The 123,030-nt window shown below is 31.8% G+C and overlaps 4 protein-coding genes and 1 pseudogene across 5 annotated transcripts; 4 read left to right on the forward strand and 1 right to left on the reverse strand.

The window, feature by feature from the left end:
• Positions 1-861: 861 nt before the first annotated feature.
• On the forward strand, positions 862-67,114 carry LOC134686269 (potassium voltage-gated channel subfamily KQT member 1-like). Of its 2 annotated transcripts, XM_063545939.1 has the most exons (14): positions 862-1,711; positions 32,755-32,845; positions 39,595-39,721; positions 40,342-40,420; positions 42,161-42,257; positions 45,869-45,997; positions 46,495-46,605; positions 51,537-51,632; positions 58,295-58,517; positions 60,331-60,448; positions 63,169-63,244; positions 63,813-63,907; positions 65,319-65,418; positions 66,457-67,114. In XM_063545939.1, exons 1-14 carry the CDS (start codon positions 1,395-1,397, stop codon positions 66,556-66,558), a joined length of 1,761 nt encoding a protein of 586 aa, XP_063402009.1. In that variant the 5' UTR covers positions 862-1,394; the 3' UTR covers positions 66,559-67,114. The 2 variants fall into 2 exon arrangements, with proteins under 2 accessions (XP_063402009.1, XP_063402010.1); XM_063545940.1 differs by lacking the exons at positions 63,169-63,244; positions 63,813-63,907; positions 65,319-65,418; positions 66,457-67,114 and adding an exon at positions 61,406-61,466.
• An 8,992-nt stretch (positions 67,115-76,106) lies between these two features.
• On the forward strand, positions 76,107-81,628 carry LOC134687407 (cytochrome P450 2C8-like). The gene is made up of 4 exons (XM_063547669.1): positions 76,107-76,650; positions 78,410-78,928; positions 79,659-80,099; positions 81,409-81,628. The coding sequence occupies exons 1-4, from the start codon at positions 76,323-76,325 to the stop codon at positions 81,585-81,587; spliced, it is 1,467 nt and encodes a 488-aa protein (XP_063403739.1). The 5' UTR covers positions 76,107-76,322; the 3' UTR covers positions 81,588-81,628.
• Positions 81,629-84,497: 2,869 nt separating this feature from the next.
• LOC134687924 (cytochrome P450 2D27-like) lies at positions 84,498-90,252 on the forward strand (annotated as a pseudogene).
• Positions 90,253-93,006: 2,754 nt separating this feature from the next.
• On the forward strand, positions 93,007-96,699 carry LOC134687408 (cytochrome P450 2H2-like). The gene is made up of 4 exons (XM_063547670.1): positions 93,007-93,509; positions 94,226-94,744; positions 95,308-95,748; positions 96,421-96,699. Exons 1-4 carry the CDS (start codon positions 93,182-93,184, stop codon positions 96,609-96,611), a joined length of 1,479 nt encoding a protein of 492 aa, XP_063403740.1. The 5' UTR covers positions 93,007-93,181; the 3' UTR covers positions 96,612-96,699.
• Positions 96,700-108,568: 11,869 nt separating this feature from the next.
• Positions 108,569-111,513, reverse strand: LOC134687409 (serine/arginine-rich splicing factor 2-like). The gene is made up of 2 exons (XM_063547671.1): positions 110,916-111,513; positions 108,569-109,143 (listed from the first exon to the last, which is right to left on the reverse strand). Exons 1-2 carry the CDS (start codon positions 111,347-111,349, stop codon positions 108,984-108,986), a joined length of 594 nt encoding a protein of 197 aa, XP_063403741.1. The 5' UTR covers positions 111,350-111,513; the 3' UTR covers positions 108,569-108,983.
• Between the last annotated feature and the right edge of the window lie 11,517 nt (positions 111,514-123,030).

Below are 123,030 nucleotides of genomic sequence, written 5' to 3' on the forward strand. Positions count from 1 at the left end.
ATATCAGAGTACTCGAAGTTACTGAAAGCTATTTCTAAACTAAAGCTTAAAAAGACAACGACAAACAAACAACAGTGCACAAAACAACACAAATAATCAAAATCTGAGTAAAACGAGCTCAACTTTATGAATTTACATGAAACCATAACTATTGATCTTATAAACCATGTCAGTACCGAAGCGCTGAAGAAAACTTTAAACATTTAACCTAGTTAATGTCAATGTAAACATGACATATGAGACCAAAGAAAAAATCTCTATAATAGCTGTATACTTGGGTTCTAATAAACAATAACTGATACGATAACATTTAATCAACGTATCTGATATTATCGGCTAACTCCCTTGTTAACCAAATCTAGATATCGATCTATGATCAATTATCTTAAATTTAAACAATTAAATTCCAACTATACTCATAATTCGTTTGAAGACATATTTGACCATTTATTCAGCTAAAAATGTTGATTGAAAACCGACCCGAGGATAACGATGTATGATTTACGCTACCTGATATAATGGAAATAATTCTGATCGAACATTTAATTGTCACATGGGAATTAGGAATTTAATTAAAATGACGCGGTTTTGTGAAATTTTCTTCATTTTTACAGGAGATAAATTGGAAATCGCGGCATTAGTATCATATTTCCCATGTGATAGATACCTGCTCATCTAGATTATACAATTTACAAATGATTTTACAACGGTTTATCTAATGGCATCGGAATAAAATTGCAGGCAGCTGGAGAAATTGATTTTCCTAAGTAAACATTGTTGGATAAAACTAAATGGTATAAATATATATGTATATAATACCTTAATAGAGCAGCAATCGCACATTGTCGTTAATTTGTTTAAAGTGTAGTTCTCTGTTACATTTTTTGCTGTATGTTATTATGTTTATCATTTTGTATTTCGTGTTTGTGTCAACATAGAATTGGAATCCAGAAAGTATATTGAAGCAATAAAACAATGATGTAATGTTACAAATTCACAGACTGTCAATCATGAAGTTCAAACCTTTTTCCTATTCTTCCGAGTGAATACCTTTTTTTCCGTTTTGAAAAATACTCCTGATTAAAAATTTTGTGATCCTGATTAATTAGCGATGTATAGCTGATGGCAATTTTATAGATGAGATTTGATGACTTGTACAAACACTCTGCCATTAATATCCAGTGCTTTCAAAGATACAGTCAACAATAATCTAGAGTCTGGGAGTAGAAAATGGTGTGACACAGCATAGGATCAGTGTCAACACAATCAAAATGTCAACACAATGAAAATAAAGGATTTAATTAATTGCTAAAATCAACAAGTATGGTTTATCTGGTCAAGTTCCGAGAGGAATTATAAATTCATGCGTGGATTTAATTGTCAATATTTTAACAATGGATAATATCGATGATGAATCGAAGAGGTACTTTGCATCAAAAACAGAAATGAAAGGAAACTATCGCACAAACACAAGAACTTCTCTTCTAGGAAAAGGAATAGCAAACACGTTAAGAGTTCAAGAATATGAAGAGTCCGAATTTAACGAAAATAGTTATGGAAGTAGCGGAGAAACTAAACCATGCCTGGAAAAAGAGAACAAGATAAATTTCCCATTGTATAGAAGGCATCCAAAAACTTCAGTTCAAGCTCAAGTGTATAATTTTCTAGAAAGACCGACGGGTTGGAAATGTTTCATATATCACTTTACAGTGTAAGTACTGATATTTTTCTTCTAAATGTGTTACAAATGATATATTATATGTATTTGGATCCTCCCAAATGTCTTATTTGTCCTTATTTTGCAATTTACTTAAAGCCCAGTAAACAACACTTCTGTGTTGACATGAATTATCATTGATATGGTCATGATCATAAATTAACTGTTTACAAAACTTTACATTTTTGAAATACTAAGGCTTTTCTACCTCAGGAATATATTAATTTAGCTGTATTTAGCAAAACATTTAGGAATTTGGTTCTCAATGCTTTTCAACTTCGTTTTAATTTGGCCTTTTAACTTTTTTTTATTCGAGCGTCACTGGTGATTTTTTTGTAGACGAGACGCGCAACTGGCGTAAATACAAAATTTCAATCCAGGTATATATATATATGATGAGTTTACTTATACCACCTTCTATTGTGTTTTGATTCATTGTCCATATAACCCTATAAAGTATGTTATTTTTCGGTTTGATAAGATCTTCAACGCCTATATAAGTTGGTTTTTTTTCAAACATTTAGCCCTGAACATTAATGAAGAAAAATCCATTGCCAAAATGTGCTTCTTTTGTATTTGTAACCTTCGATAATTCTTATCTCATTTCAATCATTACCGAAGCAATGTTGGTATGCGATATAGTCGTTATGTAGTCTTAGTATTTCAATTCCCTTTCTCATATAATTTTTGTTTACCTATATATTGTATATAACTTTGTTAGAGCTTCATTTTATATTCTGAACCAGGTAGTCAAAACTCCCGAATACTGGACACCTTTATTCACAATATCAGGCGAACATGGCTTGAAATCAGAAGAATTTGATATAGCTTGAAAATCTTAAATGAAGTATTCTGGTCACATAATAATCATTTGTTATACATTCGTTTGATGTGTTTGAGCTTTGATTTTGCCGTTTGATAAGGAAATTTAAACTTTAAATTTGTCTTCGGACTTTATTTTAGTTATTTTACCTTAAAATACAAGGACATACTTATTAACATAAATCGCTTGCCATCAGTGTTCTACATTACCTTCTATAATTGATATCTAATAAAGCATCTAAATACGCATTGTATGGTTAATGCAAGATTAGCAAAGGAGAACTCGTAATTATGAAGATAAAACAAATTATACATACAGTGAAATAAGTTTTAAGAGGCTTCTTAATGGAAAGCAAAATAACAGTGGTCTTTTATGTCCACCTCAATGTTTATGATGTTTTGTTGTTTTCCTCTTATAGTTGGTGTATTTCTTTCTGTTTTGTTTTGTTACCCGGATTTCTTTTGTATCAATTGATTTATGACTTTCGAACAGCTACTGTTGCCTTTACTCAAAATACAGGATGTAAATGCATGTCAGGTTCAATCAGTATAAAATGTACTACAGTTGGACACACAATGAGTGGTCTTTTATAACAAATGTGCATGCAACAGGAGGTCGCTTTAAAAAGGTTTGATTGAATTTATATGAAACATAATAATAATCATGTGAATTAATATGAAAACAGTATTTAATGATTTTTTTATTTCCTCATATTACATTTCTAAGCCTTCTCGTTCTTTTGTTCATCCTTTTGAATGCAACTGCTTTGTGTTATTTTCAATGCCTGAACATATACATCTCTGGTATAATAGACTTTGTATGTTATCAAAAACAATCCACCAGGAAGAATCGTTTTAAATGTCACTGCTTACAGATTCAAATACGCCAGGAAAATATAAAGCGTTTGCTCATCGGAACATGAAAGCTTAAATCATACAGTTTTCGCATATGGAATATGGAATAAAAAAAATGTTCTTGTGCATGCTGTTAATGTATAAGCATTAAAACAATTATCATATCTGAAACGATAACTTGTTTCCAATATTAAAAAAAAAAGTATGGAAACCTGATTTTTTTCTAGACCAACACACGGCGTCAGATTTCCACCTGTTAACACTCAAACTTACAGTCAACTAGTGGAACACATGTCACTCTGATTAAACACATTATTATTACGATAAGTAGCTAATAACATTTCTAAATATGTAATATTACCCAGCCTGTGATCGAATCTACGACCTCCTTTATGTTACCTGGAAGCCAAATAAGAAGTTGTTTGAAAACAGATTCTTGATCAATGGATGTAACATCAAATTACTAGGAGTAAGGATTATATTATTTATAATTACTGACCAGCTAATTGCATCTTCCGATAATTACCAGCAATATAAAAGTGTTGGTATTTTTTTACAATCAATGCATTAATGTACATTTATGAAACCCATTAAATCTGTCAATCTTCAATTAGAGAATAATACCGTTAGACGGCATTGAATTGTTAAGGCTTTTTATGTTCACATCTATTTTTTTATTTCTTGATGATTTTTCACGACATTCAGGAAGGTATACCTTCACTATGAATAATCAATGCTGAAAATGTACCTTTTAACATTTGCCCCTATTATAACTGAAAACCAATTTGATTTTGTTCATTACATTGAAATTGAAAGTTCAATACCTGCGAAAAATTATATACCAGATCTATTATAATGAGTCTGTATTTACGGCAATGAAATATCTCTAGTCTCTGGGGAAAACTTGGTACAACCTCGATTGTAATGTGTCACAAGTACGGATAAATATGTGTTATAAAAGCATGGAATCGTTTTGGAAATGTAGTTTTGTTATATTCTATTCCTTTTTTATTGTATTTGAAATTTTGAATCAATATCTAATATACACGGTCGATGCCGCAAATGGTGGGCGTTTTGTCTCCGGGGATATATCTAGACTTGTAATAAGCACAGATGTGTTGACATAAATAATCACTGATTCGTACATTATTTGAAAATTTTCATTATTTCAAAGGTTTTATTAATCATAATGTTTGTCTTATCACACCGATATACAATTTTTGCCATATTTAGTAAAGAAGTGACAATGTTTAGATTCATTGTATTTCATCTATCATTTCAACTGTTTTGATTCCAGTGCCACTGATGAATCTCAAGTTAGTTAGACGCTTGGTTTTTATACCAATTTATAAGCATGGTATCTTTGAGGAACTTCAATGTACCTTTTGTACGCTATTTGAACATTATATAAATTGCTGTCGACTAAACAACTAAATTGGATAGTGTAATATTTGCTAATACATATGCACATATTGCTCATAAATAACTTGCAAAGGCAGTGTATGGAGTTGGTTTTTTTTGTCCAATTTCGTTTACCAGATTTCCCCCCGAAAAAGGAATACAACACGAATTGACTTTGAAAATTGTACTGCTCGAAGAAGGTATCTATCCTTAGTGTTGTTATACTGCTCTCTAAATAACATATCATTTTATTGATACTAAAATTAACACGATCACACAAGTTTTGAAGAAAGTGTGTCAGTCAGTATATTAACACAATGGATATAATGATGATACGTTCTTTATTTATTTTGGCGAATAATTTTTCTAAATAAAATGGTTATTGCCTTTTGATTTGGTGGTTTCAAAGTATGAATTTGGCCTCCTAAATGTCTGGATTTGAGCAATACAGACAAACACGTTGTGCACACTTTCAGTGGTTCATAAATGTATCATGTTTTTATTCCTTTATTGATTTTACAGCATACTGGTTCATATCATATTCTCGACCTTGGCTGCAATTATAATTGTACCATTTGTATCTTATTTATTCTTCTTTGCCTATAAAAATTAACATGGGTCAACTATAAAACTGTCTGAATTCGTTTTGTCCGTGTTCATATAAGATTGTTGTGCCTAAACCTATTTTGATCAGATTGTTAATAACAGAATTGTATACGTAGAATAAGATAATAATGAGGAAGGCTTTAGATTTCTACCAGTTACTTCTTTAATGACTCAGTCGGAATAGCAGTTTATTATTTTGTTTAGAACCAAAGCATTGTTATCCCTTCATAAATACTTATAAAACGTCCATTCTTTGAAAATTGCTTTGAGGTTTACGAGATATTCTAGACCATTATAACAATGTTTTCTATTGCTAATTAATGTTTTGATTAACATTCATTTATAAAATGTAAAGATAACAGAAGGTTATCATGCTGTTGGCTATGCATTTAAATTGATCAAGCGGTATTTGTAGACGGTACTGCCTTCCGTTTAGTTGAAGAATATAATAAGTGTTAAGGCAGTACTGTAAATAATATAATATTAAACCAATATTGAAATAAACAGTGAGGGTATCACCAGCTAGTAGTCAGCACTTTTTGTGCTGACATGATTATCATTGATATGGTTATATTTATGAATTAACTGTTTACAAAATTTTGATTTTTTTAAATACAAAGGCTTTTCTACCTCAGGCATAGATTGCATTAGCTGTATTTGGCAAAATTTTGAGGTATGTTGGTTCTCAATGCTCTTTAACCTCGTAGTTTATTTGGTCTTTTTAACTCTTTAGATTCAAGCGTCACTGATGAGTCTTTAGTAGACGAAACGCGCGTCTGGCGTACATTATATATACAAAATTTAGTCCTGGTATCTATGATGAGTTTATTTGGTATCAATGTAGTGAAATAGCACTGACAAATAAGTACTGAAAAAATCAAAACTGATACAGTAATGTAAAGAACTATTTTGAAACAGTACTGTAAAATAACAGATCAAATTCATATGAAATTTTAAAGAATTTGTATGATTTAGTTATGCAGTAAAGATTTAGTTTGAGGTAGAAGTAAACAAGCCAAGGCTCCGTGTTGAAGGCCGTACTTTAACCTATAATGGTTTAATTTTTAAATTGTTGTTTGGATGGAGAGTTGTCTCATTGGCACTCACACAACATCTTCCTATATCTAAGTATATTATAAGTTAATTTCTTGCAGTTTTTCGGGATAACGTGTCACTACCATCATATTTCTTCAACACTCCCAATTTTTGTAGAATAAAAAAATCTTATTTATTTTTGAAAGTTGTACAGTAATAATGAAGTCGCCTAAATTTCTAAAGTTTCTTTTTTGTAATCATAGTCGTTTCTTATATGTGATATAAAAAAGTAAAATCACAAAAACAAACTGAATTTCAAGAAAATCAATGCGCGGAATATTTTAATAGATCTTTAAGGATGAATTTCGCAAAAACAAAACATTAACGTGCGTCATAATAAGCCTGTTACAACTGCATATGATTTGAAATGTCAGAAAAGTATTAATCCGAATTAATGTTTCTAAATACTTTGTTTCTAAATGGTTCATTTTAATCAGAGTTCAGAAGTTGTTAGGCAGTTAGCCTGCAGTCGATTCGTATTTATTATAACAAATATAAATGCCCTGAAAATGTAAATAACAGATGGCAAAGTGTTTAAAAAGGTCCGTTTCTGTGTGTGTTGCGTTTCGGTGTTGTGTCGTTGTTCTCCTCTTATATTTAATGCGTTTCCCTCGTTTTTAGTTTGTTACCCCGATTTTGTTTTTTGTCCATGGGTTTATGAGTTTTGAACAGCGGTATACTACTGTTGCCTTTATGTAAATTTGTGTGTAACAATTGTTAAATTGTGAAAACGGTGCCATTCGACGGTATTTGTTTTCGTCATTTTCATTTTTTCAAACGGCATTATTAGTTTTATGAATAATGATATCGTCCGCCAAGACTTTATCGTTATAAGTGCATGAAATCGTACGCAAAATGAAACATGACACTACTTTTGATATCGGTTCAAATCAAGTTTTCTGGTTTTGTTCCAAACTACTTACTAGTGATGCCAAATCTTAAACATGTCGACAGCAGCGGTACCTACATACTTAGTTATTCTCGTGACTAGCAGTATTTGTATCATGGGAGTTTTATTCATATCTTTGGTTTTCAGTTTCAATACTTTTACAATGATGAATTGCTTAGTTTATATCGACCACAGAATTAAACAATGGTAAAGCTTACATATCCACTGTCTTGTTTCATATCAATGATAATGCGGCATGGATTTAAATGAAGGAGTCCGACAACCCTTTTGTTGAGAGTACCTTTAACCCCTCTTTTAAAAGATGTGACTAAGATGATTAAATTTTCAAATACACGATTTTGTAACAGTCATATTTCCCTACAGTTTTTATACGTTGGTAAACGTTTTCAACACATGCCTCTTTGAAGTTCAAATATCAGTTGATCCTTATTGATTCCACAGGGTTTCAGAAATAGAGTTCAGGTGTTTGCTTCTTAATATTTATCATTGTTTGAATACAAATCTTAATTTTCTACATATTGTTTAGCATTTTTATTATATGATTCCAAATTAACAATACAATTTATAATTTATGATAAGTTGAAGCTTCGTTTTGAATAATTTGTGCAAATAATACAGCACTTCCAAACAAACAGTATCGTTCATCAAACAGTTAACATAATGTGATTATGTGAATCTATAGGTTTGATGACAACACAAATGCCATATAATGGGACAATCGAAGGTCATTGGTATATTTACATAAGAAAAAGTCAATTATACAATTGCAGTGTGGAAGATTAGTAAGGTCTGTCTCATAGTTGTAGATCGGATAAGTAACTGTATAAGCACACTGCTATTGCAAGGAATTACATTGAAAATGCTTTAAACCAAATCGATTGTGTTTATATATCATATGTAATTCGATGTATCTCAGAATATATGGGTTCATTTTCCCCGTCAGCGTTTTATATTGTCTAAGAAGCTCGAATACTAATTATATTATACTGAACTGTTGTGTACTGATTTCAAGGTTTATTATGATTATGATATAACTTTTTGTTCACAAGGTACTAACAATTGATATGAAAATACCGAACTCAAAGGCAAGCTTAAAAAGGGGGGTTTTCATAAGCATAACTAACATAACAAACGCTATCGGTCAATATTTCTCATTTTTTTAACTTGGTACATGCATTTTTGGAAGAAAATGCTACTAATTATGGACTCAATACCATTTATCAAATTGATCATCTTATTTCACTCCAGTTTATTATGTTGATATATAGGTGTAAAAAGATAGTTTACAGAGCAGCAGGCCTAGGGCTTTTCAACCAATATTTTGTATTTGTTTATCGTGGTAGTGGTATGCTGTCTTGGTGTAATACAATATGACATATGTTATGTTGAAATATCTATAACCCTCCTTAGATTACATTCAATTTAACAGTGAATTGATAAGCGATATTTTTGTTTCCTTAGGAAAACTATGCATGTATTGAGGAATGTTTTTACAAGCGATTCACTTCGTTTTCGCATTAATGTTGGTAAATAGTTTGTGTAATGTGCTGCATCTTTTGTAACGTTCGGAGGACGTGTTTTTCAACAGACTGTCGGCATTCCAATGGGAACAAACTGTGCCCCTCTACTTGCCGACTTCTTTCTTTATTATAATGAGGTTGACTTCATGCAGGAACTTCTTAGGAAGAAAGATAAGAAGTTAGCAATATCCTTTAACTCTTCTTTCCGCTATGTAGATGATGTTCTTTCACTAAACAATTCAAAATTTGGTGACTATGTGGAACGCATCTATCTCATCGAACTGGAGATAAAGGATAATACAGATAGAGTTAAGTCGGTCTTTTACCTGACTAACATCTAGAAATTGACAATGAGGGTAGGTTGAAAACAAAACTTTACGACAAAAGAGTTGTTTTCAGCTTTCCAATTGTAAACTTTCCATTTCTAAGTAGCAGCACCTGCATACGGAGTATATATCTCCCAATTGATACGATATTCCCGTTCTTGCAGTTCATATCATGATTTTCTTGATAGAGGGTTGCTGCTGACAAGAAAGCTATTAAACCAAGAGTTCCAAATGGTGAAGTTGAAATCATCCCTTCGTAAATTTTACGGACGCCATCACGAGTTGGTTGACCGTTATGGAATAACTGTTTCACAAATGATATCGGATATGTTCCTTACGTCGTAACTACAATCCCCTTCCCTTTCATGAATGTGACCTACCGAATTAGACTATTTACCGGATTTGTAATTACATGAGCAACACGATGGGTGCTACATGTGGAGCAGGATCTGCTTACCCTTCCGGAGTACCTGAGATCACCGCTATTTTTTGGAGGGGTTTGTGTTGTTTATTCTTTAGTTTTCTATGTTGTGTCATGTGTAATATTGTTTTTCTGTTTGTCTTTTTCATTTTTAGCCATGGCGTTGTTGGTTTGTTTTGGATTTATGAGTTTGACTGTCCCTTTTGTATCTTTCATCCCTCTTTTGAAAATGTTTTCTTAACATTTTATTAAAAAGACAATAACTTGGATATTCAAATAAACTACATGAAGTTAATCTAGATATGATATTAGATTTTGCAGTACATTCTGCACGATAAGTCTAAGATTCAACGCTGGAAGTTTTTAAATTGCATTTATGTACTATATATATATGTTTCGTTTATGCGATATAGACCAGATAAAGAGTTGCAATTTAATGACAAATATAATTAATGTGATAAAACTGACAAAAATAACATCGACCACGCTAGATAATGTTATAGGATAGTTGAATATACCAAATTAGAAAATGTTTCACACTTAATTTTATTTTTGGATTTTTGAGTTAAATTTCTGTATCACCAGGGGTGAAGCTTTCATATTATAAGAATTTTATTTCGTAGATCTTATTATATTCCACGACAATTATGTTTATTTTGACAAACTGGTTATATTAATTGCTTTAATACTGACGTGAACAAAAACAAAAAATAAAAATAAAGACAAAGACCAACTGCAAATACGTTATAATAGTAAACATATAATTTTTTATTCGGTTTTCTTGATGGAAATATAGTCTATGTTTAAATGGACTGTCAATCTGGTTTTATGAAGTAAGGTTCGTTCCGTATAAAATCTAGGTTACAAGATAGTCAACCCAACTAGTAATGTTATATATATATGCATCGACTTGACAAATACAAACACTTGCATTTAAAGCAGAGTTTACACATTTTTGTCAATTTCAATTAAATTACCACCCAGATATGCAAATGTGGAGGCTTAGTATTAACTAGGAATTGATGCAAAATATCTTATTTCAATGCCAGGACAACATTGCGTCGATGATATGTCAGTTTTTATAAGGAAAAAAACCGAATCATTAACGATATCATCTATCCTTTTCTTTACATTGGCTGAATCTTAGTGGTTTATCAATCGCTCGTTTTTAGTGTTTCAATGACTAACCTTTGATACTAAATTTCAATATTTTATTTTAAGTTTATTCCAATTCAAGTAAAAAATAAATATAAGCTTTAACATTCAATAAAGACAATATTTTTACTTATGTGTTCTTATGCAATATTCAAAATATTATAAAAAGTCACATCTCTTGGTATACATCTTCATTTATGACAAGCATCGTCATGATTCTGTGTAACCAACATATCAGATATTTTCATTTGTTAGTCAAATGTGTTCATTTTGAAATATTTTAAAGATATAAAGCTCTATAAATCTTATTAAATAATCGTTGATTTTCCTCAAGTGAATACGATATTTTTATAATTTATAAGGAAATGATAAAAATAAACTGTACATGGAAATTCCATTTGGAAACAGAATAATACTTTGAAATTCATGTCATTTTGTATGACACAAATGACAGATAAGTTGTATAGATAGACTCGTCAACTCTTACAACTAAGGATATTTTTTTTCATATAAATATTTCTGAATTAAAGACTTTAATAGCTGATAATAATATGCACATTTGTAAAGCACAAATACAGAATGATAATATTATATATTGAACTTTGGATTAAACAAGACAACTGAAACTATTGTTTCAAGCTTGTAAATCAAAGATTACAAAAAAAAAATCGTTAAGATAATTTGTATGTTTCCGAATATGAAATGACTATTTGAGCAGTTAATGTCGAAAATTGGTGATACAGTGTATAATCTTGGATCTTAATATAAGTTTATTTGTCGTCGAACATTAAAATGAGAAACGTTATAATATTGTTCGTTTCTCTTTGTGTTGCATTTTAACGTTGAGTCGTTTGTGTTTTCTCTTATTTTTGAGATATTGAGATAAGACGTGGCACGGTACTTGTCTATCCCAAATTCATGTATTTGGTTTTCGTGTTACATTTGTTATTCTCGTGGTGTTTTGTCTGATGATTGGTCTGTTTCTGTGTGTGTTGCGTTTCGATGTTGTGTCTTTGTTCTCCTCTTATATTTAATGCGTTTCGCTCGGTTTTGGTTTGTTACCCCGATTTTGTTTTTTGTCCATGGATTTATGAGTTTTGAACAGCGGTATACTACTGTTGCCTTTATTTAACCTGACAATTATGACAAGCCCTTTCGTTAGTATAAAGAGTGTGACACTTGACTTTGGACGCAAAGTCATCTTTATTATACACTGATCATGTGGCAGGTTGTCTCAAATAGGACAAATTCAGTAGAAGTTTTTAAATCTATTAACCCTGTTCAGTTGTCTTTATCTAGTAATAAAACTGTGTTATCAAAATTCACCTTTAGCTTTAGTCGATCAATGTTGATAACAATAGTTATTATGACAAGAGCATGTCAATCCCAATTAGTAAAGATTACAGATAAAAACCGTTACACGCGATGTGTTTATATGTGGTCACAAAGAATTCATGGTCATTCGAATTGTAAAAAAGGAATATTTAATCAGTCGTTATAAGTTACATAAAGCGATAATAGGAAGTTATGTCATGTTTGGCTTGGAGTCAATATTCCAATCTATATTATGATCATGAAGTTATTACAGATTTATATGATATTACAAATTGCAAAGTGCATGATCGTAAATCAAACCACTTGTTGAGACACAGATAATTGTGCTTTGTTTTATATGGGAGTCATTTACTATCTCATAAGTATATAAAAAAAGAATCTGTTTTTACAATGCAGAGGGGGATTGATGAGAAAACAATGAGAGGGTTTGTTTGATTTCTTTCCTTAGATTTTTCTGTACCATTTGTTTCTGATGCTTGAACAGAAATAAAATAAAAGGCAAAATAAAATACGAATTTGCAGACATTTAGGATTAAATTCCTAGAGGTTTAGCAATGTTAGGAACACGGTTATTATATAATTGGCGTTCTGACATACTTTTTTTGTATGGTGTATGATAGGACCATTTTCTTGATCGTCCTTTTTCTATGCATTTTTGATAGTTAAGTACGATAACGCTAAAAGTAAAAATCATTTAACTGCACCAGATCCGCATTTATACAACTCATATCTCTGCAGTTATGCTTAAGACTGAATATCAAATTTTATAAAAAGATAATGTGCATGCCAAAACCAAAGTAGAAGTTTCGGGTGGTTACCCGTAGGGTAAATATATGTTTGTTTCAACGCAAAAAGTTTTAGAATTCTGTTTTGTTTTCTTCTTGTAATGTTTGTTCGTGTTAAATCTAACTTAGAAAATATTCAATACCATTGTTATATACATGGTATACTGACTTTAAAAACACTTATTTTTGAAGTAGCTTCTACAAGTTTATGTAAGTCTAGATTGAATAGTCCATTTACCAATGACCGGGTTGATTCTGTTATTACACACTTTTTAAATAAATTACTTCCCTTTGTCAATCCTAGACATGTTCTATGCAGGACAAAATTGCCTTTTGCCAATGCAAAGCATGATAAGTTGAAAGTGATGTTTCGGCGGGTTATCTAATTTATCATGAAAAATAACTTCTGGTGACAAAAGTATTTAGCTAAACAAATAAAATAATGTAATTAAAAGATTTAAAAACCCTAAAGGTTACTCACATTAATCACAGTTAAATTTGTTTTTTTTTCTCCTAGCTTTCCATTATCATTTCCGTCATAATGAAAACAACAAAAAATATATGGTGAATTACGGAAATAGGCAAATACACTATTCATGCTATGCAGAAAATGCAAATGAGAAGGTATCTTATTAAATTCCATTCCTTACATCATGTTTCATGGTAAATGCGAGAACCACATGGTTGGTGATAATCAAAAGTAATAACGACCTCTAACGACCTCCAATACGGCAAATGGTAATCAGTTAAAGTCATACTTAATGCAATACAAGATTAAGACTCACTGCTTTAAAATTAATTGAACAGCTTCAATTAAAAAAACGAATTTCAAATTACTCATAAAGTTATATAATTTTCAATCTTTATCAAACTTATAAACCTAATAAGCAATCTATGCAATACAAGGAAACAGACAGTGCAATGATGTGTATCTGTCAAGTTTAATTTTAATATCAAAATTGATAAGGAGTATAATTGCTAAAAAAATATTTCATAATATTTCCAATGAATGAACACGTTTAAAAAGAGATCGTTTGTAATATTGTTGTTATTCAACTCAAAGTGAAAATCGCATTCCAAATAAAAACCGACTTTACCATGGCAAAACCGAAAACAAACTACGATAAGACAAGCACAGAACCCCCAAATAGAACCAGCTTATGAATCGTATAACCTAATCAGTGTATAGTAGACAAATGCTAGTATGTGATATTGTAAATATTTATCAAGTAGCTTTATTTTTAGGAAGGATACAGAGAAAAATAAAATAACAACTTATGCTCCTCAAGCATGTTATAAATTGTTTATCTTAGTCCAAAAACTGTTTATGACTGCTAGTTAGAAAGATACACAATGATCTTCAATTGGAAATTGTTCATCATAAACAGTTTATTAACTATAAACGGAAACTTGACAATTTGTTAAGCTTGTGTTAAATCGAATGTGTATATTTACACGTGGGTATTTGTTATACAGCAGTAATGAAATTGTTAATAGTTCATAATTGGTTTCAAATTTGAAACAAACATAACAAAAAAAGCACTACCAAAGACATTTTGAAAAAGGTAAATATTAGTATATCGATAGCTTCAAATTTGAGATAAAATTTTACATTTTAACCACTCAACATATTTTAAAGACATTTTCAAATATAAACTATAAACTATTGGAATCAAAACATAAAATGAATCAAAATAAATTAATGAAAGTGAAAAAAAACATCATATTTTTCAGATTGTAAGTCTGAAATATACTGATTATCAATGTATAGATGTAGGAATCCAATTGGTATTTGCTGCTGCTTTTTAAAACATATAGAAGCTGAATCCTAACACTTTATAACTGTTTGTTAAAAGCATAATAACACAAAAAAAATGTACTCCGAGAAAAAACAAAACGGTAAGTTGGCATCCAATGACATAATCAAAAGATCAAACACACCAAACGAATGGATAACATCTGTCATATTCCTGACTTGGTAGACATATTATATTACATGTCATACGAGAAAACCAGATTTAGTAACATAAATCACTAAGGATTTCAAAAACTATCAGTAAAATTTTAACATAAATAACAAACAAAGAAGAACCTCCTTGCACTTTAGTTTAAATTTTAGAGTTAATTAGCTTCTAAGCAATTTCATGATCATCAATAACATGTCAATCATCTTGGTTGGTTATAATACGGTCTGGTGGATTAAACGAAACTATATAAAAACGAATGTCGTTGAAAGTAATGAATGATTAAAAGAAGCAATGTTCTAAAATTACTGTCAAACACCATATGTCAACATTAATTACTAGAGGGAAAAGTTCCCGTAACAATTTGTTCTTTTCTTTTTAATGTAAGCCTTAGGTCTGTAATATATATTTTTTAAACAAGTTTGAAATATTAGAAGTTGTCTTTCATCTGTGAGATAATTTCACTGAGACTGATTCTGCAATGTGAATAATTCATGCTTATATAAAAAAAAACAATATTGATAATTTTTTTTATCAAATTTAGAAGTTCGACATCACTATCATAGTTTCGACCAATAGTTATTTATAGTCTGTGTTAAAATTGGTATATAATGGCATTACTTCTTTCTATTAAGTGACAAACAAATAATCGCAGATCATCATATATGTATCAGATATAATTTATATGTAACCAATCTAAGATTCATTAAATATAACGGAAAAACCTTAAAAGATCTAATTAATAAATCGAAATATGTAACAGAAAAAAGTAATAAAAGGAGATATGATATGATATGATATCCAATACGACAATATACAAGAAACCAAATGACACAGAAATTATCAGCTGCATGTCCCCTCGGCCTTCAACAATGAACAATGTATGTACCACGTATATGTATATACATATTACAAGAATGCAATATTTACGACATAAACACTATAGCTTTTTACTCGTAGAATAATATAAACGACGAAATGTATTGTGAAATTAATAAACGAACTATTGATACAAATATATCAAAAGTCGCCCTATTTTTTTCAATCCAATGAACTGTAATAGTAACTCATTAGAATAAAGTAGCAATTGTATTTAAACTTATTGTTTTAGAGCACATTTTAATTTCATTTTATCATGTATGAAGAGGAGCAATAAACGAATCGGCATTAATTTTGTAAGCGTTATGTTTACAATCCAAGTACTTGATTACTGTAGAACGAGAAGTTTGGTGTAAACGATTTAACCTTACCCTATCAATTGCAGTTCATCTGATAAGAACATCTTTAACATGATTAATGTGCAACGTTAGCTTCAATTAAAGAAAAAACATATTATGTAATAACGATTAAGTTAAAATTCACCTATATCATGTATATAGATAACGTTGTAGGCATCACATATCAGGGTAATCTGCCAACTTTGGAAGTTATTTATTCCCTATAAAGGTACAACTAAATGTTATACATATTCATGGTATTGTCGATATATCGTTGACAGTCTGGATTGATTTAAAATGTAACCTACTGTTTGGATACATGTGCTTTTTAAATTTTTTACCATTACAATAAGAAAAAAATAGTTGTAGGATGATATATTTAGGATTATCTAGTGTTTTTCGAAAAAACAAACAAAAACAGTAATATACGTAATAGTTTAGCCCCATAATTGCATACGGACTAGATTTAGTTATGGTTACCAATGGTATTTAACTCGCTCTCCGTATTCTTTAACCAAAATGAGCGAGATATTAACTGAACTATTTTGCTCACAACAAACACTAACTAATTATGTACTTCAAAGTCAAAAATATATCCATGCATCACGTGCTCTTTAACGTTTTTGATGAGTTTGATTTAGCATTACTTTGTAGGAGACAAAGGAACCAGAAGTCTTCCTAGCCTAAAAGGGAGAATATAGAAACTTAAAAATAAAAAGTAAAAAAAAACACATTAATTTGCAATGCAGATAAAGATTCCATCTTTCTGTAAAAATGTTAATCGACTGATATGTATTGAACGTACATCAAACAGAAACCAATCAGTTATATCTCTAATTACATGATTTAGGAATTACAGAACTAATTTAAATAAATGTAAGCATCCACGCGATGGCTATAATGCAGGTATTTTTGGTACATTTTCTTCTGTGATTGTATTTTCAGTTGATCAATCCTATCTTTTTATAATAAAGTATTCTGCGTGAACAATTTAATGTTACGAGTAAATGTTAAAATGTATACTTCTCCCAAATGACAAAATGAGGCTGTTTTCCGATTGTAATTTAGGGATTTCCAATCTATTAAATCTATCTCTATTTTGAATTGCTCTGAGACACAAATACGCACTCGGACCAATTAGCATTCCATGAAACACTCAATACTATCAATTATAACTAATTTCACAGAATACTGGATAAATTGGCAATTTCTTTCCCATTTGGTTTGTTTAAATTCTATCTATTGTGACCCAGTATTTTGACAAAACCCACTAATTGAGATAGATTGATAATTATCTTCATATTGTTGCGTGAAAGATTGACAATTCACCACCGTTCAATTTGCAATATATCTGATTTAGAATAAAAGGTTAAAACATATTTATATGTTTCCTTGAAATAAGATCTTCGAATTTTGTCATTGCTAAGGAACCTTCCGTTTACAGTTTGGTGATTTCATGATTTAACTTTATACCACATTTCCTTTTTGATATCAGTTTTGTCTTCAATAAACATATGTTCTATAACACTTGTCCCAGGTTAGGGTTGGCGCCACTATTCCAATTTAACCCTGTCACTCTATATGTGCCACAGTGTCAATCCCTGTAATTCAGCGCTTGTCGTTTGTTAATGTGTAAAATATTTGTTTTTCGTTCATTATTTTTGAATATATTAGGTCTTTAGTTGTCTCGTTTGAATTGTTTTAAATTTGTCACTTCGAGGCCTTTTATAGCTGACGATACGATATGGACTTTGTTCATTGATCAAAGATGAACGGTGACATAAAGTTGTTAATTTTCTGTGTCATTCAGTCTTTCGTAAAGAGTTGTCTTATTGACAATCATACAACATATATCTATTTGTATACGTACATTTCAGTGGTTTTGCTACATCAACACATAGGGGGTTGTGATGTCAAAACAATCTTTTCCGAATTCTTGGTCTAGTTTCATTATTTACTGTCTATTTTTTCTACTTCAGGAAATTTTTTCACGACGTAAAACGTTAGTAAAGTACTTTCTTCCAAATACTTATTCAGTAATTGATAATCATTTGATTAATCATTGTCAAAAGGTGGAGTATGTTCTGGTGACCTTTCCGGAACACTTGTTATAACCCCCAGAGTTTGCTGGGATTAATTTTGCTCACCGTTTGGTTTTCTATGTTGTTTTATGAACTATTCTTAGTCTGTTTTTTTGTTTTCTTTTTAACCATGACATCAGTTTATTCCAGTTTAAAAGTCCTTTTGATATCCTTCGCCTCTTTTAAACTTTAACCAAAATAAAACATATACAATCAGAACATTGTTTATCAAAAAGTTAACATATCATAAAATGATTAAACTTAGTCAATTGACAAACAGCTAAAATACAATGCATTTGCTGGATGATATCGTGTTTATATTATGGTACCTTTTTCTATATTTTTTGTTTTAATATCTATTTATGCAATGAACTATAGCTAGTTAAATAATGCTTTATTTTTCTATTTTATAAATGTATTCAAGAGAAGAATTCATAAATACATTGCAATAGTGTTTGAATCTTTTGTTACTTTTAACACATTCAATCATCAAAAAATAATACCATACAAACTGACACGCTATGGCACATGTGCTCATAGGATGACAAGACACCCTTTCCGAGTGGATAAATTCTAAATACGAGCAAAAAACGTTTTTATTTTCTCCCAAATTCTAAGTGTCTGGTGATGAAGCAGCAAATGTAATTGTTTTAGTCTTTGGTTTGACTCAACTTTGTCCCGATTGAACAATTGACATCTCTTGCTTAAATCTATTCTTTTAACCAGTTAGTGTTTTTAATAATCGAAATGAGATTGACAATTAAATTTTGAAGTGCAGTCATAGATGAAAACAACAAACAATTTTAGTAGTCTATTACAGCTGGTGTCCCTTCTATTTAATATTTAACAACAGTATACCAATATAATATAAAAATATTCGAGATAGAACACAAAAATATCAAGGAGGTGATGCAATGCATATGAGAAACAAACGACTTCATGTATTTCACCAAGAACACAGAACACTTAAGACAAGCAAAATACACCAGGGTGAATGTATGCGCTTTTGACATTATTCGCTGGAGTCACCATCCCTATCAATACGAATTTTATATGTCAAAGTGACGAAAGTGGTACGATAAATAGAACATATGGGGTCATTAATGACACGATTTGATGGGAAACCAAGACATTTGAAAAAACATTTTAATAAAAAGAAAAACGCATTCTTATGTATAACTGTTGAATTGTTAGAAACAAAATCGATCTAAGGAAATCAGTTGAAATCTGCTATAAAATCACATGATAAGACGACCCGAAAAGATTTATGTAACTACTATATAATTAGTCTGACTTGAGACATTTCCTAATAGAAAGTATTTAATCAACAGGCTGACAATTAGTGTCGGTATCTAAAACGCTTATGTCTTTGTGGTCATTTGAAAAATGACAGGTGATAGATTTTGTGTAGCCAATTATATTTATATTATATATACAAGTGCAATAACATGTCATATCTTTCTTTATTTTCCCACCACATGCGTTCCTCTATAAACCAGAGAGCTGTAAAGGTATTGGTAAAACGTTACTTTCATCTTTGTTTTATATATGCATCATTGCAACAAATCGTGTGCTAGCTTGGAAATTAAAATGTTGTGAATAGGACTACGGTGAATTCAGATTTTAAAAAAGAATACAAAACTTACAATCATTGAATCTTTTGTGGTTTGCTCAGTTACTTCAGCACATGCGTCGTGTTTTATATGAATTCTTTGTTAATGCTTTTGTTTCTAACAACCCGAGTTTTGAAAGTTGTAACAATTTTTTCAATATCATAGACCAACACCCATTTTCTTAACCAGGCATATCAATTAAATTGGTTTTCATACAGATGCCCTGTAACGGCTTTATATTTTTTGCGCTAATGTTATAAAGCAAAAAATAGTAAAATTATTTTGTTAAACAATTTTCTACAAAAACATATCAACCATACAGGAGATTTATTTATTTATTTTATTTTATTCAAATCTGCAATTATATCAGACAAATATTTTGAGAAAAGATTGACGACCAGGAAAATACATGAATTTTTATTCACACTGTTTTTGGTGATAATGTATCCCGAATAACAACCAAACCTATAAGTAGCATTTCAACGGTCTTTTCTTCGATCGTTATGAATTGTATTTAATTTCTAAAATAATTTTTTTTTCAGCCTGTCTTTAAATTCCGTAGTTTCCATTAGCAGTGTCAAGCATGCTGCGCTCATTATATTTAGCTCAAAATAAAAACATATTTATTTGACAGCTATTTGTTGCATTATCTTTTATAATTCTTTAAGATGCCTTTATCATCAGTGCAATAAAATGTCATACCTTACTTTATTTTCCATAAACATGTGTAAAAGCATATACCTTGGAGCTGTAAAGATATTGGTATAATGTTTATGTCATTATATATCTTTCTTAGTAGAAATTTTTGTTCTACTTAAAACCAGACGAAATAATTAAAAAAAATCTTAAAGTGATTTCTATGAAATCTGATTTTTTTTAAAACTGTACATATAAAAACAGCCTTATATCAATTTGTTATATATAGTTACCTGATTCTAAAAATGATTCTATCAGCATGTTAACATAATTTGATATGATTGATTGAAAGATGTCCAGCAGCAAATATACAATACAAATTCGGGACTATAACTTTGTGATATGTCGGTACATTCTTTTGGTGGTTTTTTTTTGTTTCAACCTACATTAATAAAAAGTACTAATAAACTAGTATCATTGTAAATTTATTCAAGAGAAAATGTCCTACATAAAATGGATTTTGTTTGCATTTTGTTGCTTTAAACACACACCTTTGTTAAACGACTTCACTCTAACTCATTTTACTCGCGTAGTCATGTGTTTTTGCATGTAACATTCCCAACGATATATAACCCTTTGCTAACACAGAATTCTGAAAAGTTGACTTAAACAGTAAATTTCAATACTATTTATATAATGAATATATTCTAATGTCCAAGCCTTTAGTTTAACCCAACGTAGGATCAGACCGTTAATATATAATCATTAATGTTATTTAAATAAAATCAAAACCTTTAGGTCTAAAACTAGTTACTGTTTAGACCTGAAAACTGTTAAGATATTGATACTATTACTATCATATAGGTTTTATATTTTCTTCCTGTAAAAAACAATCGTGCTTAAGTTAAGCAGATGAAATAGTTTGAAAACAAAACATTGTTTTATTTGATTCCTGTGAATAAGAGAATAACAAAATGTCCAAAATCGGTTTTCAAAATATCGATTATTTCAAGTTGTAACCAACCATATGATATTTCTAGATGACTTTTAAAATATTCATGTCATTGAAAAAGCTTTTAATTATCTCTTTTTGGTGTAGAAATGCATTTTTTTTGCATTTAAGTTGAAATTTCCTTTTTTACTCATCGGTGACCTACATAGTTTTATTATTTTTTTAAATAAACTGTACTCCAACTAAAGAATTGTAAAAATGTGGCGATTACTGTAAAAAAAATATTATTTAGATATAACCTGTATTTCTGCAATTAGTTCAACAGACAAAATAATACCACAAAAAATGCATGTTTCTTTTCAAGGCAATTTGTCAGGTTGAATATACAGTTACTCCATTTTTTATTTTATATTTCTATTAATTATATGATAAAAATCATTATAGAGAAAAATAGCAAAATCCTATATTTAAAAAAAAATATGAATTTTCCCCTCGAGCCCCCTTAATTAAGTATTTGAACTTACAAAACATTATCAGAAGAACAGTTTAAAAATTGATTTACAAAGAGGAAAATAATTGAATTCTTTTTCAAATCATATTATATTTGGTTCCAATGTTTCCAAAATTACGACAAGAGCTGTCTGATGCTTCATTAGAAGCATTTTAACCGATCTTAATAATTTGAATTTAAGTTTTGAAATCGATTATTTCAAGCTTGTTAATGAAATGACAGTGAATCCATTAGTATTAAGAAACATGCCGCGTTCATTATATTATAGTTCAACAATAAAGATTGTTTTTTACAGTTTTTTGTTGCATTATATTTTAAAAAGCCTTATTAGTTTTATGAAAATGAAAGGAGACGAAAGATTGTTTTCAGTTTTCTTTATAGAACAGAAACCATAGAGATTTTGCAAAATATAAAAGTCTGTTTTCGGATTCTATAACGTTAATAGGTGTTGTGTCAAATGTAATAACATACAATTTAACAATAGTCGTATTCAGAAACCCCTTAAATTCAACAGTAAATGATCGTCTTCTTTATATAGTTTTTGTTCTGAAAAAGACTTATTAGGAAGAACTGGTTCAAACATTAGTTATAATAAAAGTGAGAATATGAGTGGGTAATATTTCAAAGAGACAACAACCCGATCAAAGATCCGAAAACATACGAAGACCACCACAGGGTATTCAAAACAGCGTGAAAGTCTCGCGACCAGAATCTGATAGGTGCAACTGGCACCTAAAGAAAAATGTGCACTAGTTCATTCAAAATGGACATCATACAAAACTCCAAAATAAATGAATGAACTAAAATAAAACCATAGAGATTTTGTATTCTTGTGAAACCAATGTACATTTGAAACCAAAATCAATTAGATAACAATATTGTGTCGACAAAATAATAAAAAACATTTTGCTCTACTAATAAGACAAAAACATGAATATAAAATTGAGAATGGAAATGGGGAACGTGTCAAAGAGACAACAACCCGACCAAATAAAAAATATGTTTATTTATGTATGTACACATGAGTGTATGTATGTATTTTACTGTACATTTCGCATTAGTCAAACTCCGTACAATCATTATGCAGGAGCCGATAGTTCATGTGTTGTCGGTTTATCCCTGTTGGATAGTTGTCTCGTTGTCAACAATACCACAGCTTCTATTTTTATACAGGCAATACATGATCCGTTTTAAACTTTTCAAATACAAACAATCATATCAAAAGAATTGGAACACAAGTCAGTGTCGTGTATTGGTTGACAATATCATAAGGATATCGAATTTATGAAAATAAGTCAAAATAAGTCAATTATCCATCAAAGTTTAAATGAAGTAGATATAACATATTATGAGATATCATACGGCTTTCAATGACGAGAAAAAAATCTGTATAGTTGTCTATAAATACACCCGTCATAAAATTTTGATATAATTCAATTCAGAAAGCTAACGACATAACAAAAAATATTACCCCAAAAAATTAAAGATTTAAAAAAAGAAAGAAAAAAGAAAAGAGATCGATACGAGGCACAAAAACAACCGAATTGAACACATTCCTTTATTATACATGAAACCCTTTTTCTTGATTATATCTATTCCATCTGAACAAATTAATGGAAAATATAGAATGATTCATTTTCTAAGTTCACTGATATCAATTACAACCTTAAGCTTATTAGTTACAGTGTGTCATATCTGAAAAATAAGTTCATATCACTTTTGGCATAAATACTAGGGATTTCTTTTACACCCCTTTAAGACACAAATAAATGTTTTTTTTCATTCCAACCACGACATACTAATTTACTGACTGCTTAAAGAAATATGGATGAGCTTTATTCATGATCTTTTTATAATGATCATAGAAAATAGATGGTTAGCACGATCCTCCAATTCTGCATGTTGTACCATGTGACAGAAATTATAGCGTGGAAGCCCGTATGCCAATTCCTCCTCCCCCATGAGTTGACATGTATAGTTATTCAGAATTTTTCAATAACAGAAGTAAACTATTTCATAAATTTTAATATTTATTTTTTTCAAATGCAGCGACATCAGATAGTTCACATGTGATACCCAAGGCAAATTCAAATCATAATACAATATCAAATGAAATAAACGTTTTAAACAAATTTGGTCACTCTAGAATAATATCAGAAATGCTCAAACATAAATATTTGAAAGCCATCGATCTAAGTACCTAAAACGATATGAGCTATATAAACAAGAGATAATATTGGATTTGTAATACACATATAAATTGTTTTAATGTTTTTACAACAATTAGAACCTAGCATTACTCTAGACGATAACGATGTTTTGTAATTAGAGATTGGTGAATTGTTTCAGTTTTCTGTTGCCGAGAAAAAAGAGATTTACTGTCAATTTGCTTTAATTAAATTCTGGTTCAATCCGACCGGACCCAATTGATTTATTTTATCGTTTGTTTTAATTAAAAGTTGATAGTATCGTCCATAGACTATCTTGATTGTTCGATCTTTTCCAATTTTCTCCACCAGAGTTCATATTAACTGATAAACGAGTATTATTTATATTCTAGTAATTGTTTTATTGAAACAACTCCAAGATGTTTATCTTTCTCTAGTAAAGTGTAGATATTGACAATTCTAAATCCCACTTGACACGTAAGACAATGTGACCGAGACAAATGTAGATGGTTGATTGGATTGAATGTTGATATAGTGAAGTATAAAGATGAACAAGGTCATTTTGTATTTAAAACAATGGTTATATGATTCGTACTTTGTTTGAAGTATGTCAATTCGAAACCAATTCTCAAGATTTCTCACGAAGTCATTAGTTTATTTTGTTTAACTCGGAATGCTCTTGAACAGTGGTTTGTTTCTTTTTGAAGTTACTAAGCAAAACAGGTGAGAAAAAACATTCACTCGTTCGGAGTGACGAATGTTGTACGGGTACGATATAAATGCTATTATCCATGTTTAAGCTCACCGAGAACACATCTTTGCCCATCCTTAATGCATTATAAATGTAATTTGCGGCGTTGTGCTGTACATATCGTAGGTATGCTCAGTTTGCCAATATTGAAATGATTTAAAGACTGATTTAATCTTACCGTTCATATATGAAGAACTAAGGTTCTGACTTACAGTAAAAGTTTACCAGAATTGAATGTTGCTCTTCTGTTTATGCTTGAATTTTTGTCATCTAGCTGTTTAAAAATACAAATCGAGTTTAATACATATGTCACCATCTTCATTTTTAATTTAGTTGTGATGCTCATACTCAATATAAGTCTCCAATCACAAATATTTAGCTCTATTTTAAAAAGATAATCTGTTACTCATTTTTTTTTTATTCTAATATACCTGCTTTTACTACTAAAAAAAATAATATAACTACGCAAACGCAAAGGTATAGCATTTACATTCATTATTATCACTATCATGTCTTTTTACCATTTATAATGTTTTGTTCCGACAAAGACTAAATCTAAGTACAGAAATTAGTTTGAGACAAAAAATCCATTCTAGGGTTTTTTTCTTTGAAATATTTTGCTCCCACTAATGACTTCCTGGTCATAGTCAAGACATACAATAACATTTTCAATTAGTAAAGGCTCTGAATACTTGTTATTAGAGTTAGTAAGCATGGTATGAAACGCCCTTAAAACTGGTCTTATTTACTGTATTGTTTGATGCTATTAAATGTCATTACTTGGTATAAAAGCCATACCACGATGTTTGTAAACTGTGGAGATAATAAATATAACAAGCATAATTCCACAAAGCATATTAAAAGGGTTGATAATTACTATCTCTTTGAATATGCATCCTGGTGTGGCAATACATCAATACTTGCTTGCAAAGGAATTTTTTACTGCTATCGGAGGCCTAAACACTACTGTAACAAATGTTTTCATGAGTTCTTTTAGTGATTAAAACGTTTTAACTGTCGTCACAAATATACGTCCCGTAGATGTCTGCACGTTTGAATCCATAATTTCGTAGCATCTTGGACTACCAGCGTTCATCGATGCTGGTCAATGGTTTTTTTTCTGGAGTGTATTTTTAGTTACAGTGAGATATATATTCACGAATGTCTCGCTCCATTTTTAGTTTATGCAATTCCAATGATTTTTGGGTTTGACCTTGATTTTTATTTTCCTAACGTGATTTATAATATTTGAACATCGTATATCCGTTGTTTCCACTGATTTCTGGACCAAAGATTGTCTTTTTTGTGTGTTTAGTAATGGTGTGTCTAATCTTTTTATACTTTTCATAATGCATAATTGTGTTTGTTTAATGTTAAATTTATCCATTATGTTCACTGATTGGAGTTGCCTTTGCCGTGACGAGACCTTTCGTGTAAGTTTGGAGGGCTATACAGTACAAGAAAGTTATTAACACACTTAAAAATATTTGTATTATTTGCAATCATATTAATCTCCAAATTCAAATTGATTGCAATCTCCATTTTATCCTTCAAAGCCCTAACTCTTTTGATTTTTGTTGCCTTTGGTTTTGTAGACGCTCCTTTCTAGAGTTAGTGAAAAAATTGTGATACAAACCCACAAACGTTTCCATCTAAAACAAAATGTGTTCTCATAAAGTGATTCTTTATTTTACAAAATATCATTCACGCAATATCAATGGCACATACTCCTTGTTTCTGTAGTAAGACCAAATCTACTGCTACTTTCATCCTTGTCAGTATATAACTCAAGAACCTAATATATAAGTCCATCTACATCTGAACAATGCATATAAGAATATTACTATACATGTCAGTGCAAAATGTCTAATTCAACTAATTTGAAAAGGTTTTCGAAAATACCGCATTTCAAATCCATATTACCGGTGACCTTAACATTGTAAATAACACTTCCCTACGAAATGTGTTAACGAAAGGTCCGGAAGATCGTGAGCCTAAATCCATCAATAAGAACTTTTGTTTTAATTTTAATAGATTTTAATGAATATCGCATGTATACCTAGCATACGAATCTCAAGCGTACCTGTTCAAGTGAAATTTGAACATGTTATCTGTGACGTGCCAGCTGGTTAATTAAAGAGTTCGAAATGATCAAATTCCTATTTTGTTTCCTATCATTTGATAAGAACTTAATATTTTGAGATGATATAATTGGACTGTCGTAGAAAAAGCATCCGGGAATATCTTGATACTTGTTATATTGCGGCATATATATGTCAGTGCACAAAGCGTTCAATCAAATAAACATAAAAAAGTTGAATGAATCTTTTCCAGAATTTTAGAACAGAAACATCAATCCTCCCGATGTATCTATCAATAACATTTGTGACATCAAAGAGGCAACAATAAAGCTTGAAAAGCAACCAATTCTCTGTCATGTTAAATTCTCATCAATCAAAATTTTAAAAAAAAGTCATTCTCCTTTGGAAAGGTTGACTGTTCATACAAAACGAAATACATTTTACGTTTTATGTGCTGCTAACTGTTGTGTTTGTTTGTGTTTCAAATCTTTTGCATTGTGTTATCATACATGGAAATCATGGAAAACCAACTTGTTTTTCTCAATTTTAAAATGCCTGCATCAATATCAATAGTTGTGCCTTCAAGTGTGGTAAAAAGGTTTTTTCTCCATTATATTTGGTATTCCAAATTAAATGCAAAGGTACCAGGATTATAATTTAATACGCCAGATGCGCGTTTCGTCTAGATAGGATTCAACAGTGACGCTCAGATCAAATTGGTTATAAACCCATACAAAAACAAGGTTGAAGAGCATTAAGGACACGATTTCAAAGTTTTGTCAGCATGAAATTTATCAAAATTACTATATAATTGATATTCATGTCGACACCGAAGTGCTGACTACTAGGCTGGTAGTAATACTTGACGTGGTTAATCATTGGATGAAAAAGGAACTAATAAATGAAACAACTGATTCTTCTAAAAAATAATTTAATTAACATTATTTCGAAAGAAACAATTATAACATTTAAGTAATGACTATATTTTAACTCGGTACCAAAATAAGCATTCATCCTATCTACCATGAAACACAATAACCCAGTAACATTAGGTTAATAAACAAATATATATGGTATTTCATATTGAAATAATCCACAGCTCAATTATATGTAAAGCTTATGCAGCCGGTTCAAAAGAATCATGCCTGAATAATGTTTCTATCTTATAAAGTAGGCTTTGCTCGAATTATCAACATATTTTAAGTAGAGTTTTAGAATAAAATTATATGGATAAAATGATATGAAGACATCACATGTATAATCTTAAGATTAAATGTTATTTCGTTTATACATAAAAATGCATCTTCAACATTCAATAATATTTCTTAAAGTATGTCAACAAAGTTGTAAACTCCGTCGAAGAGAAGAAACATCATATTTGTGATTATAGGCGTTTTCAGTTAAAAATAACTGTTTTTCGAGAATTCTTACAGTTATTTTAAGCACATTCGTAGAGGGTCAACACAATTATTGTAATACCCTGTTACTGACAACAATTAACTAAAATAATCAAACATCTTCAACACTACATATCTTCCTCCTTCGTAACGTTATATTACTTTAAAGTCGTGCCTACGTTCTACTCCGAACACTGATTCACCACAACTTTGCGACTTTTCTGTCGTAAAGTTTTTTTCATCTATTGTATTTTATTTTGGCCTGTTTTTTTATCAAACGCCACTAGTAGATCTTCTGTAATCGATAATAATGTCTGGTATACCACAATATAAGCGTTATACCATTAGTGAGCTTTGTTTCTTTACTAAAAAATAGTCTGCGCCTCCTTGTTTGGGTACAATTTGATCATTGATGTCAAAGAAATACTAAGCCAACATTTCGTAAAAGGGATTTACATTATCACTTCAAATAGTTACAGAACCCAACACAAGTTGGATGACAAATGACGGAATATAAGTGCGATACATGGACGTGAAGGCTTTCTATGATTATAAAATAAAAAGATTTTAAAAGATTTTGTTTGTTTGTCATTAGACAACTCTCCACAAGAGACCACATTTCACAGAAAATGAAAGTGAGCTCATTTTCATACTTTCTGACAATTAAAAACTGATTCCACCTTTTCAATGATGCTAACCGGGCAACTGCTATGATTTAACTGTTTGAATGTCCCTTTGGTATCTTTCGTCCCTCTTTTATGATTTAATTTACATAAAAGCTTGTATTCTATTCATAAAACAATTTCACAAACAAAAATAGAAATAGTTTATGATATTTTAGTTTATGTATAACGTATTTGTACTCGCATTTTAAATTTTGAGCTTAACTTTTGAGCACTATGTTATGATCCTAACACTTAGACAACTGTTTGAAACATGCACATATTCTGCGATAAGAATTTTGAGTGTTATGAAAAATTCGAGATAAAGGTAAATCCAGAAAAGCGCTTCGGACGCAAGAAATTGTTAAACGTGTTGTTTCCAATTTTTAAGACAGATAATTTCTATTTACTCGTTTTACGATCATAATTTGAAATCTGGAAACATTAGAGCTAAATTGAAACATTTAAATCAAAACAATATCGACACATTTCAAGTATTACCTCTTTTAAACGATTGGAATATAGCTGTATCTATACAAGATGATCTTTGGAAAATTATACTATTGTATGTTTGACCATACTGTAATGTGGTTTAAACGATAATTCTTCGCATGTTTGTCTTATGACAGTTAACAACAAAAAACTTCTTTGTTTTAGAAGCCACTTTTCTGTCTATGAGGTTTGATTTATATAGTCTCATATTTCATCAGACAGTATCAATATGGTAAGGGAAACGTAATCATATAATAAACAGTGTTCAATCATTCCTTGTCTCTCAGGTCTGAAATTTTGCAATGCAATAATTTGATCATTGTTATTAAAGGCTTAAGAGTCATACATCACATAATAATATAGTTTCCACTATTGATATAATGAATGGGAATTCTAACTTCAGACTCCGCTTGTGTCTAATTATCCAATCATTGCTCATTTTTCTGGCAATCAACTCGTTTCAAGCCTAAATAAGTCGTGTTTACATTGATATTAGAACATTTTAGCATCGTATAAAGCCTAGACGATGAACTAGATCAAAATCAAAATGGAAGATTGAAAGTAAAAATATAATAACATTGCAGAGATAATAATCAAAAGATGTTATTGGACATGATAACTTTAGAATTTCACAAAAAAAATAAAAAAATATACCCATATGTATTAGCTTTATTTATCACTTAAATTGAAACTGTCTTTCACGAATTAATATGTAAATCTTAATTATAAAATGACTCGATGTACGAGGAGAGTGTGACTATATTAATTACCCTATTGTAAATTAGCATCTTTGAAATACCTGTCTTTAGCGCAGAGTACCCTGCCAAAGCACTAGACAGCAAGAACAGTTTTTGATAGCGTTTATGGTCGTAAATCTTAGTTTTCTGTGATCGGGTTTTTTGTTTTGTTTTTTGTATTGTTACGGTTTTTCGCATCGTTTTTTTTTTCTTTTTGTAGTTCTGGTCTTGGTTTTGTTTAGTTTTTTTTCCTTTTGAATGTTATTTTCTCCATCGGTAACTTTTTACTCCTATTTTTCATCAGATTTCCACAATTCATTATTCACACGAGATGTGTCTCTTATGGAAGAGAATAGGTTGGTTCTCACAATTTTTTTAAGCATTTGACTTCAATCAAATTTTTTAATCTTTAGGAATCTAATTAAATTTTTGTCTCTGCTCATCATTCGATTGTTTATATGGCACCACGCGAGTATTAACAGTTGAATGAAAATAAGGGGCAAATGCAAATACCAATTTAAATAATTGTGAAGCGTCAGTCTCCTTAGAGATCCTTCGTTGATCATAGTTTGTCTATATGTTTGTAGTATTTCGAGATTGTTCTGTTAAATTGTTCCTTTTAAAATTGTTACACGATGGTGGCTGCTGTACCCATATTTTGACTATTTTATTTAATGACTGTTCTGATCACGCATCATTGTAAATATATATAACGAAAATTGATAAGACTGTCATCAAAGTGAGAGGTTTAGCGCTATAGGACCAGATTTAATCCACCATTTTCTACATTTGAAAATGCCTGTACCAAGTCAGGAATATGACAGTTATTGTCCATTCGTTTTTTATGTCTTTTGTTATTTTATTTTGCCATGCGATTAAGGGCTTTTCGATTAGATTTTCCTCTAAGTTTAGTAATTTTGTGATTTTAATTTATACAATTGACACTTAACAATACTTTTAATAACTTTTGAGTTTGACGAGCTCAGTTGAGTGATCAATCGAAGCATTTCAAGATAAACCCTTCAAAACTTATAAAAATTGTCGAATTAATAATGTTTAATATATTTGAAATGTAATGATGAAATTTCTTGTAAATAAGAATCTAATCTTATGTTGACTTGAAAATTTGATGTCTCTATTGTTACACATGCTAAATTACATTTCGAATAAAACTATGAATCTAAATGTTGCAAGAAACGTATGTTGTCATCCTTCAGATTTATATCAAAGAAAAGTTATTGCCTTTCTCTTCATTGCTTATAACACCGGCCAGAAATAAAATTGTTATGTGAATAAACACCACAAAATACTTCGATAAAAATGAATCTTATTATAAAGTTGTCTTCTTTTCTTTTTGATTGATGGTTCATTTTCCTTCATAACAGTTATTGATTTATACGTTTATTAAATTTACGTTTATTAAATTTTAAATTATGATTATAAATACACAATTTCTTTTTTTCCGTTTACCATTTTTAAAATCTTTATTTAACTTGAAAAACCTATGAATCCTATAACGAACCTCTCATAATATTAATATTTCACTTCTTCACGAAAACTGATTTATAAGTACATTTGAAAATTTGGAGGGATATGTAATCGAGTGTCAGAGAATCATAGGTTAAAGACGCAATTGTTATATTATTTGTCGTTTTGCGTTTCATATGCCACTTTAGTGATTCAGATGAAAAAGATAAAGGTGCAAGCTTTAAAAAAATATTTTGTCCTGTTTGCCACATCAGTATGTGTAGTTGCAAGTCATGAACCTTGTACTTGTAAACATTTCAGAGCAATCAGTGGATGAAATATTTTAGACTCCTGTCCAATTTTTGAAAACTGTATGTTGCACTCTTGGTGTATTTTTATGTTTTGGCAGTAAAGTGTTGTCTTTTTTTATATGTTTCAATTGATTTTGAATGTATTTAATTTAGACGGATATATAATGCATTTATTTGATAATGCAAAATTGCTTTGCAACGTTTTGGACCTTTTGGATTCTAGCTCTTCATCTTTTATATAAGCTTTGCATTTCAAATATTTTGGCCACGAGCATCACTGAAGAGACATGTTTTGTCGAAATGCGCATCTGGTGCAACAAAATTGGTACCGTTGATTTTATTATTACCACTGGGTCGATTCCTCTGCTGGTGGACTATTATTCCCCGAGGGTATCACCAGCCCAGTAGCCAGTACTTCGGTACTGGCAGGAAAATACGGATTTATTGTGGTACTACTTAATATAAACCTCTTTAAAATTATAGGGATGGTTCGGGAATTAATAACAATAGAATGAAAAAAAACAAGAACTTAATCACAACTTATTTAAAGAAGTGAAACGCGAAGCTTCAATAACATAGAAAGCTGAAGTGTGAGAACCTATGAATACGCTATATACAAATTTAAAACTATTTGAAAGTCTACAGGTGTTTAATCCAGTTTTTATATATAATAAATAGTTGTTTAAGTTTCAAAGATGTAGGTCAATATTGTGTGATGTTTACAATTTCATTCAGAATTTGATTCAATTTTTTTTTTCTATTTCAGATTCATGATGGTGCTAATTTGCCTTATCTTTAGTGTCTTATCAACAATTGGAGATTACGATGATTTTGCCATGGAAACGTTATTTTGGATGGTAATTCACAGGTTTATTTCATTGTTATATTTATTCTTAGACTAAGAATTTTCCTAATGAAAAATTGATTGAATTTTACATGGAAAAAGATTATCCTTACTTAACGTACATGGACATTTTTGTAAATTACATGTTAAGAATCTTGTTATAGTAAACTAATTCATTTCCCAATAAGGTATTCATGTGCTTTTAAACAAGCATTGTAGGACGAATTCACACACCAATCATCTTATTGCACATGTGTAAACAAAATAGCAAATTTGGTTATCACTTTATGCATTTAGTTTAGGTCCAGATCTATACCTGCCATTTATTTAGATTTCTTAATTGCAAATATTTTTTTTGACTTTTAGCCTTTATTCTTTTATGTCCTTATATTTAATTTACCTTGAAAGGAAAATAGACAAAAAACAAATCATCTAGTTTCAAAGAAAAAAGTAAAAACACAAAAATACCGAACTCCGAGGAAAATTCAAAAAGGAAAATCAAAAATCAAAAGGCAAAATCAAAAGTCCAAACACATCAAACGAATGGGTAACAACTGTCATATTCCTGACTTGGTACAGGCATTTTCTAATGTAGAAAATGGTGGATTGAACCTGGTTTTATAGCTAGCTAAACCTCTCACTTATATGACAGTCGCATCAAATTCCATTAAATTGTCAACGATGCATGAACAAAACAAACATACTCAAAGAGTAAAAATGTCAAAAATAGGGGTACAACAGTCAATATTGTGTTATCATCTTAATATCTCTACATAAACAACAAATGTAACAAAGAAGCACAAAAAGGCATACATTAATTTAACATTCTCATTTTGCTTTTCTTATACGGCTGAATTTATCTATGTAAAGTCTACCCATAGTGATAGAAGGTTTCATTACTGAAAATACAACACTAAGATTTCTTTTTTTTGAACATTGAGGACCAAAATGTATGTGTTATAGAAATCACCATCCCTTTTCTTATAAAAGGTACAGGTTTTGCTCGGGGAAATCCCAAACCAAACTAAAAATTAAAAAAAATACAGAATCCGTTTACGATAAGCATATTTTTGTGGTAACTGATTCATGTAGTCGAAATCAGCTCTGCTATAAATTGAGTGTATAAACTACAGGCATTGTTTTGCTTCAGAGTAGGTGTGTGTGCAATAATTTCAGGCAATACTCATTTTTCCTCTCATCTTATCCAAAAATGTACCTCTTAATTTTCGGGAAAACAAAAAAAGTAAAAATTTAATTTCAGAATTTACATGAATGTTATATTCAGCGTCATATTTTATTATTTTCTTTTCCGTTTTTTTTTTTGCTAGACACTTTACAATTTCAAATCACGTTATAATTTATCTGAAACATAATAACGAAAAAGCATAAAATTTAAAAACATTTTGAAACCCAGTCTGCGTTTAATAGTTTGGTAACTTGATAAACAAAACCAATTTGTGTTCAGACTATGTTTCCCAGGTCTAGCATAACATGCATGCACTTTATGTATTTTTAATCTGTAGTATTGTCACTTGATTTGTCGACGCTAATGTACCCAAAGGTATAAATCACTATAAAGAATGTATCCAGATCACAAACACTCATGTATTCGTTTCAACAACTGTTTCCAGATATGTTAAATGTCAACATTAAAACACATTAATTGCCGTCAGACATTGATCCTTTTTCTGAAATATGATGCTGTTGCTAAGCTTTTTAAAATAAGTGAATCGAAATACACAGTCAAAGCCAACAATTTGTACTTCTATTAATGGAAAACTGACAACGACATTTTTCGATAAATTATATGTAACATCAAAAATAAATGACATTGATTTTGACCTATAATGATTTTATCTTAATCACAAGACGTTGATAAAGACACTCTAAGAAACACACCTAGATACCTTTATTTGTGTTTTGTGAAAACAAAAACTTTACCCTTTCGTGCACCTGAGATCTCCCAAACTTTTTGGTGGGATTTGTTTTGCTTAGTCTTTCGTTTTCTATGTTGGGTTTTGTTCTCTATTGTTTGTCTTTTTTAGCCATGTTGTTGTCAGTTTATTTTCGATTTAACAGTTTTAATGTCCATCTGGTAACTGTTGTCTCTTTTTTTTTAAACATTGTCATCACACCTTACATGTGTGTGTAACTTCTGTTTTATGTTTTATAATTTTTATATGTTATTTTAGGGTCTGCTAAAACATAAATATGATTTGAAATAATTCAACCAAAACAGATAAACCAGGCTTCCTTCCACAACTACTCCTAGTCTCGGAGGATTTTATCTAATCATTCAGAGCATCTCTGTTTCATACCGTCTTGACCATGCCCAATACCATTTATTGTTTAGGTTTTTTATGGCATAATACGGTCATAGGTAGAGAGAGAATTAACAATTTGCTGTACTGACATATTTTCTTGAAAAATTGTTTCAGATTGTACTGTTTCTTTTTTTTCTCTCTGTTTGGTTTCTTACGAAGTGTTGTATGTAAGTTTGCTAATTAAGTTGTGTTTACTTACACTGACAAAAAACATCGATTTGCTATACATTAGAAGCAATGTTTGAGACGAGTTTAATCTTATAATGATAGATGTTACAGTTTCAATATTATACGCTATGTTTGATATCGTGGATTCTTTTTTTCTCCAGATATATGATCTATTCAATCAATTACCCCAATTATGTTAGCTATCATATCTTGTCGTTTGTCATGACAGATTCGCGTTTTAAAAACCATTTGCCTTTAATGAATTTAAACCATATCGTCTGACTAAAATTCATTGCAATACTGTGGATGAACATTAACTTTCTTAAAGAACTGATAAGGCTATTATGAATAAAAACCGTTATTTCAAATGATTTTTATGTCTGGCAAAAAGCTTTATTACTCTAGCTCATTTTATAAGTCGAATAAGTCGTCTAATTACATTCAACGACGATAATATTCAAATCAACGTACGCTTAAATGAAGCCAGTTTTCATTATGAACACGCCACATTTAAAAAAAAGGACTTGCATATGTCATAATTCATTTTAAAATATATAAATTTATTGATTTCGTCTGAAGAAGATATCAGATACTGTTTGTTGAATTGGCGTAATATTTTAGAATAACATGACAATCAAATCGGCATTGCATAGCTATAGGGGAAAAACGAGAAAAAGTATCTCAGTCATGTATTTTCTGATCCCTTTTCATTTAAACCCTGAATTTTTAAAGATTCTCACAAATATTAATTTCAAACAGTTTTACAGGAAAATATTCTCTTAACATTTTTGGGCCTTTTTGAGAACGAAAACAATACAAAATGCACTGTTCTGATTTTCCGTTAGATCTCCTGTGATAAAATTTGTTATTTTTGCTGTAGTTTTTATTTGTATTAATCTTTTTTATATATTTGTTTGGTTTTTTTTGGGTGGTTTTTTTATCACTTTACTATTTCATTACGGTTAAATTAAATTATAAATTGCAAAACAGAAATTGTTACTCGCTCAATGTTCGATATCAGTTAACTAATTATCTTTCGTGACATGATGCAATATCATTACGTTCTCTAATGCTTTGACTGTTAAAATCAGTCGTTATGTATAGTAACACTTCGGATCACTTTGTTATCCTGTGATAAAAATAAAAGAGTAATGAGATAAAGCATGCAAGGATTGTATAAAATCGTCGTAGACTTATCATTTATCGAAAAAGCGGTCACTGTCAGCAGTGTTCGTGTTGTGTGGTTTTATTAATAGAAATATCAGTCAACGCCAACTTGATTAAGGAGTTTTTTCTGTGTCTTTAGATTTGTTTAACAAAACAATGATCATTCCATTGTACTTCCTCTTACATGTATTTGGTTGGGTTCTTTCAAGTCAGTGTTCTCTCGGTTGGTCTCTCTTCTTTTTTCGACTTATTAGTTTTACTCTTTCTTTGGTATCTGTCGTCCATAGTAAACAAATGGCACATCGTATATATCTCCAAAATGCATGAAGGTATACTAGATTTATTATTCATCTATTTTATTGCTGGTGACAGTTATTGAATGTTGTTTAATGCAAGTTTTTGTACTTTCTTGCAATTACAGTGAAGCTGTTTCTTTCCATGGTTTGTATAGATCTAAGGGTTGCTAAAATATTTGAAATATATCGCACATGAGTATGTTTGAATAATATACTTTTTAAATGTACAGATAAATACATATACTTTACGTCGATAAACCTCAATGACAAAAACAAATACTGTAATCATGTAAAATTGGTAAAGTTAATGTTATTTTTTATACTTGTCCTTTTTCAATTATATTTATTTATGGTAGTATTATGTGAATAAAACTTTGTGGATCATTAGGTATCAGTGAAAAAAGCAATAATTCTATTGACTAAAGACAAACAAATATATTTAATCTAAAAATGTCGGTCACATGAATCAGTAGATACATAGCAATACAAAACAGTTATGTCTACAATGACGAAAAACATCAAACGCGTTAAAAAAAAAAGGTATTTTAATTATAATTGTAATATTCACAGTGATGTTTGTTGTAGGAAAGGTTAATTAAAAAAATTGTCTTTTGATAAAGCAACATGACAACCTGATTAAAAAAAAAGCCATTACACAACTCGAGGTCAGTAATGTCAAACATGTTTTTTTTAAATTTCATAAAATGGTGTTTCAATTTACAACAATGTTTCGATCTAAAGCAATGACTTATTTCCCCGAGAGTATCACCAGCGCAGTAGTCAGCACTTCTGCTAAGATGAATTATCATGGATATGGTTATATTTATAGAGGAGGTGGTCCAGTAAGACCCCTTTTTGGCCCCACAATATAGCAGTTTTACAATACTGTTAAAATGTAAACTTTTAGTTATTCATTGGACAGTAGAATGCTTCTGCTACATACATTTGGGCAGATTTTGACAATACAATGCACATATATCGGGTACTGGCGCTATTAAGTCATGCTAAATTACTGAAATCTTCACAATTCTAGCATTTGAGTTAAATTTTAGACGGTTTTCGTGTAAAACGAAAGTGGCCGCAGTCGTGTTCATCCTCAATATTGAAATGTAAGTTGTACTTTATGATAATACATAACATATATAAAGGTTGAAGATGAACACGGATGCGACAACTTTTTTTTGACAAAAAACATCTGAAAAATTACTTTTTTCGGCATATTTGGTAGATTTTTCATATTTCAGCTTGAATCGGTGCTGTATTTTGCAAAAGCGTGAGGAATGTTGGTCCTCAATGCTCTTCAACTTCGCACTTTATTTGGCCTTTTTAACTTTTTTGGATTCGAGCGTCACTGATGAATCTAGTGTAGACGAAACGCGCGTCTGGTGTATATACAAAATTTAGTCCTGGTATCTATGATGACTTTATTTACTACCACTGGGTCGTTGCTGGTGGAGATTTATTTTCCCGAGGGTACCACCAGCCCAGTAGTCAGCACTTGTGCTGACATGAATTATTATTAAAAGGTTATATTTATAAATTTTGAATTTTTGAAATACTAAGGTTTTACTACCTCAGGCATAGATAACCTTAGCTGTATTTGGCAAAACTTTTAGGAATTAGGAGATAACTGTATTGTATTCTAATCTCCGACGGCATCAATTGGGGATTTGATGGTCACAAATTAAGTTTGCTGGCGACGCGTTAGCGGAGACAGTAAACGGGTATTTGCGACAATCAAATTCCAAATTGATGCCATCGGAGCTTAAAATACAATATTGTTATCTCCATTCTAATGAAACTGACATAAAACAACGTTAAAACATGTATTCAAAATCTGTCATATGCAGTCTGCGCTTGCGCGTACGTCCCATAACATCAATTGTCAATTGATGCCATGTACGAAAGTGACGTTATCAAATTAAAATGAACGTTACAAACGTTGTTGCATTAGAATTGTGGTTTTCAATGCTCTTCAACTTCGTACTTTATTTGGCCTTTTTAACTTTTTTGGATTCGAGCGTCACTGACGAGTCTTTTGTAGATGAAACGCGCGTCTGGCGTATACACAAAATTAATCCCTGGTATCTATGATGAGTTCATTTGCAATAGATTAATATTAATCTTTCAGTAACTGCTAATATGTTGTGAAACTATCGAGTTTAGGTTGAAAATTGTCTCCGATTAACAAATGTGCTACATCTCCTTCATTTTATATGCAGATTGTGCAAAGAAAACAATAAGTCGCAATATTACAATAGCTCTAATAAACTGTTTGACGAAAACTAATTCAATGAGTCTATTGTATCGCATTTGCTCCTATGTCATCATAGTGTAACTTTAATCAGATGTCGTTTCAATATTTGTAAATTTCTCTTATTGTGGATGATTCTTGAGGTTACACAAGGTATTTCTCTATCGTAATCATGGTTATACACCATATTTTCTCTTTGAAAAATTCAAATCTAGTAGCATATGTCAAGACAGGGAAAGTATCAAAGCAGCAACTTCAGCATTTTGAATCGACCATTTAGCCTTCTATGTGTCTTTTTTCTTCAATAAAAGAAGGAAAATAAAATAAAAAGCAATTTTTTTTTCTCTCTAGAAAAATATTTTTAAATTTGCTTTCAATGTGATATCATTTTCATATTGTTAATCACCTAAGTATGTTCACCTTACATTGCCAGATTTCGCCAAAACAAATGAATTTACCTTGCATTGCTTACAGAAAAATACCTGATGATGAAAAGAACAAATACACATAGATTACTTTTTAACAAAATTAAACGGAAGAATTTATTTTACAGGAAATAGTTTTAGTATGTTTCTTTGGCTTAGAATATGTGATACGGTTATGGTCAGCAGGTTGTAGAAGTAAATATATGGGACTAAAAGGCAGATTTAAATTTGCTAGAAAACCAATTTCTATAATAGGTAAGTGGAAATTTCAATTTATATTTTGAATGCTTCTTTTAGTGACTTAAATGGGATGTACAAGCGTTGACGTGTTATCAACCATCTGATAAAAGCATAAGCTTAGTCGGTGAAATAAAATAATCGAAACTTGTATACGGCAATGTAGGACAGTTTTCTTCTATTGTGAAAAAAAAGAAACTCGAAGAAATAAAATGATTGCCTATGATGCAACTATACCCAATAATAGCCTTTCTCTTTGGTTTTTTGTTAATGCTACGTTTGGGTGATTAAGTTAGTTTCGAGGTTATTTTAATAGCCATATTTGCGCCAAAATCAAGAAGACTGATAAACAGAAAACGGTCAAATAGTATGAAAATTCCTGTTAAATACACTGCGAACGAGTGTTTTAGTAAATATAATTCAGTCACTAATTGATAAATAAAACTGCATTGTTGGATAATCAAAACGGACGGGTATATATTCTTATTCTTTGTTGATATCATATTTATCATCCTTGATCATATATACTCGATTAAAACATGCATCTGAAATATTAGTATGCAACTTATAAAAACACAAAAATGAACTTCTAACCGTGTTGTCATTTGTATTTGAAATAACTTAATTTTTCCTTTCAGATTTAATTGTAGTTATAGCCTCTATAGTAGTATTTACATTTGGATCTGAAGGACAAGTTTTTGCAACATCAGCAATAAGGTAACTGATCATATTTTGTCGCAAATGTAACAGTGGTGAGTTGATACATGGTAGTGAAGTTGTTAATATATATCAAAGGTAACAGGATTATAATTTAGAACGCGTTTCGTCTACATAAGACTCATCAGTGACGCTCATATCTAAATATTTATAAAGCCAAACAATTTCAAAGTTGAAGATGTTAAAATGTACAACTTCAAATAAATAATCAAATAAAAGATACCAGAAGTAAAACAGAGCTCCTAAAACAAGTAAATCTATATTAAGATGTACAAATCAAGATGACAGAACCCTTAAGGGAATTATATGGTCCCTTAACGGAACTGGGTCTTATGCGTTGACAGGGTATACGCCACTACTTTGCAAACATCACTATAATAATTAAATTCAGTTCCATCAATGCATATAAATCTAAGGAGTTTTTTTTAAATGCTAACGCGCAGGCGAGATGTTTGATATATTTGAGCAAAGAATTACATTTAAGATAGTCTAAGATGCCCTGAGGTTCTGATTCGCCTCCATTTGGGCCTGACTGTGAATTTCAGATGAAAGACCGTGATTAAATCACTGTTCGTTGGTTTTTTTCATATGTTTGCATTGAGATTATTTCATATATTGATTAACTAGCATATTACTTTTTTCATCCCTCTATATACAAAGTTTTATGTTGAGAAGAGTTCGTTGCTGATTTTTTTTTTTATTATAACCAAGAAATGAAATTACTTTCTACCAAAACATTATCTGTTATTCAATTCAATTCAAAATATTTTATTGTTCAAATATCAAATGTACATTTAAACAAAGGGATCGGACAAAAGGCAGTGCCTATACAAATCCTTTCCCATACAAGATGGATTGAATAACATGCATGATAGTATATAATTTTCTGATAAGTTAATAGATCATACGTTGTTGCAGTGAGTCAGGGAGGCAGTTCCTCCACTTCTTGAAGTATTTTTTGTGTATACATGTATATAAATAACTATGTTAACAAAGTTAAAGCAAGACCTACTGATGGTGATATTTCGAATTTTGTACCAAAATAATAACTGTTGGTTAGGAATCAAATAGATCATAAAGTGATTTTTACTCAAATTCACAAGCTCACTGCAACAAAGTTGTTCTATTTATATGAATAAAAAAAATTGATTGGCCCTTTTTTGCAATACATAAATAATTTAGTCTACCATCTTATTACATGACTAATAATTTCTTGATTTTTGAAAATATAATTACTAATACAAAAAATATAATAAAATATATATAAATTTATTTGCAAAAAGATGCTAAACACAATTGGTTGTTTTTTGTGTTAAAAGTTAGGTTTGTCTTTAATTAAGACTAAAGAGTGGTACACTGTGGTTATAGGCTGGTTTCTAAACAGTATAATATCACATGAATTATTATAAAAATCTTCCAGTTTCATGAATATATTGTTGTACATATGTAAATATCTCTGTGTTTTCATCAATATTTAAGTCTGAGCAACCCTGTAGTAGGACATCAAGATTGACATTTTTAAAGTTACTTATTTTTCGAAAGAGCTCATATCTCTGATAAATGTAAAATGGACAAACATAAACTTTATCTGTTATTGGAACAACACACATGATAGTGCACATTCACAAGTCGCAATCATGTACTTTATGTGGATAAAGACGATAGAATATTTATGGCATATCTATAACACTGAAATATATTTGAATTAAATTCTGAATAATGTTGATATTTCCATTTCAGGGGAGTACGATTTTTACAAATACTGCGCATGCTCCATGTAGACAGACAAGGAGGAACATGGAGACTTCTAGGATCTGTCATTTATTTACACAGACAGGTATCTGAAATCAAAATACAATAGGGGTCTAAATCCACTAATTGGTGTATATTTAGAACGAACAATCTTGAAATTTAGACAATAACTCAATTTGTAACTTGTAACCCAACTGTGTGTACAAGTACTACATTGACAGGTTTGAATGTTCAGACCAATATACAAATAAGGAAAAATCTATTGACATAGTCTTATCAAACATACAGTTAAACTTATTCCAAGTTAATCTTATAGTCGGTCAAGAACAGTTCATATTCGATTATATATTTATATAAACTTGTTTATCCTGTATACTTGGTAGAGTCAAATTCAAGCTTTTAATTAAATACATTATATAGAGTACATAATTTCAACAAAAGATTAAACAAATAACAGAAAAACAGTTACTTTCACCGACAGGTCGAATGGTCGAGTATAAATATGTGCAACAGCAAAGGGTAATTATCCCATCAATTCAGTCAGACTTGCACATATTTTACATCATACGAATTGAAAAGTTAGTAGATATAGTTACTTAATTATCAAATACTGCTAGCCGTTGAAAATGTGGCTCATTGTGTGGTATCAGTATCAAAAGGAGCATATTGTTTTCATTACCTTTTTAAATTGTTTAAAACGAAACGAAAGTTTTGTACTTTATTGAATACTATGTTATGACGAATATATTTTCCACCTTTATGATTTATTACGCATGCAGATATATATTTAGATAATGGTTCAATATAGTACGTATACTGGATTGGTACTACATAAATGAACAGTATTGGTTTTGCTCATTGCTAAAGGCCGTACGTTGACCAACAGTTGTTAATTTCTGTGTCATTTGTTCTCTTGTGGAGAGTTGTCTCATTGGCTATCATACCACATCTTTTTTTATATTTATAGTCAATTTGATAAAACCCTTTAATAACAAGCATTCATTGATGTAATGCACCAAACGTATACATCGAAGTATAATGTATATCAAATAAATAAAGGCAACAGTAGTATACCGCTGTTTAAAACTCATAAATCCATGGACAAAAAACAAAATCGGGGTAACAAACTAAAACCGAGTTCAAAATTTTAATACGCCAGAAGTGCATTTTGCCCACACAAGATCTACCTGTGACGCCCAGATACAAAAGTTTGAAAGCCGGAACAAGTGCAAAATTGAACAGCATCGAGGACCAAAAGATCAAAAAAGTTGTTACAAAAACGGCAAGGGTTTTCTGTTAGTTACCAGAACATCAATAGTTTCCTTCGAGGTTTTTCCTCTAATATCTATATATATTAAATGACCTAATCTTATAGTTTACTATTTCGTACTGGTTCTCAAATTTATATCACATGCTTTACAAAATGTAAAAGACGTTAGAATATTGTTTTCATTTCCTTCAAAATATTATATTTCATCATGATTAGCTGAGCTTATTGCATTTATGAATGTTATAGCAATTATTGCTTTTATTAGTTTTTGACACAGTTTGGGTATATTTATATATGACATGGAAAAGTAGTGATACTGCTACCAAAGCTGACAAGGGTAAACATCTGTAACCAATATGAATTGATGAAAAAGTCAATTATCAGCTCAATGGAAACAAAAACAGAATATACATGTATATATATATATATCCTTATAATCATGTTATACAGGTGATGAAGATTTCGAAAATGTCTTTCTTTGTAGAGGTATTCGGAACACTTTTTTCTGAAATTTAAACACGTGCAGTAAGTTAAACGTTAAGCAAAGGCATACGTATACGGTTCGACGTATCCGATTGTGCTTGATCTTCATGTAATAAAATGTTTTCTATAATTTTGCATTCAATCATGTGACCTTGTGCAGTTTCCATCGACTCAATCAGTTAAGCGCATTACTAGGATGGTTATTTTATAGAAATCTGTTCATGATCATTTTGAAATTTTGAAATGTCATCGGATGTAAACATTTTATTTTATTTTATTCTTAATTATGTTTTTATAATGTCAGTAAAGTTAAAGCCTAACATGCAAATGTTAAACTTTATTTTTCGTGTTTTAATGTGATTATTAGTTATCTTTCGATAAGTCAGGTTGACTATTTACAATCTTTTTCATTGTCCTACTTTTGCAACAACCGTGATGTTATGTAGAATATTAAAGGTCATTCATGTTCAAATAAATCAGTAGTTGTGGCTAAAGTGTCATAACTAAACAATTCATTCGTTGCTTATCTCATACAAATTTTATAAAACGTGTAAAACGGTTGTTTATCTTATAAAAAAAAGTATATTATTTCATTCTGACGTTCATCACATTAAAGACTTGTTAAGTACCGATTATCAGGTTATCTACATGTTGATATCGTAAAATAATACATTTTACATAATAATTAAATAATAGACATAATATAAAGCTTTTTTTGAGTGAGCGTAGCGAACGAGATCAAAAAGCCTTCATATAATGTCAAGCAGCTGATATTTTACAATATCAATATGCAGATAATCTGATAATCGATTTATCGGGCTATATTTGCGTGTTTCAGAATGGTTTTCTATGTTTCACCAGCACACAAAAGATGACTTGATAAGTTCGGGTCAAAGTTATTAACGTCGGTTCAAACATTATGACGTCGCTGATATGTCCGGGTCAAAGTTATTGAGGCCGGGTCAACGTATTTGACGTCACAAAGACATGATACGGAATAATATTAAGAGCTGAACAGAGTGATATAGACAGTGGGACGACCGATAAGTTAATTTTAAAAAAAGCGCCTCGGACGCTTCAACTTTACGTTGTGGTATTTAGTAATGTTGACAAAATAATCTTAAAACATCTCATTCATATCTTCTAGCAAAAGGAAACTTCAACAGATCTTAAATATAATCTATGTAGAACAAGACATTCTTTTTAATATTTCAATGTCAAATATACCTATAATGAATTTTGGAATACGCCATCCTTTTTACAGAGTGGTCTGTGAACTAGTCTCAAATAAGTAAATACAATTTTCGCATTTCTCTATTTTTTAAAAACCCCATTCTTTACTAGCAATGTTTCAATTCAAGTTCTTAATCTCTTATAAAGATATAAAGAGATGTGATATAAGTGCCAATAAGACAACTCTCTATCCAATTCACAATTTGTAAAAGAAAATCATATAGGTTACAGTACGGTCTTCAATATGGAGCCTTGGCACACACCGAACAGCAAGCTATAAAGGGCCCAAAAAATGACTGATGTAAAACCATACAGACAGGAAAACCAAGTCTAATTTATATAAAAAAAACAAGAAACGAGAACATTAATGAACCACTTAAACAAACGACAACCACTGAACATCAGTTTTCTGACTTCTGACAGGTGCAACATTATGTAGCTCTATCCCTATTTTTTTCTTTATCAGGAAAACACCAAAAAAAGGTTAAAGAGAACGATGTATAAATTCTTGAATAGTTTGTTAGCTTTTTTCTAATAAATATAAGGGACATTCAAATATGCTTTCATTTGTGTGTCAGGCGGTCAGTACGTAATAAATTTAAAAAAGTCTTTTCGATATGAGACATTATAACAATCTTGGAATAAAAATAAATGAGATTTAATCTTTAATGTCTGTTTTACACCTAAATTTATTTATTTTTATTTTTCAGGAGCTTATCACGACATTGTATATAGGATTTTTAGGCCTTATATTTTCCTCATATTTTGTTTATCTTGCTGAACGAGACGAAAGTAGAGAGGATTTTGCCAGTTATGCAGATGCCTTATGGTGGGGAGTTGTAAGTATTTCAGACCATTGAAATAAATGAAATTAATTCAGAAAATGAATAGAAAGTTACAAAGAAAAATACTCAAACAAGCGATTATATGTTGCTTTCTTTATTCCTCGATATGGCCCTTAAGGTAGTTAAAGTATAGATTGAATACATAGATATAAAACTAGAAAAACTCACAGAATTAAACGCCCCATGTTATTTTGCCTGGGTTTGGAATGATCTCTTTGTTCAATATTTATTTAACATTTTAAATTTGCCTAAGGCTATCAAAGAATGATGGTTGCAGGCGTTTCAAAAACAAAACTGCTTAGTTAAACTTCAAATGTATGTTGAGATCTTATTCGAGTGTTTTTTAAACAATGGGTCACTATTTGAAAATTGCTTAAAACGAAATAAATACTGCAGAAACGTGCCCTACCACTTTGCTCAAATGTCATCATGCATTAAAAAAATCAGAAATCATTGCTTCATTTGGCTGCATTTTCATGGTTTTTTTTTAGATAACAGTGATGACAATAGGTTATGGAGATAAAGTTCCACAGACATGGATGGGTAAAATTGTTGCCTCTTGTTTTGCTGTTTTCGCCATATCATTTTTTGCCTTGCCTGCGGTAAGTAAATTACTTGTTTATTGTAAATGATTTTTTTTCAATATTTTTAAAATAAACTGGATTCTATTTTTGTTCTGAAAGGTTGTAAATCATAGAAAAACGAAATGTATCGTTTTTTATTATTGAACTTGTATTTAGTGTTCACTTGTAAATCCATTTTAGTCCTAAAAGTCATTATTATCTACACTTTTTATGAAAAATCTGAATAATGAATACTTCGGTTATGTTTAGTTTTTCTGTCAATATTTAAACTTATCCAGTGCGGTAAATTCAGTAATGTCCAGACAATACGCTAGCAGCCAATTCAGTACTGTTAAGAGGCTTTGGAGATAAAGTTTTTATGGTGTTGAAGTGCACATGTTAATTGCAAGTACTGAAGTAACTAAAGATGAAGTGGACAGATCTTATTTTTCTTCAAGAAAATTGTCGAAATAGATCTATGTTCATCTCAAAGGATAAATCTACGAATGAATAAAACGATTGTTCAAATCGAAATGACCGTTTTAGAACAAATTTTGTTTACAAGTGTTTGTTCTTCATTGCTGTTTTCTCTATTATTAGGTTGGCTCTTCTTTAGTATATATCTACTTAGAACCGAACTTTCCTTTATATAATTTTTTTATGAACATCGTTAGTATTATAAGAGATAAGTGTAAATGAAATATAGATTAGGGTATACATCAATGAAATTGCAACCTTACGACAAAATTAATTGTAGTGCTTTACTTTGATTATGAATTGTTGATGGTTCTTGTGAAAGCATAATCGGTGTTATAATGTATACGCAGCTGAGTTTAAACCTTAGTTTTAGTACATATGATCACTGTCATTTCCAATTTCAAAGGTTCGTATGTCTATACATAGACGTGTGAGAATTTAAAATTGTTTTCATTTGGGTTTTTTTATAATTTCAAACGAGTGCATTTAGTCTTAAATCATTTTTTTGTTTGTTTAATAACACTATTTACAGTAATAGCGTAACTGTGTCATTTATTTTGAATTGATTGATTCATATTGAAAATGAAAAATACTGCAGAGAACAAACATGATCCACACTTTTTGACAGTGATTGTCATGTCTTGAACTTAGTCATTGTTTTAAGTAATCAAAGGGCTTTCCGTCAAATATGTAAGTGACAGGTTCCCATAAAATAAAGGTAATGGAAATTATTAATTCCCTCTTCACTTTGAACATTTTGACATATATCATAATGCTGGCATTCATATAAAATTTTGTCTCTGTATCATTTAGAAAAAAAATTGTGTATCTCAAAGTTAGTCACGTCAACACATAAAACAAATTATAATAACCAAATGAAGCGGTTTTATGAGACATTTATTTATTTAGATATTAGAATTAAGTAATAATGAACCAGTTTTAGGAACATTTTTGACATTCGTCTATCACCACTTTGGCATATCATTTTGCCTCATTTAGAATATAGAAATAGACAGTTACTTATTTAGATATTAATATTAAGTAATAATAAAGTAAAGTATGTCGAGTTTGCTGTGTTCTCTTGGCTTTTTATCAGATATATCAGACGATATCTAAAATATACAACGTTTTTATACGAATTATAATTACAAAGAAATAAATGTTTTCAAATTTCTGTTATTTGTATTTTTGTACATATGCCTAAATTTGACAGCTTTCTTGGTATAACCAATGACGTTGTAGTGTTCTTTGCTTTATTTTTTTTGCATGGTGTCATTGTTTAATTCGTGACCGTAGATCACAACAAACTCTTTACATCTTACTTTGAAAAGCGAAGATAATCAAAGATTTAATCAAACCAAAGACTTTTAAAACAGTTATATCTGTCGCATATGACTACGGATGTGTTCAATTTGTCGGAACCACAATCTCGTCCTCTGATTGACGATTGTGCCATTACAGAAAATAACTTTTAAACAGGTTAAATCTGTCTTGAGCAATACGACGGATGTCAAATTTGTGTTCGTGCTTTCTCGTCTTTGTTTTTGGATCAGGCCGCCATGGTATGTTGTTGCCTGGTTATATTTATTTATGATTTTCAAGTAACCTCTTATGAACTGTCGCCTTTTTTTTAACTTCCCTTCGTAGTAGGTTTTATCTAGGATCGGAAAGAGAGGACAAACTCAGATTTTGAAATGTTAAGAAGGATTGGAATGCTATTTGAAACTTAAACTACCAAACAATCGATTGATCTATTACACACAACACATTTCACTTGATCTTTAGTTCTTTAATATATAGAATTTTCAAGTTCTCAAACACAATCAGGACAAGAATTTTTTCTTTTTGTCATATTTTGAAGTCATTAGTCGTTCCTTATACGGCATTATATAAATATCACTTTTCAGAGCGTTGTATGTCAAATGAAATAAATGGTCTTAACAATAATTGTATACTTTATGACGCAAAGATATCGAATGAAATGATCCAGAAGAAATCATAATGACAACTATGATGCAGTGTTAATAATTGCGTTTTCGTGTCTTCATCGTACGCTTAATTCAATTTAAAACATATTTCTGACTTGATAATATACTGCACTTTAGAAAGAAAGATAGCGTAGGGAATACAATAGAATTATTTTATTCAAAATCACATTAGACAATACTAAAGTTACAACTACTATTCTTTTTCTACAGTGATGTTATCGTGAACGCACTGATATGTATTAAACCGATAATTATAAGAAGTTTGTCAGTCAATTCCGGTTTAGACCGTGCGTTAATGGGAAACTTCCTCAGCAAATCTGATATAACTCGCAAATTCATTTAGTTTGACGTTTTGCAAACTACTAAATTAGAATATAACTTGCCAAATGCATTATGTCTATTTATAAATTATATATGACCCCGCCAAAAGCATAATGTCTGTGTATGTATTATTGCAGCAGAGGTTAACTTTGATTATAATTTACCCTCGATCCAAATTTTAAGTAATAGCTTAAATATTACTAGACATAAATGACAACAAATAATAAAATGACAAAAACTTGAAAACAGTTAATTGTAGAATAACATGTCAATGTAGATCAACATTATTTAGAGAACCGTTAACATTTTATGAGTTATATTTTCCAACGGAATATTTTGAAACATATCTTTATAAAACACTCATAAGAAGTGACACACATTCATAGTTCAGTACTAGTTAAAAGTTTATTCACTCAAACAAGTTTGTGTTCCTATTCAGATTTGATATTCATATTATTGTTATGCATGATAATTATTATGTCATTACATAAGCTTAGGTTTATTACTTTTTATATTATGTTTTAAGTCATTCTGATTTCCATAACGTGTCAAAATAGATTTTTATTTAAATATAGCAATTAAATGACAATTATACGGGCGGAGACCTCGTTACAACATTAAAATTAAAAAAGAGTCAAAATAAGGAATCGAAAGATTTTTCAAGTCAGTATTCCTAAAAACGTGCAGTTGGTTTGATAAATCATTAAACAGAAACATGAATTTACCATAAATTTTATAATCTGACTGCCAAAACTAGGAAGTAAAAGGTAAAATGAGAACGTTGCATAATTTTCTAAAAGGATAAAGAGAATATTCAAAGACCAATTGGACAGAGACAATCAAAGGTCTTTCCATCCGAAAAGATATATTTTGATAGGAAATATTTGAAGATTTTAGTGCATAATGCTTGTTTATTGCACGCTAATTTTGAAAATATATGATACACCTTTGATTGAAATGAGGGCGGTAATTTGTTACTTCCGGACTGAAAAAATATCCCTTCCGGTATTTTTTACCTGTAACTGATCAAAAAGTCTATGGTTCTATATACTTTTACATTAAATCAGTAAAAACAAATTTACTCAAGGTTTACACAAGGTCACGTCCAGTAAATATTTTCAAAGTCATATGACTTGCACAATGGGTGCCACATGTGGAGCAGGTTCTGTCTACTCTTTTGGAGCACCTGAGATCACCCCATATTTTTTGTGGGGTTCGTATTGCTAAGTGTTTAGTTTTCTATGTCGTATCTTGTGTACCATTATTTGCCTGTTTGTCTTTTTCTTTTTTTTAAGCCATGGCGATGACATTATTTTTCCACCTATGCGTTTGACTGTTCCGTTTGTATATTTCAACTCTCTTTTGCAACTTACTGCATAAAGTTAACATTCCATCGCTTGATCGTGAATATATATGAAGTTAAAGCAAAGATAAAATATACAACATTAAGTTTACCTGTGACTTTGACCCCGAATTCAAGGTCATAAACTAGGGACCTTAAATAAAAAAGAGCCTAGGGCCTTATAATATATGATTAATGAGCTATCTTGACTTACGTGTGATATTAAATACTAGAGGAAAGAAAACGCCCATTAAATGTCAAAGCACCCATCAACCAAAAAAGAAGGGTTACAACATGTTCTTACCAACAATTTAGAAAAAATGTGTTGTTGATATCTCATTCGGTTTTTTGAAGGGAAGCGACAATAATACCAGTATCAAAATTTAAATATGACCTTATCCTTTGACCTTGAACTTATTTCTTTGGAAACCGTACCTCATATCAAATATGTCAAATATGTAAACGACATATAACCAAAAACCGAATGAAAAAATATTATACCGAAAATAAAAAAAGTAGAACAAAAATAGAACAAAAGCAATTGGTCTTTCCACATGTTCCATGTGAAAAGAACTTGATATGAAATAATTGCCAGTAAGATGATTTTCCACCAGAGACAAAAGATTTCAAATTGTCATATATCATAGAAACTTGTTTCCGTGGAAATTCATCTACACACATGGGCTTCAAAGCACACCTCACAAAAGGCAAGACGCAATTCACGACTAAGAAAAATATTATTACCTGCAAAATTTTAAAGTAGCTAAGTTTATTGTTAGCAAAATATTGATATTGAGGCTTTGACGCAAAGTATTTAAAAGATATTTTTTTTAAATTTTCAGGGTATACTTGGTTCAGGATTTGCCTTAAAAGTTCAACAAAAACAAAGACAAAAACATTTTAATCGACAAATTCCAGCTGCAGCTACTTTAATACAGGTAAGACTACAATCAATTTAAGCACTACTAGCTTCTGAAACTAAATTAAGGGACACCATTCCATCTAACGTAAAAATCGTAATAAAGATCTTACGATTTTCAAATGAAAAGTTTAGGGGATGTTTCGGGGGGGGGGGGGGGGGGAATAAACAGCTCCGATTAAGTTCAATAGTAAAGGCAAATGGACTGAAATTATATTTATCGAGTAAATTAAACATTTGTGCTCGTCAAACATGAAGCGCTATGAATATGAGATTAACCAAAAAGGCTGGAAACAGCAATGTTATCCTTTTGCAGGCTGTGTGTATTTTAAATAGTGTATGATTTGTCTATTTGATAATTTGTTGTTTTTGAAGGTAATTGCCATATCATAGTTCAAAGGCTTGTTTCAAATTTTTGCACACAACATATATTCATGATGTTTGGAACATCAATATGTAATGAGTGGGTACTAAAAATATTCCTTATATATTTTTTTCGGTACTAACCGTGTCATCAAGGTTTTTATCTGTTAGTAAATAAACTCATTATAGATACTAAGATTGAAATTGATGCGTCTGAAGAACAAATACTGTACCAAATACATTTAAAAGCGATAATACATTATGTATCTCTACTAGTAGGCGTTGAGCTATTTTTTTAATTGCTGTTCGAAGAATTCCTTTTTAACCGACTTTCTTCTACAATATCTTATATTTTGTGTTACCGACTTTCTTCTATCATATCTAATATTATTTGGTAACCGACTTTCTACTTCTAATCTATGTTGTTTACTCTCATAACAGCGCAAGCACAATTTCCTTTTGTGAAATTCATTGTTTAAGAAACGCTAAATGCCATGTTCGATCTAACCATATGACAATTCAGCATTAAGAAAACTATGTCTTGAAATTGTAAAAAGAAAAAATCTCTATGGTATAATCTAAACTTATCTGACATCGTAAAGTATGTATTGTTCAAACGTGTAAACATATGCAAACAAATCGTGATAGCAGGCAAATAAGATGTTAGCAAGCACGGAAAAAAGACTGAAATCAACTTTGATAAATATGTCAATATTTCAAGTATAAATATAAACAAACATGTAATGCATATATTTAAGAAAGGATGTAGTATCAAAAAGGGGGCATGTTATTTAAAATATTCTGTTTTGCATTCATCGTTCATCATACGATTTTATTGTAATATAAAACAACATATTATTGCAACTGACATCAAAAAGACGCTTAGTAAACGAGTTTAATGTTCCGAAATAACACACGCCTGCAAATTGTTTCAAATAATAAAATTCTCTCTATATTTTAATTTCCGACTGCTCCTAAAAAGTTTCTTTGATCACATTTTGTTAGCCCTTTAATGGGTACCCCTCAATTTATGGTTTTAGGTTATCACTTAAAAGTACAAAAACAATTTTTATGCCCCACCTACGATAGTAGAGGGCATTATGTTTTCTGGTCTGTTCGTCCGTTCGTCTGTTCGTTCGTCCGTCTGTCCGTCCGTTCGTTCGTCCATCTGTCCCGCTTCAGGTTAAAGTTTTTGGTCAAGGTAGTTTTTGATGAAGTTGAAGTACAATCAACTTTACACTTAGTTTACATGTGCCCTATGATATGATCTTTCTAATTTAAATGCCAAGTTAAAGTTTTGACCCCAATTTTACGGTTCACTGAACATAGAAAATGAAAGTGCAAATTTCAGGTTAAAGTTTTTGGACAAGGTAAATTTTGATAAAATAGAAGTCCAATCAACTTAAAACTAAGTATACATGTCATTCTAATTTTAACGCCAAATTAGAGAATTTATTCCAATTTCACGGTCTACTAAACAAAGAAAATGATAGTGCGAGTGGGGCATCCGTGTACTGTGGACACATTCTTGTTATTAGTTGAGTTACTGGCTCTTTTCTAAAAAAACTGGCGATGCACATATCATCAAGGATCATCGGAATGATGAAGACATGAATATAATACCATTCCCGAGTAAAACTCTCAAATTTAGAGTTGGCAGTTTTTAAAATGCAAATGTAACGCATTTTTCTTTCAAAACGAAAAAACATTTGATTCAAAAACAGTATTTTATATTTGAGAGGACAGTATATATTTTGCATGCAAATTTTGTGGGGCAATTTCAATCAATTTTGTCAAAAACTAAAAAATAAAAACATCATTTATACCTTTTAAATTAAGGTAATTTCATATCCATCAATCAGCTTCATCATTTTTTCCCCTTCACAATGAATTTTGATATTTTCAATGTGAATATGTTCATTTTCTTGGAAAAGATAAATAATTTTAAGTTTTTGGAAGTGTGATTTGATTATATATAGTAGTTCTATCATGTATTTTCTGTAAGTAAGTTAGATTTTTGTTGATAAAATTTTGACTTTTTATAAAAGTTAACCAATTCTTTAAGAAAATATGTTTTTCTATATGACGATTAGTTGTGGAAGTCCTGTAAAGTTTACTCCTACAAGTTAAAAAGGCGAAGGCTTGATATTGTTTGGAACAAATACATTGTATGTCAATGTTCAACCGCAAAGCTGTTTTTAATATACAGGCGGTCTGTAACAAAAGTACTATTGATATTTCTCATATATTTCGTGTGTGACAAGATGCTACTACAACTAACTTCTCTTGATATTTTGCTTTCCTTGGACGAAAGATTTGTGAATCATCAGTGATGTTATTACAATGTAGACTTACACCAGAAGCCAAAATTGTAGCGTCATTAAATTAGAAGCAACATATAAAGACAAATATGTGATCAATCTGATCCACAGGTATCCTTACAACCTGACACTTTTATACGATCTCGCGCTCAGTTTCCTCCTTGAAGTTTGAATATGAAAATATGCTTTTTGGGTAAAATGGAAAACCTTTAAAAAGGACATTAAAATACAAAACGTGTTGACTTTCTTTTGAGTTGTGATAATGCGAGTAATCATTTATCCTTGGTAAAAATCGCAAGTACAGATTCATTTTCAAATGCAGTCTACTTTTCAGAATGCATTACCCAGTACCTATTGAAATCAACACTTGTGCAATCAGGTGAACAGTTGTGTGTCTATGGAAAAGATGTCAGCATCTCTTTTTTCAGTTCATATGATAGCTAATTGGTGAAAAATTACACACAGTCGATTCAGAACCGTATATTGGCCCTAAAGATAAAACAAATTCATTTATGTATGGCTATTGCAAAATCAATTGTTTCTGTGGCAAAATCAACATTCGCCCATTACATTTTGGATTGGCCATGCAGTATTACAATGAAAATCGGAATATGGGGTATGCACCTTGATATACACTTTTTACTCACATGGTTTTGTGTTTCCTATGCAGAGGCAAGGCTATACCTGACAAGCATTTCCATGCACGAGTTTTATCGAATCAAGACGGTATTAACGCTTCAGATTGCATTTGTTTTAAAACACAAAGGGTTGTGTTTGAAACAAAAAGGTACAGTCACTATAGTCATCCATATGGAGACAATTGATAGTAAGAAACGTTTCATTTTATGGATCAAAAAGACCTGGAAGACAAAAATGGATAAACCCCAGCATTTTTCAAGGAGAATTGTCATCAGATTACTTACAAGATTGACTTTATACCTTGAAAGGTATTTGTTGTGCTCAAACGCCGAGATTGCTCTGAACAAACTCTGTCATTCGTCGAACCTGTTTGTGTTATGAAAGTGAAGTGTGTTGTAATGTAAATACGTTTACCAAATCCGCATACGATGACAAAGATATTGATCTTTATCCCTATTTAATGAAGACTAGAGTTATTGTATGACCCTTTTAAAAGACAAGTTATATAAGGGTCTTGACCGGTTTTAAAATACAATTAGCATATTGGCATTACATTGAATTTTCCATTACTTCTTTAAAAAGTTGATGTGTCTACACCCTTTTACCAAGATAATCCATCTAAGATAGTGTTCATGTACTAAATATCGATATATAATTTAGGTGTGTGTTCTTTCGGAACATTCAAGTTTAAAAACTCTAGTTGCAGTACTAACAAGGTTCACAGTTGGAATTGTGGTGGCGTAATACTTGTGTGTAGCATAACCAAATTAGATTAGAAAACTGCAAAACTGAATCTCCGCTGAAATGGGAGTAAAGGGAAATAGAGTATTCGCAAATATAAGTTTGGACACATTTTATATCGTGGAAAACACCTATATTTGACTGTGATTGTGCAGATTTAAAATTATTATGATGATTATTATCAATGGATGATAATTGTCTTATAATCACATAAGTTATAATTTTTATGATAGTTTGTGATGAAAATCAAACTGACTGTTTTATTATATGCGAGTAGTATGTTGTTTCATAAAAACTCTAGTTGCAGTACTAACAAGGTTCACAGTTGGAATTGTGGTGGCGTAATACTGGTGTGTAGCATAACCAAATTAGATTAGAAAACTGCAAAACTGAATCTCCGCTGAAATGGGATTAAAGGGAAATAGAGTATTCGCAAATATAAGTTTGGACACATTTTATATCGTGGAAAACACATATATTTGACTGTGATTGTGCAGATTTAAAATTATTATGATGATTATTATCAATGGATGATAATTGTCTTGTAATCACATAAGTTATAATTTTTATGATAGTTTGTGATGAAAATCAAAATGACTGTTTTATTATATGCGAGTAGTATGTTGTTTCATGTGATAAGGACAATATATCATGTTCATTTTATTAATTTGGGTCCCCAATTTACTAAATTAGGCAAACAATTCACCAAAGATAATCGCTTTGTATAGGGTGCTTCAGGGCATATTGACAAGATAATTTTACTCATTTAGGTCTTAAATTTATTGATTATCTTACGTAAACGATATACAATAATTTGCCAATCATACGACTCTTATCAATATATGTTGTACGAAGTAGCAAATGTCATAGTTTGAATCATGGCGGTAATAACGATAGAAAACAGGCAGGATAAGCATCATATGTACGTACTGTTTATAATTCTCCAAAGAAGGAGTACACCCGAATAAAGAAAGATAACTCAATCTGATTTTTTCCTAGCATTGAGTAACCCATTTACATATTCTAAAATATATCTACATACTTCTTGCTTAAGAATATATATGTGTATGTATTTTGAGTTATGGGAAAAGTCAATTAGATCTTAGTAGCAGTGTTGGTAGGATGCCTTGGTCATCTTTTTCTGTATTCTTTATTTTTGATACAATTTTTCACTGTTGCTATATATCCTAACATTGTGCATTTACAGAGCACAGCTGCTTTGTGCTGTATTGCCATTAAGCACAGCAGGGGTAAAAAGGTGAAACTGGTTAAATGTGCCAGACCATAGAAACAGAATGAAACAGGTCACCTTTCAAAACATAATGCATATAAAGCTCAACTGTGCCAAGCAATGATCTAAAAACTTGTGTGACAAGCTGCTTGACAAGTTTTTCAGCCTAAAAAGTAGAAAGATAGAGTTCTATATAGAACTCTATCTTTATCTTTCTATGGGCTAATTATGTTGTTCTTGTATAACCTGTGATTCAATGAATAAACACAATGTTTGATTTATATCTTTTATTAAAACATGCCCTTTTCATATTATCATATCACACGTTAAATGCCCTTTTTCAGGATTGGCACCCTGCCCGTTTGAAATCCTAGCTGGAACACTGCATATGACAGACAAAAATATCAGTAGTTAGAATAGACTAATAGACCGTGTATCTGCCAACATAAGCTATGATTCTCAACGTGAAACTTTCGCGGTTTCGTCCTATAACCTTAGTGGACTGGCGTGAGTTGTTATCGTTTATTGTTAAACAAATGTTTGAATCAATTTACCAAGTTAAGAATTGGGGTTGATAGCTAACAAATGTTGTTAACCTCGCTATATAATTAATCATTGTGTATATAATTGTCACAAGAAGTTCATGGTTGTTGGTGCAAATTAAAGCTGAACCTCTCCGCTTTTGAACTTTAATGCAATTCGGTTTTTTTCTATAGCATATATCCGTGCAAGGCAATATCTTTAAACATAACTTTAAAATGACAGCAATCTTCGTTAATAAGATGTTTTGATTTAAAAATCATAGGCTTCATAAAACAGAGAGGAGATTACAATAGTTCATTAACAGCACATCTCTGTTTATGTGTATTTCCTTATGTCGAACATTGCAAATGGAAGAATTGGATTAACATAGAAATGTTTTTAACAACTAACCAAAGCGGAATAATTCTGTTGTATTTTCAAATTTTTTAAATAATTCAGGGAAATTCTTAATTGGACATAATTGATGCAAAACACTAACCAAATATTCCGTACCTTTAATTTTTGACGTTCGACGTGAGTTGATGTCTGCATTAGACTAATCAGTGCCGCACTATTTTTATTTTATAATAATTTAATAATAATTTGAACGCGATATCATAATGAATGAGTCATATTTGTTAATTCATAGTTTTACACTGCACCAAATATTAACTGCTGACAACAGACAAATGTTAAAAAGAATCATCATAAAAAAATAAACATAAAAAATGCTAATGACGTGGTGTTCTTACAATTACAATGATTATATTTACGCTGGAAAAAAATGTTTTTTGTCCCACATAATGCATATAACATACATAGAGTTTGATTTTAAGTTTTAAATATATATAACTGCTTTTTCAGTGTGTATGGAGGTGCTATGCTGCGGATCCCTTGTTCAAATCAGATGCAACATGGAATATACATATTCATGACGCATCGAATGAACACAACATGTTAGCAAGAATGGCTAGACGAGCTAGCCTGACTTTACGGAAACGTCGTATGTCAAGGTTAGATTCCATGTCCGTTCCTAACCATTATCACAGAGAGAGTGTTACTACGTCACCTTGGGAGGAAAAAATAGGTAATAATAATTTTATATTAAAAAATCAGTTGTCTTTTTATTTTATTTTTAAAAAATAAAAGATTCCAAAAAAATATATATATTTTTTGACAATGTGGAGATGATCAAGTAAATAAGTATGAGATCATTTATAACATATATGCTTGCGATAAAGTATCATGTCGCTAACAGTCCTGCCATTTATTTTTAAATAGTTCATCTTGACGACATTTTATCAATCTTATGTACTCAATTCATTCTACTACATGCAAAACGTTGAATCTCGAGTAAAATTCAAAGCATACTTCAAACTTTAGCTTTTAACGACGACGGACGCAAAGTGATAAGAAAAGCTCACTTGGCCCTTCGATCCAGGTGAACTAAAAATTGCAGTTGCCTTTAAATTTAAATGGATATTATGTTAAAGTCTTAAGTTTGAAGTATGCTTTTACAAACATCTTCTCCTCTAAAACTACTGGGCCAAATGAAACCAAACTTGGCCACAATCATCATTGGGGTATCTAGTTTTAAAATGTGTCCGGTGACCAAGGCAACCAACCAAGATGGCCGCCATGGCTAAAAAAAGAACACAGGGGGAAAATGCAGTTTTTGGCTAATATCTCCAAAACCAAAATGGTTAAAATTGTTAATCAGGTCAAAATCTATCTGCTCTTAAATTTTCAGGAGATTTGGACAACCCGTTGTTAGTTTGCTGTCCCTAAAATGGTAATTTTCAGAAAATTTTGCCGTTTTTGGTTATATTCCTGAATATTATTATAGATAGAGATAAACTATAAACAGCAATAATGTACAGCATAGTACGATCTAAAAAAAAGTTAAAATTACTAAACTGGTCAATTGACCTCCTAAGGAGTTATTGCCCTTTATAGTAAATTTTTAACAATTTTCATAAAACTTTTTCCACTGACTCTGTAACTACTGGTCCAGGTTTATTATAGATAGAGATAATTGTAAGCAGCAATAATGTTCAGTAAAGTGAGATCTTCAAACACGTAACCATCACCAAAACCCATTTTCGTCATTAATCCATCTGTGTTCTTTGTGTAATATTCTCAGACCAAGGTGAGCGATACAGGCTCTTTAGATCCTCTAGTTATGCATATTCAGGACGAAAACATGTTGATGTTTTATAAGTATTAACCAGATTTTTATTAGACCAACACGCTGAACTGGATTGTTTACGTGCTACTGCTCGCTTGAAGACATGTTATCCTACTCAGATATATTGTTTTGAACCGATCCAACGAGTCTTTGTTTCTACTCCTAAATGCTGCTATCTAAGTTTAGAATCCGCATATACCTTGTTAAAAAGTATTTGCTTTGACTGGCCAAGGATCAAACAAACGGTCTGAAGTCGAGACTTACACGCTTCTACGTACGAGACACGAATCATATCGAAAGACAAATTTATTCATATTGTTTATTCATATAATCAACATTCCTTATATAACATATATCAAATAAGGAGATATGGTATGATATAAAAAAAAAAAAAATATCTGGTATGATTGCCAATGCGACAACTCTCCACTAGAGACCAAATGACACAAAAATAACCGTATGGCCTTCAACAATCAGAAACCCATACCGCATAGTCAGCTATAGATTACCCCGAAAGGACAAATGTTAAACAATTCAAACGAGAAAACTAACGGCCTGATTTATGTACACATCATTAAACGACTACCACTGATTTACAGGCTTCTTACTTGTGATGTCTAGTTGTAATTCTTGGAAAAACCTAGTTGTATGCATATTGTTACCATACGATTGTTTTTATGCCAATTTCTACTGTCTTTTAACGTACTAAAAGGTACACCAAAAGGTGCAAGACGTGAAAGTATGAGACCCTCACCCTATGGTGGAAGTATAAGTGAACAATATGACGATACAGACTATGATATGGATGAAGCCGCTGATCGAGTGGTTCAGTAAGTCTTAGGTTATAACATGGAAGTAATACTGCATGTACAAACTTACATGATCATACGTTTCTAAATGTGATAGATGATAGAAGTTTTGATATGAATGGTTCGGATCATCTAGAAGTACGGACAGTATCACATCGGCATTTGTCTTGAGCGCGTTCACAATACAGATTTTGAACTAGATTAGGCCTTGTGTAAGGGTATTCATCTCTTACTGTGTGTAGATTTCACAAAACAACTAATATAAAATTGTTCAAATGCATTAAATAGTATTTATCGAAATCTGTTATTCGTTGGGATGTTGTAATAAATAGTTAAAAAAAACAAAGTGATTACTTATTTTTACCATATTGCATTTAATATAGAGAATAAGTTTTGTATACACCCGTTTTAAGCTAAATGCAGAAATTCCTATTGAAATCAATGGCATATTTAGATGAAATAAGGTGGTCTATGGTACTCTTTGCCTCAATGAATATGCAACGTTTTTAAGAATAGAACTTTTAAAAAAAAAGAATTAAACATCTAGATATATACTAGTAAACGTGGACACTTAATTGTCGTCCCTATAAGAAGGTTCCAAAATTATTTGTTTTTCTTATGAACTGCTTTCTGTTGTATGTTAGTAGTAAATATATGTGTGTTAATAATTTCGTATATTTTTTTATATATTTCGCTTTGTATGTTTTATGCATATATTTTTGTAAGCAATTATGTTGGTTGTAAAAATATCATTGTCTATAAACCTACACCAAAATAATAAAGATATTACCAAGTGTATACTTTTATTAGCAATGACAAATTTAACAGTAAACAATTATATCAAGAACTTTTACCAGAATCTGCTAAATCGCAAAACAAGCCTCCGAATATATCAGACATGAGAATCGAAATATCCTGTGATTTTGTTTAAGAAAAATAATAATTTTAACATATAAGTTTGATAAATATACTTTTCAGGAAACGTAAAATGTCAAAGAGACCAACAACGTAAGTGCATGACATAGCGACTGGAATTAGGCGAGATACATTTATTGCATAAACAATAGTTTTGACTTACTGGCATTAACACGATAGTTTCTACTTTCTAACAACTTAAGAGCTTTGTGTTTAGTTTAAAATATATAAGTAAGCTGTTTCGCACCTTGGTTTCCAATGTTTCATGTATATCTAATTTTGTTATGCTGTGCTTTTGTTTTTACTATGTTTTTATTATGAATTTTTACTAACAAAATACACTGGTTTTGTATAAGCTCTATTTTTTTTTTTTTTTTGCGCAATATAATATAAGAATAATTGTGTATTCAAATAAGTTTACAAATAAGTATCACTAAAGTGAAGAGTAGTAAAATCAATTAATTACATTTATATTTCGTTGTAATTTTACTGTTTTAGATAGAAAGTTGATTAAAATTTGAATAAAACAATTTATTAAATTACCGATCCTTTTTCATTGACACCTTCAACTAGAATTCACATTTTTATTATTAGAGATAACGAAACTGCAACAAAACTATTCTCCAGCTAATGATGCATAGAAAGTCTTTAATGATACGTACGCCATAAGAGGAAGGTTTCATACTGTAATTAGCGTTAACATATTAAGAAACAAGAATGATACAAATTACAACCATTTAAGTTGTCACTGGCATCAGCATATTCAAAGACACCAAGTATGCAAACCGTACAATATTGTCACTACTGATAGTATGTTGATCCAAAATTATCAACTACATCAATAGTCAGAATCAAATGCAGAATATATTAAATAAAAAGTAAAAAAAGGATCCATATTCTGATAACAGATTCTAGTGTCTAGATTAACTTGATTGACCTTATTTGGTACAATCGTCAGGATTTTAACTTTTTAACTTTTGAACTTCGTATTTGATTTTGCCATCCACCCACTTTTAATTGATGACGTTTGGCAAGTCTTTTTTTGCATTTTACACCTGTCTTGCCTTTCGGTGTTACCTGTCTAATCCGACACCTAATTATTCCAACATCCTGCTTTAACCGACACATTTTCATGTTCCCAAAATATGCATACCCTTTCAGAAAAATCCTTAGTATTCCGACACCTTGCTTAATCCGAAATTTTTCTGGTTCCCATGTGTGTCTGATAAGACAGGTTCCACTGTATAAGCATGTTAGTATCAAGGGTTTGAATTTTAATCTTTTTTTAACAGTTTTAGCAGGAGTACAGACTTCAGTCAGTGATAATTTATATTGTATTATTATGATACCATTTAAGATTGAGATTTTAAAAATATGAGTCGGTTATAGTGATTGAAATTGTATGACAAACAAAATGGTTGCCATTTATGTAATATAACAGTGGCAGAAAAAATATTACTAAAAGACATTTAGAGCTGAGTTTGGGGTCTGTAATACTTGTAATAAACCTGATGGAGACTGGGCATGTCTGCGGTGAACTCCATATCGTAAAGTACTATATTCAATGCATTCTTGTCATAATTGGTAAAAAAAAATGTAGGCTGTTGTCAAATATTTGCATGATACTAGCTTTAAGTTTTGATTTTTTAAATAATTAGGTTGATAAACGTTTTCATTAATTTTTTTTTTATTTTGACCCTTTTATTATCATGAATATAGGTAACATTTATATTATTGTGCAGTTTTCGTCAATTTTTTTATATAGTAAATGGTGTATGTTTTTCGCCTTAATTAAATTTAAGTTTTAATCTGTATAATTATTTTAGGTTAACCGAGGCACATAAAGCAGCGATACGAGTAATCAGGAAAATCAAATATTTTGTAGCTAGGAGAAAATTTCAGGTAGTTTATAAATAATTTTTCATTCAGTTATATTCATATGTGTTTTTTCGTTTTGTTGTTGAAACTTACGGTAAAATTTCGTAAATGTTCAATCAGTGTTGTTTCTCTTCCTATATTTTATTACTTCCACTGGGTAGATATTCTTTCGTATGAAATGTCAGTACAAATAGCGTTATACGTCATATAATTTACTTTACCCATTTTTTTTCTCAAAAATCATGTATATGACATTAAAATATGAATACAGTAATACATAAATACATAAATACATAAATACCGTATACTATTTATATGCTATAAATACATTCCTAAACAATATTTTTTAAGTTGTAAAGATATTTTTTTTTAACATTTTACAGATACACAGCTTTTTCCTTTTTTGAACCTTACATCTTTTTCTCGGTTAAATATTTCACACTGACAATTACTAGAATCTTTGATTAAGTCGACAAAGAAGAGGCATTGTTATGACCAAAAAAAAACAGTAAATCTGCATTTATGCGATAATAGAAATACGGATCTATTACTAAGACAAACACATTACTAATAAAACATGTTTTTGTAACAGCAAGCACGAAAACCGTATGACGTCAGGGACGTCATAGAACAGTATTCCCAAGGTCATCTTAATATGATGGTTAGAATCAAAGAACTTCAACGAAGGTAGTGTATTTTAAGTTTTTATCTAATTATTAAATTCGTCTGTGAATGGAAGTGGGGAATGGGTCAAAGAGACAACAGCCCGACCAAAAAGCAGAAAACAGCACAAGATCACCAAAGTTGATCTTCATCACAGTGATAAATTCCCGCACCCGGAGGTTGGTTTCAGTGGCTATAAAATGAACAATAGTTCATTCAAAATAGACATAACAACAACCTCTAAAATATATAAATGAATTAAAATTAAAAACGATACATACAACACTAACAAAATCCAGAGTCTCCTGACTTGAGAAAGGTGCAAACATGTGGAACATTTTACATGTTTGTGATATCTCAACCCTCCCCTTATACCTCCAGTCAAAGTAGAATAAACACATAAACAGCAATACGCACAGTTAAACACAGCTAAAAAGAAGTATAAATCAGATGTCAGAATGGGTACAAAATATAAGTATTTAAATATAATTGTGATATAACTGAATCCTGCCACAGTTTTTAATTATAAAAAATGCAAAGGGGTGCGGGGATACATTCTTTACATTCATCTAAAATAAATCAATATACTGTTTTCAAAATTATGCATTCTGTAAAATATTTTCAAAAGTGTTTACCAAAATGTTGTGAATCAACGTCGCGTCCTTGATACTTTGATACAGAAACAATGAAATTACTAGTCACACTTCTGTTTCAAAAACAGTGATTTTGAAGACGATGTAGATGTTAAAACTCTGACTGTGTCCGATATATAAATGAATGGATTTAATGCAAGGCTGTAGTTCCATGCTATAGCAACACAAACACATTTACATCGTGACACATAATTTACAACAGAGAATAAAATTCAAAGATATTACAATTGACAAATAACCAAATGTGACGAAATTTGCCAAGTCGATTTAAAATAATTACACAATTTCCCAACTTATGTTCTAGCCAATGCTTGATACGCAAACATTGTAGTCTTTTGAAAACGTACTGATGCAGCCAGTACACTTGTATTAGAACTTAAAAAGTGTCCTGTGCAACAAATAGAAACCTACCATGAGCATCCTGCTTGCTAATTGTTTTGCAAAGTAGTCAGCACTTCTGTGTTACCATGAATTTTTCGGTGATAGATATGGTCTTAATTATAAATCAACTGTTTACAAGACATTGACTCTTTGAAATACTAAAACTTTTCTTTCTTCAGGTATAAATAACATTAGCTGTATTTGGCAAAACTTTTAGGAAATCTTTGGTCCTCAATGCTCTTCAACTTTCTACTTAATTTTTGACCTTTTTAACATTTTCTATATTCGTGCGTCAGGCGCGTCTGCTGAAAATATCAAATTCAATTCATGTATCTATGTTGAGTTTAATTTGCATAACATTAACATGTTATTCTTATGATGCCAAATTATATTACTTTCAGATTAGACCAGACATTAGGTAAGCCCGGAGTTCTTTATTCAAATGGAAAAGATCGAGAAAGAGTTACTCTCAGTGCAAGAATTGTCAGAATGGAAAATCAGGTAGGTATTTGATTGATGTCTACAATATAAAAATCTAAATCTGATGGTATACTTAAGTTTTGTTCTTGTTTATAAGTCAAGTTATAGAAGTATAATTTACTAGTTCATAGTGGCGGATCCAGAGGGGGGTTCCGGGGGTGCGCACCCCCCTTTATTTTGGCCGATCAATGCATTTGTATCGGGACATATGTTTTGCACCCCCCCCCCTTTTGCCCTGGGTTAGCACCCCCCTTTCGAAAATTCCTGCATCCGCCCCTGGTTCATGTTTGTACACTTAAGATATCAGTTGGTTATCAAATCAAATATAATTAGATTTACATTTAAAATAAAGTATCCGGGACATCATTAAAAGAAGACGAGTGTGTTCTGGTTAAGAGAGAAAATCGTTTCACACTATTCTGATATGTTTGTTTGCATTAGTTTCACGCTAGTTAAACAGTAATGATGTATGTAATTATATAAAGTGTCTGCGGTCGGTTTCTTAAAAAATAAAGTTACTATAGTTGTTAATGTCTGTGTCATTTTGGTCTCTTGTGGACGGCTGTCTCATTGGCAATCATACCACATCTTCTTTTTTTATATTTACGTCAAAAATTGGTATTTAGTCATGAACAGATACTTAAGACTTATCTTTCATTCATTGTTTGGAGTGAAATAGACTCAACATCCATATTTAGATTTTTCCTTCAATGATTTTTAATTCAAAAGAATATTGATTATGACGCATCTTTAATTTAGCGAACATTAAACGATATGAAGTGGCACTTAACAAAAGAAGGCGGATAAGGGTAGACGTTCACTTACTTAAAAAAATCTTAAAGGTATAACAAATGATTGCCTCACAAAATTCCACATTGAACAACATTTACACCAATTCAACCAGAAAAGTAAAGCAAACTAACAGACTAAGCAGTTTATATTACCTGCACAAAGAGTTCAATAGGACATTATTTCAGCCTCCGGGCTCATGGAATCTTTTTTTCAAGAAACAACGCTAATTCTCTGTATCGATAATAATCAGTTTTTAAACCATTGCAGATACAGAAGATGGACACAAAGATCGACCAAGTAATTTTCTTATTGAATTCCTTATTGAAATCGAAATCCGTTAACGAAAACTCAGTTGAGGATGACGTATGATGTTTACAAACTTAGTTTAAAAAATCGACAAAACAGAAGGCAGTTACAAGTTATGGAGAACCAGTGAAATGTGACAGTGAAACGGAATAGGCAATTGTTGTATATGAAAACAGTACAAGCATTCACCAGTTTCAATTAATTGCCACTGTTTCATACCTCAGAAAGAAGCTTTATGTTATACTAATGATAATCATAAATATGTTACAGTAGATACAAGATGTACTGTGTGGTTGTTTTTTAGCAGCTTTTATCAGTATTCGAACACGTTATTGGACTATTTTTCACATTTAATTATTGTTCTTACCCTGGTTGTGTTTTTCTATTGTGTTAAATGTTATCACATTTCGTAATTGTATAGATGTTTTTGTCAGAATGTTGGATGTATGCACTAAACTTGAATTCTTGAATTTTATATTTTGGGATAAATGATGTATTTGTTTTAATTCCCCGTAAAGGAAAGAATAGTTGTATTTTGTGATTATCTCTCTGTGTAGTAATTGTCAATGAACACCACATTACTTATTTTCGCTTAGACCTGGTCAAAGACCTAACAATTAAAACCTATATGGCGATAAAACAAAACGACAGTTGTTCACCAATGTAAAAATATCACAAACACAAATAAACTGAATCGCATGAACCTCTTAAGGAAGCGTCAACAGGGTTAGGCATCTACTGCTATGATCGATGATCTGAGAGTTTAATTTTGTTTTAAGAATGATGTAATTAACTGATCATTTAATTTTTGACAAATTTAGTATCATAGAGCAAGGAAACATTAAATTTCTTTTTTTTAGCAATCGACTTTGTCTTCAGCTTTAGAAATAAGATAATTTAAAATGTTATCAAATATTTAAATGATATCATTTACTAAATGTATGCAATCAAATTAGCTACCAGTGTTTTTAGAGTTATCAAGTGTTACATTTATAGTCTCAGTCAGGAATGTGTACCAGTAAATACAATGTTGTTGAGTAAAAATGTTATAAATAAAGGCAACAGTAGTGTACCGATGTTCAAAACTAATAAATCGATATAGATTATAAGACATTTAATATGTGATAAATTTTTTTGTCTAATATGTTCATATGCTTTTTTCGTATCCTATTTTACAACTTTCCATTATAGGTCATTGGTGGTCAAGTAAAGGGTTGATATTATAGTTCAAGAAATTGGTTTTTAACAAATTCACCAATATAATTCAAATTTGGTGTTGTTTACAGACGATATATTTATTTAAGCACTATTACCTTATAAAGGGAGCAAAAAGATTATCTTTCACTGGCTATTGATTGTATATGATTAGTAAAATTATTATCGTCTGTGTCTCAGTATCAAATTCATGATTTATCACCAGCCCAGTAGCCAGTACTTCGGTACTGGCATGAAAATACGGATGTTTTGTGTTATTAAAATTTGCTGTTATAAAATATTAAAAATTATTATAAATTAAGGAATGTATCTCCCTCATGCAAAGCTGTGATTCCTTTCATGGATTTGGCTATACTTTTTGGACCTTTTGGATTATAGCTCTTCATCTTTTATATATGCTTTTGATTTCAAATATTTTGGCCACGAGTATCACTGAAGAGACATGTATTGTCGAAATGTGCATCTGGTGCAAGAAAATTAGTACCGTTAATTTTATTACTAAGACAATTTAAATTAATTTTCGTCGTCTTAAGAGACATTTCAATCATGTTTCATATCTCCATATGATTTTAGATGTATTTCTTTAAAAATATTTGCTCGATACACATAGCAAGTATATTAAATTTGTCTTACGAATGTCTGGTTAATATTTTTCCCGTTATTTCATTACAGTGTATTATCTTATTCAACTCTTACGGGTAAACGGCGTCCCAGACGCTTTTAGACATATGATAATATAAATGAAAAGAGACTGAACGACTGTCTTAAAAAGATATTTTATAGAAAGATGTACTGAACTAGTACATAATTATATCAAGGGGCAATCTCAAGCCCGAGTTCGGGTGCGGTATTTTCTGGTCGTGTTGAAGACCAAAATTGGTGGACTACGGCTGTTTTCTGCCATTTGTTCGGATTTTTTTTTTTTTTTTGTCTCTTTGAATGTTTGACATAATTCCTTTTCCATTCTCAATTTTTCTAGTAGGTATCATAATATTTCATCATAGTTAAATTTCCGATATTTGAACACTCTTAATCTTAGAATATATAAGATAGGGGTTTTCTTGTATTGCTCACAATGCATTCCTACTTACCCCGAATATGTACTATGGATTCTGACTAACCAATGATTGTTTACATTCTATGAACAACACCATGGGACCCGTTAAATGAACAGGACCTGTTGTCGTTACCGGACCCTTGAAATCACCCGCTGCATTGGTTTTGATTTTTGTTCTTCGATCTTTGTTTTTTTGTGAAGTTTTGTGGATTGTTGTTTATCGTTAATCGTCTTTCTTTTTTCTCAAGTTGTTGTCTTTTTGTCCTAGAATTATAATTTTTGATTGCCACCATAATGTTTTCTATCGTATGAAATAATTTGTTGTCAGTTGTATGAGTAAAAGAAAACTTATTGTTAAACGCCTTACAATTTGCTTTTTATCACCGTGTTTATAACGGATTTCATATATTTTATATTATATTTTCACTTTGATAATCGACAATTTGTTTTTCAAGAATACTTATCCTACATTTTTGTAATATATAGTCATAACTCGGTTACCCAAAAACCAAATTATTTTGCAACTACGTGCATTCTTAAAACGATATGTAAGTGGAATGTGTTGTTTTTTATTTCATTGTCTTAAATAAGCTTATTTTCTTTGAACTAAAATCTATTCAGTTTATGGAAAACCCACAACTGTTACACAATTGAAATAAGATAAAGTGTTGATATGTAATAATTTAAATTTGTCATAATGCGAAAACCGGAGATATGACTATATAAAGATCTTTAGTGTAATTATGTATGTAATAGAAGACAATACACTCAGTACACTTTCAAACTGTACATTCCGACACCCGACATTGTTATTGAAATGTTTTTATTGAATAAAATTTGCGTTTTTTAAAGACGTTTTAAAACGTATCACAACTATAATGTATATCTGGTTTTGTTTTCTACCATAAAAAGAGGAAGATTTAGTTCTTACAGACACTTATCTTTTTTCGTGACTGAAAAGGGTAATTTAATATGAACGTTGTTTGATGTTGATAACTAAACCATTTAATACATACGGAGACTATATAATTTTGCTGAAATACCTGTATAAAAATCGTAAAATTCAGTAGTTTACACTATATATTACACATACACGAGTAGCCAAAGCATGTTTATCTTCCTTTTTGCAAGTCCATCAGTTATATTTTAAACTATAGATTATTGTCAATGCTAAACTTTGCCATACAGCAGCATCATATAGTGTCACATGGAATTTTATTGAATACGGATAGTCAGGTGAGAATTTTATTCCATTGCAAGCATAAAAAAGAATGCTTTTAAACATCCTAGCTACACCCTTAGTAAAAAGGGGTGAACGTCAGCTAATTTCAGTAGCATTGAAACCTGTTTTTAAATACCACCTGATTTCAACGACAATGATTCAAAGGCTCTTAATTGTACTGTGTTATGGGTGAGAGTTTGTTTTTTTGTGTATTCTGATTTTCTCTTATATCTTGTCTTTTTTCTGATCATACAAATAACGATACACTAGGTAGATGGGTCGTTTATATTTATATAAGTGAAAAAGTCTATTGCGTTTACACCACACTCTGAATGATATCATTTGTTTGAACGATGATCCAAGGGTGAAACTTCAACAGACAAAGTTGCAATGAGGAGGTTTCTTTAAAGATTCACATTATTTGCTTTTTGATTTTTTGTCTTGAGTAAAAGATGAAAGATGAGGAAGGTAATGTCTCTAAGATGTGGTAAGCGAATACATACTTTGTAAATTTAAATGAGTATTATTTGGACATGTAAAAAATCTAAAAATGAAGTAAAGCTCATTATTTTTAGAGAGTGTGTACAGTCCAATTTTTTTTGGGAACGACTTTATAAAACTTAATTGAAAATAAACATGTCCAAAACATCCTGACAAAAAGAAAAATCACAAAAATACTGACTCCCAGGAAATTTAAAAACGGTCCCTAGTCAAATGGCAAAATCAAAACCTCAAACACATCAAACGAATGGATAACAACTATCATATTCCTGAATTGGTGCAGGCATTTTCTTATGTAGAAAATGGTGGATGTAACCTGATTTATAATCTAAAAAAAAATGGGCAAAAGGTCAAAGGACATTAAAAAAAAACACTTAAAAGACCTGTTAATTCCCCTTATTCTTAATTTTTATTCCACGTTAAATTTTGTACGTCTAAACATTTTTGGGAGTGTGATCAATATACGGTTATTTATACATCATACCGTACTGGTTCCGAATATTTTAGATACCCAAAAAAAAAGAAACAAAAAAGAAACAAAAAAAGAAAAAAAAGAAACAAAAAGAAAAAAAAAAGAAATATATGGCCTCAATTTAAGAATTCATTCATTCAACACTAGTTGTTCCTATGCTTTTTGTGCGTTTTTCTGTAAATGTAATGATTTTGTGTGATGGTTGGATACCCCATATTCTTTACTTTTTCTATCTATTTCAATTTTAGGAGATAAAAAATGAAGGCAAGGGTAGTTTAAAATTTTAGTATAAGTTTAAACTCTTAGAAGTTCAGGGCATACAAATGTTGAAAATATACCGAACAGCCCTATATTTTGACCTTTGAATAAAACAGTAGTGCATGTAAACATTCTGTTCTGGGATATTATTTTTATATTGTTTTCCTAAAACATTTGAGTAAAAGTGTCACAGTTTAGGACGCAAAGGGAGTTCCTGTGGGAAATTGCATTGTCTATATTTTCAGAATTGCAACCTATCAGCATATTATAAGTGAGGGACAAAAGATACCAGAGGGAGAGTCAAACTCATAGATAGAAAAAAAAACTGACAACGTCATGGCTATAAAAATAGCTTAACAGACAAATAATAGTTCAGAAGACACAACATAAAAAGCTAAAGACTAAGCAACACGAACCCCACCAAAAAATTGGTGATTTCAGGTGCTCCGGAAGGGTAAGCATATCCTGCTTCACATCTTGCACCCGTCGTGTTGCTGATGTTATTCCAAATCCGGTAAATAGTCTTATTAGGTAGATCACACTCGTGAAAAGGTATTGTAGTTACGACATAAGGAACATATCAGATATTGTCTGTAAAACGGTTAAACCATAACGGTCAACAAACTCGTGATGGCGTCCGTAAAATTTCCGAAGGGATGATTTCAACTTCACCATTTGGAACTCTTAGTTAAATAGCTTCCTTGTGAGAAGCAATCCTCTATCAAAGAAATCATGATAGGAAATACAAGCCTGTGTATATCCTATCAATTTGGAGATATATACTCCGTAAGAAGGGCTGCTAGAGTGTTGCTCCATAGAATTGGAAAGTTCACAATTGGGAAGCTGAAATCATTTCTTTTGTCGTAAGGTTTTGTTTTCAACCAACCCTCATTGTCAATTTATGTAATTCAAGAAATGAGGCAGACATAGCTGTATCTGTAGTCTCCTTTATCTCCAGTTTGATGGGGTAGATTCGTTCACCATAGTCACAAAATTTTTAATATTTAGTGAGAGAACATCATCTATATAGCGGAACATAAAGTTAAAGGATATTGCTAACTTCTTATTTTTCTTCATAAGAAGTTCCTGTATGAAGTCAGCCTCATAATTATAAAGAAACGAGTCGGCAAGAAGAGGAGCACAATTGGTTCCCATTGCAATTCCGACAGTTTGTTGAAAAACACGTTCTCCAAACGTAAATAATATGCTGTCAATCGAAAAATCAAGCATCTTGATTATATCAGTTTCAGAGATTTTTTTATTTGAATCAGAGTGATTCTTTACAAAGTAAGATTTGTCCCTCTCTAAGGCAAGATACTTGTATCTACGTCCGCATTTCTTTTTAATGAAACAAAAAAATACCAACTCTTTAATTCATCATTTAGTTTGTAATGGGGAATACTTGTGTAAAGTGTAGAAAAGTCAAATGTTTTAATACTATTGCAAGGGGAGAGAGTCTTAAATTGTATGTACTCTTGTAAAGCTATCTTATCACATTTTATCTTAAAATTCTATCAGGTAGTTTTTTTTTTTCATTACACAAAAATTTATTTTCAATGCATTATCTGCACAAATTCTGACAATTTTGCATTACCTGTAGTGTGAAACAAAGTCCGGTGACCAATACTTTTTATTATATTTTTGAAAGAAAGCATGATAAAAACTTCATTTGAAAAATTCAACCGGAGTAAACCGATTACAATTTGTTCAAAGTCCGAACAAATACTTTTATTCTGGCTATAGTTAATATTCGTATGCAGTTTTATGAAATAACTTTTTTCATTGGCTGAAATTAAGTTACCGTCAAATCAACACTTGATCAGGCGTAACTAAGGAGGGACCGGCCATTTTGAATTGATTGGATCAACAAATGTTTCGATTACTACATTATTATTGACAATAAAACAACACCTACCTCGAATTCGCCATTTTAATGTGTTTTATCCATATTTGAAAAGTCGAGGTAACGTAATAACCTCCAGTTTGTAAGTTTCCATTTGTATGAGTTTAGCCATAACGACTTTGCACCAAAATTATTCATGCATTTTCGTGGATTGTTTTGTTTATCAAATTTATATTTTTTTTCAAACTCTAACGTATTATTTCTTCTTGCAATGCATTAGAATCTGAATAAAAGTACTGTAGTTGAAGAGTTGCCACCGTCAATTTTGATTTGACGGTAGCAAATTTCCGCTCTACTGTATCCGGTACGCATCACTAGTAAAACTGCATTTGCGGCTGTCAAATCGACAATTGCTGGTGGCAACACTTCAACAGTTGGACTGTTATTCCTCTATTGTATTTTAGAAATTTAAGTCATTATCAAATATTGAAAATTAAATTCACAACTAAAAAACAAGAACGACGAACAGTATGAAATGCGGAACAAGATATCAGCTGCAACATAATTTTAAAGGATTTATCTAAATGAGCATTACAAAAATGACAAACGGGGTAGTATATTTATGAAATTTACCGTTAAATTCCTCTGCTTTCATTTTTTCTTCTTACGAAAGAGATGTAAATTTGTGTTGTTCCTACGAATGTGCAAATAAGACCGAAGCCTCATTTCAAAACACATCTGGAAAAAAACTCTTACTACGCATGGGTAATCTTTGTTTTTATTATTGAAAATCTATAAAACAGAAAACATAACAGCTTGAAATACCAAAACGAAAAATTCATTTGATAATACATTTTTGAAAAGGTTTTTCAGAAACCCTATCTCCAAAATGAAAATAAAGATTAAGACAAAATAGAAAGAAATTGACGTTCGAAGTATAGATAAGAATCTGTACATTTTATTTTATTTTTCAGGTATACAGACATTATGAGATACAGCATAACGATACTAGTCCTGACAATTGTCAAGCATTGGATGTTTGACAATATACTAGCACTTAAAAGACTTGAAGGTATAACATGTAGAAGTTTAAACGGAATAGAAAAGTTCTTACAAATACCTTATGAGAAATTCACATGTGTAAAAAACTTTGCCAATAGTTTTTGACTGAAATTCTAGGAACACTATTTGGTATAGCAGTAATGTGTTTGCTAACGATAGCCATAGTTTTTAGGCAATCTATAAAAGTTATACTACATTTTAAGTTTGGTTTCCATCCCTTTGATCGTCAGTCTTACGAAGATGTATGAAGATTTCATAAAGAAGAAGTCGAAAATTCTACAGAAATTTGTCGTATGTTACACAACAAAACATTTTATCCCTGAGTATTCTTGGGAAACTAAAATTAAAAACGCAATTCACCATAGCAAGTACGTTTTAATTTTATTGACGGACGACGTTGAAGCTAATATCATAAATTCGACTTTTGCAGCATGCGAACACAAATTTGATAAAAGGATAGATTTTCTTTTAGGGTTCATAAAGACAAAAAGAAACATAGATGAATTCAAAGTGATCAAAGGCTTTGAAAGATATTTCAAACTACACCAGACAGTATGTTGTTTGAGGAGAACCTTAGCTATAAACTGGCGTCATCGACGGACCGTATTAGGAAAGGAAACGACATTGAGTTGAATCAGAATATTTTAGATCAGTTATTTTGCGAGAGCAATGATCATGAAACTGAAAGCGACTGTGAAGCCTATGATGCATTCATATATTATGTGGATGAACATCAGGATTATTCTGAAAACAAATTGAAAAAGAAGTTGAAAGAAATCAACAATTATAAAATCATCTCTATTGATCAAATTAATCCAGGGTTCCTGGGTTGCAAAATGTATAGATAAGGCGAGACACACTATTTTTGTTGTTTCTGATAATACCGTTGAGTTTCAATCAGCACAAGCACATGCGTTCACAATGGCACAAATTAAAACTGACACAAAAAATAACAATCATCTTATCATTGTGTTCCGAGGGAAAAAAACGAGCATATTATTGGATCAAAACCTCTAAAATTATTTTCATCAACATGTTTTTTTAGAACATATCGAAGCAAATTAGGAAGTCGAAGCAAATGAGGAAGACGAAGCAAATGAGGAAGACGAAGCAAATGAGGAAGACGAATCAAAGGAGGAAGACGAATCAAATGATGAAGCAGTTGAGGAAGACGAATCAAATGAGGAAGAATTTTGGAGAAGATTGACAGCTGTTCCAAAACCAAAGCGTCTGGTAAATGGTGCTCCTTTAGATTTTATGAGGGTGGATGACTGTGTTGAAGAGGAACCAATCGCTATTTCTCATGATATTATAATTTTATGAAAATACGGTTTTTAATAGAGCTGTTTTAACACTTTGAACTAATTTGTATCAAGGAATGTACTTCATTCAGACATACATGATTCTTTGTCCGATTTCGGCTATACTTTTTATGATCCTTTTTTATTTTATTTGTTTTCTTACGCTAGTTTTCATTGTAGGTATTGCAATATTTTGGCCTTGATCATGACTGAAGATACATAAATTATCGAAATGCTGCTGCATTTACAGTTGTACCGGTGCATCTTATTCAGTTCAAGCAGAATATTCGTATGTACATGATTGATTTAACTTTAATTTATGAAGTGAAAAATACAATTCAACTTAAGCAGATGGCATAGATCAAGAAAACAAATTCATTATTGTCCATTTTGCAATGATTATTGTAAGCCAATGTATACAACAGAAAGTGTGTTATAAATAATGAAAGACTAAGTTCATACATATACAAATTAAAGATAACGTGCACGTGTGAACATAATGATAATACTGTCTTATCTTGAATATTCAATGTACAGTTTTTCTACTTTTTTTTAAATTAACTTCATATTCATTTGATAAAATATATAATTACAGAAAATATATTCAAAAGGTAAAATGTATCAAAGTATATGCACTTTTAGCAAAGTCAATATTATTTTTGTGTATGGTCTATTTTTAGAACTGAAGGTTAACGACCATATCGTTTTGTCACAAAATCGTTCAAGTAAATATTTCGTCATTTTGATATTTGAAATATCAAGTATTATTTCATACAAGCTTGCTTACCGAACTAAGATTATTAATATATATAAATGTAAAAAAAAACATATGAGACAGAGTTACGAGATCCAACGAATTCAGTGATAGAAGATCATTTCCTGTCTTAAGTGAAAATATGCTCGATTTATGGACAGTTTTGCTAGGTTTGTGTGTACTGGGTCTATATATTCTGTGGCAGAAGACAGTTAGAAATTCCACTTTGCCTCCTGGACCACCAACAGTTCCATTTGTCGGCAACCTAAATTTACAACTTGACAATCTACCAGAGAATTTCCGTAATTTCAGACAAACTTATGGAGATGTATTTAGCTTGATACTAGGATCAAAAACATTGGTTGTTGTGAATGGATTTGAAGCATTGAAGGAAGTATTTGTTAAAAATGGAGATGTGACGTCAGAACGAGCAGATTCTTTTATTACCCGAGAGCTGAGTCATCATAAAGGTTTGTGTCTTTCATGTGTACTCTTTCGTATAAAATTATTTATATAGGTCAATCGTTCTGTAAAAAATATATGCTTTTTTTAATAACAAGCAAGGTTTAATCGTCATGTTGAGGTCCTGAATATGCTTTCATTTTGCTATTGGATGGTCAACGCCAATCCATCTAAAAAATGCCAAACTTTCCTTTTTAAATAAGTAAGAAGATAGAATATATGAAAATGTGAGTCTAATTAACACAGACTGTCGTTTGGTAAAATAAACAAACATAAATGACAAACCCCAGTCCGTTTAAAATTCAAATGTTGTACATAAATAAACTCATCATCGATAAAAAGATTGAAAATTTTTATTTTGCACCAGACGCGCCTTTCGTCTACAAAAGACTCAACAGTGACGCTCGAATAAAAAAATAGTGAAAAAATGCCAAATAAAGTACGAAGATGGAGAGCATTGAGGACAAACAAATCCTAAAAGTTTTACCACATACAGCTAAAGTAATATGTTTCTGAGGTAGAAAAGCGGTATGTTAAGACCTTTTTTTTTCGAGTGAATCAAAGCAACCAAAAGCTTATCGTTGAGTTTTTCCAACGTAGTCGGTATAGTTTCGGTTTGTGCACTTTGAACTTAAGGACGCTTCACTATGGCAACAGACTACGCATGCTCTAAAATCCTTTCTGTGATTGGACAAAATGCTGTCATGGTGGGTGATTTTGTTGTGTTTGAAAAAACGTCTCGAAAATTATATCGTGATGGAAAGCAAGTGAAAAACTATAAATATTTGAACTAGATCTTGCAAAGATTTATATTTTTATTAAAATAATTGTTTCTACAATAGCTCTTTGCATCCATGACAGCTGTTTATTCGGGACACTAATATAATTATATAATGTTTAATGTAAACGTTGTTGTACGAACGTACATGACTTTTTAGAACGCACCTACGCATGTGAGATTTCCGCGGGGTTTTGGTGAGTGTAAACAGAAAGATACTACTTATACTACCAATAGTTTCTAGCTTTGTTAACCATGAATTAAGTTTAATGTAAACAGTAGAAAATGTATATTTGTTCATTTTTATTTGCACTAGATTTTTTGACAAATTTTAGGTGTCATCACAATATTCTTATATATTAAATTGCCTTTCTAATATAACCAGACTTAGTTAAGAATTTCTTGTAGTTACATTCAGATGGAGATTTTATTAAAGAGGTCCTGCATCATTAAGCCATTGTGCTTCTGAAGGTCATCGAAATGATAGTTTTAAACATATACTCAAATATAAATACGTCGAATATCTTTTTTAAAGATAGTTCTTGTTACATATAGTATGTTGAATTTATTAAAGATGCTGTCAAAGTTGGCGTTGTCTTCTCTTGACTTGTTTGTATGTTTCTGAAATTTTACTTAATGCAAAACTACAAACAGAGACGACCTTAATATGCGTATACTCTGTTGCTGTTATGGTGTATGTGTACCAATTAAAGACAGTTCCACTATTTGCACAGTTATTCAATGTAATGGTTCCATGTTTCTGAAGAGAATTCAAGTTTCATTCCGGTTGAACGATTGTTTATTAAGTTCTGGCCCTTGGACATTTTACAATTGTTTTAAAGAATCTGTTCTGATATGTATTTTGTATACTTTAATATTGAAGAAGATATAGTATGTATTTTAGGTAACTGTGGTTACAATAAGGCTGCGTGTGCATCTACTTTATTGTTCTAAAAGTTTTATATATTTTTTTTTATTCAATTTTTCAGGAATAGTAAGCTCATCTGGTTCTTTATGGAAAGAACACAGAACGTTTACATTAGGAGCTTTGCGTGAGTTCGGGTTTGGTAAGAAGAGTCTTGAATCAAAGATCATAGAAGAAGCTGAAGTTTTAATGAAGCTAATCGAGGAAAAGAATGGACAGTCATTCAACATCAGGCAACTTCTCTATTTGTCTTTTTCTAACATAACGTGTTCCATAGTTTTTGGTCAGCGGTACGAATACACTGACAAACGTTTTATGTCATTGCTGGACAAAATTAAAGAGAACACAAACAGTGTTAACATAACAATGCTTGCTACAACCTTTCCTTTCCTTCAATACATCCCAGGTGACCCTTTTGGTATCAAACGTACAGTAACCAATGCTGATGTCGTGCGTAATCATTTGAAGAATATTGTTACGGAACATGAAGAAACATTTGATGAAAATAATTTGAGAGATTATGTCGATGTCTACCTTAAAAGAATGAGATCAGATGAAGGCAATCCAAAATCTACGTTTGATCGTAAGTGTAAATATGTTTTGTCATACATCAGGCACAATAAGCAATTCCAAGACGGTAAAGTCTCCAACATGATAAAACTTGAAATGATTGAACAAATATCTTACTGCCTGCTTGAATCCAAATCAATAATTATATAGACTATGCTAGAACGCTATCAAATTGTAGCCTTTCATTATCAGTTAGTGGCAAAGGGATACAACTATATATCAGAATTTCTTTGTTCAATTGATGGTCAAATTCCGAATATATATGCTTTTTAAGCACTAATTACCTTTTTTTAAATAACAAAATGTTATGACAATTGTACAAAATTTATCAAAGTAAAATGTATTAATTTGTTTTCCTAGAGAAACGTTCTGCCGTTAAATAATTGTATTTTAAATTAGAATGCATTTATGTGACTCTAGAGAACAAATCTCCAATTTAGTGCATGAACAGTAATTTGTTTGAAAATACCTTAATATGTTCAGAATAAATGTTGATTTATCTTATGTTTTATCCTTTTTGGGTGTATGTACGTGTGATCAGATAATAATCTATCAAAAAATGCTGTCTTTGACTAAAACAATCAGACATTCATACTACATCTCTTTGTTTACAAAACACTACAACAAAAGTAAAATTAATTAAAGAACACTACCAAATAAGTTTCTGATCACTTTGGGTTCATTGTTGTAGTTTTACGCGTATAACATCTACTGTCTCTTAATCTTAATTTCAAATATTTTAGATCAGCAACTTACTTGTACAATAGGAGACCTGTTTGTAGCGGGGACCGACACGACATCAACAGCTTTGCAATGGTTTATTGTTTTGCTAATAAATCATCCTGAAGTCCAGAATGAAATGAGAACGGAGATCAACAATGTCATAGGGACATCCAGATATCCATGTATGCAGGATAAGCCTAAGTTACCTTATACGGAAGCAGTTTTAAATGAGGTCCTAAGATTTGGATGTATAGCACCTTTTACATTACCTCATGGACTAACGGAGGATTTTAATTATAAGGGTTACATGATCCCGAAAGGTTCCCAATTGATGCCTAACTTACATTCCGTCTTATATGACCCAGAGATATTTGACGCTCCAGAGGCATTTCGTCCTACAAGGTTTCTGGATACAGAACGAAAGCTCATTAATCTGGACAAGGTTCTGGCTTTTGGACTAGGTAATATTATTTTCTTTTTTTTTCATTTCTTTGTTTAAACTAGCCAAAAATACTAGGCGTATTGTTAAGAAAGATAGCTTCGCATTTCCTCCACGTATGATTCGGCAGTGTTGCTCGAATCAAAACATTTGCAAAATAAAAAAGCAGATGTGGTATGAATGCCAATGAGACAACTTTCCACAAAAGACCAAAATGACACAGACATTAACAACTATAGGTCACCGTACGGCCTTCAACAATGAGCAAAAACCATACCGCATAGTTAGCTATAAAAGGCCCCGATAAGACAATCTAAAACACTTCAAACGAGAAAACTAACGGCCTTATTTATGTAAAATAAAACATTGCAAGGCCATTACAAAAATATTTGTTTTTAAAGATCCAAAAGTGGTGGAAAAATTGGTTAAGGATTCCTTAACCTGGGGATAGAAATATTAACATTTGTTATTGTTATTCAATATTTTCTTTTAAAAAAAATAAACAGCGAACAATAAAAACAATATATAAAAATAAGGAAATGTTGTGTCAATGAACAATTGATGAAATAATCCGCTTTACATGTCGCATGTTTTCTTTTATGATTCTTTTTTTCTGATATATGCATTTGAATTAGCCCTACACATTGATGAAATATAACAAGTTAATAAGATTAACCCCTCAATCCGTAACAAGAGAATTTTTAGCTTTAATCTTTTATCCACCTAAATTCGTAACTAATGATTTTTGTTTAAGGCAGTCTGTTGCCCACCACAATCATTAACTGAGGATATTTTGTTTCATCAGTACATGTAGTAATTTACCCACCTCAATACGTAACGTACGAATGTTTGATTGACGGTTTTTACCAGTTAAGATATTAAAAAGAATCAAAGAGGTTTGTTTAAGGTGGTACCCAACACCTTCACTAAAATTAATTTGGCTCGTTTAATTTTCGCAAAATTTTGACAAAGTATTTACTTTGACCCCTTTAAAAAAACATAAAAATTTCAAAAAAAAAATTAACCAACCGTTCTGTCAGAAAAATTTCACAAGTTACATAACAGTTTGACAAACACTTATTTTGATCATTGAGAAGCTTAATATCCCCTTAACAACACAACGTAATTAAAACGTTTAGCTGATTTTACAGAGTTATCTCCCTGTTGTGTTAGGTACCACCTTAAGAAAAAGTGCTATAATTAATACGATTTTCTGTAGGATAAATAATGTCCAATGAATGCCATATTTATTCACGATTTATCTTAAAGAATGTTTGTTTGTATACTTTCAAATACTGATTTAAACTATCTTGTTGGTATTTTTGTTATAGGAAGGAGAGTTTGTCTTGGCGAGTCATTGGCCAGAATGGAATTTTTCCTATTTGCAACAATACTCATACAAAGGTTTAAATTTATAGCTGCCGATATTGACAACTTGCCGTCAATAAAAGGAAGATTAGGACTTACATTAGCACCCGTTGAATTTTCTTTTTGTGCCGTCGGAGTATAATAATTAATTTTTATAGAAATATTATTTTGAAGCAATCGTTAGATTAGTTTTGTTTTGTAAATGCCTCAATATTTAAAAGGTTATCGAAAGGAAAAAACAACAGCAAGAAAAGAACAGAAGTTTACATTTACAATGTACGTCAATAAGTTAATTCAAATAAATCTAAATTCATTTTATTCAGTTCAAGTTGGTATTATATTCCCGTACTGCCGTGATCTACATCCAAATCACAAAGGCTTAATAGGAATACAACAAATACTAACTAAGTCAATAAATAAACCACATCATATTAAAACAATTTATGTGTATGTTAATATGACACCTTTTTGCTCATATGACATGAATCTGAATAGTCTGACTATAATTCACAATGGAAACAGGGAAGATGTCAAAGAGACCAAAACCCGACCTATAGCAGGGGAAAGGCCACCAATAGGTCTCAACGCAGCGATAAATTCCTTCACTAGAGGGGAGGGCTTCAGTTGGCCACTAAATAGTGTATATTAGTTCAGCGTAGTGATATCTCAACCCTCCCCTGTACATCTAGTTAATGTAAAATAAACAAACAGCAATACGCACAGTAAAACTCCTTTTGAAAGAAGTCAAAGTCCAATGTTAAAAAAAGTTAACATCTTTTCTTTCTGTCTCTTTCAACAAAATCTGAGTACTGGATAGTAATATGTGCATGATGATAATAAGATATGAATATATCTGTAGTACAAGCAGCAATTTTTACTTGAATAGTGAAATATCTCCCAAGAAAAGAAAAAGTGGCGCAATATATATTTAGGAGTCATTTAAAATATATAAGCCGAAATAAAGTTGACATCGGCATGACAATTTTGGTGAAATTTATTGTTTAGTCTTTTGAGTGGTAGGAAAGCATACAAATTATTTGGCAAACGTTCGGTAGTGGCTACTATAAAACTGAGAACAGAAATGAAGGATGTGTCATAGAGACAACAACCCGGCCAGAGAGAGCAGGCAACAAAAATCACGCACCCGCACGTCATACTTTTCCCGGCTTATGAATTTTAACAATTTTACAAAAGACTAATCAGAGATACCAGACTAAAAACAAACTTGCTAGACGAGCGGCTCACTTGTGATGCTAGAACCAAAAAAAAGTAAAACATTAAGATATGACGTTGAGTAGCAACTTATGATAACTATTTAAACCACTGGGTCGATGCCACTGCCGGTGGACGTTTCGTCCCCGAGGGTATCACCAGCCCAGTAGTCAACACTGCGGTGTTGACATGAATATCAATGATGTGGTCCTTTTTATAAATTTTCTGTTTACAAAACTTTGAATTTCTCGTTAAATTAAGGATTTCTAATCCCAAGAATAGATTATCTTAGCCGTATTTGGCACAACTTTTTTGAATTTTGGATCTTCAATGGTCTTCAACTTTGTACTTGTTTGGCTTTATATATAAGCGTCACTGATGAGTCTTATACAGACGAAACGCGCGTCTGGCGTACTAAATTATAATCCTGGTACTTTTGATAACTACTAAGACATCAAATTCCAAAATGAACACAAAATGTTTCAATGCAAAACATATCAACTGTTTGAAAGCTTTAAACGCAAACTAATACGGAACTTTCTTACTCGTTTAAAGTCATAAGAAACCTCAAATTAAAAAAAAATATGCATATGTTTTTTATAACTAAATGGATAGTTTTCATTATACAACTTATGGGCATATACTTTTTTCAGAGGAAAATTCTTTAATTTGTCCACATTTAGAAGAAATTTACTTATTTTTAATTGCTTGCTTCCAGGAAGCAATTCGCCGACATATTTTCCGTATGCATAGTGACCCGAGCGTAACCCTCCTCGTAAAAATCCGGTAATCGCAATACGCTTGTATCTGTCATTGAAATAAACAAATATCTGATTGTACATGTTAAACACGTGCTCAATACCCATGCTTTTTGTGATTTGTTTACTATAATGTGACAATCGGTAAAACTCGACTTTAAAACACGGCATTTAATGAGCAGTCATATTTGTTAGATCTTAACAAACAGAGAGAGAAAAAAAATACGATTATGTGATATATTTGCGAAAATAATGATAAAATCGTGCACAGAGGACTAAGTTAATGATATATACATGCATTAGTTCAAGAATTGGATAAACATTATTTTTCACCTCTCACTCGTTTCATATGACTTTAAAGGTCACATTCGATTTATTGAGTTGCAACCGTATTTCCATATATCACGAAATAAATTATGTCCACGTTTACACAATGTTAAACGCATGTCAACAGAAAAATAGCACTTTTAACGAGAGTAGAAAGATACCAAATGGACTTTTAAATCATAAAATAAAATGACAACGGCATGGCATAAACAAAGACCAAAAGGACAAAACAGTTAAGTACACATAACACAACATAGAAAACTACAGATCGAGCAACACAAACCCCACCAGGGATGATCTCAGTTTTTCTGGATGGTTGAGCACATCCTCAGTAATGTTCATGTCAGTACGAACGCGGTGAGAATTCAAATTCGATTGGTAATATTTAGGGATAAGAGAACAAGATTATGGTTACGACAATTCGAACATCTCCATCGTCATCTGTGAAACAGATATTTCATAAGGTCAACCAATACGGGATGGCATCCTTAAATAAAGACAACAGTAGTATACCGCTGTTCGAAATTAACGAGGGGATGATTTCAAAATCTATTTTAAAATACAATTTTGTTTTCAATCGACCGTTATTGTTAATATATCTAGTTGTAATTTATGATATTAGCAGACTTATCACTATATGTAGTACCCTTGATTTTAAGTGTGATGGAATAGATGCGTCCAACATAGTCACCATAGTTTGAATTATATATTTGAGTTTGTAACCCGGATTTGTTTTTTTCTTTATCGATTTATAAATGTCGAACAGCGGTAAACTACTGTTGCCTTTATTAAGTTAAAAAAAATTAATATCTATGCATCGGAACGTTAATTGAAGGATACTCCCATTTTCATTCTTTCCTTTCTTTCTAAGGAGACCTTTGTTTTAAATCAGCCGCAAATGACTAAATGAACAAGTCGGCAAGAAGAGGAGCACATTTTGGTCCCGTGTGAATTCCGATTGTTGATTGAATAACATGTTCTCCAAACCATGCACATATTTTTGTCATGGTCTAGTGTTCAGCGGTATTTGCAATATTTTTCTATAAAGAATTTTGCCTGTAAAATTTCACTACTGGTTCAGAAACTGTTTGCCCTTTTACAGCACTTAGTGCATTACCAGTTTTAAGACCTAGTAATATCCAACTAAACTTTTCACTAATGAAATACAAAAACATATAGATCTGTACTGGCATATTTCCCGATCCTCAAATTTACAAAAAAAGAAAGATTGGGTGTCATTGCGTTTGAGTGAACCTTAGTAATGCAAAAAAAATATGCTCAAAAAATTTGATCCCACACTTAATATAAACATACAAGTAAAGTAAGCTTTCACCCATCTAGGTTAAATATATTAAGGATACTAAGATCTTTTAAACAATGTAATCTATTTTTGGAACAAGAACAATTTACTGATTTGATAGCGTTTAAAAGTTATTTTCCATCATTTTAGATAAATGCTCATAATAATACATGATTCGTCCGTTATTTGCTTAACTGTTTAAAGTATATAGGACGATAATAAGAAAGCACTAGTCGTAATAATGATTGACTTGTTGACAGTGTCCTGTTATTTTGTGGACTTGGTCTCTATATTTTGTGAACAAAACAACCAGAAATGGCACACTGCCATCGGGGCCACCAAAATCGCAATTTCTTAGAAACTGAAACGTGAAGTTAGACAATTTACAAGAAGCTTTTAGAGAATATAGGCTAAAGTATGGTGACGTGTTTAGTTTAATATAAGGATCCAAAACGATGGTCGTAGTTAATGGATTAGAGACGCTAAAAGAAGTTTCCATAAAACATGGAGATGTAACGTCAGAACGTCCTGATAGCTTTCTTGTAAAAACATATTGCTCATTATAAAGGTAAGTAAACGAAATCAATAAGTGTAGTGACAAATCAAGAAAAATCCAATTTTAACTGAATGCTGAAAATTGCTTTTTGCAAAGCCAATACTTTTATCAACTTTTTTCCCTATCTGATCACCCATTGAGATTTGTGTTGTGGTCGAAACATAAGTTTTTAAAGCAATGTTTTGTGAACTTTCAGTTTTCTCTTTTTTTGCAATGGAGATGCATTTTTTTTCTGAATGTCCCTTTGTAATCTTTTGTCTGTTTTTTTTTATTAAATACTTCTTGTACCAAATATTTCTTTGGATAGAGATTTGACTGGAAATTAATAATAGAATACAAAGGTCTAAATATAAAGCACGTAGAAAAATATATATATGACAAACCTTAAAATTAAAACGACTGATATCCAAAGAACATTAGTGTCTTATGAACAGCTTGTCACAATTGGTTGGGTAATCATAGCATGTTATTTTGGTAGGTGTTTTGAAAATACTTTTTTTTCTTTTGATTCTAAATTACAGGGGCAAAAAAGGCTTAAATACCTTGTCCTGAATGATTCTTTATAACAGATTTGATTGTAGATTTACCTTTCCTATAAAACCAGTGATAGTTATTGATTAATGAAACCATTTGTGGTAGGTTGTACTTGGTAAATACAGCTCAGTGTTTCTGAAGTCACGTCTATTTTGGTAGATATATAATATTCATAGATAAATTGTTTTGTTTAGGTTCCGGTTCCCATATATGATCTCTATAGTTCATCTCATAGAGACATCAGTTGGGAAGTTACCAGGACAAAACGACATGATAGCTTAAAAAATCTGAGAAAGGCCCACAGTGAAGGTTGGAGGATGGTGATAGGAGTGAATTTTTATATAGTCTAAACTGTTAAAAGTTCGGGCATATAAATGTTGAAAATATGCACAGACCTTTGTTTTGACCTTTGATTGAAAAAATAGTGCATAAAGACTTTCCGTTCTATGATATGACATTGTTTACGATACTTCATAGTTTAAAAGTGGCACATGTTTAGTAAGAAAGGAATTTCCTATGGGAAGTTGCATTTTCTTTATTTACATAAGTGCAACCCGTTATATTTCAAAAGTAAATGAGATAAACTAAATGAAACAAATGAACCAATTTGTATGAGTTATTTATGATTGAAAATTAAATCAATTTTATTCAGGTATTGGAAGTTCGTCTGGGACCCTGTCGAAAGAACATAGAACTTTTCCAATAGGAGCACTACGCGAGTTTGGGTTTGGTAAAAGGAGCCAGGAATCAAAGATAATGGAAGAGGTTGAAGTTTTGATTAGAGTCATTGGAGAACAAAATAGAACACCATTCAAAATCAGAGGACTTTTAAATTTATGTGTTTCTAATATAATGTGCTAAATAATCTTTGGAAAGCGTTATGAACACACTGTCAAGTTTTTATGGCACTTTTGGAAAAGATTAATGAGAACATGATCAACAGCAACATATTGATCCTGGCAACAATTTTCCCTTTTCTCAGATATATTCCTTGTGATCCTTTTGGTCTAAAACATACTATTTGTAACGTCGATGACGTGGACAAACATTTAACACTAGTCATAAATGAACATGAAGAGACCTTTGACGAAAATAATCTGCGAAATTATATTGATATTTACTTGAAAAGAATGAAATCAGAGAAGGGCAAAACAGAGTCTACGTTTGATTGTAAGTTTATGGTCACAATATGCATGGGTTTCACATATTATACACTATGAGGTCAATATCATTAATATTTATAAACTTTGTCACTGGATAAGGTTGACATGAATCAATTCCATTAGCACTTTTGGAAATAAAATTGAGAATGGAAATGGGGAATGTGTCAAAGAGACAACAACCCGACCACATAAAAAAACAACAGCAGAAGGTCACCAACAGGTCTTCAATGTAGCGAGAAATTCACGCACCCGGAGGCGTTCTTCAGCTGGCCCCTAAACAAATATATACTAGTTCAGTGATAATGAAAGTTTATATTATTTCTGACTTTACTCAACTATTGTTTCATCACCATAAAGCAGCTAAAAATGGTAACAATAACAGCCATAGGTTTTACTATAACAATTAAACTTATTTTCCGTTTCTAGAAGAACGCATATTGTTTTTATCCAACATTTTAATGTTGAGGTTTTAGCATTTATGCTTTAAATCACTAACCCTTACTATGATTTTTAAAGAAATCAGTAATTGAAGCAAAAAATATTTGTATACCTCTTGGTTTTTTGGGGTTTTATTTTTTATTTTTTTTTTTGCATGATATTGATTATAGTTCACTGACTGTAGGATTTAGTGCTTGATATGATGATTGTATTGTACAAATTATCGTTTATAACTTCCTATTCGAGAAAAAAAAAGACAACTGGAAGTTCCAAAATGAATCCTTGGTCCTTGGTTAACTCCAATGTTTACCAACATATCGGTCATGTAAGCACCATGTGTTCTATCTTCGCTTTTTCGTTACTTAATCTTCTCAAAAATATTATTTTTAGTCTACATTGATGTGTAGTGCTCGAATACTTAAAAAAAATACTTGCATAATATCAAAGTTGTCCATGCAAAAGAAACTGAAAGGTAATTCAGTGATTAAATTGTGACAACAATCAGGTTTTCTACTCATAAACTTTAACAACTTAATTTAAATATGAATGAGGATCATGATCATCTTGGTCAATGATCTTTCATTTGTATATAAGTATATGGTGCAGCTACGGGCAATTTAATAGGTGTCGCGGTCTGTACCTCCAGATCCCTATTCATATGTTAGATTTGGAAAACATATTTGACATGTCGAGACAAAGTTGTTTTATCATTTGACAAAAAAGTTTGGTATAAACTTTAGAGTTCGTTTAACAATTATAAAAATATGGGATATAATTTCATGTATGAAATTTAGATTGTTAATAGCTTATTATTGAAGTTATTAAGGTTTGAAATATTTTTTTCTATCTAGTTCCAAAATAAAATATAATATACTAGTAACAGCTTACTGCCTAAAAAGATCAAATGATCTGACATTTAGACTATTGGAGGTAAATAGAAAGCTGCAATGCTTCAGATATTTTTTTCAGATGAGCAACTTTTTAAAACAATGTAAGACTTGTTTGTAGCAGATACCGAAACGACATCAACGGTAGTGCAGTGGTTTATAGTATTGCTAATAAATCACCCAGAAGTTCAAAACTTGATGCGAAGAGACATTAATGACGTCATTGGTACATCTAGATATCCATGCATGGAGGAAAGGGCAAAACTACCCTACGCAGAGGCAGTTTTACACAAAGTCCTGCGATTTGGATGTATTAGCCCTCTTGGTCTTCCTCATGGTTTAACTCAAGATCTTATTTACAAAGGACATATAATTTCTTAAAGATTCCATGCTTATTCTTACTTTACATTCTGTTTTGTACGATCCTGAAGTATTTCAAGATCCAGAAACGTTTACACCTTCCAGATTCTTGGATGCCAAAGAAAAGCTTATAAATGTAGACAAAGTTTTAACATTTAGTCTTGGTAATTATCTATCTATTCGAATAAGAATAAATACTTTTGTTGGCTAAGTTCATACCTGTGATTTGTGATTGCTTATGAGCATTTCAAATTAAAAAAAATAGAGAAATTCTTAACAAAGTTCATGCCGAGATTTTGTTTGGGTTCTGTGTTCGCTTTTTTTTTGGTGGAAAAAGGGCTCTGGGTGATCGTTCTAGTGTCATTTTAATTAATGTATGCACTTCGTGCTTCAATTTGGTCTGACATTTTCAGATTCATGTGAAGGAAGATAGTTTAACAATTCAATAAGGGGATATTATTGTGGAAGATGTCTCCTCTATTTCTGTTTTGGATACACAAAAACATGTAATTAAAGTTGTATTGTTGATATTTGATTTTCTGATTACCTGTTGAGGGTATTAAAAACATTATTTATGCACTTGACTGTCCCTTTGGTATATTTCGTCCCACTTTTAGCCAACACAATTTAAATATGTAAAACATGAAATGTATCAGATAAGGGTTAAGCTACGTACATATATAAATAAATGTCTCACTTATTTGACTTATGTAAGATTTTTTAAGTGATTTCATTTGAAAGTTAATAGAAATGTGATGACTTCCTTCCTCAATAGAGGAATGCTTTACAAGTTTGTCTATCCTTACAAAATATTTGTTTTTTTTTATCTGTTATTCTATAAAGATATTATGTTGGTGCATTACATCAAGGATTTGTATAGTTAGTTAGTCTTACTATACAAATCCTTGATTACATGATTATTCTAAATAGTTTACAAAATTTGTTTCATTTTACAAACTTTTTTTTCGTGTCCAAAATGAATTAGAGAAGTGGTGAGGTAAACGTGAATGAAGATACACCATAAGGATTTCAAACGAATAACGATATATAGTCATTGCTGTTGCTGCTATAAATATAACCGTTACAAATATATTTGTTTTGTAGGACGAAGAGTATGCCTTGGTGAGTCATTAGCCAGAATGATTTTTCCTGTTTGCAACTACACGTGTGCAAAGATTCAAGTTTCTTCCATCAGATCCAAATCATTTGCCTTCAACAAAGGGTAAAACTAGGCGTTACGTTGGCTCCAGAAGATTTCTTATTCCGTGCTGATGAAGTATAATTACATGATAACAGTTGAGATTCATATGTTTCTGTCATAAACAAAGCTCCACTAATAACTTGTAATAAAGTAAATGCATTATGTATATGATTAAAGCAAATCTGTATACGTTTCTTGCGATGCGATCATATTTTGTTCATGGCACACATTTCTTTAAATAATGACATTGTTCACTTGTCAAATAACTCAAATTCAACTTTTTTTAATGAATGTACTTGACACTTTCACTAGCTTTTTAGGTTGCACAAAGGAAAATCTTTTTATTTTCAAAATGGTCACTTAGTCATGTAGTTCCTCTGGTTTCTATTTTTTTCCCACAAAGAAGTAAACCACAACTTTGGTATCTTTGATAACTATTTTCACTACTGGGTCGATGCCACTGCTAGTGGATGTTTCGTCCCCAAGGGTATCACCAGCCAAGTAGTCAACACTTCGGTGTTGACATGAATATCATGAATGTGGTCATTTTGTAAATATATCAATTAAAACCTATGAAAACGTATAACACTGATCAATGCAGTGGCCGTTGTCACTTCACAATTTACATATAGTCCGCCTGGCTACGTTATTACCGTTGACCTCAACATTGTCAATAACACTTTCCTGCAACATCTGTTATCCAAAGTTCCGAAATATCGTCTGCCTTAATCCATCAATTGGAAATACCACTTCGAAATACTGATGGTTTCAATCGAGGCTTATGACAGACAATAGGCTAAACACGAGAAAGAAGACGTATATACTCTTTCCGAATGGATTAAGGCTACATGATTAACTTTGATACACAAATAAGAATTAAGAAACTGAATGGATCTATCAATACCCAGGTTCCGTCAATCTTTAAAGAACTAAATGTTGCAGAACACTTTACCTGCCTCACTGAAAAATATGATGTTGTCCCCGCAGTTAAAGTCACAAACAATAACGTTTTAGTGTGTAAATCGCATTACATCAGCTGCTTGGTAAATGAATAAGATATTGACCTTTCACTTGGAACCTCGACATATAGTCTAACGACGACTACTGAAGAGGAAATCCTGGATAATTACAGGTCTGTTATATGTTCCATTGGAATTTCAACCAAAGATGAAGAACTGGATCTTCCATCACTGTTACAGTATTGGATACCTAAACTACGTTAGTGTCCCTACAAACAACGGTATATTGCTGGGTCTTCAAAGTGCTCCAAGGAACCTCTTTCTAAATAACTTCTATTTTATCCGAAATCAAAGACGGTCGTCAAAGTTATTTTGAAACGCCTATTCTAGAGGTGGCGTGAATCATATGTGGATATTACAAATTTTCAAAGATCTTTTAAAGTACTATTTCATCTTGCAAAATTATTAAAACATTTGACTATTCTACACTTTACACACGTTTTCCCATTCCAACCTAAAAAATAAATTGAATGAGTTGGTCATTGTTCCATAAAAAAAGAATTGCCAAGTTGAACGCAGATACAAGTATCTTGTCTTAAAGAAAATAAATATTACCTTGTAAAGAATCACTCTCATTCAAAGAAAAAATGTTCTGAAACTGACATTATCAAGATGCTTGATTTCTTGATTGATAACATATTTGTTACGTTTAGAGGACCTGTTTTTCGACAAACTAACGGCATTACCATTGGACCAATTTTGCTCCTCTTCTTGTCGACTTATTATTATGAGGCTGACTTAACAGAAACTTCTTAGGAAGAAAGATAAGAAGTTAGCAATATCCTTTCACTTTACTTCCCAGTATAAAGATGATGTTCTCTGACTACTAAATGATTAAACATTTGGTGACTATGTTGAACATATCTATCCCGTCGAACTAGAGATAGAGATTCAACAGATACAGATAAATCTGCCTCATTCCTTGACTAACATCTAGAAATTGACAATGAGGGTCGGTTGAAAACAAAACTTTACGACAAAAGAGATGATTTCGGCTTCCCAATTGTGAACTTTCCATTTCTATCGACTCTTTGTGTTTAATTAGTCAAAAACTATTGATCGTTTTGGAATAACTTAGTCAAAATTGAGTCAATGGAGGGGTGGATCTAGCCATTTGAAAAAGGGGGTCCTAACCCAGGACAAAAAGGGGGAGGGGGTTTCAAACTATATGTCCCCATTCAAATGCATTGATCGTCCAGAAAAAGGGGGTTCCAACTCCCGGACCCCCTCCCTCCCTAATTGGATCCGCGCCTACAATGACCATGTATACATATGTTCAAATTGTCGTCACTTCTTTACTTTACTCATAACATTTACATGATTTACCCATTGCAACTTGGATATTACTTATAATGAGCAAAACAGAGAGTTCCGCCAGTTGAATGGTGTCTGCATGCTTATCCTTCTCGAAAGTCATTTCCGTATCTATTTCTCTGGGTAATGTTGTTTTTATTGCTGTTTCTTTTAAGATTTTTCGTTTTGTCATATTGTTCTTGTCTGAGGTTCATGTTCACTTCTCTTTTCTTAATTGTGCTTGCTGTTTAATTACCTAGGTCATATGATTTCTCTTTTCTTTTTCTTTTTTTCACGAAATGATAATAAAGGTTTGCTTTAATATACATGATATATTTGTGTTTAATTTGAAATAATAACTGCAACGTCAAATCAGAGTGAGATTTGTAGCAAATGCTATCAGTTGAATTGTATAACTAAATAAAATACACTATTATAATTGAAATAGGCTAGGTAATACACAGTATAAATATACTGTGATCTAATTATAGAACAAGGTTATACGGTCAATAACTCAATCGGTTTCTTTAAAGCTATTTCGTCATTTGAATGCTTGTAATAACAAATTTCTTTTTCGTCATTATTAACTGTACAAATATATAAGATGATGAAAGGGGAAGTACTAGCTTAGCATGCTTATGTATTGTGACAGTCATAAGAAGCACAACATTTCAAACTTGATGTAACAATGCTTGACTTATCAACAGTGCTTCTGTTATTTTGTGGATTTTTCCTGGTCATTTGGTGGAGAAAGACCACCAGAAATGTCACTCTGCCACCAGGGCCACCGACAACACCATTTCTGGGAAACTTAAACGTGAAGTTGGACAATTTACCAGAAGCTTTCAGAGAATATAGGCTAAAGTATGGTGATGTGTTTAGTTTAATATTGGGATCCAAAACAATGGTCGTATTTAATGGACTTGAAACACTTAAAGAAGTGTTCATCAAAAATGGAGATGTAACTTCAGAACGTCCTGATATGTTTATTGCGAAAGAAATTAGTCGTTATAAAGGTGAGTGCATTTGTGAGGTTTCCGTCAATGAATAGCAAAATTTTAACATTTAATTTATCAGACTTGGTCACTTCTGAATTTCTCAAATCTTGTATTTACCAAAACTATTTTTTCAGTAGCGGTTGAACCAAAGAAAAAAATCAACCCAAATGTCTCTTCTTTAAAGTGAAAGACTTCGCGACATTACTTGCAGTCATATGCATGATATACAAGTGAGAGGTTTGGTTAGCTTTAAAACCAGGTTGAATCTACCATTAAATAATAAAGTACCTGTACCCGGTCAGGAATACGACAGTACTTATCCATTCGTTTGATGTGTTTGAGCTTATGATTTCGACATTTGATTAGAGACTTTTCTTTTTTTAATTTTTCTCGGAGTTCAGTATTTTTGTGATCTTACTTTTTTCATCTGATCATGAACAACTTCCAACCTTGTTCTCTCCATTTTTAATATGGATTTAAAATTAAATTGGTGTTTCTGTATAGTAACTAAATATACGTCTACAAAATAAACACAGAATAAACACTTTTGTCTAGAGATCATTATAAAACGTTGACGAAAACATCTGAGATCTATAACATACGAAAAACATATAAAACAGACACGTGCGGAAAACTAAAATTACACATAGTTTTTACATGGCTTGTCATCGCAAGATTTACTTGTATATATATTGTGTCAAATAAACATTATTGTTAAATTTATTTAATTTAAGGCATTGCAAGTGCGTCTGGTCCGCGATGGAAAGAACACAGAACCTTTGCAATAGGAGCACTACGCGAGTTTGGGTTTGGTAAGAAGAGTTTAGAATCTAAAGTAATGGAAGAGGTTGAAGTTTTGATGAAGGCCATCGGAGAAAAACATGGACAACCATTCAGTATCAGAGGACTTTTGACTTTGTGTGTTTCCAATATAATGTGTTCAATTAACTTTGGTCAACGCTATGAACACACTGACGAGTTTTTCATGTTACTTTTGGAAAAAATTAATGAAAACCTGAGCAACACAAATATAATGTTTGTGGCTACCATTTTTCCTTTTCTCAAACATATTCCTTTTGATCCTTTTGGCTTAAAACGCAATCTTCGTAATGCTGATGACGTGGAAAAACATCTACTGCTTCTTATAAAAGAACACGAGGAGACATATGATGAAAAACATCTACGAGATTTTGTCGATGTCTTCTTGAAAAAAATGAAATCAGAGGGAGGCAATCCAAATTCAACGTTTGACCGTAAGTTTGTAAGCACAATATGTATGATTGGGTTTTTTTTCGTACATAAGTAATATATGTATTATCTTTGTTTTGTGATAATACTCAATTATAGTACAGTTTTTAAACTACAATTAGCACTATGAATTGTATTTGAATTGTAACAACAAATTGTTTCCTTATCTGTATTCGATAGATTCTAAAAAATCAATGTAAGTTAAATTAGTGTACTTTCAAGAGATATTATTGCAACCATCTATTGATACACAGATGAAACAGGGTATATTGATTATCAAGTACAATTTTAATGCATGTATACTAGTAATTGAAAACAAATTTCTGTGCATATCCTTATAAATCCGTTGTCGTTTTCTTTCATTTGTATTTTGTTTGTATGGGTAATGAAAAGCATAGAAACAACTAATATAAATACATGATTTACAAAATACACTGACTATCACATTTGTCACAACTCGGCCGATTCTGTACCTTCATTCACGGATAGAAGAAGAGTAGCGGATTAATTCTATGGTTCCCGATTGTGACTACCTTAGAATTCATATTGAAATTTGTATTTCTTTCAGATGAGCAGCTTCTAAAAACAATAGGCGACTTGTTTGTAGCAGGAACTGAAACGACATCAACGGCTGTGCAGTGGTTTATAGTATTGCTAATAAATCACCCGGAAGTTCAAACTTTAATGCGTCAAGAAATCAGTGACGTCATTGGAACATCTAGATATCCATGTATGGATGATAGGGGGAAACTACCTTATACAGAAGCCGTTTTACATGAAGTTTTGAGATTCGGTTGCATTGCCCCTCTTGCTGTTCCACATGGGTTGACTAAAGATTTCCATTACAAAGGTCATGTGATCCCAAAAGATGCCATGCTTATACCTAATTTGCATTCAGTGCTGAACGATCCTGAAATTTTTGAAGAACCAGAAAAGTTCAGACCTACAAGATTTTTGGATGCAGATAGAAAGCTTGTGAATGTAGATAAAGTTTTGGTCTTCAGTCTCGGTAATTTTGTAATTATAGGAATATAAATACGTACTTAATAAGATACTAACAGAAACAAAAAGCTCATAATATAACCCCATGATGGTTGACGAAGGTTTCCAGAGATACCAAAAAGATAATTAAAATATTTTTCCAAAATACCAATAAAACGACCAAAAAAACAGAAAGGACAAACAAAATTACTTAACACTTGACTGAAATATAAGGACTGAATAACAAAAATCCCATCAAAATCTGAATGTGATCTCAGGTGTCTATAATGATATCAAAACGCACCATACGTATAGTTGATTCCCCTTGTGTTCTCTCGTGCTAACCTAATTGTAATGATATAAACCAAGGATAACACACTCTGGTATCCGAAACATAAGTTGTATTCACTTATAAAATGATAAAAAAAAACAGAAATGAGATGTTTGAAATGCTGGGTTTTTTTGTGCTTTTTTTTTAATTTATTAAGCTTCTGGTGAACAAAATTAAAGTCACCTTAATATGCATTTATACTACGTTTTCAAGTTATGTATATATAAAAAAAAAAAAAAAAAAAAAAGGTGATCATATTTGACTACTAGTACTAGTACTACCTTACAGATACACTCATCAAACGAGGAATGGTTTGTAACTTCTTTTATCAATGTATCTTAATTGTAGTTTACAATTATTTTTTTATAGGACGAAGAGTTTGTCCTGGTGAGTCATTAGCCAGAATGGAGTTTTTCCTGTTTACAACGTCACTTGTGCAGAGATTCAAACTACTTCCATCAGATCCAAATAAGTTACCATTACTTAAAGGAAAACTAGGCATTACGTTGGCTCCAGAACAATACACATTTCGTGCAGTTGGAGTTGAATCCCCGAATTAGTTGTAGTGTATATGGTTTTTCTATAATCAAAACTCAAATTATATGTATTAACTGTGCATAATGTTATAATAAAAACTATTTCTTCGCTTCTTACGTTTTCATTTCGTTACCATGATAAAGTGTCACATATCAGATAATGTCATAAAATATTTCTATCATAAAATATTTGTTCAAACATATTCTAAATATTTCTTCTCGACTCTATAGTTTCTCGACTCTATAGTCTAACATAATTGCGAACCTTTTTGTTGAAAATATGACATTCCGATGGGAATCCAGGTGGGTTCTTCTTCTTTCCGACTTTTCCTTTGCTCGTATAAGTCGCACTGTATGCACTAGTCTCTAAATAAATCGAGAGTAGCAAGCCGTCTTTGAACTATATACAGATGATTACCCTCAGTCACTATGAAAAGATGGGAACTTTTATTTGTAAACTCATCTATTCTATCTTGAATTAATCATACCACAGATACAGTTAATTATGTTTCTATCTACCATTCTTTTTTACTCGCTTGTAACATCATCTATTGAGACTTATAGTAGAAACTACTGTTCTCTCTTCAATTGTTTTGTCAATTTCTCTCCGACTTATGAATTTTTATTACCCCTTTTTTTATTTTCCATTATTTTCTCAACTTATCAAATAAAACAGTACCCATGAATAACACATGATATAGCTCTAACTTATCTGTTTAAATTGTATTTTCAATTTACTAGTATAATACTTTTGCTTGCTAAGATAGGTCATATATCGTCCGTGTATGTTTAAAACAAAGAATTGTGATTTGATTGCCAATGAGACAACTATTCTCGGCCATAAGTCGACGGACCAACAAGTACGAGAATGCACGGTATACTAGTATATACTCGGGGAGATATTCACGTATTTTAAAATTACCAGTCCTTTTGTTTATCTTTTCGGTTGATGAAACAAAATTTTAGACCTTTATTAAGAATTTCATATTCCATGAAAGAAGCAATTCGCTTTGTCATTTTCAATATGGTAGTTGTCAGCATAGTAGAACGACGCCCATAAGTCATTCAAAATTCGAATAATATACTAATAAGGGGGGGGGGGGGGGGTCGTTAACAATAAAAAAAGAAAAAAGAAGAAGTAAATGCATATCAAAAAAGGTTCTATAAAACTGGCTTCATAAGGATGCTAGTATTTATAAAAAAGAAGAGGTGGAATGATTGCCAATGAGACAACTATCCACAAAAGACCAAAATGACACAAACATTAACAATTATAGCTCACCGTAAGGATGCTAGTCTTTGTTGACATGTGGTTTGGGGTGATTAGGTGACAAGTTGCAGGGCAGTATTTCTCTTATTATCAAACATATCCTCTTTTAGTGGCACTGACAGTTAATCAAAAATGAAAAAAATGCCTTTCGTCTTTGTGCTTCCATAAAGGCTGAAAATTCTTTATTTACGCGGGCTTCGTCTTTGAATTGTCCATTTTCATGCTGCATTCCACTAAGTTACACCATTGGCATATGTTCATTGACACAGCCAAGAAGTAAAATATCATTACAATTTCATGCTATTGTAACTATATCAGAGTTCACATATATTTAAGTATAAAGCTTGTTATAGTTGGCAAAGTAAGATTAACATGAAAGAAAAACTCCCTAGCTAGCTGCAATGAATCAGGTCAGGCTCGTAGCCAGGAATTTCCAAAGGGGGGTTCGTTGGACTCACAAACTCGACTTTAACAGTCACAATTCGAACAGAACATAGACTTTAACAGTGCTTATTGTTTTTAGGGGGGTTCGTCCGACCTCTCCCCCCCCCCCTTTGCTACGGGTATGCAGGTCAATTTCAATTGGCTCCATATTCATAATTTGCATATAGACATGTCGTGACATGGTTTTAACAATAAGCGAGTAAATGAGTTCTCTGATATTGTCATTTTTCGGAAACCTTACCTTGCTGATGGTAAATTTGCTTTATATGTTTCTACCTCCCTGTTATAGTTTACACTTGATAATAGGCACGAACTAAGAAAACGTATACACATATAAAAAAACACAATATAAGGGCAATTACTCCTAAAGTGATTCTTCTGATATTTTGTGTGCAATCTCTGAGCCTGTTTTGTCTCGTCAGATTTTCTCTTTCTATTATAGGACAATAACAATCAAAACCAAGGAGTAAACAAAGACTCACAAAACCAAAGGACCTTTACATCAACAGTCATAAATAATAATTAAGAGGAACAATATCAGATATGATTTCTGGCACACTTTTGTCATAATGGCCAATTAGCTCATGACTGCGACCCGACGTAAAATTTATTGAGTGATGACTTTAATTTGATTGATTCATAGCCCTGTCTTATCAACTTTTGAGAAAGCAGTAGTATTCCTCGTTCAACAAAATACTTTGAGCTAGCCCTAGAGTAACGTATCAATTGAGACACATATACTCCATAACCTGGTGCCGCTGGGATGCTGCTACACAGAAATGGAAAGTTGACTAGGAAAATTAAAATCATCGCGTTTGTCATAAATTTTGGTCTTCAACCTACCATGCATCAGTAGTTTGACATTTAGAGAAAAAGGTCTAAATATGACGCAGATTTATCTGTGTCGGTAGTATCTTTAATTTCAATATAAAATAGAAGATGTGGTATGATTGCTAATGAGAAAACTATCCACAAAAGACCAAACACAGACATTAACAACTATAGGTCACCGTACGGCCTTCAACAATGAGCAAAGCCCATACCGCAATGACATGCAGTTCACTTGGATATATTAAATGTAAGCGATCACTGAATATATTATTAGTAAGAGGCAGTACATCATCAATATACCGAAAGGTGAAATTAAAAGACTTGACTAATTTCTAGAGATACAAGACAATGAATGCATTTTACACGGTTCTTTTTAAGTCATGTCGGCAATGTGTGATGACTTCTAAACAATCACAAACTTTGATTTTGCCATTTGATCATGGACTTTCCGTTTTGAATTTTCTTCGGAGTTCAGTATTTTTGTTATTTCACTTTTTACACTACATACCCCGAGGACAAGTCCCCAAAGTTAGGTCGAAGTTCAATAGTTTGAGTGCAGAGAAAGTATATTTTAGACAAGTAAATTATTAAAACAAAATAGTCTTTTAAGGCAATAACTCCTCGAGGGGTCATTCAAATTATTCTGGTATTTTTGTTGACTTTGTATTTATAAATGCTTTAGCTGATAACACTTTCCGTTTATCTAATGTAGCGTTTTAAGTAAAAGATAAAAACACAAAAATGTCAGGAAATTTTCATTTTACGCGTGCAAAAAATCCTTAAGGGGTAAAAAAAAAAGGTTCTGTCCTAATGTCGGTTGTAAGATCTGGTATTGCTTATCATGCATGTGTGCATATTCCAATTTATGACCATATGCGTATACTCATATATGGTCCGACCATACGCGTATCGTCGGACCATATGAGTATAATACTCGTTTGGTTATTATATTATGTTTTAGAGCAATAAAAATAGCCAACCATCGTCTTTAATGGCAATAAATCCATAACTAGCCATTGAATAAAATCCTTACAAAACGGAGGTAGGAAGATCATGCATGACATTTCCATGATGCATCGGATTTTCCCAACTTAGTCATTAAAAAAGATAAGAACATTAATAAACTCTATAGACTTCTGTTATATTTTTTATACGGCTAGCATTATGGTTGAATGACAGGGAAAAACACACTTTATTCTTGAGACACTACGATTCTTTAATTTAGTGTGGCTTAGATTAGTTCAAAAGTTTCAATGAAGGAACACCTTATGAAAACTTCACGACGACGACGGATACCGTGGTGATGAAAATAGTGCACATTAAACCTCAGTTTGTGCCACCAGGCCTATTCAAAGGCGATGGCTTACTTTACTTATGAAAAAATATCTGGCAATTATGAAAACAATTTAGATACAATTAACACAGTACTAAAGGTTCTCAGTCAGACCAGACATTCAAGGAACAATTCAATCCAAAGTTCGTCAGTCACTGATATTACTCCTTTAATCTTGAAACAAAAACAAATACTCATATACCTTTGCGTCGGAACTAAACACATTTATTCTAAAAACAGTTGTTGGCATGACACGAGTTATGTTCTTCTCATATATGTTATGATGGTATGATACTAAACCCCTAGCGGGAAGGATTGTGCCTGATGTTCATATGATGAAATCATAATCTCTCAGTCAGTTTAATTAAAGTCTGGAGCTGGCATGTCAGTTAACTGCTAGTAGTCTGTTGTTATTTATGTATTATTGTCATTTTGTTTATTTTCTTTGGTTACATCTTCTGACATCAGACTCGGACTTCTCTTGAACTGAATTTTAATGTGCGTATTGTTATGCGTTTACTTTTCTACATTGGTTAGAGGTATAGGGGAGGGTTGAGATCTCACAAACATGTTTAACCCCGCCGCATTTTTGCGCCTGTCCCAAGTCAGGAGCCTCTGGCCTTTGTTAGTCTTGTACTATTTTAATTTTAGTTTCTTGTGTACAATTTGAAAATAAGTATGGCGTTCATTATCACTGAACTAGTATATATGTGTTTAGAGGCCAGCTGAAGGACGCCTCCGGGTGCGGGAATTTCTCGCTACATTGAAGACCTGTTGGTGACCTTCTGCTGTTGTTTTTTTTATTTGGTCGGATTGTTGTCTCTTTGACACATTCCCCATTTCCATTCTCAATTTTATCATATGGCGTATCTTTTTCCATAATATTTTGAGCAATGGAAAAAAACTATCTTTTTTAGCCTTGCAGACGAGGAAAAAACCAACTTACAATTCAGTGTATTGGACTTCAGTAATGTAGGTGTTGTTTCGTCCCCGAGGGTGTGTTGACATGAATATCAATTATCTGCCGGTTATTTTTTTTAAATTCCTGCTTTATTTTCTCTAGGAACTCTTGTATACAAAACTATATTTTTTTGGGAAAAACTAAGGATTTTCTTATCACACACATGTAACCTTAGCCCGACGTATTTGGCACAACTTTTTGGAATTTTGGATCCTCAAATCCTCTTCAACCTTGTACTTGTTTGTTGTTTTTTTTAAAACTATTTTGACCTTAGCGTCACTGATGAGTCTTACGTAGTAAACAAAACGCGCGTCTTGCGTTTAAAATAATAATCTAGGTACCTTTGATAACTATCCGAACTGATATTTGTTATGCAGTTATGTTTACCTCACTTTGGACACTCCTGGTTGCAAGTTGATGAAGCCAGAGTTCCTAGAGAAAATTGGCAACCTACGACAGGAAAACTGGCAAAACTGTAGACTACAGACAGAATTTTAACCAAATAAATGTCTATAAAGCAAACCACTCTTTTGATTCTATTCCTTTTTTATAAATCTTGGTATTTTGTCTTCAATGGGTACAAAATGAACATCCCGGCAATTACCCACTTGGACAAACTAAGACTAAATAAATGCATGATATATTTACAGTTACGAGAACGCATTATACTGCATATTGTAGATACTGCTTGCATGATGATGCAATTCGACAGTGCTCAAGGTCGTGATGAACTGTTGAAGTGTTTGCACGAATTATGTCGGATGTCATAATATAGGATTGATACTTGGGACAGTCTGGGATAGCATGATGTTTTTGTTGTTCATAGTTTTAAACTAGCCTTTAATAACGGCAAGTGATCTTATTTCAGTGCTTTTGAGTTTTTGTTTGAATGCATTGTATCGATCTTGTATCAAATTGGGCCAATTGCTGATGATATTTGTAGCTGGTATACTTAGATTGTATTGTTCCACACAGAGCTATGTTATTATACTGAACAACTTTAGAAACGCAACACTCATTTTGCGGATTTTTTTTACCAAATCTTGTTTGATTTTCTTTCAGCTACTTTGCCTGCTTATCATACTTCTTCCTCCGAACAAAAAAATCAAAATCTGACTTACCTGTGGTTAATGAACATACCGAATTTTTGAAGTCGCACGAATTTCTTAAAGCGTAATTTTGGACCCATGAAAGATTGTTTCGGCTGTTTTGCTTTGTGAAACAGTTTTTTTCAATCCTTTGCCTCACTTAAACCAGTTTAAAAATGTTGCATCTCCATTTTGCCAAGACTGAAAAACAAAAAACCTGAATTACCCCCTTAAGAATACTGCAAACATTATAACATAAACGTGCTGCAACCATACTGTATGACTTCAGAAACTCGTCTTACTGTCCTTCCGACAACGATACTAGTAGACAAGATTTGTTGCTGGCCATCAATGAACAGATAAACGTTTAGTGACAATGAAACGTCAACAGAATTTGATTACGCAACGTCATTTTCCAGACATGTTCACGGCCGCAACGTCAACTGCCAATCAAATTGCCGAGTGCAATTGAGTACAGATTCATGCCATACATGTTTCCCCATCAACTAAATTGCCAACGAATTGACTGAAGGAAAACCTTAACAGCCCTCAAGTTCCAACCGCATAATTACCAAAACCAATTTAATGGGTTTAACAAATGCAAAAACCAGAAGGTGTAAAACAGAACCCAAAACATGTCAGACAGAATTTGTTGACCTTTCTGACAATTATTATGGCGTTTGAAACATGCAGTCATCGCTTTTGACGGAAACACATTCATTCAAAAATAACACAAACATTATCTAGTGTTGCGTTTCTAAAGTCGGTCAGTATATTTAGAGGGTCGAATGCTCAAAAACATGTCAACCCAAAAAGTATACGCACCGGTCTTAAATCAGAAGCCTGAAGTCAGATTTTGTTGTTAGAAAGTTTGTTATATTTGTTGTCATAACTTAGAAGGCCTTTAGTTTTTGTGAGCTTGTGACTTTTGTCGCAGAAAGTTGGCATAGGTATAGTGATCGTCTGTTTAAGCTAGCTCCTTAAAAGCTTTATAGTTTAGGTGGAAGATATAGATGCTTCATGTTTATATGAGTTTTTCGTCGGTCACATGTCCGTTGTCCTTGAACTCATTTTGATGGTTCAGCGACTACTTTCAAAATGCAGAGGCGGATTCAGGCCCACTGACCGCCTAAAAGGGGCATCAGTGATTCCCTATATAATCAACAGATAAGTAGGGCCTCCTCTAAAATGTTAATTTCTCTCAATAGGATAGCTTGTTTGTATGTGCGTACCTATCGGACAGTTTTTACCTGACCTTGACCTCATTTAATGGACGAGTGATAAAGGTTCATACCTTTAGCCAAGGGGGTTGGACAAACCCGCCCTACCCCGTTGAAAACAAATTAAGCACTGTTAAAGTCAATGTTCTGTTCGAATTGTGACTGTTACAGTCGAGTTTGCGAGTACAACGAACCCACCAACCACATCCCCCCTTGGAAATTCCTGGCTACGGGCCTGAGGTTATTTTAGGTGGTAAAGTCTGTATTCAGATACTATAAGCAATAAATCTACTATTTGGTGTATGGAAGGATTGTAAGTTGTTCATTTTCAACTGGCAGGCGATTTCTCATTTTCATAGTTAAATGGTTATACTCAAATTTTTTTTTCTTATTGTATGTAAAAGGTCTACTATATTTTGTGTATGGAACAATTTCTAGGTGTACATGTCCAACTGGCAGTTGTAATCTGACCGTGACTTCCTTTTCATGGTTGAAAATCAGTGATTAAAGTTAAGTACAAGTTTTTAGCCCGATTTTTGTAATTATGTATGCAATAGGTCAAAGACATTTGTGGTATGAAAATATTTTACAATAATCATGCTAAGTCTGACATGTGTCTATTTTACCTTGACCTCATTTTTAAAGTTCAATACTCTTCAGATTTTATTTTTTTTTGTTTTTATTTTTCTGATTTGGCAAGTAATAAAATTGAGAATGGAAATAGGGAATGTGTCAAAGAGACAACAACCCGACCAAATAAAACCAGATGCTCCGCAGGGCGTAGCTTTATACGACCGCAGAGGTTGAACCCTGAACAGTTGGGGCAAGTTTGGACACAACATTCAAGCTGGATTCAGCTCTAAATTTGGATTGTGATTAAATAGTTGACACAGCATAGGTTTCTGACACAGAATGAATGTGTTCTAATGAACTTAAAATTTTTGTTTTATCTTAGAGCAATTCACTATGCTGTTGAATATTAATCCTCTCAAAAAAATGTTTGAAGAAATTTTCTTTTTATTTATGAAATTTCAAATGAGAAAAATTGAACCCAATTTTTTAATCACATCCCCTTTCCCTTATTCCAAAACTAATCTCAATTAAAATATTCTAATGGAGTTTGCAACAAGAACTACTTGTTATCACTGAATGGTAAAGATTATTTAAATTTATCAGTTGGTAGTAAAAGGTGTATATACATTGTATATTGTATATTACAAAGATTTAAGTTGATTCTGGACAAAGAAAGATAACTCCAATTAAAAAAAAAATCTTGCAATAAGATATTTCTTGCTTACTATTCTGGACAAAGAAAGATAACTCTAATTAAAAAAATAATTTGCTATTTCACAATATTTGAAATTAGATATTTCTTGCCATTGCACAATACTGTGCAATTGAAAAGACTTGCTATGGCACAATACTTAATATAATAATTTTAGATCCTGATTTGGACCAACTTGAAAACTGGGCCCATAATCAAAAATCTAAGTACATGTTTAGATTCAGCATATCAGAGAGGCCCAAGAATTTAATTTTTGTTAAAATCAAACTTAGTTTAATTTTGGACCCTTTGGACCTTAATGTAGACAAATTTGAAAACAGGACCAAAAATGAAGAATCTACATACACAGTTAGATTTGGCATATCAAAGAACCCCATTTATTCAATTTTTGATGAAATCAAATAAAGTTTAATTTTGGACCCAGATTTGGACCAACTTGAAAAGTGGGCCAATAATCAAGAATCTAAGTACATTGTTAGATTCAACATATCAAAGAACCCAACCGATTCATTTTTTGTCAAAATCAAACTAAGTTTAATTTTGGACCCTTTGGACCTTAATGTAGACCAATTTGAAAACATGACCAAAAGTTAAGAATCTACATACACAGTTAGAATCGGCATATCAAAGAACCCCAATTATTCAATTTTGATGAAAATCAAACAAAGTTTAATTTTGGACCCTTTGGGCCCCTTTTTCCTAAACTGTTGGGACCAAAACTCCCAAAATCAATATCAACCTTCCTTTTATGGTCATAAACCTTGTGTTTAAATTTCATAGATTTCTATTTACTTATACTAACGTTATGGTGCGAAAACCAAGAAAAAATGCTTATTTGGGTCCCTTTTTGGCCCCTAATTCCTAAACTGATGGGACCTTAACTCCCAAAATCAATACCAATCTTCCTTTTGTGGTCATAAACATTGTGTTCAAATTTCATTGATTTCTATTTACTTAAACTAAAGTTATTGTGCAAAAACCAAGAATAATGCTTATTTGGGCCCTTTTTTGGCCCCTAATTCCTAAACTGTTGAAACCAAAACTCCCAAAATCAATCCCAACCTTTCTTTTGTGGTCATAAACCTTGTGTCAAAATTTCATAGATTTCTATTAACTTAAACTAAAGTTATAGTGCGAAAACCAAGAAAATGCTTATTTGGGCCCTTTTTGGCCCCTAATTCCTAAAATGTTGGGACCAAAACTTCCAAAATCAATACCAACCTTCCTTTTATGGTCATATACCTAAACAAATATATACTAGTCTCTGATGCATGATTTTTTACTATTAAGTGGTTTTGGCTTTTAACTAGCTGTCAGTAACTGCGAGTACTCTCAAATCGTATTTTCTTGTTAATTCGACCTGTTGATACTGTTTATAATGCTTTTTGTCATTTTTTATTTATATGGATCTTGGCTGTATACCAGCTTTGATTATTTGTAATATCTTCAATTTTTCACTTATTCTTACAACATTTGTATAAACTTCAAGATTATAAAAAACCGTTTTTTTTCTAAAGTGAACATTGATTGGTTAAATATTTCTCAGTGTGTTTGAATTTGTTTGATAGCCTTTTGGTCATGACTGTTTGTCTCTAATATTTAATCAACTGTGCATTTGTATTCAGATATCGCAGATCAAATTTATTCGTTCTTTGTGTAATCATACGTTTTTTGATTGAGTTAAGTCTGCTAATTGATATTTTATCGTATGTTTTTATATGTTGTGATGTTATGCTATTGTTTCAGAAAAAGGGAGAAGGTTTGGGCCCATTAAAACGTTTAATCCCGCTGCAAATGTTTGCACCTGTCCTAAGTCAGGAATCTGATGTACAGTAGTTGTCGTTTGTTTATGCAATATATACGTGTTTCTCGTTTTGTTTATATAGATTAGATCGTTGGTTTTCCCGTTTGAATGGTTTTACACTAGTAATTTTGGGGCCCTTTATAGCTTGTTGTTCGGTGTGAGCCAAGGCTCTGTGTTGAAGGCCGTACTTTAACCTATAATGGTTTAATTTTTAAATTGTTATTTGGATGGAGAGTTGTCTCATTGGCACTCACACCACATCTTCCTATATCTAGTTCAGTGATAATGAACCCCATGAATACTGATGAAGTCAACTACATGTATACTATAAATTCAGAAATTATTGCCGCATTTATTATTGTGATTTTGTAAAATTTAATTTAACTGCAGTTTAAATTTTTACGATTTTGAGAAACATCCTCGTTTAGTTCTTGTACAATATTTCAGAATGCAAGTTTAAATTATTGCATTTACATCTCGGTCGTATTTGTCGCTTTAATAAAAACCTTGCAATAATTTCTCCATTTACAGTATTTGTTGTATGGAATGATTGTCAAGTGTATGTCTGTCTGGAAATAATCATCAGACCATAACCCAACTTTCATTGCAATGGTCAGGGTTTCATCCCACTTTGTCTTCATTTAATGGGTTCAGAGGTCAATGTTAAGTTTTCCTGGTTAACTTTGGTTCTTAAATGCACAAAACTTGAGGGTCAACAATATTTCAAGAAAACAAGTTGTACAGAATGGTTAGAAGGTGTATATATATTTAAAATTTGGTTTATCTGATCATAACCTCATTTTTCTTGGATCATGTCAAGTTTGAGTGATAGTAGTAGTTAAGCTTATATTTAGTACTATCAACATTAGAAGGAGGGAAGATATTTAAGTGTGTGCACTCTGGTACAATTACAGTATGGGTTTCCTCATTGTTGAAAACCATACAGTTGCCACTAATTGCACACAACTATGATTTGAACCCCGATATAGGGTGAATACATATACTGTGGATTCATTTATTTTCGTTGGTTCCAATTTTTGTGGATTGAGGAAATCTTACAAGCTCGTGGATATTTGATTTCGTTGTTTTGCTGAAGTCTGCACACAAGCCTTAAGAAAATTGGTCATTCTTTGAACAATTAATTTCGTGGTTCCACTGTTCCCACGAAAATTGGTATCTACACATAATAATGAATCCACAGTAGTGCGAAAACATGTATTGTTGTGGAAGAATATGTCATGCCTTTCTGTTTGCCATTTTAACCTCTGGTAGAATAATTCAGATGTCAACCGATAATATTGATGGCAGTAGCAAAGTAAATGCATATTCAGGACCGGAAACTGGCATACATGTATGATATGAATTTTCATATACTTATTTTGTAATCATAAATGGGTAGACAATCTGAGCTGTATATATACTAATTCACTAAGAAGTTATGATGCCCTAACCGGGACACATTATTCAGCATCCAAAGTTGAATCATCTTTGTTGAAACCATACTTCTAAATTCTGCATGTTGAGCAGAGAAGCAGCTAATACAAATTTTCAAGTCTATGGTCCCATCTGTTTGTTTAAGCATGTTTCTCATGTCATGACCATCTGTCGTGAACGCTACTACATGTATACCTAAAATGTTTACTTTTGCAAATTGCGACTTTTATGAAAAATTTTCTCATTGGCACTCATACCATATCTTATATCTTTAGACTAGTCCCTACCAAATTAAGGCAGTTATTAAAAGATTTCCACTTTATAAATGTATTATAACAATATAACATTAATACAAACAATGCACATACACAATATGATTATGAAAGTTGTTAAAAAATGAAATGTACATTTAAAAATGAATGATCGATGTGAAGTGCTCTTCCTTAAATATATTTTTATGTCACCAAATTAAAAATAAATCATTTTTAAGTATGAAATTTTGATGAATTATTCACATCAATTTTTTTTTCAGCACTGAATTTATGTTACGTGTTAAGTTCATGATATCTTAAAATGTCATTAAACATACTCTACTGATGCTATCGCTACCAACTAATCATTGTTCTTGGTAACATGAAATCAAATAAGCTGACGAAGCCTTTAGATGTCAACAAATTATCTAAAATGTTCAACAATGACTCAAATACACATTTCCAGTGTGTTATTTTACTCGGGAGATCTTGATCTTGATTTTGATTTAGAGATGCTTTTGTTGTTGCTCCTGCTACGACTTCTGCTACGACTACGGCTCTCTGATCGACTTCTAGATTTGGAATAACGTCCCCTGGAGCGACTCCTTGAACGGGATCTGGACCTTGACCTAGATCTGAAATAATAATGAGTATGTTTAGTTTACATTATTTTCCTAAACTTCATAAAGCTGTTAAAATTAAAAGGTCAGATTCATGTTTCAACTTGTCAAAATAACATGGAATTTTTATTCACTTTCGCTGCATGTACTACCAATCCTCTATACAAAGCAGAATTTTCTCCAAAAAAAAAAAGAGCTGTGTTATATGATGCATGCTTAACTATCAACAATCTTGTTTAAATTCTTTCAGAATGGGCTTTAAGACGGTTTCCCCTTGAACTGTTTATAAGGATTGGGATATGGTTATATTTTATGTATAGAATATAAGACGATGTTAAATGTCCTAATATGATGCATAGGTCCTGAACTCTGCGTTCTTTTGAATTTGGATCAACTTTCTCTTAGGTTTTCTTTTTTTTTTATCTTAGCTAGGTAAATACAATTATAATAAATAAGCACTCCGGGATTTGTACATACGTGAATTAGACCACAACATTGGGGTTCTCTCACAATATTAGTTGAACTTTTGTTCACAACTTACCTATATTCACACTAAATGCAGTAATTTTGAAACAGTACAGTAATCTAACAACCCCTTCACTGCCTCAGGATTGTAAAAACTGCAGCTTTTTTTAGTCCTCATTTACAAGCAAACACTGCTACTCAAATAATAAATGCAGGACACATGTGACTGAATGCTTTAACAGGACTAGAACAGGTTGAAACTTTTAACAGGATTCAGGACAGCTAACTTTTTAAACCTGAATACAACTGCCTGCCTGCTAGCTCTATGTTTAACAGGACGGCCAACTGACTGCCTGCTGATTCAGGACTGATTACAGGACAGCTAACTTTTTAAAACTGAATACAACTGCCTGCCAGGTCTTAAGTTTAACAGGACTGGAGAACTGCCTGCCTGCTAGCTCTATGTTTAACAGGACCGCAAACTGATTGACTGCCTGCTGATTCAGGACAGGTTACACTTTAATGCAGCATTTTGAGACTGAGAACAATTTCTGCTCACATGTACAGAACTGATTTCAACTAGTCAAAAGAAAATGACAGTTTCATTGAATTATTTGATTTTTGTTTAATATGTTTTAAAATATAATTCACAAGTACCAAATGTACTAAATTGGTCAACATAAAATAAAATTCAAATGTTTATAAAGCCTGCCCGAGGCGTGTGAACCTGCTATTGCTGAAATTATTTCTAATTATAAAAATGTTTCAACTATTTACTCAACAGTACATTGCACTTTTACCAGTACTTTTCTCTTTCAGAAAAAAACTCTTTATGAGTAAGTAATAAATATACAATTTATTGCGAAATCATAATCTTGATTTTGAATTGTTATTTTGTAAAAATTAACACAATTTTATCACCCAAATCAAGAGACTCCTACATATGTACATGTATATATTGTTATTATATTGAAACTTAATCCTGAAACTGCAGCTAGCTTAAAGCTTAAAACAACATGTCATTGATCCCCTTACTTTCTTCTTATACATTACATGTACTAAACTTTAGCATTGGTGTAAACTTTTAATAATTCCAAGCACAAGACAAGTTCTCCCTATGTGATTTTATAATTTTTCAAGACTGATAAATTTACCATACATTGTACGTTTTTTCTTAATTATCTTGCATGTACTTTTAGCATTTTAGAGATCAAATTAGTATAGACAATATTTTTTGTCAGTCCAAAGCAAAAAAGACCGTTTTAAAGTGGATTTTAACTGTCAGAATAAAGTCAATTAAATTTTGAAGAATATTTTTATACCTGCGTGATCTTCTGGAATTGTCTCTGTCTCTGTAACTATCCCTGCTATCTCGGTCTCTTCCACCGCCATCACGATAGCCACCTCCTCCACCGCCGCCATAACCGCCTCCTCCTCGTCTACCACCGCCACCTCCTCGACTCCTGTCCGGGGGTCTAGCGTATCTTGCCATCTGCACTCGGAGTTCTCTGCCATCTAACATCTGCATATCCATAGCATCCATTGCGTCTTCGGCATCCCGTTTGTCATAGAACCTTACAAAGGCAAACCCCCTACTTTTCCGCGTGAACCTGTCTCGTGGAATGTAAATGTCTCCAATATCGCCATACTTGTCAAATGCCCTTCTCAAATCGTCTGGTGTGGTTCTGTAAGATAGATTGTCAACTTTTAAAGATGACATACGCTCTGTATCCGTTGGCCTCCTGTCGTAACTCATTTTGATTCTGTGGAAATTTGTCAACCACGCTCACCAAAATCGATCTCTTTGTCCGCTTCCTTCCTAAATCTCGTTTTGGATTTGCCACGTGACAGGTGAGGCTTTGTTGAGTATCGTGTTGATTTCATGTAAGACTTGAAGCAACATTAAGTCTGAACATACTGTATTTTTTTGGCTGAAGACTTTGAGTTTTACATTAAATAGTCCTTTAAAAGGCAATCCGCATGACACATGTCATTCAAATTGAGACAATACTTTTCCTACTAATTAAATTTGGCCGATAAATAATCTTAATCCAATTAGCCGCTGGATAAAATCTTAACATCAAACGTGATTGAACAGGTAAACAATAAGTAATTTATGCCTGCGGGATTAAGAACAATTTCTAATTAAAAACGAAAATAAACAAATTAAGTTAATCTAGCTATATATCAAAATGTGGTATGCTGTAACCAATGCAACAAACTACAATAATCAAGATTTGATTTAAAAAAATTCAACCGAAACATTACAAACGATATTCATTTTCTCATACAGCTTTTAACCAACAGAAATAAAAATAACTTAATAAATAAGCTTAATTTAATTTTCTGAAATTAGACAGATGTATGTCAAAACAAATTGTCCAGAATCTTAAAGTTGTAATCTTGGAATTGTCTATGCATATACAGACGTGTCGTCATAGAAGCTAGGCCCGAGTTGCCTATTTCGTCATTTAAAGTGAAAACTCCCCCTTTTTCTTTGCATTACTTTTTTTTGGTGGCAGAAACTATTCATAGCTTACCTTAAATGAGTTGTCTGTTTGGCTTAACCGTTGGCATTATAGAGTTTCAAATTCACTTATAGACAGGGAGTCTGATTTGATTTAACATACACAAGAATTGCGGACAGCTCAGCTGGATGGCCTTATCAACTATCCCACAGAGAGCAGTTATCATTGAATTTTTTTTAACGTTATTGTCTACGGGGAATTATGACCACTAGTTAGATAAACGATTACTATTCCTATACTATAGATATCATATAAAATTAACAAGTTATAAAGATTGCACCATTATTCTAGCTTTAAAATGGTGTAATAAAATTCATTTTATCTTGAAATTTACTGGTGTCCTCATCGTGTTGAACGTTGGGTCATCTTCTGGTTGAATATATAGCAAATACTAGGTGTACATGTCTACTAAAAAAATCATATTTAATTCATTTTTTATTGTAAATTAAATTAATACCTTATACAATATTGGCAAAAAGTTTTTCTATCAAATGGTATAAAAATCATCATTTTAAAATAATGTTTACTGGTGTCCCTATGCTTTTAAAAGTGGAACTTCATATTTTTTTGTTATACAACGATCTACAACGTATATTCAAACAACTAGGATTGACCGTATTCAAAGACGAATTGTGGTTGGTGTTATAAGTTGAATTCTCCATTTTATGATGTGAATTTCCTTTTTTTTTTACATCCATTATTTAAAATATCTAGTTAAGTTTTAAGCAATACATTAATTTCTGTTATAACAAAGATGTCTTTAATGTACATCAAAGTTAAGTAGTGTGGTTCTGTCGACATCTTTGATAAGAGTACAGAAAAAGGATTTTTTTTCTAAAAAAGGCTTTGTCTTAATAAACTTATTTAGTTTCAAGTAACAATAGCATTAATTTGTTATCAATTAATTGAATACACAATGATTGTATTGATTAAAAAAAATGGTTACATAATCTGAAAAATTGAATTGAAATAGAATATGGATGCCAACGTGAAATGTTAATGTTATTTAAAACATAAACAATGAATGAAAATGGCAAAATACATCGAGAAACGTTTTTAAGAAAAGCTCCATAATAATCGATCTAAATATGGAAGTATTATATAATACATTTTGTACTTCCATGATCTTAACTGCTATATAAACACAAATGTGTCAATATTTACATAGTATATAAGCGTCCCATGGGGCCACGACAAATCCTTTCCAGTGCTGTATCCCAAATTAATACCATATGTTGCTATTTTATCTTATCATGGAAGTATTATATTGAAAATAAAGTATTCCACACACAGGTTCTTATTGAGTGCCCCCCTTTTTTTTCTTCTTTTTTTTGGTTAAGTTTTATTTGAAAATATTCTTTTCATATTTCATTTTTAGCTCACCTGGCCCGAAGGGCCAAGTGAGCTTTTCCCATCACTTTGCGTCCGGCGTCCGTCGTCCGTCGTCCGTCGTCCGTCGTCCGTCGTCGTTAACTTTTACAAAAATCTTCTCTTCTGAAACTACTGGGCCAAATTGAACCAAACTTGGCCACAATCATCATTGGGGTATCTAGTTTGAAAAATGTGTGGCGTGACCCGGTCAATCAACCAAGATGGCCGCCACGGCTAAAAATAGAACATAGGGGTAAAATGCAGTTTTTGGCTTATAACTCAAAAACCAAAGCATTTAGAGGAAATCTGACATGGGGTAAAAATGTTTATCAGGTCAAGATCTATCTGCCCTGAAATTTTCAGATGAATCGGTCAACCCATTGTTGGGTTGCTGCCCCTGAATTGGTCATTTTGTGGAAATTTTGCAGTTTTTGGTTATTATCTTGAATATTATTATAGATAGAGATAAACTGTAAACAGCAATAATGTTTAGCAAAGTAGGATTTACAAATAAGTCAACATGACCAAAATTGTCAGTTGACCCGTTTAGGAGTTATTGCCCTTTATAGTCAATTTTTAACCATTTTTCGTAAATCTTAGTTATCTTTTACAAAAATCTTCTCCTCTGAAACTACTGGGCCAAATTAATCCAGACTTGGCCACAATCATCATTAGGGTATCTAGTTTGAAAAATGTGTGGCGTGACCCGGTCAACCAATCAAGATGGCCGCCACGGCTTAAAATAGAACATAGGGGTAAAATGCAGTTTTTGGCTTATAACTCAAAAACCAAAGCATTTAGAGGAAATCTGACATGGAGTAAAAATGTTTATCAGGTCAAGATCTATCTGCCCTGAAATTTTCAGATGAATCGGTCAACCCATTGTTGGGTTGCTGCCCCTGAATTGGTAATTTTGTGGAAATTTTGCAGTTTTTGGTTATTATCTTGAATATTATTATAGATAGAGATAAACTGTAAACAGCAATAATGTTTAGCAAAGTAGGATTTACAAATAAGTCAACATGACCGAAATGGTCAGTTGACCCGTTTAGGAGTTATTGCCCTTTATAGTCAATTTTTAACCATTTTTCGTAAATCTTAGTTATCTTTTACAAAAATCTTCTCCTCTGAAACTACTGGGCCAAATTAATCCAGACTTGGCAATAATCATCTTTGGGGTATCTAGTTTTAAAAATGTGTCCGGTGACCCGACTATCAAATCAAGATGGCTGCCACAGCTAAAAATAGAACATAGGGGTTAAATGCAGTTTTTGACTTATAACTCAAAAACCAAAGCATTTAGAGCAAATCCAACATGGGGGTTAATTTATTAATCAGATCAAGATCTATCTGCCCTATAATTTTCAGATGAATCTGACAACCCATTGTTGGGTTGCTGCCCCTGAATCGGTAATTTTAAGGAAATTTTGCTGTTTTTGGTTATTATCTTAAATTTTATTATAGATAGAGATAAACTGTAAACAGCAATTATGTTCAGCAAAGTAAGATTTACAAATAAGTCAACATGACCGAAATGGTCAATTGACCCCCTAAGGAGTTATTGTCCTTTATAGTCAATTTTTAACAATTTTCATAAAATTTGTAAATTTGTATTAACATTTTCCACTGAAACTACTGGGCCAAGTTCATTATAGATAGAGTTAATGTAAGCAGCAAGACTAGTAAAGTAAGATTTACAAACACATCACCATCACCAAAACACAATTTTGTCATGAATCCATCTGCTTCCTTTGTTTAATATTCATAGACCAAGGTGAGCGACACAGGCTCTTTGGAGCCTCTAGTTTTTCTTTCTTGTATAACTCTTATTCTGGCGATATAACCATACTTATTTATATTTGTTGTTCTATATTCTTTTGTATAAGGGCATTCTTATTTCTACACATAAGAATATACAGAGGGTTATACATATAAAAAAAAAACGTATTCTATTAAGTGAAAATAAATTTAGAAACGTTGAAATATGAACGAATATTTTCAAAAATTGATTAAACAAACAATAAAAAAGGAGTGAACTAAACGAGCACCAGACATTCGGGTGTCATGACATTCCTCATTGACAAATGTTTTGTGATATTAGATATTTTGTTTCTGTTTTGAATTCTTTCCGTGTATTTGCTTAAGCCTCAGTCACACCTTACCGGATAGACGAACGGACGCCTAACGGATGAAAATAAAAGTTGTCCGTTGACAAAACTGTTATCCGTTGGACGTCCGTTGATGTACTGACAAACTAAAACGGACACCTAACGAATACACAACGGACACGCAACGGATATACAACGGACGAGAAACGGAGACGTAACGGACAGAACGGATGTCGAACGTACATCGAACGGACGAGTATCGCATAAAACGGACACCTAACGGAAGCGTACCGGATAAAAAAGATATACGAAAAAATTAAAGGTGACAATAATCATACATGTAAATCGCATTAATATTGAAAATGTTCTGCCGTGTAACTGGTTTTGGTTGGTTCTTCAAAATGCAGCTAAAGGGCAGTGTCTGACCATAATAACTGCTGCTTGATTGTGAAGATGTGCCCTTACTCTAAGATCGATTTTGTCCGATACCACAATTATTTCGTAGTGCATTTCTTTTAGAACATATTAAATGAAAATTTTAAAAATCCCACCTGCGCTTTGTTAAAGAAACTTTTACGGTGTGTTGTACTCCTTTTGGAACAAGTTATATCAAAATTATAGAAAACTTCATTGGCTCTAACTCAAAATATGGACACTTTTATATTTAGGGCCGGCGTCTTGAAATCTTTTGACAGCTTCCGAAGTGCTAATCTTCAACCTTTTTTAGCTGGACCAAATCAATTCAATCCATTCCTTTAAAATTCTAGACCCAAATTTTTAACAGTGTAATTTCAGCTCCCAACATGAAATTTGAGGCATTAAACATGGAGAAATAAATTTGAAAGGGGTATAAAAATAAATGGCAAGTAACCCACTATCAACACTATAGGGACTATATTCGAAAATCAAGTGACGACAATTGTGGTCTTGGATCTAATATGAATAATAAGAATTCATGAACCTTAAGAAATCTAATTAGCAGTTCTGACGAGAAATTTTCAATTTGCATTTATTCGTTTCAGATCCGTTCATCATCCGTTTTGTCCGTTAAACGTCCGGTAGAAGTCCGTTTCACATTCGTTCAACATCCGTTTTATCCGTTAGACGTCCGTTAGAAGTCCGTTGATGAATTTATCTGCCAGACCTCAAACGGATGTATAACGGACACGTAACGGATACAAAACTGAAACGAAACGGACAAGTACCGTACAAAACGGACGCCTAACGGATGTCCAACGGAGATTTTATCCGTTGGACGTCCGTTCAAAGTTTTGAACATGCTCAAAATTTTCCACCGGACAGAACGGACGTCAACGGATAAAACGTACGCTTAACGGACATGAAACGGATATTGACGGACGCCTAACGGATAAGAGCGGACGTCTAACGGACATGAACGAATCATAATGAAAAAAAGTTATCCGTTAGGCGTCCGTTCGAGCTATCCGGTAAGGTGTGACCGAGGCTTACTGACAGCGGTTGTTGGAAATACTTGACCAATAAACCCACAGGAGGTTTACAATCTTTCCTAAATCACAACAATTTTGTGTCAGGATTTCTGTTTATTTGCGGTCATTACTGGTTCTCTGTTTACAAAATGTATTAAATTTCTGTTCCGTGTATATTTGGTTATAATATGCCTATGGATTCAGAGGCGGTTTTAGGGGGGGGGGGGCGGGCCCGGGCCCCCCTTTTTGGGGAAAAATATGGTTGCTTATATAGGGAATCACTGAAGCGTGACTGGAGCGGGCCCCCTCTTAGGTCAGTCAATGGGCCCTCACATATGAAAATTCCTGGATCCGCCACTGAAATTCTCTCTATTAAACTTGCGAACAAAGAAAATTACCTAATCTGTGTTTATCACTGTTGAATTAGTTAGGTCTAGTTTAACCCGAATAATCCAGTCGTTATATTACGATAACTTCGATCACACCCTCGAGAAAAGTAGTAGATAGAGGGCACTGAATTATTCGAGTTACTAGGTCTATTTGAGATTCGAATGTTTGTGAATGAATTATTGAAAATCGACGTCATACTAAACTCCAAAAATTAAACACATAAATGAAATATACAAATCCTTGAATGAACTAAAATTAAAAACAACCCACAAGATATAAAAGACAGACGAGGAGCTCCCGACTTTATATGCGTAAAATGCGGCAGGGTGAAACATGTTTTGTGAGAATTCAACCCTCTCGCTATACATTAATTGTACCTCTGGCAAACGTTTTTTTATGATCAAGACAAACATTTTTATTTTGTGTGTTTATTTTGTAGCCGTATCTTTCTTTATTATATATAGGTACACCAATTAGATTTTCAAATTCATATGGAACCAAAGAAAAATTGGTCTGAACTACCCACCAAACCATCAATGATTGCCTCCATGCTTAAATTTGCATCGTCAAAAGTCGAATAACAGAGCTTTTGTTTATTTTATTCAAATATTTTGAACATTTGGATATTTGTCCATGCTTACTCTTCTTTTTTAAAGAAATGGATACTTGAAACATATTGTATTTGGTAATTTTAAAAAGATGACGTTTTGATGACGTAAAATCAGACTTTACAGGATCTTACAGCTTCAAGTTCTCTATTTCAAAACTTTGTTTTACACCGTTACTTTTCAAATACAATTTAAGAGAATGGTCTGTATCATATAACCTCCTTGTTCATATTTACAAAATCAACAGATAATTTATAATAGATATATCTGCTTCGGATATTTCTTCTAAAATCATGGATCATTAACCTTTATTTGGCTGACCTAGAGTTTTAAAAGTCATAGCGGGGATCCCTTCTAAAATCCATTGCTTCTGGAATTATCGTGTAATTGCTAATATCATTAATTACGCAATATGCCTAACGGCAAATCGACATCTATTGGTGGGGTGTTTGTTTTAACTGGACCCCTGCTGTTGTTTCAATCTTATCTACACAAACTGTCGAAGTGTCAATCAGCGGGTGGCCAGTTAAGGTGTTTGTTTAGGGGAGTTCTCTTTTCTTATCTACTGGTCACCAGACGATGAGAACAAATTGGGAACCAGAATAGAAAATTAGCACGAGTTATCTCGCCTTGAAATGTCCATAATTCTTGTACATGATAGACGCGGTCCGAGGTGTCTCCGGGGCCGGATCGTCTCAAACCCAAAATCATTTATGGCAAATTGAAGCCAAAAAATGAAGATTTACTATATGTTTATATAACCAGAAAAAAATATAAGTTATCAATGTACAGCAAAGTGAAAGGTGAAATACTCATTTGCATGATCTGACGGCTCAGGGGCGGATCCAGCCATTTCGTAAAGAAAAAACTGGGAGGGGATAAGGTCCAACATTCAAATGGATTGCATTGATCGTCAAACCTCAGTTTTGGACCCGTCATTGCAGTATCCCACTTACGTTCAAAAGATTAACCAAACAAAACCAGGGAATGTTCCTGGTGCCATGATAAAAAGTAAACATAATTTCACATTCTAGCACTTTTTATCCATTAGCTGATATATCTATGAATGGTATTTTCCAAGAGCAACACACCTTTACTGTATTGTTAGTAATGAAATTCGAAAATGCTAAATAAAGCCGTGTGGCTTACTTTTTTTCATACGCTTGAAGAGTTCAGTAATATGTATTCCAAAACTTAAGACAATGCATATGGCGGTTGTTGAAAAAAAAAATCATGAGTTTGATTTTTTTTTCATGTACTGACATATCATGCAATTTCTATTTGGGGAGTTGGTGATAATAAGTCTTTAGTTTTTATGTAATGTTTTGTTATTTTGTTTTTCCTATTGATGTTTTTATATTATTTTTTTTGGTGTTGTCTGTTTTTATTTTACTTTTGAATTTGAAATGCCCCATTAGTATGTTCTCATTCCTGCTTCATTCAGATGAATTATGTTGCGCTAAGTTAACTAGCTAGGACGTTCAGATTCAACTCGTTCTTGTGATTATCATAATCTTTATTTGCTTGTCCCATATGAGATTGACTTGAATCTCAACATAAGAACGTCGCATGCATGATTAAGTCGACATGATACTAAGGATAAGAGCATCATGTGCTATATAAGCTTGGCATGATGCCTATATGATAAACTCATTATAGATACCAGGATTGAAATTTTTACGTAACTACGCCATACGCGCGTTTCGTCAACAGAAGACTCATCAGTGAAACTCGAATAAATAAAAGTTAAAATGGCCAAATAAAGTACGAAGTTGAAGAGCATTGGGGACCAAACAATACTAATAGTTTGCTAAATAGCTATACAGCTAACGGCGCCATGATCTATTCCTGAGGTAGAAATGCCTTATAGTATTTCTGAAATTCAAAGTTTTGTAAACAGTTAAGAAGAGCTTTATGTGCCACGTGAGCTTGATTTTAAAGCTCAATATTAGAGGACTATGTTCCGCATGGGCCATATAAGTTAAGTTACAAATGATTGTGATAGATAACATCTCGTCACTGTTGTTTTATTGGCAATCTTATATTTTAGTTTTTCTCTGAAAACTTAATATTATGTGCAAAGGGAGGCAAATCAATTTTTCCAAAATAGATGCCACATCGCCAGCTGATTTATACGTTATATGCAGGTGCTTTATCTGCAAGTGAGTGATCTAATGCTTAGAATAAAAGCATTATATACTAAATGAGCTTGACTTGATGCTTAAGTTGAGAGCATTAAGTGCCACAAGCTTGAATTGATGTGCACGATAAGAACATTATGTACCAAATGAGCTTGACTTGATACTTAAGTTAAGAGCATTATGTGCCACAAGCTTGCATTGATGTGCACGATAAGAACAGTATGTACCACATGAGTTCAGTGACTTGATGTTTACGTTTAAGAGCATTATCTGCATGCATGGCACAAACTTGCATTGATGCGCACGATAAGAACATTATGTACCAAATGATCTGGACTTGATGCTTAATTTAAGAGCATTATGTGCAACAAGCTTGCATTGATGTGCACGATAAGAAAATTATGTGCTACATGAGCTTGACTTAATGTTAACGTTAAGATCATTATGTGCCACAAGCTTGCATCAATGCACACGATAAGAACATTATGGTCCACAGGAGCTTTACTTGATGCTTACGTTAAGAGCATTATGTGCCGCATGATCTTGACTTGATGCTTATGTTAAGAGCATTATATGTGCCGAAAGCTTGACTTGATACTCAGTATAAGAGATGGTCCAGTCCTGGCCCTAGTACTTATTTTCTTTTTGTTGTTGGCAGGATAAAGGCATTATGTGCCACATGAGCTGGTCTTGATGCACTGGATAAGGGCATTCAAGTTGTGCTGCATAAAATTGAATTGATGCCCGGGCCATGATAACTGTATTATATAAGAAATTGATTTAACCATGGAAGTGGTATATAATACTTCCAGAAATTGCTTGACGATGCTGAAGATTTGATGTAAGCTTTAGAACGAGACGTGATGTGCTCGATTATTTGAAAAAAAATACTGTCAGCTTGATCATGAGGTGTGTACATTTCATGCGTTGAAAATTAAGGCTGGAAATAAATAATGGAATAAATAGTCCGGAACAGAAACAGTCAAACATTTGAATCACCTTCCATCATAAGGATCTGAAGATAGTGTAACTTTTTAAAACTCTACACGTTGGGAAGATTTCTATAACCTATATAATCATGTATATATGTTCCAGACCATATGAGTATTTGGACCGTACGCGTACGGTCCGGACCGTATGTGTATACTCGTACGGTCCGACCATACGCGTACAGTCGGACCGTATGAGTATACGCGTATACGGTCCAGTACGAACTGACCATACATGTTATTTGATCATATGGGTTGCATTAAAACAAGCGTTTATAACAGTCTTTTTTTTTTAGTTTTACAAATTGTTATTGATAATTTATTACAATTAGATAGATAAAATGAACAAACGAACAATTGAAATTAAGTATTTGCTTAATTGTATATCTGAATCCTATTTTGGTACTCTCGTCCAAGGTGACACAACTCAAGTAACGTAATAATTTTCACATTTTCATGTATACTGTTATGCATGTTTCTTTGCATTTGCATGTTTTGGTAAAATTGCTAAATGTTCTAAAACAAATGCCCCCTACATTATGTTTACTTCGGATATCTTTAATTTCAGTTATCATAGTTCAATTTATGTACTACTGATCGACAAGAGATTACCAGATTTAATTAGCCGTGAAGTAAAAACAAAAGTTAAAATATAAAGTTTTTGTTTCAATTACAATTGAACTTTTTTTATATTAATTTGATAGTTAAGTTATGTTAATCTACTATATGCATTTGTATCTAATAAACTTTACCAACTTTTTAATATTAGTCAGACCGTACGCGTACGGTCCGACCTATAAGTATTTTGAAAAAGTACGCATACGGTCCAGACCGTACGCGTACGGTCCAAATACTCATACGGTCTGAAACATATACACAAACAATAAGAGAGACAGGCAAACATGCAGAAAATATTTGGAGAAAAGCCGAATCGTTGATATTGAAAACTTCTGAAGCCGATAGAAAAGTAGGAGTAAATCGTCTATTGCATGGTTTGAAGATCTGATTGTGCCAAACATTGATGATAATTTATATTTCTATCCATCGGTAAAAGTTTCTGATATAATGCAAAAAATAAATAAAAATTATATTTAAGGACTATTAGTTTACTCCTATAAGCAGCCAAATGACAATTTTGGCAAAGTTGAGTTTACTTGTAGAATGTATTTCGCTGAACATTTTATTTTTATAATTTCTTGTTATCTATCCTACTAGTTTCTTTTGAAAAGCAAAACATTTACATTCATGTATATAGAATAAGTCTTTTAAGGGCACACAAACTTAACTTTAACTTCTGAACCATAAAAATGAGGCTAAGGTCAGATGACACCTACCAGTTGGCCGTGACAAATGTACACATAACACCTTACAACCATTCGATACACCAAATATAGAAGACATGTAATTGCTTGTAATATCTGAGATTTGGATTTTACCACGAAAACTTAAACTTGAAATGCCGCGGGTTGAGGTAGGGTGAAGAAAGTGCCCGACGGCATGACGACCTTACAAGGTACGCAAATACTAAATATATAGTCATCCTATTACTTATCACGAGAGAAATTAAGCATACTAAAATTCTGAACTATTTTTTTTAAAGTCGTCACTTAAACATGAAAATGAGGTTTAGGACAATGGACATATGACAGTCGGAAACTCCATAACATAAGTTATCCATATACAAAGTATGAAGGATCCAGGTCTTCTGCCTCCTGGAATATTAAGATAATAAAAAGTTTGTTAACGCCGCTGCTAGATCACTATCCCCAGTATCAGAGACATATATGTATATATGTCTCTGCCAGTATGTTGAGCTTTTTGAGACACAAACCGTAGGCTCCACAAAAAAGCGAT

This window comes from Mytilus trossulus, chromosome 10 (genome assembly GCF_036588685.1).
Source record: "Mytilus trossulus isolate FHL-02 chromosome 10, PNRI_Mtr1.1.1.hap1, whole genome shotgun sequence".
Taxonomy (NCBI): domain Eukaryota; kingdom Metazoa; phylum Mollusca; class Bivalvia; order Mytilida; family Mytilidae; genus Mytilus; species Mytilus trossulus.

Coding starts and splice junctions, on each gene's coding strand:
- LOC134687407 (XM_063547669.1), top strand. CDS start 76,323: ATGCTCGATTTATGGACAGTTTTGCTAGGTTTGTGTGTACTGGGTCTA. Junction 76,651..78,409: donor AGAGCTGAGTCATCATAAAG/GTTTGTGTCTTT, acceptor TCAATTTTTCAG/GAATAGTAAGCTCATCTGGT. Junction 80,100..81,408: donor GGTTCTGGCTTTTGGACTAG/GTAATATTATTT, acceptor TTTTTGTTATAG/GAAGGAGAGTTTGTCTTGGC.
- LOC134687409 (XM_063547671.1), bottom strand. CDS start 111,349: ATGAGTTACGACAGGAGGCCAACGGATACAGAGCGTATGTCATCTTTA. Junction 109,144..110,915: donor AATTCCAGAAGATCACGCAG/GTATAAAAATAT, acceptor TTATTATTTCAG/ATCTAGGTCAAGGTCCAGAT.
- LOC134687408 (XM_063547670.1), top strand. CDS start 93,182: ATGCTTGACTTATCAACAGTGCTTCTGTTATTTTGTGGATTTTTCCTG. Junction 93,510..94,225: donor AGAAATTAGTCGTTATAAAG/GTGAGTGCATTT, acceptor ATTTAATTTAAG/GCATTGCAAGTGCGTCTGGT. Junction 94,745..95,307: donor TCCAAATTCAACGTTTGACC/GTAAGTTTGTAA, acceptor TATTTCTTTCAG/ATGAGCAGCTTCTAAAAACA.
- LOC134686269 (XM_063545939.1), top strand. CDS start 1,395: ATGGATAATATCGATGATGAATCGAAGAGGTACTTTGCATCAAAAACA. Junction 42,258..45,868: donor TCATTTATTTACACAGACAG/GTATCTGAAATC, acceptor TTTATTTTTCAG/GAGCTTATCACGACATTGTA. Junction 51,633..58,294: donor CTGCAGCTACTTTAATACAG/GTAAGACTACAA, acceptor CTGCTTTTTCAG/TGTGTATGGAGGTGCTATGC.